The following is a 144179-nucleotide window of genomic DNA, read 5'->3' on the forward strand; positions in this document are numbered from 1 at the left end:
ATGTATTATGGCAGCATGTTTTTAGAATAAGGTAATTCAAGTTGAGACAAAATAGTAGCTCATCTTTCTAGAATAGAATATCAGTAGTTCAGCTCAAAAATAAAACAAATTTCTCTTAAATATGACATCTGTAGGAAGTAGCACTTCTGAGCAAACCAATAGGTCTATAACTTGATCCTCTCCCTGTGCGCACAAGCACTTCCGATTGGGTTAAATGTGTGGAATACTGCAGCATAGAAGTACTGGCACTTGGCCGTGCTGTCATTGGAGAAATTTCATGTTCTCTTCAAGCCTGTAATTGATGGCCAGAACAGGCAGGCAAGCATCAACGTAGTTGTAAAACCTGGTTTATTTCTTAAAAATAAATACAAAAATATAAATATAAAACATTGGCAGATAGAATTTGATGAAATGAAGTTGCACAAACTTTTTTTTTTTAAACCAGCTGCATATTACACTTATTAACACCACGTGTACATTTTGTTTTCATTTTAATGTACAGAACAGGACATATTGGATTTTTTCTTCTTTGCCATCTTAAAAGCTGCACTTGCAAGGATAGGACATGTACCTAACAGAAGCGGCTTGTACATGAGGTTGCTTAAGGGATTATCACCCTGTTCAAATTTCCGAAGGTAAGGTATTGTTTATTTTACTTACTAAAATGGACAACACTGAATTTCCATAGCTTTGGCTCTTGGAAGGTGATTAAATAAAATGCTGTATATATTCCAAGTGGAATCCTACTAGAAAGAATGAATGACATTAATGGACAAATTAAACACAAATTTTAAAAGGAAACCATTGTGCTGAGTGGCAGGAAAATTTTCCTGAATGTTAAATACTGTTGAGTGCAGAAGGTGTCTGTAAAATTACTTCCGCTCAAAGGAAACAAAAATGTAGCCTACTGTAGGTTAAGAAGTGTCTTTGTCACTTTCTCCTCCACCGTACATTTCAGCTAGCTTATTAAACCGAGGGCCCCATTCTCGGAGGTAATCATAGTTTTGGTCTCCTTCGGTAGTACCCGACTCTAAGGAGCTCAAGGATTCCGCTATTGAATCATTTCCTTCATAGGCATAGGTTGCAAGTGAGTCATACGGCGGTGCAGAAGGATCAGTATCGTGCTCTTTTAGCCTTTGGTTAATGAAATCTCGGACATCTGTGTTATCTGGTGCTGAAGGAGTCCTCCGTGGTACAAATAACGTTTCAGGGATAATGTCTCGTCGAAGCTTCTTATCTTCGATAACTGCAGGATTCCTCAGTGTGCCAATATCAAAGGCTTGGGTGTCTTCCTCTCCACCGCCTTCATCATTGTAACTCACAATGTTGTCTCTGATGTCCTCTTTAGAGAGGATCAAAGGCTCCTTCTTCCGTTGCCTCTTCAGAGCAGCAAACAGCACCACTATAACTTAACGAGAGAAACAAAGAATCTCTATTTATCCGTTTCTCAGTAGCAAATCCACCAGGTACAAGAGCTTTATTTCAGCTGCATTTCACCAATTCATTTCTGTCTGATAAATGGATAAACATCTCTAACTGTATTACAGTAGCACAGTAAGGTCTATATCAAAATGTGCTATTTTGCACACACATTGTGTGCTCTGCTTTACAGAACCATGAGCTTGTCTACATGCTCCTTCTGTAGCTTTAATGAGTTTTAAAATAGCCAGGTCTATTCTGACGATCTTTTCCCTTTTTTAAGCTCAAAGTGTACTGTTCAAAACTGGTTTTGAGGTGAATTATAGGTCATTAGTGATATTCTGAAAACCGCAAAATGGAGGTTTTACAAAATTTACTTTTTTTTATTACAGCACAGAAACCTCTGGATAAACAGTGCTTTAATATAGTAAAAATACCGTTTACTGGCATATTCTGTGTGAAATATATACCGCATGTTGACTTTAGGTAGTTATTTAAATAAAAAAAGAGACATCCCCTCAAAAAAAATTTAAAATGAAAGACATGGAAGTGATTTTCCATTATACTATTCCTCCTCTCTTTTTCGGACAACTTAACGAAAGAACAGAAATGAGCTTCTGGTTGCACACTGATGGTTTTAACAGTGTGGGACTTGAATTCTTATTTACAACGTCCAACTCCCAGACAAATGGGTTTTGCCTTTTTTTTTTTCTTTTAAGTTGCAGTTGAATTCTTCTTGCAAAACCCATGATCATTAATTTTTACCAACCTGCATAGTTTTGTAAAATGAGCCAGGCCTGAAGCATTTGTTCATAGGGGGAAAGATGCATTTTTTTTTTCTTACCCAGCAGGATGATGATGCAGAGGAGGATGGCAACCAGTGCCCCGGTGCTGAGGCCGGCCGGGAGGAGCAAGGCCTCGGCGTTGCAGGACTGCATGTTCCCCCGGCTGTCGCAGGCACACACGCGAATGGTCAGCGTGCCGGTGCTGCTCTGGATCGGGTAGTCATTGTCTGATATCACCACTGGTAGAAGGTAAGTACTTATTTCATGTCGACTAAAGCCATTCCTTCTTGTCAAAATTCTGGCAGTGTTATCTAGATTGATTAAAATACACTGTTGTAGAGTGTATGAATATAAAATGTATCATTTATAGTACATGCAAACCATCATATTTTACATCACTGGTAGCATTTTGAAACTGTTTCTGATATCACAGTGGTATCTCTCTTTTTCTAACGACATTCCCATTTGATCAGAAAGCTATTTATTATTTTTTATGTACATCTGGCCTGCTCCTCTGTGCCTCTGCACCACCTTTGAGTGTGATTTGAAAAGAGGATTTCTCAAAGCTTAAAATGTTTTATAGATTAATGCATGCAGTGCATGACAGTTCCAGTTCAGGGCTGAAGCCCTGAAATGAAGTGGCCAACTGAGAAAAAATAACCTTCCACTTCACGCTGTTCAACAAGCACTCTGTTCTGAGAGATTCTTTCTATGGATCTTCTGTGACAACACCCACGGGAATGCTATCTGTAAACTCAGTATGAGATTTTCCACACCAAAGCACTTTCAACATACTGTAGAACAAGGAATTATGTACCTTAGCACATGGAATAGATTTTTTGGGGGGTAAAAATTGTCTTAGGAATTCAGAAAATATGAAAGACAGTAGGTATTCCTTCATAGTTTTGAGAAGTGAACTTACTAAACTGTATGTGTAGCAGACAAATCTTAGTTGTATGCAGTATACTTCAGCATCAAAAGCTGCTCACTGAGTGGCCAGAGTGAAGGTAAGGAAGAGAAGGAATGAATAACAGGGAGAGACTATTTCTTCTATTGTTAGCGACACAACACTAGAGTGTGAGCCAACGCTAGAGTTACTAACGTTTTAGTCCAAAAGAGAGGAAATACAGATAAGGCTCCATTAGAAGGAAAATTTAATTTTCATCATACTTGTGGATCTCTTGAGGTAAGTGCCAGCCAACTTCAGGCTGAATTAAAACAACCCATGTGCAAAAAGAAAGAAAATAATTACCGATAGAAAAGAAATAGCAAGGTCTATAACTCTATACACTTAGGACCTCGTCACCAGGATATAATCTTTGTTTAAAATATTAAATTATATATTTTTTTCATAGCCTCTATAATGTGAAACACAAAGTTTTCCTTTATTGCATCCCTTCATAGGTTTTTGGTACCTGTATGTTATTTGTTTACACTCAACATCAAAAACTATGTTTCTGATGGATCTTTATATACCTCTGCTGCTGGGGATTTTGTAAGGAACACAAACTATTTGGTTTGAATTCTTCACTTTCCCTACTCTCAGAATTTTTTTTCTGCTATTGTTTGCAGCCTATTACTTCCTGAAATCTTCATCAGAAAAAGAGGATTATTCCCACTTTTACAGCCTTTAACACTTTTGAAGGCTGATAGCATGTTCCCCTTCATTTATTTCTTCTGCAATCTAGAGCCCTCTCAGTTAGTCATACTGATGATGAAGGCCAAAATGGGTGCTTAGTCCCCCTTCCCCAACAGAATCTTCTGAAAATTTTCTCTGATAAAGAAAGATTGACAAAGGATCAAAAGAAAAGCCAAAGTGGCTATGGGCTTAGAACCATTATTTTCATTAGTGGTCAGAAAGAAGCAAAACAGAAGACCAGGGGAATCAGAACTATGTGACAGAAGGCTAAAGTGAAAAATCTGAACTTGTCACTTGAAGCCATTTTTGAAACCTTTTTTCTCCTTCAGTCAAGCATTTCATCTGGCTACTCAAACCACCACTTTTACTGATTTTCTTCATAATTTGTTTTATCACATTTTCGCCATGTTAATTTTTGCCTCCATTACACAGATAAATATGTAGAAGTCCTAAACCACAAACACTCAGGTAAAATTATTATTCTTGCTAGCAGTAGCCTTAATGGCTTCTCTACATATTGATAGATATCAAAAGCAAATATATTTCAGGAATGTATGCCAGACAGCAAAGATAAAACTCCTTTCCTGGAATAGGCATGAATTTTACCTTCATTATCCTGAACAGTGAAGTTAGGGTTAACAGCAGCTAAACTGAAGAAAAACTTTTGTCCACCAAGAGGGTCATCTTTGTCTACTGCACTTATGGTTTGAATAAGCTGCAGGAAAAAAAGCAAGCAAACAAACAACAAAGAATCCAAATACACTTAGGTTTTTAATACAGCTGTCTAATTACTTTAAGAAGACTATAAGTGTTAAGACAACTTCATATTCAAACTATACACATATTGATTTACTGCTTAATCTGTAGAACGCATTAACTGAACAAAAGTTAAAAAAGCATATCATATAAGTTTTTCCAACAAGAGCATCCATACATTTCATGCGGTGGTACACGTACATGTATAAAATGGCCAGCTTCTGCCTTAGTCTTCCTCTATTTCTTTTTTTTCAATACATCTTTATGTATTTTTGTAACTACATAGGGGACACAACTTGCCAGAAATAGTTTTATCCATAGCCTAGGTAATTTTTATTCTTCATCTCTGATCCATCATTTTAAATTCAAATCAATACCTAAGATAGGAATTCAGAGGATGTTTTATATTTTTGTGATAAAAATAGTATTTCATCAAATAGATTTTTCTGATAGGGAAGTTAAAGTTTCAAATTAAATTTAAAAATAATAACATTTGTTTCTACAACAAGATATTTTCTATTTATTAGTATAGCAAAATACACCAATAAGACTCCTGAGATGAAAAATGCCAGTTAGATTATAAATGTATTTCGACTCTTGTAAAACACTTTAGCATACTCTACAGATGCACAACCTCAGAGTGGGATGAGAATCCAGTGTCACAATTCTCAGAGTAAACTGCATCAGGTCAGTTCAATACTTGGATTGAGTGCTTTCTGCAATGCCTACAAAAAGTTTGGGTATTTGGGGGGGAAGTAATGGCAAGCCCTTTATCAACATTTGTTTATCTGTCAGGTAAATAACGTGTGGCTTTTTTTCACGGAAGTTTCTATGCCTAAGGGTGGCAAAATGTCACTTCCCCCAAAATAAAATTTTTGATGTATTTATTGCTGTGTTTCAGAGTGGGTTTTTTTTAATACCATAGCAATAAAAACTGTACCTATGGCTGTAATTTTTGTGCATGCATGCATGCATGAATGTTCAGTTATGTTCTTAAGCTTAACTTCCAAAAATAATATTTAGCCTAGGTCATTTTTATTCTTCATTTGTGATCCATCATTTTAAATTGCAGTGTTTTTTCAAGCATGGAATTACATCTAATTTTTGACACTACTCTTTCCCTGTGGCATACTTGTTAAACCCTGTTTGTTTTTCCTCTTCCAGTTCTTCCAAGTACAGCCATTTCTCTTCATATCACAGCTTTTGTCAGGACTGATCATCTTAAACATCAACAATTGCAATGTACTCCTGTTTGCCTTAACAAATGCACGATTAACTCCCAACTTCTCTCCTGTCCATCCAGAATACAGCAACAAATTTCTTCACGAGGCAAGGACTGGATTTCTTTTAATACAGCAGCTTGCTTGCTTTCTCAACTGGAGTTTTGTTTTTCTTTAAATTTGTTTTCTCCCTCTTCTGACCATTACTATAGGGAAAACGAATATGTAGGAAAAAAGTACTCGGCTTCCATATAAAAACTCTCTAAAGTAGGACTGACTTCTGCTTTCTACGCTGACTCCTGTCTTTCACATCAGAGGATCTTTGGAGGCTGGCTGCTGAGCTGCCAGACACGTGGCAGCTGGGAGCTGACGAAACCAGTGGGAATCCACCTGCCCAGATGCCCAACTCCTGGCTCTTCTCACCTGAGGGTGAAGGACAGCTGAACTTCTTTGGGTACAGCACTGCAGCAGTCCAAGCATTTTGCTCCTTTCTTCCCCTCAACTCCTACTGAGTCAGCCTTGTGTAGCTCGCATGAATGCCTGTGTCCCCTTTATGCCATCACACCAGGATTGTCCTCGGTTTTGGGGGGGGGGTGGAAAGAGCAACATCCAGCAAAATGGCATTCTGCCAGAGGCACTGCTTGTTTGTACCTTCAGCTTTTTGGAACAGGGTATTCCCATTGTTTGGAAGGTCATGGTATGATCTGACACCAGCAGTAACAGCAAGCAGGAAAACAGTCACAGGCCCTTTAAGTCACTCAGACTTCAAAAATCACATTTCCTAAAAAGCACTCTCCCTCTCTCCTTGCTACGTATATGCATAGATGTGTATGTGTCTATATATGTATATACACACACATCCATATATATTATATATAGTGTGTGTGTCTATATATGTAGGTGTATACATATGCATGTATATATATTATATATACTTCTATATAAACTAAGTCAATAGAAACTTTAAGGGAAAATAAAGAAACTAGAAAACTATAATATTCATTAAAATGTTTGTCAGTAGGAGATAGGAAATATTGAAATGAATACCACAGAATTTGTGACTGATGAACTACCATAATATTTTCAGTGATCTAACAAAGATTTAAATTTGATCATGGCTCAAACGTAATTATGAAAACCTGAAAGGAAAGAAAAATAGCACAAATGTACGAGGAATCAAACTTAGAGAACCATGTTCAGTGTGGATTGATTAGATTCAATCTCTCAGGACAGACTGAAATCCAAAATAACAAGTCTTATTTATGATCTACCAGTAAGCAAGAAGAATATAATTACATTCAAATAGATTATTCATGTTATCCTGCATTGCATTTTGTCCTCTTCCTGTGAATTGTTTTCTTTAAACAATCATTTGCAACTCAGAATTTTTAAAAAAGTTATTATATTTACAGCCCCTTTAGTAAACTTAGCACTTTTTTCTAATAAATGAGACACTACTGAGCTCTGTAACAATTTAAATAAACATTTATGGATACGTACACTTATTTAGCTTCTCATTTATTAGTCATAAATGATTAGTGTGGGTTTTTTTCAACTTTTTAACTGACAGCCTTTTCTGAATGTAAACAGAAAAAGAGTAATGCAGAAATAACTTTTATATTTACTTTCAAATTATACTGACCTCAATATTCTAGATAGCTCAGAAAAAAAGAGTTCCTCCAAATATGTTTACATGAAAATATAACTGTTCTAGTAAGCGTTTCCTCTATGCTATACAGTTAGTAACCTGGACAGAACAGATTCTAAAAGCTCAAATAAGTAAGATTTGTGGATTAATGCATTTAGATTTCTTTTCCCCAGGATTTTTTTTTTGTGAAACTGGAAGAGGAAAGTTCAGAGCTCTACTTTTCCAATTCTTAATCCATGTCTCATATTGAAAATGATTAAAATATTATTTTAGCATTTATAGAGGACACTGCAACTGTCAAAAAATTCTAGATGCTTAGCCAATGATTTTTATTTATCTAACAGCTTGAATTCTCTTATAACTCTTGTAGCAGACAAATGCACTTGCTCAGTACCTTTAGGTATTTTATGCGTTATAAATTTGGGCCTTAAATCCTCTGTTCTAATTCCAGCTGATGTTACTTTAGAAAGAATAGCAACCTGAATGTGAAACTTGTAATACAACCTGAATGCCGTACCTGTAGGACTCAAACAGTTAAGACAAGCTGGCACTTCTCCCACGTTCTATTCAAAGGTGCTAAATTGATTGCACTGAGGTACTACTGCTACCATTTTAAAGGATTTATTATTGGCTGACTGTGCTCTGGGACATGCCGTGCTGTAATAGGAAAACAGTTTTTCAACAGTTCTAATGAGCAGCTGCCTACTAGGAACTAGATATTAAGTAGTGCAGTTGTTTCACTTAAATTAAAGTACACGTTCTGTAGCCTCTAAGAGGCAAAACACAAAAGTTTGGTGCGATAATAAAAGCTAAATCTAACAATCACCCCTCCCAAAAAAAGGCGTGACATGTAAATGTCTGTAATCACCATCAGCATGGATGAAATATATCTGAATTTTGCTGTTTGAGAGGTATTGAAAATATAGATCAAACTTTTTAGTAGTTACATATAACATTTTACTTACTTTGTGAAGATAACAGCAAAACTAATTATGACCATGTCTCTTGGACATATCTAGCCAGGATTTAACAGTAGTACAGGGTTAGATAAAGAAAAGTGGTAATTCACACACTGAAGCTGTTGTAATATATTGATATTTCACTCTAAGCCTCACCTACAGAGCTACTTTGCTTTCATTTTTAACATTTTAAAAGCTATTTTGGACATGATTTCTCCCAAGCAACAGGCAAGAATGATCTACAGTTGAGTGCCGTAGCAAAACTGGATAGTGGAAGTGTTTCTCAAAGGCATACCTGTCCAGCTCTTGCATTTTCACAGACAAATGTGTCATAGAATACAGCAAACTGTGGAGCATTGTCATTAACATCCAAAATTCTTACGTAGACAGGAACACGAGTAGTATCTTTGGGGTTGTCTGACAGGAGAAAAGAGAATAATAATGAGTTTATTTTCCTACTAAAAGTTTTCTGTTTTCTTCCAAATTTCATGAGCAATAGACATGCAAGATTAGGTCTGAAACTGGTCAAAATTTAGCATACAAACTGATACCGGGTAAGAATCAGGCCCTCTGAAAAATAAGATGTTTTGCTTAGAGTAAATAAATTAACATATTGGTATCTAGTGAGCAATTGAGATTTTACATGAAAATAGGGACTGCAACTGTTAATAATATATGCAAATATAGTATATGAAAAGTGTGCCCACTACTATAATGACAAATTTGATTATTTGGTGGGCTCAAGAGTATTGTTCTGCTGTAAGGTTTTGATTTTTAACTTTAAAATTCTTTGTGATCTATTTTGTTAAACACAGAAAAGACATTATTGACTTTGTGCATACATATTTTGAAATTTTTTCAAGCCTGACTTTCCTCTCTTGTGCCTGAATAAGTAAGGAGAAATTCCAACAAAGCCAATGAAAGTATCCTCCCAAAAAATCTGGTAAAGAATTGATTAGAATCAAAGGGTTTATGTTTAAATTGCCTTAAAAAATATGAATGTAGATCTTCAGACATTAGGTTAAGAAACAAGAATAGTAACCACCCCTTGCCAAATGCCAAAATCCTAGTATCATTTAGAGTGCCCTCTCATTAGTATAGGTTAATTCAGGAATACAAGATATCCTGTTTTCACTTGCTGATCTAGTTGCCATACTAAGAATCTGAAATAATGCCTGGGAGTAAAAAAAGTGCAGCCATTTCTTGGAATTCTTCTAGGTGGTACCTAAATACTGTATGATTTTGCAATTTTAATGGAATGGGATAAGTGAAAATAAAGATGGTTCAAAATTACTGATTTTTTTTTTCCTTTTAAGCTGCTTCAAATAAAATAGTAAACATTTAGGAGTAGCTGGCATTAAGTTCACTTGTTATTAATAACACCTTTGCTAAAGAGTATGATGTGGATCTTTTTGACATCCTGAATTCTTTAAAATGGCAGGCTTAGGGCACTGTTTTTCATAGCCTTTTGCATTTTTGTACTAACTTTCCAAATACGTTCTATTCTTAACACTGCTTTCCAGTTGTGTCATGATAGAATCATAGAATCATTTAGGTTGGAAAAAACCTTCAAGATCATCAAGTCCAACGATCAACCATGCCCACTAAACCATGTCCTGAAGTGCCTTGTCTATGTGCTTTTTGAATACCTCCAGGGATGGTGACTCAACCACTTCCCTGGGCAGCATATTCCAATGTCTGACAACCCTCTTAGTAAAGAAATTTTTCCTAATATCTAACCTAAATCTCCCTTGCCACAACTTGAGGCCATTTCCTCTCGTCCTATCTCCAGCCACCTGACAGAAGAGGCCAGCACCCACCTCGCTACAACCCCCTTTCAGGTAGTTGTAGAGAGCGATAAGGTCTCCCCTCAGCCTCCTTTTCTCCAGACTAAACAACCCCAGTTCCCTCAGCCGCTCCTCATAAGACTTGTGCTCCAGGCCCCTCACCAGCTTGGTCGCCCTTCTCTGGACACGCTCCAGCACCTCAATGTCTTTCTTGTAGTGAGGGGCCCAAAACTGAACGCAGTACTTGACATGCGGCCTCACCAGTGCCGAGTACAGGGGAACAATCACCTCCCCGCTCCTGCTGGCCACACTATTTCTGATACAGGCCAGGATGCCGTTGGCCTTCTTGGCCACCTGGGCACACTGCTGGCTCATATTCAGCCAGCTGTCAACCAGCACGCCCAGCTCTTTCTCTGCTGGGCACCTTTCCAGCCACTTTTCCCCAAGCCCGTAGCGCTGCATGGGGTTGTTGTGACCCAAGTGCAGGACCCGGCACTTGGCCTTGTTGAACTTCATACGATTGGCCTCAGTCCATCGATCCAGCCTGTCCAGATCTCTTTGTAGAGCCTCCCTACCCTCAAGCAGATCGACCCTTCCCCCCAACTTGGTGTCATCTGCAAACTTGCTGAGGGTGCACTCGATCCCCTCATCCAAATCATCGATAAAGATATTAAACAGAACAGGGCCCAACACCGAGCCCTGGGGAACACCACTTGTGACCCGCCGCCAACTGGATTTCACCCCATTCGCCACAACCCTCTGGGCTCGTCCATCCATCCAGTTTTTCACCCAGCAAAGAGTACACTTGTCCAAGCCATAAGATTCACAGGTAATAATATTTTAAAAGATTTAAAGACCTAAATCTCCCCCTTCACTTCTTTCTCCCAAACTAAAGTACCTCTTTGGAGAATGCTAGCTACTCCAGCTAGGTCCAGAATGTAAATCTGCTCAAAGTATCCTGATAAGGAAAAAAGTTTAGCAGTTTGATATAAACACACAAGGATACTAAGTTTTTTTGTTATATAAATACTTCTGAAAAGTATTCTTACAATATTGGACAGCACTGTGAAGGATTGTAAGCTCAGGACTATGCATCACAAGTGGAAAAAAAAAAGGTTTTTTTTAAAAAAAGTATAGCTACTGGGTGTGCTCAATACAACCAGCCTATTATTCTGGACTACAGGAATTGGGACAGGCCGGCTAAGAGTGGTTAATTGGCTAGACATGACGTTTCATTTAGTTCTCTGCAGTGTAGCTCTTGCCAGCCATGTTTCGCTGCTGATCAGCACTTTTTTTTTTTTTTTTGACTGATATAGAATTAACCCTGAAAAACCAGTGTCTTTGAAAGCAAGTGATCCTCACTAGCTGATTTCAAAGATCAGACCTTTGTCCCTTAGAAAATTTTCTGTCGGGTGATTAGAGTTAATCTCAGTAATGTAGTAGGTTTAGGAGGATCTCTGCTTTCCTCTTTGTACTTTTAACACGAAAATATCTAGAGACCTGTTTTAAATAGTCCAAGAAATGCTACAGCTTAGGGATGAAATTGAACCTAACTTGTAAGATGTATTGATTCCAAGAGCTGTAGGTATAGATACCATAGGAAGAGATAAAATTATTTCTAAAGAAATAAAGAAAATGATAGAGACAAAAACATAGATTACCATCCTGAACTCTGCTACTTTAACAGCAAAATCATGTCATTGTCCTCAGAGAACAGGAAGAAAACAGAATTACTGCAGTGTTGTTATTTAATTGGGTAACATTTCAGAAGTAACTTGGACATTAAAGGTCAGTGGTGGAAGTAGGTGAGGAAAAAAGCAATGAGGAGACAGCTGCTGTTAGCTACCCCCAATTTACTTTCCCAGAATATCTAATAGAAAGGGGCAGGGGGAAGGAAGGGAGTTTTTTTCTCATGAAGTCACAGCTGTAACTTTGCAGGCTAAGGAAAACTGAAAGGAAAAAGAGACCAAATTGGCTTACTGATCTCAGCTGCTATAACGCTAAGATTGTGCCACTGTGATATCTCACGGTCAAGTGGCTTAGAAGTATAGATGGACCCGTTTCCAGAATGGATATTAAATATCCTGTCAAGGTCAGTGTGACGATCCAGAGAAAACCTAAATATGATAAAGAAAGAAAAAGTATTGTCAAAATAATAGAAAATGGAAGAAAGCATGTTTCACAAGTCAATATAGCTTTTAGGTTCTATATGTTACATTACAAAGGTTAGTTTTGAGAAGACATACATTTAGTTTCTATAAACACTTATGAAAATTCTCAAGGTTACTTCCATAGAATGAGGAATAAAAATTACAAAAATTTCATAAATATGATACAACAGTATAATATTTGAACATCTGAGCTTTTATAGACATATATGAGAACCATAAAAAAAAAGTCTGAATTTCAATATAATAATTAAAGAATTGTTTTAAACCTGAAAGGAAAATTGTCTTTGATGTACTGTTCCTTCAGACTGAGATTGACAGCTAATTTATGAGCTTTTCAAAAGTATTTTTATAAGCTCAGCTTCTACACTTTAGGATAAGTTAATTTATTAGAGATCAAGTTAAAAAAAACTCTATAAAAGTAAGTGCACATACCAAACTTTCACTTTCATGAATATACTGATGTTAAAGGACTTTCTATGTTGCTATAGTTGCTGTACTTCTGCAGGCAAAACTTCTACTAACACAATATGGCAGAATGTCAAACTAGAATCAGAAAATTGCGCTTTCCTCCATTTTTTTTTTCTAATATTTAACACTGCTTTCAAAGTTAGGATTGAACCTTTGGTGTGGAACCGAATGTAGGATTTTGTGAAGTACAGAACATTTACCGAACTACCTGGCAGAATTGGGCCAAATTACAAAAAAGTCTGCTAGTACATTTGTACAGTGCAATGGAGACAAGTGTTCATGTTTCTATGAACTTTTACAAGTGATCTAAACAGTTCATCAAGTGTATCTGTTTTTACTTACAGTACTTAACTAAATTGAGCCAATGAAAAAATGCTGTAATATGAAAATAATCTCTATAACATTTTTGTGGGTTTTGTTTGCTCACTCCACCACACACAATAACATAAATATGTAAAACAGTCAAACAAACATCACCCAAACGAACAAGCTGACACCAAAATGAATAAAAAAATAAAACAAAAGAAAATTAGAACAGCTAAAAAAGACTTCTGAAAGTGCAGGGAAATTTGCTCAAATTATTTTTTTTACTACTAGCTGACTATAATAACTGTTAGTTAGAATTAAACAAAAACCTGTTATTTTTCAAAGAAATTATATTGAAGACTATTTGGCTTATATGATAAGCATTTGATTTTACTTCATCCATGGAAGGAGTTTTAATGAGGAAAAATTATTTTGACAGCACTCTAGCTAACAGTTTTTCAATAAGCAATAATCACTTCTCTAGCTAACAAGATCCATTCCACATTGTTTCATTAAAAATTCTATATCATTTGATAATAACCATGAGATAAGCACATACTTTATCCATCATATTACTTCTAATGGCCTGAAAATGCTACCAAAATTATTATTTTCAGAAAATACCTCTATATTCATTGAGCAGAAATAGAAATTAGTGCAACAGGAAACTACTGGCACTCAATTTATAGGAAGCCTAATTTATATAGACTTTTAATAAACAGAAACTAATATTTTAAAATAAACAGCTAACAGAAAAAAAATTTAAAAACTGAATAAATTCTACAACCTGAAGCTGTAATATTTTTTTTATAGCAGTGTTAAAATATTATACAAACTGCCCTAATTTCAAAATATGACAACTTTCAAAATACTTTAATTTAAATGTTAGCTGTTCACTTCTGGGGTAAAGACATAGTACTTTGTATTTAATATTGATATTGTAAGAAGTAAAAGCTTGTAAAAACTTATCCTAGGTAATTACTGTTTGAATGAATATACAAGGTTGCTTTGGAAGTTGAGGAACAGAGCAAATACTAAGAAGAATTTGATCTATGCTATGCAAATTGTTTTAAAGTTCTTGACTTCAACTAAATGGCATTAAATGAAAGCTAAAAGAAATGACTGTACTATGAAGAGCATTATGAAAAGCATTATCACATATATCTTCGATTTTTTTCTTCAAGCAAACTAAATCTATGTTCAAAGGTCCCTTTCAATTTTTTAGAAATTTCTTTGCCCTTATTAATATTGGTTTGCTCCACCTGCCTCTTCTAAATTATTTTCTATAGGAGAATGAAAGAAACATTAACGGGACATAGAAAAATTATATAAAATAATCTTTAGGTTGCTACTTTGTGTAAATAATAGTGACAAGGGAAACAGCTGCCGCAGTTCTTCTATTCATCGAGTTGTGTCAGAAACAAAATGAGACAAAGCACCAAGTTTGTTCTTCTTCCAGTCACTATTAAGAAAACATAACTACTAAAATCGTCAGTTGTCTCATGCAATTAGAGTGGATAAAGATGGAATGCTAAGTTATTTATATATACTTAAATTTTAGAGGCTTGGTGTTATCGCCTGTCTTTTCCATACACACGAATCACCATAGGAGAAAATTAGATTCAGTCTCATTTCCTAATCCAGTTTTACCACCTGGGCCTCATTAAGAAGTATGTGGCAACTGACTTCAAAGTCAGTAAATTAGGTTCTTTTGCCAGAATGTAATTTTTCTACTTTGGTATTTCAGACAACACACATCCAACTTGGACAGCATTGTCTTACCTCTTTCTTAAAGCTTATGCATTATAGAAAAACAAACAAAAAAAACCACACTAAAATATAGTTTACTACATTCAGCTAGATGTGATGTAGCATGTATCATCTAGTAGTATACACAGAAAAGATTTTTAAAGATATTAATCTTTCAATGTCTAACTTCTTGGGGTATTTGAGCACACACAAAGATAATTTTATCCTGTATAGCAATCACTCTACAAGCCTACAAAGCAGGAGGCACCAACCAGAGCAGGGGATATCAGCCCTGCGTGCATTCTAGGACTGACCAGAGGAAGCGTTAGAAGGTCTGTGCCCTTCCTGGGCCATAGACTGGTTTGACACTTTTTCACAGTGTGAAGCAAGTAGTCCTGAAGAGCCTACTTGAAATCAATGTGTAATTTTATAAGTTCTCTGAGATCTGAAGTACTACAAAACATTTCCTGTGTCTCTTGTGTGCAATTGAATGGCCGTTCCCTGAGGTGTTTGGAGGCTTACGGATAGCATCATTCTCAATTCTGTCTATCTCTGGGACACTAATAAAGAACAGAAAAAAACATTAGCATCTTCTTCCTGTGTACAATGTGTACGTGAAAATTCATGTTGTATTACTATGTCTCTTAATTTCTTTAGTAAATTACGTGTTTACAGAGACCGGAGTATTACCTTATTGGACTTGAGGCTGAATCAGGATCCCGGGCCATTACCGTTCCTATTATTGTCCCCAACTCAATATCTTCATGCACCTCAAAAAGGTAAGAAGATCTGCTGAAGATGGGAGGTTCATCTACATCTTCTACGGAGATTTTCACAATAGTTGTATCTTTGAAAGGCCCAAGGTAATAGAAGCGTGGATCCACATGGGTATTCTCAGCTTCTACTTTCAAGGTATAAAGTCGTCTTGTCTCATAGTCCAGTGGCTAAAAATGAAGATGATGATAAAGTTTATTAAATTACATTACATATTGACAGATGTTGACCTATATACATAATGGAAGCTGAAGAGGACTCAAGCCTTGTCAGATCCTGCCATCGGTTGGGGGAACCCCAATACAGTTCAAATTTTCCACACCATAGGCATCACTTTGTTTAGTAAGAAATTTCCATTGTTTTTAGAGGAAGTTTCTCTTCCTAAATATTATACAAATTATCACAGCACAAATGACAAAAAGATTTTCAGTGCATATTTACCAATTATTTAGTGAATTTTGCAGCTGTTTCACAAGAATATGGATTTGAAACAATCATATAAGCATTTAAAATACTTGAAATACAAACTTGAAATACTGACATTTCAGAACAAGGTACTTAATACTAGTATTTCTCAGGAAATACTATAAACTCTTGGATACTCAAAATGGCCTAAATATCCTTATTGTCAGAAAAATGTAGCTGGCCTTAAATATCAGGAATGTTTTAGGTTTTTTTTAAGGATGGGGTGTGTGTCAAAGTTCTCTGTATCTAGAGAAACAGTAAGAGCTTAATCTTGTTTCTTTTCATTTAATTTAATGAATCCAACATCAGAGATTTTTTTTTTTTTTACAAAATAGATTTGACATTTTTGTCAGCAGTTCCTTTTTAAAATGGAAGGAGGAAAGTTTCAGGGTTATAATTAGAAACCATTCTGGATAGAAAAGAACCTCTATTCCTTCAAATTTTTCTGTCATAGATGAAAAGTGTTAGCTAATTAATGTTACTGAGGAAATGAGCAAGCTGAAAATTTACCTTTCTGACACAAAGAAGACTACATTAACTCCCGCAAAATCTCAGGGAGATATCAAACTGGTGTTTTTCATTCATCAAAATGGGTGGTAGAAGACTTGTTCTTTCTGCCTAACTGTTTTTAAATACAAATTAATGTTCATGAAAGATGCCAGAGTGGCAGCCTAGAAATTTAAATATTTTATTTAAGAGCAGAAAGATGCAGTCCAGTAAAAGAATGAGTTTCCCCACTGCCCCAAACTTGTTTTTAAAAAGTAGTTAGAGCAGAAGGGAGAATATCTACAAGTATAATTGAGAAATGCAACACAGTGCTGCTATTTAAGCTAGATCTGAGACTATTGGTATGTCTGTAAAGTGCAGCACGCTGCTGTTAAGGGATGCTGGCTTCAAGCCTAGAAGCAAAGAAGCCATGTTAGTCCTGCTTTATTCTAATTAACTGGCTTAATTTGCCAGAAGGTGCACCACGCAGATGTAGTTAACTTGCTATTAGTACATTCACATCCAGTTTGGACATCTCTTCAGGCTATACTGCACAACATGGATATAAAATGTGTGGATTATACAGGTATTCCAACATATCACCAGTAATGAAAAAAACTGTCGCCCAAATATATGAAACTGTGGCAAAGCAATTATTTTCTCTGTGAGAACTTGTATAGAAAAACTTGTATAGACTAAGTTCTCTTGCAGCAGGTATTAAATTCAGACTTAGTAACTTAAGGGCTCAGTAAAGGAACACCAGCTATTTGTAGTTACTCACCATTGAAAACAGAAATGACAATCAACATGGCTAAATAATAAAAAAATAAAGACTATTTTCATAAATGAACAAACTGAGAACATCTTCCTCCTTGCTAGTTAATGCTGTTGCCTGTGCTATCCGAACAAGCTACTTATCAATATGAGAAAGCATCCTGAAAATTGCAAAATGTGTGAGATTGCTAATGACAAAATGTGAAGATCTTGTTCATTAGCATTTATTGGTGACATTTTGGAGCTGCTGTGTTGTAACTTATGAATTTTTTATGCTTGATCCGGTTATTAGACTGTTTTTTCAAGACTGTATTGTCTTAATATAATAGCAGACTGTGCAAAACATGCAACAAGCAAGGTAGGAGCATCTCAAGAGAAGCCGTTGCAAACTTCTAGGAAAAGAATAAATAACAGGCCCCAAACTTTGTATTTTCATTCCTTCCCAGCTAAACTACAATGTTGACTATGAACATAGAACATAGAGATTAAAAAGCAACACACTCTGATCTTTGCAGAACTTACCTTTTCCTTGGTTGTCATTGTCAAGAGACGTGGAGATATATTTTAGGGTAGTGTTCAATGTGTTATTCTATGCTTAAGGAGATTTGTTTTAAAAGCTAATATAAACACTGCTTTATGTTAGAAATGGTGCCTGAGCTCTTTAGAAACACATCTGAAAATGCCAAAGAAGAGGACTGAGGGACTTCTGGAAGGAAAATTGTTCAGGAGCAGGACAATGGCATTTCTAAGTATGAAACCTTACACTTCTGAAAGTGCTCTGACATGCAAGACAGAAGGCAGAACTAAAGCTAGCTCTGAAACAGGGACACCATCATTATTCTCTGTTCATGTGTTCACCAGCTGATGTGCTGGGAACAGGAACAAAACAGTATAGCTTGTGACTCTGCTTCCATGAGTGTGTTTGTGTTCTGGCATACACTGGTCACCTAAGTTGATGAGGGTCTCCTACATAATGAAAACCTATGTTTCTCAGTAGCCAGTGAACTGTATATTGCTTGCTGAAGAAAATGTTACATGAATACTGAAGAAGTCTGTATTTGAAGTCACAGAGACAGTACTAACACATTGGGGATGGTCCATTTTTTACATACTTTGCTCACAAAAGTGCTTTAAACCTGTGCTGCATCTCAGATATTGTTACCACCTGTTACTTTCAGTTCATCTTAAAAGGAAATAGTACTGTTCAGTCACTGATGGGGAATGCTAGCAAGTGTTAAGCAGTTACAATATGTCATCACATGATCTAAGCACTTTTTTCCAATGAACATTTATGGCATAACATTGACACCAAAATCATTTAGTGAATGTGGTTAATAGACACCTTTCGCACAGTTATGATGCCTTCCTGTGTGTCCTTCTGTGTCACAATATCAAACATATCTGTCCCATCACCATCTATAATTCTGTACTCTACTTCTGCATTTTTTCCAGTGTCTGCATCTGTGGCTTTGACACTGCCAATGGCTGTCCCAACTGGAGAGGACTCGGGAATGCGGAGGTGGATGGTACCTGTCAAAGAGACAAAGAGCCACTCAGGAGCCTCATAAACCATTACACATGCATTAAGTAACATTGTGTCACACAATAGCTGATTACATATTATTGTGTATCTTTTATTCTAGAGAACTTATACCATTTAATAATGGGAGGATGGGCAAAATGTGAGACAGAGAACTATGCAGGTGAAAACTTTAGGTAGAAGATCAAAAACAAAATTGTAGAAAAACAAAATCATAGGAAAATAGGTTTGAAAAGGACCTCTATTCTCTTATCTCAAAGAAGAATCAACTATGTCTGTACTTTTCTTGTCTATGTCATTCCTGAAACATCATCTGGAAAGACTGCTCTGCTTTCTTTTCAGGCTTTACTCTGCTTTTTTCCTTTTAATATCTAAGGTGAATCTTTTGGGATACATTTTACATCTAGTTTAACATGGAAGCAATACAAAGAACAGAACCCCCTGACTTCGTTGGCCCATTCTAAGCAATTTCAGCTTTCAAAATTAGATAGTCAGACACAATATTAAATAAATTGAATGACATCTTAATACAGGGATAGGTTTTTGAAGATTCACAAGCAGAAGGTGTACCTATACTTGTTAAAGCAGTTAATTCATACTTAAATAAGGTTTAAGAACATTGCAATTTTGGTTTTGCACTACTTTCTCTAGCTCAGTTGTATCCCTTTATTGTGGTGTCACACAGCTGATAAAAAACCATAGGAATAAAACTGCCAACTTTCAGACATGCTACAATAAATCGAAATAAATAACTTAGCATACATTTTAGTATTCTATGTCCTAGCCTTACTGTGAAAACTGTAAATAAGTGTTGAGATCTCTGGTCCTATCTGTCAGAACATACGGTAGGAAAACATGTGGGACAAATAATGCACATGAAGAATTCTCAGAAGAAGATTTATAAATGAATGCAGATACAGCTGTCATTCCAAAGATGAAAGTTAAGTCATCAAAGCTCTACTGAAAAACATTTTCTTCTCTGGCCTTAGTTAAGTGTTCCAAGATTTGCCATTTTGCCTAGAGACTTCCTAAGGTAAGTAAAGTGAGTTAGAAAGATAGTTCAGTTAACAGTAATAAAAAAGTGGAGGTGGTAAAGGCCAGCATCCACAACAGGAAAAAGCTGAAGAGGCTACCCTAAAGGCAGCACATATATACCTCATTACAAATAAGAAGTACAGAAAAGTCCATAAAGAGAGTTTTATTAGTTTTGTGCCATCAGGAAGAATCGTGGGGAGAGAGCAGTGGCAAGGCAGTACAGGAAGGCCGCTGGCAACATGATCTTATCATATCTTCGGGAGAGCACAGGTGAGTCACATGAGGATTATCAGTGTCTCTTAATAGAGTTTATTACTAGCCAGCTACAGAGTGACAAAGGAACTGGTTTTGGGTTTGGAAACACTCACTGAAAAAAAACCCTATTATTCATTGGGATGTTTGAGACTTTGATTCTATAGAATTAGTTTTTTCTGTTCCGTTATGTTATAGTATGCCAAACCTAAAAAAAAAAAAAAAAAAAAAAAGCAACAAAAATTCAAAAAAATAAACATATTCACATATAGATTGTAATTAAAAGTTGAATGAAAAATATTGAAATTAAATTTCTTCATATAATTTTACTTAGCTTTTGATATGAAACTGATATACAGCAGCAGAATTAATACTTTCTGGCCATATACACTCCACATAATATTTATATGAATTTATTTTTGCTCAGTTACATTTTGGTGTTTCAATCGAGTGATTTGTCTTGCATTTGCTCTGACATTTTCATTACCTTTCTCTAATACCTAAATCTGTGTACTTTGTTACGTTAGCATATAATCTCTCTGTAATCACCTAATGGTTAAAAAAACAGAAGAAAAAATAGCCTCTGCTCCCATTTAGTATTTATTCAGTACTATGTGAGACTATGGTGAAAGACCACTTTTTTTCCCAATTAATATTTATATGTTATAATTAGTTTCGTGGTGTGTCACCTATTCCCCACGTTTTTTTCTCAAATGTTTAAAACTACATCCCCAAGCTATGCCTTGTGGATGCTACTTTGACTTCCGCTGCAATAGCCAACTAATTAATTTAGTCTACAAAGTAGTAAGAGCTCATATCTTGAATTGCTAATAAGGTAGTGGAAACAGAGAGTGAAAATAACCAGAAACCTACAATATGAAGGATAATTTTATGTGTAACCTATCCATTTATAGAAATCTCCACCATAGTATGAGACACTTCATTTTATTATTTTTGTCACTGAAGACTTTTAATGCATTGACTAAGCATGGGATGCAGTGCAGCTTTAGACACTGTATCAGAACACAAACTACAGAGAACTAGAATTATTCTGGCAAAACTTTTCCGTCAATCCTTTTTCTCTCACTTCCTCTATGCCTCAAGGAGGGTAATTTTCTGTTTGCATTTGCTCCTGTGAGTGACGTACTTTCATTTGTCTGTCAAGAATAAAAATGGGAGGATCAAGGAGAGGAAAAGCTTTTCCATATACTAAGGAGAGTGGAAATCAGCTGGAAGATTAAAGTCTACACACTTGTGTCTGGAAATACTTCAGTCAGTCATAAAGAATAAAAAAGCAATCTTATTCATGTTTACCCTTCTCTCCATTTACTCTTGAATAGGCACATAATGTAAAGGTAAATATTTTTATAGAGTAATACAGGCTATAGTCTCAAAGCAGACATGGGCTGCTGTAACTCAGATGTACTGAGTTTCAGTTACACTCAGGCTTCTAAGTCCATAAACGACTTTTTACATTTATCATTGCTCAACACCATCTCCTCACTTCTAAGAACACTTGGAAATATTACAGTTGAAACAGAGATCCAATATCTGAGGTCTTTGATGGTCTTTCTGTGCAGAACCTTGATAATATTTTAAATTTTATCATGTTTCCTCAGAAGAGCAGCCACTGCTACCTATATGGTTTTCAGGAGATCTTTAGAAGGAGAAAAATATTCTGGAGAGTCCTTGCTCTGTAATCTAAACAGAGGAATTAATGGCTCTGCCTTTTTTTTTTTTTTTTGAGAAAGTATGATAAAATAAAATACATAGAATTTTCCACAATTCTGAGTTTCTTGTGGGAGAATTTTAATCTGTTATGAAACTTTTTATTGAAACATGTAGCTGTAATATGCTGAGTCCTGTGAAAACATAATGGACCTTTAATATATTTCCTAGTAACTTATAAATCTGATATGAACATGATTGTCTCATGAACCTAATACACATCTGTCTTTTATTAATGGAACAGAATAAGAATATTTTAACTTAATCAGTATCAATTTGAGTGGTCTCATTGAACTCTATTAAAATCAGGAATCATTATAATGTCTATTTGCATTTTGAGATTAAATGTAAAGATTTTTTAAGAAGTCAATGGCTATTTTTACTTTCATATATCTCGTAAAATGAGTGTGCTTTATGAATGTTTTAGTTTTCATTTCCAGTGTAACATACATTTATATCTAGCAAAGCTATTGTCAGAGAGAAAGTAGAGAGCAAAACCCAAACCAAAACAACAACAAATCCCGCCCCCCCCCCATGAGAGTAAAAGTGAAAGTTTCTTTAAAGCAGAGGTCACACCTGATTTACACTGATATTAATAGAAAAATGCAGAGATATTACTGGGATGCTACATCAATCCTCATCAGATTCAAATATGATGTTGAATTGCTAGATAAGTCATGTAAAAATGGTCTAGAAAGTTGATTCCATTGCTCTAAGTATTAATTTAACACACTGTTTAAGAAACAAGGGGGGGGGGGGAAAGAGAAGAGCATAAATATGCATGTTTGATGCTTATATGCTGTCTTAATTTAACTGTTGAAATTAGCTTTCCTGTAAAGCTTTGAACATGACACCTCTTTGAATAGTCTTCCTCAGTACATCCAGAGAGGAGTAATACAGCATTCCTCACCTGCACAGCACTGGAATTACCGTAAACCTCTATATACAAATGGAAACAAGAAAAATAATAAATCAAAAAGTTGTGGAAATAAAAAGAACATAAAATGACAAATTAACAATAAATTCTGCCCAGAATAGGACCTGTGTGGAAATGCACAAACTGTAAGTACTCAATTGTTCAAGCTTTTTCTATTTTGAGTGTGTATATGAAACCACATGCTGATAAACATCTTAGCTAAACACATACATATTAACTACAATATTAAATTGAACAAAATTATGTACTCCATTTGTGCCATAAAAAGCATGTTAAAATCAGAATCCTTTGAAGCTGATTGTGTTATTTTGAGCCTGAAGGCTGATCATCAGTAACTACTGGATTCAGTAGAAAGAAGAAAATATGGGTGGTGAGGATACTCTAAATCCTTTAGCTCTTAAGTATGTCCAAACCATCCTGTGAATATTACAACTGCAGTATATGCAAAAGGCTTCAAATGTATTTAAAATGCTTAACCTTTAACAAGTTTGATGTTACATAGTTTAATATTTCCATATTGCATAGAGACCAAGAATGTTTTTATATTTTAGTTTGAGGATACAAAGTCTTGATAGCTGTACTAACAGAAGTTAAAAAGCATTATAAAAAGCTTTGGTAAACTTAAGCTGTAAAAAGAAAAAAAGTTAAATGCCATTTACTTTGGGAAATTTTCTGTTAGGTTTTGTAGCACTATAACTAGAAAAGTAAAAATCTGCTTGATTCCCTTCAAGTAATTTCTTTTCCACATTCTTCATGATTAAATATTTAAGCAGATACTACAGTTCAAACATTTCTGCATACCTAGAATTACTACATGTTTTATTTTACAGTGAGGGAGTATGTAGGATTTAAGCAATAGGTAAGGGAAAAGAAAAACATTGCTCTAATGCTCTTATGAGTCCACCTACCACCCCCTCCCATAGTACTGGAAAGTATTCCAGGTTTGGTGCAGTTATATTTGACCATGTAACTGTTTTCCTAACAAACAAATGTTGTAACATTTAATACACTGCTTTAATAACAGTGAATAAATCAGTACATAAGCCTTTTGTTCATGTGTGCCCCATAATCTAGATTTACTCTAAATTAAACCAGATGGTGATTGCTTAACTCTTTAGTTTGAAGCTCTTACAGTGCAAGGCAACAATTAAATGCAGCTTACTCTGGGGGAATCGAGGTGGATTGTCATTGACATCAGTCAAAGTGATGTTCACGGTGGTGGTCCCTGATAATCCACCCATCTGGCCTCCCATGTCCTTTGCCTGGATAACTACTTGGTACTGCTCCCTGTTCTCTCTGTTCATGTTTGGCAAAGCAGTCCTGATGATGCCTGAAAGAAAGAACGAAAAAACAAAAATTTTTAATAATCTCTTTATTTTTGATGTACAACAATCTGCTGCATCTTTTTTGTCTTAGTCTGTGAAATATATTTCTAAAATATTAATTTCATGTTTTAAAGTACAATTTTCTGTTCATAAGCTTTATAAATAGTCTTCAGTACAGGCTGTTTCTTGAACAAACCTTAGTTCTACATCACAGCTCCCATTCCAGTTGTGGTGGGTTAACCCTGGCTGGATGCCAGGTGCCCGCCAAAGCTGTTCTATCACTCCCCTCTTTAGCTGGACAGGGGAAAGAAAATACAATGAAAAGCTTGTGGGTTGAGATAAGGACAGGGAGAGATGACTCACCAATTACCATCATGGGCAAAACAGACTCAACTTGGGGAAAATGCATTTAATTTATTACCAATCAAAATCAGAGTAAGGTAATGAAAAATAAAACTAAATCTTAAAACACCTTCCCCCCACCCCTCCCTTCTTCCTGGGCTCAACTCCACTCTTGATTTTTCTCTACCTCCTCCCCACCAGTGGCAAAGGGGGACGGGAATGGGGGTTGGGGTCAGTTCATCACACGTTTTCTCTGCCGCTCCTTCCTCCTCAGGGGCAGGACTCCTCACTCGTCCCCTGCTCCAGTGTGGGGTCCCTCCCACGGAAGACAGTTCTCCACGAATTTCTCCAATGTGCGTCCTTTCCACAGGCTGCAGTTCTTCATGAACTGCTCCAGTGTGGGTCCCTTCCCCGGGCTGCAGTCTTTCAGGCACAGACTGCTCCAGCATGGGTCCCCCGCAGGGTCACAAGTCCTGCCAGAAAACCTGCTCCAGCGTGGGCTCTGATCTTCACGGGGCCACAGGTCCTGCCAGGACCCTGCTCCAGCACGGGCTTCCCACAGGGTCACAGCCTCCTTCAGGCATCCACCTGCTCCGACGTGGGGTCCTCCCCAGGCTGCAGGTGGAGATCTGCTCCCCCGTGGACCTCCCTGGGCTGCAGGGGGACAGCCTGCCTCACCGTGGTCTTCCCCACGGGCTGCAGGGGAATCTCTGCTCCGGCGCCTGGAGCATCTCCTCCTCCTCCTTCTGCACTGACCTGGGGGTCTGCAGGGCTGTTTCTCTCACATGTTCTCACTCCTCTCTCCAGCTGCAGTTTCTGTTGCACAACAACTTTTTTCCCCTTCTTAAATCTGTTCTCCCAGAGGCACTACCACCGTCATTGATGGCCTCAGCCTTGGCCAGAGGCAGGTCCATCTTGGAGCCGGCTGGCATTGGCTCTGTCGGACATAGGGGAAGCTTCTAGCAGCTTCTCACAGAAGCCACCCCTGTAGCCCCCACTACCAAAACCTTGCCATGCAAACTCAACACACCAGTTTGCATTTCATGCTAAAAATGATTCAAGATATTTATGCGCAAGGTTTATGAGTAGAAAGAAAACCTTTTATTAGACCAAGTAGAAACATTAAGAAAAAAAAGAACAACATTTTCTAGGACACAAACCTTTATTCTTGTCTTTATCAGAAATGTAGTTACTTAGATCCTTAAGCTATCAGTAGTACAACTGTAAAGTGACTTGTGCTTCATAGTGTCAGCTGTAATAAATCTAAGTTTTCATATTTATTATAAGAATTATAAATTATGAGGAAAAAAGCAAGACATATGATTTCACTTCAGTTAGTTTCTAAAATTATTTTTTTGTATGATCTAAGATTTTTAAAATGAAAGAAAAAGTATACAGTTTATGGTAAATGGAAATGACAATTTTTCTAACCTGTTTCTGGTTCCACAGAGAAATATGGCTGTCCCTGAAGTATGCTGTAAATTACTCTGGCACTGTTTCCATATGAAGGATCATCTGCATCAGTAGCTGTAACTTGCACCACAGAAGTACCTGAAACATCCAAAGTCAATTTAGCTTCACATGGTACTAGGTGAAGGTCCAAGAACATTAATTTCCATTTGAGCAGACCCCAAAGAAAATTTCAGCTAATGTCAGTTGGACTTTTCAAATATATCTATGATCTTACAGTCAACTTCAGGTACATTCTTCCCTATTTCAGGATGTCATTCTACAGAAATTGAATCTAAACTTCCCTAATCCCACAGGCATGATTAAGATCTAATTAGCAAAGGTAAACAATAGCCGTAGTTGAGCTGAATTCTTATCCTTACCCAGCTACAATAATTTCATACTTATGCACTCACTTCCTGTTTTCAGAAGACTTATTTATTTTTATTACAATAAATATCTGCTTTCCATTACCTAGAACAATATTTTTTTTTTTGTCCAATGATGTCAACATGATATGAAACTACACATGCAGGAACATGACAGAAAAAGATGATTAAATAGGTCATTGGAACTTGGGAAAAACTAGTCATCAGTTCTCCCTACCTTCTAAGTGTTAATATAGATAGATACTACCAGAAGAAATACTGCCATATGGACTTTGAAATCTGCTGGTTATTTAGACTCCAGAAAATTTTCTGATTTTAAAGACCATCTCTAAATTTTAGTGGAATATACCTGTTCTTCAAAACATGAAATGTTTATCATTGCCTCTGCCATTTCTTGCTGAATCAAAATAGTTTCTACATCCTGTTCAACTCTTCCACCACAGAAATAAAGTATCAACAAGGATCTTCCCTATTGTACCTCCATAAATTGCAGATATGATTTTAAGAATAGAGGAAATAAGTGAAAAAAACAAGGAAAAGAAAATAAATTATCATATGCATGTGACTGGTTAGCCACTGGCTATTCTGAGGATCAGAAGACTTTCAAACCTATTTCTCCTTTTATCCCAATTTTTTTCCTCCAACAAATACTGCCAATTATTGTGAAATAAAGCACCTGTAAATCCAAGACACTTGGCACAACTATTTATTCCCTCTCATAGTTTAACTACACTACATATTTATTCTAACGTACATAGAAAGGCAAATAGAAGTAAATGCTAAGCTTCCTCAGTTTTGGGGGGATTTCACAAGATGACGACAAATCTGTTTTTGACAAGTCAATTGTTCAATCATGTGAAAAATTGTGCCAATATTGATGGAATGAGCACGTGCCTAACTGTTGAATCAGAGATGAGTCCTCAGAAACGTTCAGTTTTCAACTGTTTTAGAACAGAAACACTTGTTTCAGTGAGTCCCTAAAACTACTTGCATGTCATAAAGAAGGCTTAATAGGCAAATTCCTGGTTATATTATTTCTGGTATTAAAATGGAATTAATCACTGAGTTAACAGAACAAAGCCTCAAACACAAAATAAAATTTAAAAAAGATAAAAAACTGCTACACAAGTATAATGAAAAAATAAGATAAAAATTATGAACACTTTCCACTCTACTAATATTCATTTCAGTGACCATCTGGACGAGGGCTGAAACTGAAAATCTGAACACCTTTAAAATATAAGAATGTAAATGTTGTAGAACTGTCCTAAAAACTTCATCTGTTTCTGATTCACAAACGTCTTATCTCTCCAGACACAGTGAACTCCATTTGTAGATATATGTCTATATAAATATTCTGTTAAAAGATACAGAGGCCTTCTTGTTAAATATATTTAAGTTCTGAGCAATATTGCCTTGGTTCTGAAATGCACTTTTTGGACCATCCTAGTGTGTAGCAAACTGCAGTACTAGAATGTATACTTGCTCCTAAAGAATATTTGCTCTGAAATAGCAAAGAGGTGCTGTGTAAAAGTAGGATAAGAACAAATCATGTTCAGTAACTTAAGTGCTGCGAGTAAAAAAAGAAAAAAGCAACAGAAAAAAAATTAAACCACCAAGCCAGCAAGTACACTGATCAATACCGCATTATCCAAGTAAAGTTTACAAATCCATATAATATATGGATATATATCCATAAAACAGAGAACAGTCATCATCAAGGCATCTATCACAACAGTACAATGGATTAAACAGAAAAGTCTACATTGCAGACCCATTAAAGGTGATATTTTGTATCTATTACATGCAACTGAATTATTTATTTCTAATTTTCACATTTCCTTCATATGTTCAAACTAGCAGTATTTATTAATAGGTCAATTGTATGAGATTTTTATTTCATCTTAGTTTAAAAAAACATGCAGAATTGATGTTGAAGGATAATTTGGAAGAAAACTGAAGAAAGTGTTTAATAGCTTTAAAATAAATAAAAGAAAGTTCTATTTGCAATGTAATAAGTGTCTAATAGTTACTGCTGCCTCAATTATGTGGGTCATAATGCACATATAATATATTAATTAATGCTATTTAATACACATGAAACAGAACAAATCGTATCAGCTATTCTTCTCTCTAGCTGCAGTGAGCATGGCTGCATATACGCCCAATAAAATCTATCAGACGCTTCTTCTGAAAATTGCAGATTTGATCCTGTTCCCTTTAAAGTCTGTGGGAAGAGACTTTGGCTCCTTAATTTCATCACTATCACACAGTGCGATTTACTCAGTGGCTTGTGCTCAGGGTAACGTACACCCCGTTACCCAGAAGCAGTAAGGATAGACTATACTTCTTAACGTTGGCTCAGCTCTTTGGCTTTTGCCGGCCAGCCACCGGTCAGGTACCGGGCAGGAAAAGCGCAAGGGCACCGCTACACTTCTGCCTGCCATTCAAGATGCAGAAGTAAGTCACCACTTTGATCTTGGCCCTTGCTCCTAGGAAGAAGAGAGACATGTTCTCTAGGCTTCCACCAAGGGATCAGTGATTCCTATGAAAAACCTGATAGAAAACAGGCAAAGAAGCGAACAGGAGTCTATCAGGATATCAGTTATGTTGTGCACATGTTGATGTCAAACCATCAGCTTGTTTTGCTTTGTTTCAGTTCAATGAAGTCTCTGAAGACCACTGATGCTCAATACTACAAATACAATGCTTGCTCTGGTCTGAAACCTGGACCCGAAATCCCGAGGCACTGAAGATGATCAGTCGTGCCACAGTTTAAAAACTGCAGTGTGGGTGTGACTTAGTCAGCACTACTTGGTCTGGGCCTTGCTCTGTCTTTTACATAGGCATACATTGCTTCTGATGAAGTTGGTGAGTCTTTGGCCTTCGGGATCTAAAGTTTAATCTGAAGTCTGTAGGACGGCATAAAGGAGGCAGTGATAATATACTGGAGAATATGGCATCAGCGATGTTATCAATACGATATATGAATTCTGTGATTTTCTCCTTGTACACTTGCAAATTTTATTATATGATAAATTAGAATTCTACCGTGGTGAGCTAGGTCCAGAAATAAACAGTCATTTGTCAGATTATTGTAGTTCTCAGAAGGCATATTTTAACATAATTTTAACTATAATGTTTGCATCTCCCTAGGGTCTGGTACTATGATAGTAATATTTGGCCTTTTTTAATGTGTTCCTTGCAAGCATCTTCAAACACCATACAAGTATTAATGACTTTGACCTCACAATGCATTTATGAGGTAGACCTATTAGATAAGAATCACTGAAGTTAATTAGCTAGGACAAAGAACCCACAAAATACCCATTGTAGAGCTGAATTTGAAACTTATATTTCCTTTTCCTTGCTCCCAACTGAGTTATGTGATATTTAACCACAGCAAGTACCCTCCCTAGTAAATTATCCATAAAAATAACATGTCTAATAGAAATTTTCTGCTCTTTCTAGCAGAAAAGAGAGGAAATAATGACACATGTTCTCCCCTGAAATAAACTATTTAATGCAGCAGAATAACAAAGAAGTGGAAGGGTCTGCATATTCAGAGAAGTTGATGTCAGAAAGATCTTTGGCTACATGGTACTCCTGTAACTTGGAAAACAATAAGCTGGAAACAAGCACATCAGTGGAGATTTCCAATTCTTTTAAGATGTCCCTTTTATAGAAAAATAATGTTTAATCTTGAGGGTTTTTTTTGGTTTTGTTTTGTCTTTTTTTTTTCTTTTTTGTCCCCTCTCCTTATGACAGGATTTGTGTACAGAGTGAAATTGGAGTTTGTAAAAAATTGAAAAATATAATATAATAATTTGGGTTTTCAAAATCTGTCATTATTGATATTATAAAACTATAAGTCAGAAGATGCAAAAGGGTTTGGTGAGAGAGCTATAAAAAAAAAGATTAAAAAAAACTTTATTAATTGGAAACAAGAAGGAAGTGTTATAAGATAAATGCTATGGCAGAGAAGACTAAGCATTGGGAATTGGTGGAACAGCACTAATGAGGGAGTGTACAAAAAGCCTCGGGAGAAAGCTGAGCGATAGTAGCTCTAAGTGCTGTTTGAAGAGGAAGACAAAAAGATAAACATGAGTAGAGATGACAGGCTAACTGTGGGACACCCAACCTGTAGTTCACGTGTAAACCCAGAGGAAGGTAACATCTTATGAAACATATATTGATATCCCTAATTCAGCAGCAGAAAAGACCAGCATGACAGATAGTAGAAACAGCACTGAAGATACAGGATGGAATAAGCATAAGGAATGACTAGAGAATATACAGGCTACAACAGATGAATAGAGAAACATCAACAAATAGAAGAAAGGATGTGATGATTAAAACAAAAAAAGGTCTAAATAACAGAAAGTTCTGAAAGCTTGTCTAAAATATACCAATAGGCAAAAATCCACGGGAAAAGCTGTACAGAGGAAAACAGACTCATTTGCAGTTCTGAAAAGAAACCCTTGAATGAGCAGAAAGAGATAGACAGGTGAAGAATATGATGGACAGAACAGAAGATTGTTGTCAAAACTGTAAGAATATTCTGAGTTATAAACTTTGAAAGTAAGGAAAGGAAAAAAGTGAAAGAAGAGAAAATATCCTGTAATCAGTACAAAGACATCAGGAGAACAAGACCTCTTCTAGGATATTGACCCAACTGCAAGATCCTGAAGTTGGCCCATTTATCTCTGCCTTTACTATGATTAATAAGCAGCAGAAGAAAGATGAACAAGACAACAAAGAATCTATGTGCCTTTGTCAAGACACTGTGTTTAATAATAGAAATAGCCACATTCTCAGGTATCCATCTAGCTAATACCACAGCCTGAGGAAGAAATCAAAACTGCTGTTTCTGGCTTGAAAGAGGCTGGCTACATCATGATTTGATATCTTAAGGATGGGGGCAGATGGAGTAGATAAAGACTTAATAGCCTTTTTCTTACCTCCTGGCCCTCTTTGTAGTACCTTACAGTACAGGGCATTTTAGGATGGAGCAAACCCTGCACTCCAAGGGGTGCACAGATTTCCATTATTTCAAGCTAATGCTTCCTGCACTTTTTTGCTACTTGTGCACTTCTTTTGCCGCTTTTGGTGAAGAAAGCAGGACATTAGGCTGTTATTACAGCCTTAATTTATGAATTAGTAAAGAAATACTGGTGATTAAATGTTTACCAACTCACTCAGTTATTAAGTAACAGAGATATGGTGGTATACTGATGAAATTAATGATATATGCAGTCTTGCTGAAAACTTAAAATGTATGAAGAAAACCCAATAGCTCTGAACTCTAGCTGCTATCTACATTACACAGTGTAGCTCTAAAAGAAATGAGGCATATGAGTAAACTTACACAGTATGATACGCTACCATATCTTCTTTCTGGTATTCAAATGAGTGCATATTGAGTTAATATGAACATCTCATCACTATGGTTGCGGTACAGATGTGTATAAATAGACAACACAGTTGCAAAACTGCAGAATCGTTGACTATTTTTTTTTACATTTCTTAAAATAGAGATGAGATTAAGCCCATCCATTTAAAACAGTGATATTCAGTACTGGGATTGAGAGTGCAGGCACCAGATGATAGCAGAGGTCTTGAGAATGCAGTCCCAGAATAACATACCAGAAGCCCCAAAGGCATAAATGCAAGTTGCAAGTTACTGGTCATATTAGAGACTGACTTGGATTTAAGGTATAACAAAGAAAAAAAAGAACAAATATCTAACGTGTAAAACATCACTTGTATGGTGAAAATACAGAGTAGGTAACTGGAGAATCTAAATGATGATGACAACATCTACTAGAATTGGAACCAATGAACAAAAAGAATTGTTCCAGTGTTGTCTCCCCCAATAAAAGGTATGACATCTGATCAATATTACCATCTATCTACAGCAGGTCCTCTTTCACCTTTGGTAGTGAAAAAGCCATGCCTTTTCATTTGCTATTCACCCCATTTTGCTACTTCCACTGACCAACCATATTTATGTATAAAAAAATCTTTCTCTATATAGTTGGTTTAAATAGATAGTAATTTTAAAAAGCAGTGTTTGTGTATGTGTATGTGCCTGTCTAATGCTCCAACTTTCCCACCTGACAACGTGATTGATAGTAAAATATCAAATCTGGATGAATAGACAGTAGCAGGAGTGCAAGGCATTCCATAAACAGATAGATATATTTTTAGTGAATAATTCTATCATAGAAACATAGAATATCTCCAGTTGGAAGGGACCCACAAGGATCATCAAGTCCAACTCCCTGGTCCTTGCAGGACTACCTAAAACTACCATATGACTAAGAGCGTCATCCAGATGCTCCTTGAACTCTGACAGGCTTGATGCCTTGACCACTTCCCTGGGGTGCTTGTTCCAGTGACTGACCACCCTCTCAGGGAAGAACCTTTGCCTAATGTCCAATCTGAACTTCCCCTGATGCAGCTTCATTGCATTTCCTCGTGTCCTGTCGCTGGTCACCAGAGAGAGGAGATCAGCACCTCTCCCTCCACTGCCCCCCTTAAGGAAGCTGTAGACTGCGACAAGGAGTCATCGCCTTCTCTTCTCCAAGCTGAACAAACCAAGTGACCTCAGCCGCTCCTCTTAAGTCTTGCCCTCAAGATGTTTCACCATCTTGATTGCCGTCTGCTGGACACACTCTAATAATTTGATATCCTTCTTATATTGAGGTGCCCAAAACTGCATACAGTACTTGAGGTGGGGCTGCACCAGAGTGGACAATCACTTCCCTCGACCGGCTAGCTATGCTGTGCTTGATTCACCCCAGGGCATGGTTGGCTGTTTTGGTTGCCAGGGCACACTGTTGACTCATACTCAACTTGCCATCAAACCAAACCCCCCAGATCTCTTTCCACAGGGCTGCTCTCCACCCTCTCGTCACCCAATTTGTACGTATAACCAGGATTACACCATCCCAGATGGAGAATCTGGCTCTTGCCCTCGTTAGACTTCATATGGTTGGTGATTGCCCAGTTCTCTAGTCTATCCGGATCTCCCTGTAAGGCCTCTCTACCCTCGAGGGAGTCCACAGCTCCTCCTAGTTTAGTATCATCGGCAAACTTACTTAATGTACATTCAAGTCCTGCATCCAGATCATTTATGAAAACATTAAAGAACACTGGCCCTAAAATCCGAGCCCTGGGGAACCCCACTGGTGACTGGCCACCAGCCTGATGTAACCCACATTTACTATAATTCTTTGAGACCGACCCGTCAGCCGTCAGTATTATGGACTCACCCAACGTATTATGGACTTGTCTAGCTGTGTGGTGGACAGTTTATCCACAAGGATACTATGAGAGACAGTATCAAAAGCTTTGCTAAAATCCCAAACCACCACATTTACTGGCTTCCTTTGGCCAACTAGATGTCATAAAAGCAAATTAAGTTGGTTAAGCAGGACTTTCCCCTCGTGAACCTGTGCTGGCTATGACCAATGACTATGTTGTCTCTCGAGTGATTTTTGGTAACTCGCAGAATAACCTTCTCCATAATTTTACAAGGCACTGAAGTGAGACTGACAGGCTTGTAATTACTAGGGTCTTCCTTCTTACCCTTCTTGAAAATTAGGACAACATTTGCCAGCTTCCAGTCAAATGGGACCCCTCCAGACACCCAAGACTGTTGAAAAATAATGGAGAGAGGTCCTACAATGACATTGGCCAGCTCTTTCATTAACCTGGGATGAATCCCGTCGGGACCCATAGATTTATGCGCATCCAGCTGGAGCAGCAAGTCTCAAGTTCAGAGTTGGCTGGGAGTTTATCATCCCCCCCCCCCCCCCCCCCAGCCATGGTCTTCCAATACAGGGCTCTGGGGGTCCCAGGGCCCATCATTGCTATTGAAAGCAGAGGTGAAGAAGGCATTAAATGTTTCTGCTTTGTCATGTCCCTATCTGTGAGGTGACCGACCTCATCAAGTAATGGACCAATGTTATCTCTGATCCTTCTTTTGCTGTTAACATTTAAAAAAGTCCTTTTTGTTGTCCTTCACAGTGCTGGCCAGCTTGAACTCTAATCGAGTTTTAGCCCCACAGATTTTCTCCCTACAGTGGTGAACAGCATCTCTGTAGTCCTCCCGTATCACCTGTATGCTTTCCTTTTCCACCTAAGTTCTAGAAGATCCCTGCTCATCCAAGCTGGCCTTCTGCCCCACTTGCTTGACTTTTGACACCTTGGAATTGCATGTTCCTGCGCTCTTAAGAGATGGCTCGTAAAAAGTGACCAGCATTTGTGGACCCCAATGCCATCAAAAGCAGATTCTCAGGGGACCTTACTGACTAGCTCCTTCAGCAGCCTGAAGTCTGCTCTCCTCATATCCAGGGCTGAAGTTTTGCTGGGAATTTTTCTCCTATCACGTCCAATGTTCCAGAACTCAACTACTTTGTGGTCACTGTGACCAAGACAGCCACCAATCACCACTTTGCCCACGAGTCCCTCTCTGTTTACAAACAACAAATCTAGGAGGGCGCCTTTCCTAGTTGGCTCCCTAACTGCACCAAGAAGTTACCTTTAACATGCTTCAGAAATTTCCTGGGCTTGTTTGTGTCCACTGTATGATATTCCCAGTTGATGTCCGGGAAGTTAAAATCACCCATAAAGACAAGGGCAGTTGATCTAGAGATATCTCTTAATTTCTCATAGAATAATTCATTGGGGTCATCATCCTGGCTGAGCGGTCGATAGAAGACTCCCACAACAGCATCTGCTTTATTTGCTTTCACTTTCATCCTTACCCAGAGGCTCTCAACTGTGTTGTTGCCAACTGTAAGCACCATACAGAGTCCAACCCCTCCTTTACGTACAGCACCACTCCCTGCCTTGCCTGCTCTGCCTATCCCCACTGAAGAGCCTATAACTGTCCATCACGGCACCCCAGTCACAGGACTCATCTCACCAGGTTTCGCTTAGCCCAGTGATGTTGTAGTTCTGGGATTGGGCCAAAGCTTCTATCTCCTTTGCTTATTCCTCATGCTGCAGGCATTTGTATGAAGACATTTCAAATGTGCTCCAGTGTACTCAGCACATCGTGGAGTGGACTGAAGGACCTCGCTAGCACACCATCCCTCAAACATTGACATGCCATGCCCAGGGTTATCTCTAGTGAGCCTGGTTTTATCACTTTCCCCCTTCAAATCTACTTTAAAGCTCTATGTAATGGCTTTAAACTGAAAGAGGGTAGATTTAGATTAGATGTAAGGAAGAAGTTCTTCACTATGAGGGTGGTGAGGCACTGGAACAGGTTGCCCAGAGAAGTTGTGGCTGCCCCATCCCTGGAAGTGGTCAAGGCCAGGCTGGATGGGGCTTTGAGCAACCTGGTCTAGTGGAAGGTGTCCCTGCCCATGGCCAGGGGATTGGAACTAAATAATCTTTATGGTCCCTTCCAACCCAAACCGTTCTATGATTCTATGATATTATATTTAATTATTATACAAATATATGAAGATTTCTTAACATACTGACTTTAAAATTTCTAATTAATTCTATTTGCCTCAAAATTTTTATGCAGCTTGTTCTTTTAGAATATTTCTCCCCTTCTCCATTCAGCCTTTAGTTTTGAGATTACAGAGTAGATTTTTAACTTGGAAAATGAAATTGGTGTTTTGAGGAAATTAATCAACTTTGAGGAATACCTTATAGAATAACATCATCCACTCATGGACCACAGATGAACATATGCCTCTAGGGACCAGCCATAAAGCTAAAAGCCATAAAGCTAAAAGCAAATTTTACCTATCAGGTAGTGTGTAGTCTAGCAGCTGAATGAACACAGTTATAAAATCCAGGAACATGGCAGATTTTAACCTAGTTACAATTCTCAAAATTATGGTCGTTTTATTGAAGAAAAGTCCATTTGTTTTAGCACAGCAATTTGTGCAAGATACAGGGTTAATACTCTAAATACATCCAAGCTTTTTTGTTTTTTTACCCATCAGTGTAGTTTTTTTGATATTTTTCTTAGCTCTTTTTCTTGCTTACCACGTTTCCATTGTGTTGCAGTGCAACAAAATTTGCACTTTCAAAGTTTGTATGATCTATGTGGACGTACAGATACACTGGAACGTCACATCCTGCATATTTTAGACTCATTGCAATAGTGTTTTGGATGTTTGAGAACACTTAAGACAAAGATGAACTTTATGGAATTGAGACTTACAAAATTAGGAATCAATAGGTTATAACTGAATGTCATATAATAGCATATTATTTAATGAAAACACTGAATCATTTTCATAAAACCTTGCCAAGAATATTTTAAGCAATGCTTTCTGGAATTTATAGAAAGAACATGAGAAATAAGGTGGAAGCTCTAAGATGTCTTATTTTAACACTACTGTAATCTTGCCACATGCTTCTCTAGAAAAAAATGCAGAAATGCTCTTTCAAGATGCTCTGCCTAAAGCTATATATATTTACTGAAATGGATGATTCTAGAGAACTGATCAGTAAATGAATAAATCAGTATTACATTTTGTTCTATTTTGTAACAGTAAAGAAAGAAGGCTTTTCAGTTCCCCTCTTAATGTGGACTAGTTTGATGGGATTCCAGTACAGCCCTATGCAATCATCTGACAGATTTCTTCCTCTTTCTTTTTTTATTTTCCTCTGTACTAAAACCTGCTAGCTGAATATGAGGACTTTTAAAAATTATTCAATCACAAACTAAAAGCTGATTGAAATATCTTATTAAGAATACAAAATTACTAGTATTATGCTTCCACACATTGCTGCACAGCTTTGCTAAGGCCATTCTCTTCCAATAATTATGTATTTTCTCGCTCTTTTAACATTTTCCAAAGCCCAGGAAAGTAAGTACTAAAACTTCAATACCTGTACATGTAAAACATCTCAAAGCACTGTTTGATCTAGTTCAGGCAGTGGTAGTAATTAAAAGAGTAATAACGGCCAAAAGAAGTATTGAAGTTATGGTGTGTTTCCTGAATATTTAGAAATTACTATTATATCTACAGTTATACAATGAATAAGTGAATATTAATTTTTAAAAAGAGACTTGATATATTTTTAAGCTTTTCAAAATTCTTCCTAAAGAGTTGTATGCACTAATCAATAATAGCTCATATTCTAAAATGCTGTTGTTTATGAATCTGACCAACTGGTGTGATCCAGGCCACAACTTTGTAGATAAAATAGGAACTGAAAATACATTGCAAACAGAAGAAGGATTAACTCAAACAGCTGTTTAAGATTCTTGAAGTTGGCACTCATGAATGAGTTAAGGGAGGAACCAAAAGCACAGGAGGATTTGTCCATACACTAAAAAACTGACAGCAAAGAGAATAAAGAGGGTGTCTACCTTCAGGCAGTGCATCAACAGCATGAGTAAACATATAACTCTCCTCAGCCACAGAAAGAGTGAAAGTGGAGACAGCTCTCCATTCAGTGCTTATCACCACTGGGGACCTCCAGTGAAAATGAAAGAAAAAATTCATTGAGCTTTTAAGAAGCTAATTTAGTGATCTTATTCTAACAGTTCTTAAGGAGGAGGGTGATTCACCATTAACTACTTTCTATTTATTTTGTATTCCAAATCACTGTAAATTAATAATTTGAATATTCTAAGTAAATAGATCTCAAATCACAAAAATCTGTTTCTGGATGCAATTCCAAAATTTGAACAAACAAACCAAAATGAAAAATACTTAAGCTCTCAGGTAGAATTTCGAACATGACTGGCTTTTCAGAGGATGGGGAAATTATTCATGAAGTAACATAGAACAGGCATTTGTGCTTCAGTATAAAGCACTCACCCACTACTGACATTTCAGGAACACTAGCAGTGTAAATTTCTTCCGGAAATGTTGGTTCATTGTCATTGATGTCATGGATTTTGATGACAAACTCAGATTCAGGTTCCACTGGTCTCAGAGTTCTTCTATTAATAGCTTGGGCACGCAGGGTATAAAATGCTTTCTCTTCCCTGTCAATTCTCCGAGTAGCATGAATGTCACCTGTTTTCTCATCAATTATAAAAAGAGTACCAGCCCCATCTCCTGACAAAATGTATTTGAGGGATCCATCTCCCTTGTCCTGGTCAGAATGAAGCTGAAAAGGAAGAAATACAAGAGCGTTTAATTTAGAAGTAATGAAAAGGTTTTTTTTGTTGTTGTTGGTGGTGGTGGTGGTTTTTTTTAAATAATGATTATGTATTAAATCATTCTGCATGCAACAGACATGTTTAATACCAACAAGAAAAAGTTATTTTCAGTCACCATTGACTGGCAGTCATGGTGTCATACTGAGACATTTTTTTCCTAACTTAGCTCCAGGAATCTTTTAACTTGGCTGTCATGGCAGATTTTAGTTTTGCAGCAACACCTGCTCTCTGTTAAGAAACATTTGCACCACAATTCTTAAAGAAGATTTTTATGTTAATACTGACCTTTTCCTTCCTTGAAGAGATCCTATTAAAAATTCACAACCTGCTGTGCTAGTTGTAAATTCAGTAAGCAGATAAAGAACATGGCAGAATACATGACAATTAAGGAAAATAGAACAACTGGTTCCATGTCATACTAATTTTTTTTTTTATTTCATGTTGTTTATATTTCTCCTAAATTGGAGAACATTTCATTTTAAGTCATTATCATTTTCACTCCATCAACTAATGTAAATAGCGTAAAGGAAAGAAACAAATTTATTAAGCATTCAGTATTGATTTTATACCCATTATGTAAGTAATACAAAGCTGAACTTCATCTATTAATGACCTGTAGTACTGACTGACTTTAGTACATCTATAACAAAAAAAATTATTCAATTATGTTACTTTGTTTGGTACAGTGATATGGTTGGCTTATGTGATCTTTTGGATACACTTACCATAATTTCTCTCATCACCTTGTTGGAAAGTTCCTTCCAATCTCATTGATTTCATAATTAACTGAAAGAATCTGGCATTCAGATTTATTTTCACCATTAAATATATACATTTTTAATTTTGGGGTTCAGCAGAAGGATCAAATTAAGTAGAAGCTCTGATTACAATAATGAAGTGCAAATATAAAGACTTTTAAAAAAAATCACACTCAAAAAATATCAGAATGTTCCAAAAAGTTTAAGACAGAACTAGCGCCTTTTTTCCTTTCTAAAAATAGTTATCTGAACACACATTAACATCATCAATTAGAACAACAGTAAGATCATATTTAGTCATTTGAAGGTTTTAGTTAATATAAGCTCACATTTCAGATCATGAAAAATGTTATAATGTAGCTTAGTACAAATATCACCCTTGGCATGCAGTCACAGAAATATTTCTCTTTTTTGTCTATAATGCCCTTGTATTGCCTTCCATAGCATCTATTTTAAGTCAGTATCAGAGGTAGAATATTCAACTGTTAGGGTTTTGAATGTGGCTTTCCTTGCCTTTTGTGCTGAAACCAAACATACACAGTGGACTGGTAGGATAAGCTGAAGTCAAACAGTAAACTTCTCTTCCATGAAACATTTTTCAAACACTGAATGTTTCCCACACACTTGCAATATATGGAACAGAAGGAGCTCATGTGGAATCTTGGATCAAAGCCTTTATGGTAGAAATTTAGAAAACTATCATTGTTCTGAACTTTGATTTTCTATATAAAGGTTTTCCTATTTTCTTTTAGCTCAGAAATAAACCTTGAGAAACACTGTAAATATTTATCAAAGAATGACAAATTAAACTTTGTTTACATTACATACATGTATGTTTACTTTACAAAATACATATTTTCTTACTACTTTCTTTTTTTCATTCTATAATAAATAAATAGGAAGCTCCACCAAACATGAAGAGTAGGGAAGTAAATGTTAAGAGCAATCTTTTGAAATAAATCCTATTCTTTCTTTTCCTTCCATTTCTCTCGCTGACTTCAAACTGAAGGTTTCAAGACATTCTCACTCCTCTTTTGTGGAATGAACTTTTACTCTGAACTTTAATCCCTTATGCTTCTCTCTTGATGGCCCTTTCACCCTTCTAAGTAACACGGTTTTTAGGGGACTGGACAGTGTCTTGCAGGCTCTGGCCTATTTTATAATGTCATTTAGTGTAACTAGTCCTCAAAAGCCTTTTAAGTGTTTTCTTCTCCAGGTTTTCCTAGGATACCACCTTATCTTCAAAAAGGTTTTGGTCCTAAGCGCTCACTGGTGGTCCATGACCACTAAATACAGTATTTCCACAGCAGAGTGATGAAGAGCAGTTGTAGGAGGCTGCTCTTCCTTAGACACATGCACCAGAAATACAAAATAAAGGCCCGTTTAAACAAGAAAGATTGTGCGGAAAAGAAAATCTTCAAATGGGTACATTGCAGTTTTCCTATATGCCTTCCAAAGTCAGATCTGGTATTATAAATCTTACAAAAGTTGATGATAGTACATTGGGGCTCCAGTGCCTGTCCTTTAACTCAGAAATCAGTTAGCAGAGTCTGGCAAAATCCATTCTAATAAATTCTTCATCTCCAGAATAGCATAACCCCATGAAAACAGTTCCCAGGAATACTATCTTGCCAAATTTAACTCGCAAATCATGCATAGAAATTGTTTTGGCGAGAATGTTGCCTGCACTAGAAGCACACAGTGTAGTGAACAGAACTAAATCAGAAAATGAAGAAAACCCCTACACTACAAAATATGAAGCTTTTGAACAACTATATTTAGATCCAATTCAGGATGTAAAGATCTTCTAATATACTTATTTGTCTAATATTTAAGGTACTATCTATGTTGATGGTTTTCCATTACTTCTCCTGTAGCTATGTGTGTGTCAAAAATTCTTACTAAACTGGTTTGGAAGTGAAAAATATTCTTTTCACATCACTCACAAAATCATTAACCTTTTACCTCCACCAAATTCAAACTATAGTTTTCTTCCCACCTATATTAGCCAAAAGACAGGAAAGGGGACTGAATATAAGATTTTGAGACATCCACATAAAGGCTTTTAAGGAGTAGATAGTTGCACTTCAGAGTAACATATTTCTAAGGAATACTAACCTGCATAGTTTAGAAGAACACTTTAAACTATAACACTTTACATTTTCTGAAAAATATTAATAATGTAACTTTGGATTGGTAATCCAATTTAAATTTTATGTATACGCATAACAGTCCACAGTTATAGTAGAAAAACTTCAAATTCAGAATGACATTTCAGAAGGTGTTCTTGGGTGATCAGGAAACAAAGCTATAGATACAATGAACAGGGCTTCCAGACATAATTCAAGGAGTGAAAATGTGTGTTATATACAAGCAAGGAAAGATAATACCTCTCATTTCATTTGCTTAGCTCTTAATTCAATCCAGATGTTATTAGAGGAATCAAGATGGCTAAAGCCCACCCTATGTGCTTGACAGCCTTGAACACTGAATCTTTACCAGGCTCTGAAATGCGTGAGCAGTGTGTCAATCAGCACTGCAAAGTTTTGTCATTTTACTCTAGTAAAAAACATTCTGTGAAATATTTCTCTGCTACTTTTAGTATAAAGTGTTTCCTATAGTTATTTTGGCTAATGGGCATCTGTGATTCATGTCAGCCAAGCTGAGAAGTGGAGAGACATCTGTTTCATTTAGCAATTTTATTGCACAAAATGATCAGCTGTGAAGATGTGGTTTTGTTTTCATATCTGTCACCGATATTTTGCAAACTCTTGTTTCAGTGAATTTCTTGCTGTTCTTCCACAGAAATACTTGCCTTTTCAGCTGTCAGTGGTATATGTACTTTATATATAATTTTTCTCACTGTATAGAAAATCAGAATGTCTGTTGGTTTTATTTTATATAGCCCAGTTTTATCATACAGTAATTTCAATTACTGTGAAAGAGAGTTTTGCATATTTGGTCATCTATCTAAACTGGTTGAACAAACCTTTAAATTGAGAAGGATTTCATACAAATGAAAAAGGAAGGTATTCCTAAACAGAAGATAATTAATATTTAGAGAGAGTAACAAAATAGAATGTTATGTGAATACTTAAAAAAGAAACTGAGTTACCAACCCAAGACAGAGAGAAAAACAGATTTTAAAAGATGGATTTCTTTTTTCTTCAATCACAATAAAAACAGAGTTAATTAGTATATATTACCTTGTTCTTTAAGGTAAATGCAACCATAAATAATATGAGTTAATGAAAGGATGCCACAATCAAATTCAGCTCAATATCTTTTTAGATCTGTAAAATATCTTTGTAAAACATCTTTCGGAAGACTTTAGATGAACAACATAATAATTCTGCTTTAAAAATTACTTGAAAACTACAGCATGGGATTTCTACATTAATTGACCTCTGATTATTCAAATCAAACCTGCCAATTACAGGAGTGTGGGTTTTCTTTCCCCCCTGCTAAGAATTCCACCCAAGTCTGAAATCTCCTAATTGACTGTAAAGGTCATGGACTTTTTTCTGATAGCATACAAAGTGTTAATCCTATTTTCACCAAAAAGCCAGAAGATGCTACTGTGAAAAACAGAGAGCAGATTAGGTTAGTCAGACCCATTTTATCATACAAACTACTTCTGGAATTTGAAATGATTTATGACAATGCCAGATAAAGACTTTAAGATTTTTCACACCTATTTCTATTTGAATTTCAGATTCAGAAATCCGTCCATGAATTATCAGTGAATGGTATTCAGATAACTACGGACCAGAATATGACTGTATTAACAAACCAGCCTTTAGTTTGAATTCTTACTGTAGGCATTAATGCAGTCCAAGTTATTTTTTTATCTTAATTTAATATGCTATAATGTATAGGAGTCTTTCCAATACAGTTTACAGTTTTTTGTAGTCTTTACCAAGTGACAGGCTATTCCAACATTACCTCACTAAACACATTTTTACTCTCCTACTTTATAATAGTAACTTTTATTGGTATAATCTAGAAAATGTTTTTTCTACTTTCTTCTGCAATATATTTGTCAACATTTCAATTTAATCCAAGTATCACAGTAACAATGAGATTTCAGTACACTCCTGAATTACTCTATCCTTTAGATTTTATTCAAATAAGTCCTGAATTTCTCCTAATTCTGAGGACAAATTTCAGGGGAAATTGTAACCTACTAGCTCTTTTCTAAATAATCATATTAGCCATATGATGCCAAAATACACCTGTGGAAGCATTCACAATTTCACTCTAAGTTTTCTAGAGCACATATAACATTAGCACCTTCACTGGATACTTTGTAGAATAATAATGATCGTCTCTCTAAACATAATCACAACACTGGGCAGATTTGACCTGAAATCAGCAGAGAATAATTGATATAGAACTCCCAAAATGGAGATATTTATTTTAAACATCATGAACTGAACTATTAAATGATGCAGTTGTTTAACATTAGCTGCACTTAATTCTGAAAGATTTTCAGACTAGCTCATGTCCTGTGCAGTATTCTCTTAGTTGCTAGATTTAACTGCCATGCCAAATTTTACTCACCAAAGAGATTCACTTATTTGCATTTATCTTCAAGGTAACATTTAAAACAACTCTCTTCAGCAATGCAAGAATTTGCACTAAGTTTTAATGAGACGTCACACATTTAATTTTCTCAGTCAGTTATATTGTTAGTTTGCCAGTCCTGTGCCATTGTGTGTTATTTAGAAGAGGAGACAGGTGGAAGGGAAAGCGGCACATTTCACAAGGAAAATCTTGTGAGACTGGGAAAGATAAAGGGAGAGCAAACTAAAATGGACGCATAACAAGTAATGCAAGATGAGGAGTGCTCTGAAGTTCTTTTGCTTGCTGAGAAGGAGCAACAAATAGAAATTAAAAACTCCAGTCTGCAGTGCATTTTCAGATCATATTAGTTTACTTTAACTTGATTCATTATCCAAAGGAAAGGTAAAAATCATTGTTACCATTTCTATTGAGAAAGATTACAGTAGCTCCTTGCTGTTCAAGACTTTTCTTTGTTCCTACCAATGTTTTAAAATGGTAAGAGATAAATTAAAATTAATAATATTTTTAGGATTCCTTTACACATCCCTGGTGAAGCAATGTCTATCTCAGTATTAGAAATATTATTTTCCCAGCTCCCTACAACCTTCACTACCAAGGGATATAATCTGCAAGATTCGCAATTTCCACAAACTAATCATACAGCAAAGGTATTTTCCCATCACTAGACTTCCATCTTTTCCCCATTATTGTAGCATATTCTAAAGGGAGGATTCACAATCTGGAGAAGGTAGATGGTCCTGCACTGACAAAATCTTCTAGGATTTCAGCTGAGAAAGGCAGTTTCTTTTTTTATGACACATCATATGAGCAGCAAAGAGTCTTACACAGATGCACTGAGTCAACATGCCAATAACTGAACTCCCTCCTCAAGCCAAGGTCTTTAGTTGATGTTCAGAGAGCTAGAACAAGAAAGTTTCGGCTTCATTAGACTGTTGCAGCTTCCACTCCAGACGACACACAAGCATTAGGTTAACATGAACTACAGACTAATTGAATTTCATACACCAAAGAGTTCTTGCATGAGCCAATATGCATGTTCTCTTCCAATTTTAATGTAATAAATACAGTTCGTACATCAGGTGAAGATAGAAAGTAGAGAACTGTCAGTGAAACTCAAGTGACCTTACTTTCTGGCAGCTTGGCCTAATACCTCCTGTAGGTGACTGGGTATGAATAAACAGAAGAGAATTCCTGTGTTAAAGGGAAAAAAAACAATCCTGACTTATATCTGCTGTTCAGGTTCCCATTCATTAAAAAAGTGGACTAAATGAAGAAACATTCTTTGGTCCTCCTTCTACTCAGCTTGATGTGGCACAAGCCTATATTTCTACTTCCATGAGTAGTCTCTGTACACTAACCTATGGTCTCAGGATGGAAATATGTCTGATAAGATTTTCCTCAGACTTGTTTTTTTTTTTTTTAACGTACATATTTTTTATGTTTTATGTTGTTTGGCTGATTCTGGACTAAAATAAAAATCTGTATTAAATATTGTATAAAGGATTAAGTAGTTTCCAGAACAAGCTCTCTAATCCACCAAGGAATGGCCTAGGAAGTCTAATATGCTAAAACAACACATACCTTTCATTTACTGAATTCAGAACAGCTTTTATGTATTTGAAAGCTTTGGGTTTTTTTGTGTTAAGTTTTGGTTTTTTTAAAGAAGAAGTCACCACTAATCCTCATGCTCTCTGCATTAATGACAACAAAGAGGTAATTAAGAAGCAATTTTAGGTAATTTTTTGTTGTTGTTAAGAATAATTTTTTTATTATAGCTTATATATATTTTCCTGAAGTACCCTAGTTATTAACAAAATAACCATTAAAACAGCATTAGTTTTTATATATCCTAATGTACAATTTGCACTATACATAAAAAGCATTGCATTTTTTTTTTAAACAAATGCAGAACACCATTAAGAATAATGATGCTTAATTCATTTCGCCTATTGCTGGAGGCCATTTAAAAACATGTTAAACAAGATTGTCTTTGTTTCCATTTGAAATCACTGTAACATGTAAATTAGTAAGAGCTAGGAAGACTTTCTACCTTTATTATGTGTGCATTTTCTCCTCAAGAATATTCTAAAGTATACGTATCTTTGGAAGAGGTATACTTAGGGGCAACAATAAATATACCACAGAGAACTGAAAGACAATGTCTGTCAACCCAGGAAGTGGAAAATGTCAGCTAAGGTGGAGAGTATATATCAGAATTAAGGAATAAAAAACATTAAGGGGATATTTTAATAATTTCCAAAACAGTAATATCCAGGATAATATATTATTATTGATAAATTTAATCCCGAGGAAGGGAAGAGAGGGAAAGAGAGCAGACATATTTTTCATATGTCTCAGGAAACTACTGATGAATCTGAACTGATGCTATATCTAATATTATAAGATTTCAAAGAGGGACAAAGATGTCTTGGATCAATCCTGGCTTCATTTATATCACAGTAAGATCAGTGGGGCTATTCATGTAATAGATGCATAGTCCAGGAGAGATGTATTGATATTTTATAACCATACAGGGGGAGTCAAGTTATTAAAGGTAGACCTGTGAGAGAAGAGAGGTGGAATACATATAAACCCTTAAATGCAAGTCACATGTTTATTTACCTATCAATATTTTTTCTTCATTTAGTAAATTATGAAATCATTATTCCAGAGAATGGTATTCTCAAGAAAAATCCCAACTATATACCAACTACTAAGTAAAGAAGTTATAGTTCAAATCATTATATAAAATTACATTACAGAATGGTTGAGGTTGGCAGGGACCTCTGGAGGTCATCTTGTCCAAGCCACCCCCGCTCAAGCAAGGCCATCTAGAGCCAGTTGCCCAGGTCCATGTCTAGACAGCTTTTGAGCTTTTGAGCATCTCCAAGGATGGAGACTCCACAACCTGTCTGCACAACCTGTGCCAGTGCTCAGTCACCCTCACAGCATAAAAGTGTTTCCTGACGTTCAGAGGGAACCTCCTGTGGTTCAGTTTGTGCCCATTGCCTCTGGGCCTGTCACTGGGCACCACCAAAAAGAGCCTGGCTCCCTCCTCTTTGCACCCTCCCTTCAGGTATTTACATACATTGATAAGATCCCCCCTGAGCCTTCTCTCAGCTTCTAGGGTAAAGAGTTCCAGCTCTCGCAGCTTTTCCTCATACGTGCGGTGCTCCAGTCCCTTCATCATCCTTACGGCCCTTCGCTGGACTCTCTCCACTGTGCCCATGCCTCTCTTGTACTGGGGTGCCCAGGACTGGACACAGCACTCCAGGTGTGGCCTCACCAGTGCTGAGAAGAGGGGAATGATCTCCTCCCTTGACCTGCTAACAATACTTTGCCTCATGCAGCCCAGGATACCTTTAGCCTTCTTTGTGGCAAGGGCACATTGCCGATTCATATTCAACCTGGTGTCCAGCAGAACAACCAGCTCCTTTTTGGTCAAGCTGCTTTCCAGTTGGTCAGCCCCCAGCATATACTGGTGCCTGGGGTTGTTCCTTTCCAGGTGCAGGACTTTTCACCTTGTTGAACTTCATGAGGCTCCTGTCAGCCCATCTCTCCAGCCTGTTGAGGTCCCTCTGGATGGCAGCACGACCCATCAGTCACTCCTCCCAGTTCTGTGCCATCTGCAAACTGGCTGAGGGTACACTCTGCCCCATCATCCAGATCATGAATGAAAATCTTAAACAGGACTGTACCCGATATTGATCCCTGGGATATATCACTTGCTGCTGGCCTCCAACCAGACTTTGCACTGTTGATCAGCACCCTCTGGACCTGGCCATTAAGCCAGTTTCACTCGACCTCACAGTCTGCTTTTCCAGCCCATACATCAACAACTTCTATATGAGTAGCTTATGGGACATAGTCTCGAAGGCCTTACTGAAGTCCAGGTAGACAATATCCACTGCTGTCCCTTCATCTACCAGGCCAGTCACTTCATCACAGAAGATTGTCAAGATGGTCAAGCATGACTTGCCCTTGGTGAAGCCATGCTGACTACTTTTGATAATTTTCTCATCTTTAATGTGCCTGGAAATGGTTTCCAGGATTAGCTGCTCGATCACCTTCCCAGAGATCAATGTGAGGCTGACTGGCCTACAGTTCCCTACGTCCTCCTTCTTGCCCTTCTCGAAGATGGGCGTGGTGCTTTCCTTCAGTCTTCGGGTACTTTTCCCAGTCACCATGATCAGTCAAATATTATTGAGTGGCCTCACAATGAATCTGCCAGGTCCCTCAGCACTCACTCATGGGTGCATCCTATCAGGGCCCATGGACTTCTGGAGGTCCAGTTTGCTCAGGTATTCCCTGGCCCGATCCTGTTCCACCAAGGATACATATTCCTTGCTCCAACTTTTCTCTGTGGTCTCTGGGACCTGCGATTCCTGAAGGCTGGTCTTGCTAGTAAAGACTGAGGCAAAGGCGGCATTCAGTACTTCCATCTTTTTCATGTCCAGCGTAGCCAGGTCCTCTGTTTCATTGAGCAATGGGCCCACATTTCCCCTAGTCTTTGTTTTCTCTCCTGCGTACTTCTGGAAGCCGTTCTTTTTGTCTTTGACATCCCTGGCCAGATTCAATTCCGCTGGGGCTTTAGCTTTCCTAACTTCATCCCTGGATGCTTGGCCAATGTTTCTGTATTCCTCCCACGTTATCTATCCTTGCTTCCACCCTCTGTATGCTTCCTTTAGAAGGCATCATCCACTTGTTCTTCCTTGTCAGGTGGCCTATGGCAGACACCCACTATAATGTTCCCTTTGCCTGTTCTGTCTTTAATCCTAACCCATAAACTCACTGTTGGCTCCTCTTCCATCCCTAAGCAGAGCTCCACGCACTCTAGCTGCTCTCTCACATAAAGAGGAACTCCCTTTCCTTGTCTTCCCTTCCTGTCCTTCCTAAAGAGCCTGTATCCCTCCATTGCAACACTCCAATCATGGGAGCCATCCCACCACATCTCTGTAATCCCAACAAGATCACAGCCCTGCAACTACGTGCAGATCTCTAACTCATTGTATTTATTCCCCATACCACGTGCATTAGTATACAGGCACTTAAGAGGGGAATCCCAGCATGTTGGGTTCCTGAAGAGGGTCTGGGGGATTTATCCACAATGGTGCCTTGTAGACACCTTGTTGGCACCTCAATTACATAGGGAATTACAATTACATAGTGAAATTTAACTGAATTTAATTGTGTTTGTATTAAGACTGGGTAGGTAGCTATAATTAAAATTTAAATTAAAACTTCTCCTACCAAAGCAGCCTATATAATTCCTCTATCAGACTGTAAAGTACCAAAAATAACCAGATTTGGGTATAAATCTTGGCAGAAATCATACACAGCATTACACATTATGTGTGTAAACACACAAGACAGCATCATCAACCCGGTGAACAGTATTCCTCAACTACTTTTACTGGAGACAGAAAGCCCATCCTGACCTTCACTGCTACAAATTAAGAACTGTACTCCATAGTAATTACTTTCCCTTGCAATGTTAATTGCTGTTTTCAAAAATGTGTTCTGTGTACTACATCACTGATGAAAAAATTATTTCTAACTTATGGGAACTCTGGTAATCAGCTGATAGGCCCAGTCAGTATTTCCATAAAGCTTCCATGACATTTGCAAGACATCACAAGCACTCTTTACCTAATGTCTATTTTCCTGATTTCCAGTAAAATATACTATATTGGTTATGCTGTTGGTGCTTGGGTTTTCTTTGTGGTTTGGGTTTTATTTATTTCTTTTTTAAAAATCTCCTTGGTTTGGCATAAATTACTCCTTTATCATTTATACCAAAACCCGCTATTCATTTTCTTTTGTCTATAGAACCACAGAGAGCTTTTGCATTCTCTTTTTTCCAGAATTAGGCCGGTTTCATGAGGCTTTATTTCTTGCCCTGTGCACTATTAGCGCCTACTTTCTTCTTTTGGCAGTAAAAAGAATTCTACACCATTGCTAGAAAACTTCCTAATTCTCTTTTATGGTACACAGTCTTACATAGCACTTGAAATAGTATTCCTTGCTCCTTCAATGACTTTGTTTTCTGTAGCACGTCATTATCCCTTCCTAGCAAATACATCCGTATTACTGAAATCTCTACCATTATTCTTAAATTATAAGCCTTGATTAATCCCATGCAGCTCTTTTCTGTGTCACACCGCTCAGTAGTCCTCTAGCTACTACATTTATTTTACTTGGCTTTTACTAGACAACAGGCCACTCCTGACACATAGAGAATGGTCTGTCACATAACCTGACCTAACTAAAGATATAATTAAGCAATCATTTTCCTTATCTTCCAACTGTATTATTTATATAGCAGACTCATTATCCTTTTTGAATGACTTAAGACACCCTTCTGATTGCTAAAGGTATTTCTAAGTCCTCTGAGGAATCCTCTGTGGAGCTTGCAATCTCAGTAGCATCACTGTGTAAAAATGTGGCCATATTCCCACACAATATTTCTTACAAATGACAGATATTTTCAAAGTACAAAAGGGGTGGAGAGTTCTGTGAAATTTTGCAAGTAAAAAAATTAATATCAATTTACAAAAGTCCTATATATTTCCTGGCTCTGTCCTGTCATAGGTGTATTTATCTTCTATTTGGCTATATCCAGTTAGCCTCTCCTGAAGCTCATATATTCTATTTGTCACATTAATTTAGCATTTCACAAGTCCCTCCACTTCATTAAAAGTTTTCCAAAATTTTACTAACATGGCCTGGAACACTGCATTATCCTATCTATCTTTTCTGTTTCCTTCCTCAAAACAGATTGTTTCATGACATTTTTTTAAATTTCTACACTATAAAACATAAAATTTATATAGAACTCTCATTTTTTCTCCCTGTTTACTTCACCTCTTACACAAGTGCAATGGTAATTTTTCTCACTGTCAAAATATAAAATATCAATATAATTTTTATCATTTAAGCTAGATAATTTATAACCATGATTGCCTAGGTAGTAATAGTTGTTAATTATTATATTCACTCCAAAATAATATTTTTTAAATATTTCTACTGCCTCAAGATCCCATTTGTAATGGAATTAGCAATCATAAACATGTAGACCCAGAAATTTTATTTTATGCATATTTTACATCAAATACCATACCTCAGAAAAGGATATGCAAAAGTTCTCATTGGAAGATGGGGTTCTTAATATAGAAGGAAGAAATCTTTATTACTACTTCATGTCTCTGCATATCAAGTATCATTTATTCTACTAATCACTACATTGTAGCATATGTACTCCTAAATTATATATAATTATAAAAAACTATTAAAACTTTTTAGGAAGAAAACCCAGAAAAACATTTTCATAACATAAAACAGTTTCTAAAGTAAATGGGAGGAAAGAGAGGTTGCTACTTTACTTAGCTGGTTTTGGATGAGGAAGAGACAAAGTATTCTGCATGACCATCTCTACTGTATCACACAGCCACTTTACAAAATACTCAGAATGGCAATCTTCCAAGTTCTTCTACAAAGTAGTGTTTTTTCGTTTTGGGGTCTTTTTTTGCTAGCACAATTTCACCCTAAAATATTTCAAATCATCAAGTCCAACCTCTGTTTCCAACCCTCTTGTCTTAATATGCTGGTTTTGCCTGGGGTAGCGTTAATTTTCTTCATCGTAGCTACTATGGGGCTGTGTTTTGGATTTGTGCCGAAAACAGTGTTGATAACACAGGGATGTTTTCATTATTGCTGAGCAGTGCTTACCCAGAGTCAAGGCCTTTTCTGCGAGGAGGCTGGGGGGGCACAAGGAGTTGGGAGGGGACAGAGCCAGGACAGCTGACCCCAACTGACCAAAGGGATGTTCCAGACCATATAACGTCATGCTCAGTGTATAAAGCTGGAGGGAAGAAGAAGGAAGGAGGAGACTTTCGGACTTATGGTGTTTTGTTTTCCCAAGCAACCATTATGCATGCTGGAGCCCTGCTTTCCTGGAGATGGCTGAACACCTGCCTGCCAATGGCAAGTGCTGAAAGAATTCCTTGTTTTGCTTTGCTTGTGTGCGCGGCTTTTGCTTTACCTATTAAACTGTCTGTATCTCACCCCACAAGTTTTCTCACTTTTACCCTTCCAATTCTCTCCCTCATCCCACCAGAGGGGAGTGAGCGAGCGGCTGTCTGGGGCTTAGTTGCTGGCTGGGGTTAAAGCACAACATTTAATAAATGGCATTTGTTTGAGAATTACTAAGAAAGGACAACCACTCTTTGAGCAATAAAAATAAATCAGAAATCACCAAAATTTTGGCAACGAAGGACAGTATGATTACTCTGAACTTTACATCAAGAGGAAACTTAATATGTTCATGTCTTCCCACCACTGCCTTGAGATATATATGTAGGCAAGTTGAAAGGAAAGGCAGGTTTGAAAGAATAAAAGATCAGAAACAGAGAGGGCACCTACACTTTTGCCTAAATAAAAATGACCCCAGAAAAGTTAATTCAGTGTGGGTCTACATCGCATGTAAAACAATAATGCTAAATCCAGGTAGCATAACTGGACTGAAGACCATAGGTGTAAGAAATAGAAGAAAGGCACAGAGTATCAGTGTAAGCCAATATGAAAGAGCAAGGCTTTTCTACAAGTAGGAAAAGGGGAACAGAAGAGTTGAACAGAATTGAAGTTGCGCACTGAGGTTTTCTTCAGTTTTTACATATTCTTGGAATTATCCAGAATTTTTTCCCACAGAAATTTTGTGTGCCCAGCCACCCGAGTCTTACAGTGCAGGCAGTAATCTTTGCAACTACATATTTTTCAAAAGTACAATATCATAAATATCCCAGAACATAAAGTTCCTTCTTTCAGCTCATATTTTCCATCTAAATACTTGCATACATTCTGTTTGGACATGCCTTTTAGCATGCTAAGCCACCTAACTATTCATTAATGCCTTTCTACGTTGTTAGGTGTGATTCAGACATTTAAGGTACCTCATACCTGCATTCAGGCAACTGGATGGTCTGTGAATTGGATCTTTGAAATGAAGACAAGACAGCTTCTGTTCTCAGACTTGAAGAGTGTATGAACTCATCCATGGTTGCACATTTAAAATTGCTACAGACCAAAATATTGTCAAATTAGAGGGCATTTTTTTCCCCTCAGTGATCCAGCCCTTCTTTAACACTTTCAAGTAAATAGCTATTAAAAGACTCAGGAAACAGAAATAATTTAGTTTGAGGAATTAACACTGATGAGTTGGACAATGATGTTTGTTTTTGCCTGCAAACAAATGCTACTCTGTCTGCCAGGGACTTCTGATAACATTGACTGTATAGTACTTGCTGCCTCAAAACAGAAGGCATTGGAGGGTTTGAAAGAACTTGCCATTACAGCCTTTTTGGTTCCACTTATTTTTAATTATCTTCAAAGACAAAACCACTCATAAATATAAGGAAAATATTCCGGCAGGAAGACATTTTAAAAGGGTAAACATCAACTTTTAACTTCTTAGAACTCTCTCCCTCATGGGTATTTTGTTGCAAGTCACCGATTTTCCCTCAGTATTACCCCTGGCTCTTCCTTGCTATCTGTGTATATAGGATATTTAAAAGGTCATCTGCATCTGATTTAAAAAAAAAAAAAAAAAAAAAAAACCAAGAGAGGGAAAAAAAAAAGTCCCTAAAGCATCAGCCTTTGAATTGCTGTTGAAACTATTGGCTATTTATACATTTATCATTTCAAACAAGGTGTAGGTCAAACATTTCTAAAGCTCCCTTTTCTATTATTTTTTTTAATTCCTTGAGTGAATGAATGTACTGTGATGAAGTGCGCTCTACTTTTCCTGAGCTATGGCTTTGAATACAAACTGTTTCGGTTTTATCAGTTCTTTCCTTTTTGGAATATCTTTTTGTGACAAACAGATACAATTTTAAAATTGAAAGAGAAATTGAACTGAAAGGAACTGGACAGTTCAGACTAAACTACTTCCCTGCTTCTTATACTATTTTGAAGCATTATGCCGTTTTAAGTGCAATGCATAATCAGGTACAAACTCTGAGTTTGGAAACCACACAAGAGAACTATAGGTCTTCTGCATGAAGGCAGGAAAATGCATCTTACTGGTGATTGTATACTTGCTGAAAGGATGCCCATAACTTTGACTATCTTCCCTCTAAATCTTCCCAACAACTGATTGACGCTATTGCACTTTGTGCTTGCACAGAGTGGAATTGTCTCTTTTAGAAATTAGTTTCAAAATGGCAGATCACTGCTATTGGGATTATTAGGAAAAAAAAAAGTCAAACATTTTAAAATAGTTTTCTCAGAGACTAAGAAAGGCAGTGGCAGGAAACTTACCCCAGTGACTAGTAGGACCTCACTGACCACTCAGTCTCTTTATCGCTGAACTTCTCATCAAATTGATAAATGGCTTGCACTCAAATATCAATGTGTAAAAAAAGTAAAATGGAGAAGTTGAATAATCTTCTTCACTCTTCTATCAAAACTAGCGAGTTTTCATTAAACCATTCATACAATCCCAGTGGCTTGCATTTACCATGCTACCTTGTAGCTCTGAATGCCATTAGGCGTAGCTTCAAGTTACTTGACAGAAAAAGAGGAAACAATATTCAGCTACTAGTCCCTACTCATATTTGCATTAGTTTTTGAGTAGATTTGAAAAGTATTTGCATAAGGGGTAAGAACATGAAAGCAGTTAGATGGATATAGAAAATCATGAAGCGAAACCTCCACACTGTTTTGAAACTGGTATTTGTGAAGCATTCACAGCAGATTAAAATTAAGTATGAGCATAATGTATGATTACACAATACAGAGATCTATTGACACATGGGAAAGGAAATCACAAAAAACTATTTTAATATACATGAGCTAAGTATGTTATCATACAGGGTGCAGGTGCCCAGGTGTCGGCCATGGTGGGCTCTGCAGGGTCGGCGGCGGCTGTGAGGGGAGAGGCGGGGCTGCCCCGGGCCGGACCCAGCCGGTTCCCGCCGGTTCCCGCCGGCTCCAGCGGCCCCACCGCCGGGCACAGCTGAGCCCCTCAGCCTCGGGGAAAGAAAGCCTGGGGAAGAAAGGGCAAAAGGCTGCCCATGACATATGATAGCAAATGGGAAATACATTTTAATGCTTTACCTCAGAAGTTAAACATACCAGTAGTAGTACGTAAAAGCTGTGCTTGAAACAGAAAGCTTTTAAATGCCTGCGAAGGGTCATTTTGGTCAGGAAGAACTAGAAAATTCATTTATTTTTCAACTGATTAATAACTCATACTGTTCAGCAGAATTTAGTGTTTCAAGACCTATTTCAATGAGCAGCCTCCTCTACTTTGCACCTCTTACAAGAAATGGTATGCAGTTTAATTTGTTTTCGTTAAGGGGAAAAAAAGAATAATTATTAAAACCACCTCATGTTTTTCAGGCTCTATTGCAGCTTCCACACTTTGAATTTCAATTAAAGACCATTAACAGTGTTAAACGTATGTTTAACACTGTTAAACTTATTAAATATAATACTTATGGTCCTATAGAGGCCAAGGAGAAATAAAAACAGAATATCAGATTGGTATTTGCTTGAAAGCTGAGCAAATACAACTTCTAGAGATAATATCCCACTTCATTTACTATAACTTTTCCAGTTATCATGACTTTTAAAATTATGCAAAGTATGCTGTAAAAAAAAAACTGTAAAAAAACTATAAAACTATACCTATAGAAGTGAAAATGGTCCTGGTCTAAGCTTAGTGTTTAGTTTCAAGCTATTGTCTCGAAGGACATTTACATGTGTCTACCTAAGACATAGATAGGTATGTCTACCTAAGCAATTTAGTGTCTTACTGTTCTTTTTTATGTGGTTTGACTTGCTCCTCTATTTGGAGTCTTGTAGTCTCAGAGAGTGGTTTCTGTCTTCTTGGGACCATGGATCACTTTGTTCACCAGGGCATCACTTGCCACACGACTCAAGGTCCTCTGGCAATTAGCTATGTATGGATACGTGATGTGAGCCTGGAACTGGCACAGACTTCATTGCCAGTGAAGATCTGATGCAGGTACAAACCTCCTCTTTTCACCATACCAGTTGGTAAAGAAGACATATTCATTTGATTACAACTAGATTAGCACCGTTAGCCAGGCAGTTTTTCCCTAGCAGCACCTGTACAGGCATTGGCATGCTCTGAGCTCTTTCTCTTGTGTCCAACTCATACAGTAACAAAAATATAGGACACGCTCCCTTTCAATTCTGTCAAACCAGATCTTCTCTGCTAAGCTAGAGTTTGAATGACACCACTGTTCGGCTACTTTTTCATCTTTTTAAGTTTTTTGGTTTCATTCTGCTTGCCTATATCTTTCCTTCCTTCCTTCCTTCCCTCCCTCCCTCCCTCCTTTCTTTCTTCCTGACCAATGTGTACTGTATCTCCTTTAATACCTCACTTGGCAGTTTGAGCAACCAGCATCTGATGAGGCCCCACTGGTTTTATGAAACATGTCTCTTGCAGTGCTATGTGGTTCTGGTTGGATAAACAGTCCTATTGACTACCATTTTAGAGAAAAAGCACAATCCCAAAGCAGTCTACCTGTTTGGTCTTTAAGGACAGATTTTAAGCAGAGAGGCATTCAACGCATCCAGCATTTCTCCTTAACAGAACAAATACTGACACTGAACTCCCCATGAAGGGCAAAACTGCCTTGGAACATCTACCCTCAGCTCTGCTGGATGTGGCCTGCACTCCTAAAAAGAAGTCTAAAAGGACAGTAATCCATTCCAGTACTATTTCACTGTGAAGCACTGAAGTTTCACTGTAGGTCTGTGTTTTTCCTCAGCCTTTCCAAGATTTGCCAGTCTAAAGAAGCAACTGGGAATGCTCACTTAGGTCTTTTATTTACAGTGCCTGGCACATCTGAGCAAAATGGCCATCAGATAATTTGGACACTGGGGATCATCCCCTTAAGCAGTTGGGTTGAGTATGCTCTCAGTATGCCCTACCCAAATGTCTTAACCCCTTTTCTCTCGTTACCAGACAACACTTAGAAGAAACTCATACACACAGACATCTGGGGATCCACAGCCTTTGAACAAATATATCTGGCTCTGGATTCAGGCACATGACAACTTTCGCTTCTTTGATCTTCACTAAAAGACTGGTAGATACTACAAAGCCTTCCCATTTCTCAACAACTGTCTGTTAATTCTGTGCTGTGTCATCCAGCAAAACGCAGTATCTTGTAGGGATACATCCAGTACAGTAGCTAACAAATAATTCATTCTTTATGGGAATAAAAACTTACTATTCAGCCAGGTTAGCTCTTTGCCACCAATACCTTTTGCTGATGTTTAATGAAACAAGAAGTCAGACTCCAACATACACTGAGGTTTCCAAAGGAATAGTCCTTTTGCAAGCAGACAATATAAACCCTCTGCATGTTTCAATTTAGAGTAAATGATTAATCTAACCAGTTATAGTCATAAACTCCATACTAGCTGGATCCCAACAGAGTTTGAGAAAGAATTTCATCTCAGCACTCACTGAGAATCAATCAGCCTCCAGGACAATCTTACAGGAAGCTTTTGATGCCTCTGCTGTTATGGAAAAACAATGGTTGCACCATGTGTTTTGAGAAGCCATCATAGTTCCTGTGTTCTGGACTGCAAAAAGAGATAGAGAAAAATCAGTCCTTCAAAAAGAAAAGAAATTGTAACATATTTCACTCTGACACTCTTGCCCTGTGCTGAAATATCTAGGAGCCCACACATGTACTCCCAAAAGCAAGCTTTCATATCCTTGACGTAAATTAGTGCCTTAAATAACACTCTTCACAGCCTATGTGTTAAGTCTGAGAAATAAATAAATATCTAAATATTGTTGTCCAATTATTGATTCCACCACACTGCAGTATCTTCAATGAGATAAGATTTTTGAAGATACACAGCTGTGAACAATTTGCTTTTTGCATCCAGTAGCGTTACACCAAAAAAATTCCAAGTGGAAACTGTTAAAGGACAAGCTGTCCTCTTTCACCTCGGCAGCTGAGTCCTAAGCACAGCAGATCACAATTTATTTATTCAGTTTGCAGAATATCTTTCCTCCCTTTCCATTCTTCTTCATTGATCCCCATCACAAGAATCTGCTCTAGCTGAAAATTCAACCTCTACAGAACTTCAGTGCCACAGAGCTGATTTCCATCACCTGAAAGGGAGGCATTTTAAACTCAACCAGATCTTCATACCAAATATTAAGCCTGCATATGAGCACTTTCAGTTCAAAATCCTACTCTTTAGTCTCTCATGGCACCAAAGGTCTTCATAAAAAAAGAACTACGGTAGAAACACTCTTCAGGAATCAAAATACAGAAGTTTTTAAAAGGGTTTGGTAAGTCTTCATCTTACCACTACAACAGCACCACTTCATTGGGATCTTTTTTTTGTGTGTGTCCTGCTTGATGGCAAACCCTTTGAAATCAAGACAACATGCTGTTTTGTATTACTCTCTCCCAAACCAGTATTTTTGGTAGCTGCTTCATCAGAAAGAAAAGTCCATTCAGAATTCCTGCCCAGGATGGTTTCTGGTTTTCATTTCCCCCAAGACATTATTTTGTTTAGTCTTTCCTTAAAACTGACTGTTTCTCTAACAGTGACAACTCTATGCACATCTGATCTTAGCTAATCTTTATCCTTTTACATTGACAGAACATGGACTTTCAGGAAAATGCATCTTTTTACCTCTGATGTTGCCAAATTCTGTGTAAAATATTTCTCTTTGGATTATGGACTATATAAAACAATACTAAGCAATACTAACAATACTAAACAATATGAAGGAATACTTGCAATACTAACTTAAAACAGTATATTTAATTCCAATACATTTATCTAGAGTTCAAGCAACATCTGACGTTTCCCTACTTTAGGTCTTTATGACTGGGTCGTAAGTTGTCCTGGGGTCCATTCACACTTTTGTAACACATTACGCTTTTGCTGAGGTATCTAAAAGCAATATTACTTTTAGGATAGCTGTCTTTCAGACTTTATCAAGTTAAGGATGCGGGACCCTCCTTCAGTTACCAGTTCTGTAGTGTATCATCCACAGTGTCAATAGACACAGATAATTACTAAAAGGAAAAGATAGGCTACGAACCAGTAACTGTTGTTCTTGAAATTGTGTCGTGTATGCATATGTCACTAATACTCCAAGTCCTTTCCTCAGAATTCTGTCTGTGTTGGGGTTCTTGAACTGAGAGGAACTAAGTGAGGTTGACATGTTCTGCTCTTTACACCATCTGTTAGAATATAATTTTTAGATTTAAAAGAAAAATGTTTTTTTCTGGATGTACTCATGATAAATGGAAGTTTTTCAGAACAAGTTTGAAAATGCGTAATACTTTGTAATTGTACCACTTTATTTGAAAAATAATAAATGGGCCTTGAAACTATATACTAGCAAAAAGAAATAAAAATTATGAATCAGCTTTCTGTATGTTAAGAGAGAATAATAGAGCACATAGACTTTCTGCACAGAAAAAGACATAAAAGAAGTATTAACCATAACTCTAACCCCAAATATGAATAAAATTATTTTTCTGATATGAGGTTGAAGGTTCTTTTTGAACATCCCTGCATTGTTTCTCTGAAATTGGGAAAAGTACTTTGTCTCAGAATTAATGTCTTCTAGTATATTTTTGCAAAGATAGTTATGTATGTAATATATATATATATAAGTCTGGTTTCCCACACTGCTCTTTTTTATGGCTTCAACCTTTACTAGAAACTACAGTTGTAATTATTATTTGAGGTTCTCCATATACAAAATTCACTTATGTCATTTTGATTTCTACCCTCAGGATGCTGTGTATTACATGAAGGAAGGGATGACCATCCTTCTTTCTTATAACAATAATAATAAATACTGACCTGAAGCAACCAGTCAATGTCCATAATCAGTCAATATGTACTTTGCCACCATTTCACAAGCATGGTTGACTTAAACAAGGAACTCTTCAGCTGTTACTGGATTATGTATCCCATTCATTCATTGAACCTCATTTCCATCATATTATTCTAGTAGAACATTCTCAGGCTGACTTAAACAGTGAATAAATGAATGCATAAATTGCATTGTGAATTGTAGACACTGGTTTCAAGAGTAATGTGATATTCAACAGTTTTCAAACTCCCTTGACAGATATATAGATGCAGGATAAGAAACAAGAAAAAATATATCAATCATGAGCTCAGAAAGCAAGCAAATGTAAATCACAAATCCAGATGAATCTGGTAGCCTCAGTTTTGGAATTTCTGCTGATTCTTTCACTGGCACGTTTGTCATCTAACTATTTTTGTCAATTTTAAAAATCACACTTAGTACTTATTTTTGACTGAAAACTCTCCATGACAAACATTCTCTCCTAGTCATTGACCACAAATCATTGAGTTCTAACTTGTGCTCTTACTATCTCACATAATTTCGAAACACCACCTCCAAATATGTTGCAGAGAAATTAACAGGAAAGTGGCATTTTATGTCACCCATCTATTGAAATAATTTTGGCTTTGGATAAAATCAGATAAAAGGAAACATCCAGAAACATTTTGACTATACAACTCAGGTGGCCTTTGGAAAGGTGAGTGCAACACCAGGGAAAAGAGACAGCTACTATAAAGTTTATGCACTATGATTTTAATAATTATTTTTTTCTCTAATAATTTGAGAATTTGGACTATCAGACTGTTAAAACATTAACTAGAGTAACAATCAATTTTTAGCTCCACATATAATCTGTTTCATTTTGCTTCCTTTGTGTAAAACTCTCCCCATGCAAATACAATGCTATGATACTCTTCCTTTTGCATGTGTTTTCTACACTTTTCCCAAAATCGTCAGAAAATTACTACAGGGCAACTTTATATACTCAGGTTAATACTAAATTTGCTTGCTCAAGTTAACAAGTTTTTGCTCTAAGCAGAGCAAAAAAGGTGGAGGTGCAGTCTTAAATGCTAAAGTTTCTTCTCAGCTCTGTACTCTTTATTTGATGCTTTACTTACCTTTGCTTAGCACTTCCCATTTGCAAATGCTTATTTTCTCTCAGCCAAAGTAGTTCCCTGTTTATCAACATCTCTCTTTCTTTTTCTAATGCAGATGAGTTAGCCTATAAAAATTTTAACCCTTTTTCCTCTAAAGAATCTGCCTTCACTCTCACTTTGTGATTTGAGATCATAAATATTCAAAACCAATGCAATAAAAGACAGTAATCAGCAGGTTTCTGAAGGAGCCTAAATAATTTGAAATTCAGGGTGCCCTGCAAAGCTATTTATTTCTTGGGACTTCTGGAAGCAATACATTTTCAAATACAATAGCATAGTGTTTTGATACAGTGACACTTCCCATTTTGTGGACAAGGTCAATTTTCATAAGCTATCAGTCTGGCCTGGACTGAGGAACTGGCCTAAATACTTTGGAACATTTGGGAGGCATGACTTTACACTTGATAAGTGTATGAAATAGATATAGGAACTATTTACAAGGCTCTCAACATGCTTCGGAAATGGCTGTATCATTCAAATGTTAGTGCTAAAATTACAGACTCAAAGCAACAAATAAAAAATGGAAACAAAAGGCAGTTTACTCATTCATAAACTTGCACTCTTAAATTTTTACTTAGTATTTAAATTCCTTAGATTTTAATAAGCATTTCCTTTCTCAAACTCCCCAACATTCTTAATCCTTTCAAGAAACTTTTTATAATATAATAATCTCATGCACCAGTACATGCTGGGAATCAACTGGCTGGAAAGCAGTTTTGCAGAGGGACCTTGGAGTCCTCATGGACAGCAAGCTGACTATGAGACAGCAATGTGTCCTTGTAGCAAAGAAGGTCGTCAGCACCCTTGGCTCCATTAGGAAAAACATCCCCAGGACATCAAGAGAGATGATCCTTCCTCTCTGCTCTGCCCTGGTAAGACACATCTGGAATGCTGCGTCCAGTTCTGGGTTCCCCAGCAGAAGAGATATGGAGCTACTGGAGAGAGTCCAACAAAAGGCCAAATTGATTAAGGGACTGGAGCATTTTTGATAAGAGGAGAGGCTGAGAGAGCTGAGACTGTTCAGCCTGGAGAAGAGAAGGCTCAGGAGGGACCTTGGTAATGTATATAAATACTGGATGGAGAGGAGTGAGGGAGACAGAGCCAGTCTCTTTTCAGTGGTGCCCAGTGACAGCACAAGAGGCAACAGACACGAACTGAAGTACAGGAAACTGCCTTTGAATATAGGAACAAAGTTTTTATTGAGTGGGTGCTCAACCACTTGAACAGGTTGCCCAGAGAGATTGTGGAGTCTCCACCTTTGGAGATATTTAAAATCTGACTGGACATAGTCCTGAGCAAGCTCTAGCTGACATTGCTTTGAGCAGGGGGGTTGGGCTAGATAATCTCCAGAGGTGCCTTACAAGCTCAGTTCTTCTGTGATTCTGTGATTTTCAACAAGTCAGTATTTCTCTGCAATATTTTACAAGTTCAAAACCATGTAAAAAATGAAAACCTGGATTATAGAAAATGAAATTTCTGTGTTTACCACCAACCATTTGTGCTAACTGGTACCCACTACTGCTGACACTAACTTCTGCTTTCAAGCAAATTACCATTTTGAATTAATTCCTTGTACCTGTTTGAATGTTATTGTGGCATTATACATTGTGTATTTTTCAATAAATCCCATGGCAAAACATAAGCATTAGCTGAAAATAATTTAAAGGACACTTCAGGTGTGCTTTATGTATGCATTTAGTATGCCATGCAGTCACATGTGCAGTTCTGCTGACTTCTATTGTAGTTCACTTCCTAACCATCTCATTTCTATCACACGGTTGTTAATGAATTTTACTCACTGCAGCTTATTGAGATTCAGGGAGAGTGAAAGAAGAAGAATATTTTTTCTTCAAAATAGGTTGCATTCTTCAAACATAACCACAGAAAAAGAATGCATTATCTTGTATGAAACATGAAATATTCAAAGAGAAAGAGCTGAAACAGAATTTTATGATGAATTATAAAATATTATGTTTTGATACAGAAGAGATACTGAGTGGGCTGCTGGAAGGAGTGATGTGCTAAAGCAAACAAATTTGTCAAAGATGTCTTCATTTGTTTCATTCAAATGTTTCTGAATAACTTTAACTAGCAACATTAATTTAGTGATTCTATCAGGACAAACTACATATATATATTGCCTGGAAATCTGCTTTCTATGCATTAGAATAAAACATAGAAACTAGGGCTCTGTAGAAAAATAAGTAAACTTGACAATTATATAGAAAACTTAATGAGAAACCTACCTTGCCTACATACTGATAATCAGATCCTGTGTATTCCTCTAAAAGAAAAAACTGGTTCCACATCCAGCCTCGCTTCTGGCGGTGAATTGCTTTTCCATCATTCCCTGATGCACGTCCTCCAAAGCTTTTGGGTCTGAGATCAGGAGTCCTTCTGAACAGCATTTCTGTATGGCAGGGATGCGGCAGCCACATCCAGAGCAGCAGAAGTAATAGGACTTGCTGTATTGTCATAGTTCTCCACTGCTGATGCTCTTCGAGCTGGTCAGCGATGGCGTCTACAGTTTTGTTTTTCTTGACTTGCTTTTTATGTCTCTAGTTGCTGATGCAGCCAAGCAGTTTCCAGCAACTCATCTCTGAACTGTGCGTAGTAACCAAATCCTGAAAGTAAACAGAGAAGAGACAATATAAGTTGAAATGCATTCACTCCCTATTGTCCAACATCCCTGCTACTGTACCCTGCACATACAAAACATTGACATAGAAAGCAACCTGGTTAGGAATATAAAGGTTATCCAGATAGGGAGAACACTGTGAATATGTGGGGTAGCTGCTGTCAAAACACTTCCTAAGAAAGAGTAAGTGTGCCCTGAGATCATCAATTATTTCCCCATTAAAACCTTTCAATTTAGAAACTTCTAAGAGTGTTCTTTATATAGACTGGGGGATTAATATTGCTGAAACTTACACATTAAATACTGCTGCCTTTGCTTCAAATGTTTTCCATCCGATTTGATTTACAAGAATTCCAGTGTTTTATTAATTTTACTATCAAGAGAACTGAAAAGCCAACACAAAGTAGTTTTAGAAATGAGGAAATGGTAAAACACCAGTTCTCCAGGGCATTTTAAATGGTAAAAAGAGAACATCATATGCATCAGAAGAAATACAACATGACAAGAAGCAAACTTTTAAATAGAAAAAGTTTGAAATGATCTTGCAATAGGGAGTGATGCAAACTTAGCCTTAAAATGTAGGCAGTGTTTTAAAAATGAGAGCCTGTTTTGCAAGTATCCTGAATAACTAAATTTGGAAAGTACCAAAATTAGTCTCATTGTGGGAAGTGATATTACAGAGAGAAGGCAAGCTTCTCCTAACTCATCTTTGGTTTGTCTCCACTTCTTTTTTTGTTTTGCTTTGTTTTCTTTTAGTTTTTCCTTCTTCTGACAGAACCATGAAATGTTATTTCAGCAAGACAAATTTAGCCAGGTTCTCTTCACTTCACTTCCCTTCCATCCGAGCATTTAAAGAGCAACACTTTTTGCTAGTGAGATCATTTGGTAATGTTTTCCTTCAGTAAATCATGAAAACCTATGATTTTTCATCTTCATAGTGTACAGTTTTTGCCAATTTTAATCAGGGTGGTTTGTTTGGTTTGGGTTTTTTTAGCATGCCCACAGAAATCAAAATGCCTGGATGGTAGTTGCAGTTCCTTGTATATTCTTCCACATGTGCTACAAAACTCAAGTAGTAAAAAGCTTGGGTTGTTTTTTCTCCTCTTCTGATTTTGATAGATAAGTAACATTGCCCACAGCAATCCTATGTGTCCTCTGCTTTCAATAACATTATACTGTAGCTCACTATCATCTTAAATATTTTTTATTTTTCAAAGTAGAGCTCTGTAAAACTTTCAGAAATTCTTTCTGTGTTTCAGTTTGATATGGATGTGCTACTTAAGATATTTTCAGTAAGCCTGTGTTGATTAAAAGAGTTTGCAATAAAATGTCAGGGGTTTTGAGTGGAAAGCTTATGAAATGTAGTGATTTCTTACAGTTAAAAGACACTCGGGGTGTGTGTGTTAATAACTGAATAGATTCAGTTCAGGAACCAGCTTTTGTCTTCAGAGTTAAATTCTCTCAGGAGAACCTTTTCCCCTCTCCTCCAACATTTGGAAGACTAAAGAACTTCTCAAAGCCACTGCTTTCAAGGACTTTAGCCCCAAGACTGTTCACAGTAACTCACAGGCATTCATTTCCATTTGTCTAAATAAACACCAAGTTATGTATCATTTCATTTACCCCTTCTCCCTTTCTCCTAAAACTTTGACACTTACTTGATTTGTGATCTTTGAATACTACTCAGAACAATCTGTTCTAATATAAACCACTAAAAACATATGCTGAATTATATCAGCATGTACAAACTGGAGATACAATACTCCACCTTGGAAATTTAATCACAACTCATATGTATGTGCTTTTGAAACAAAAGTATACTGAGTGAGAGAGGAGGGCTATGATTTATTCTCAGATACTTAGAAATGTTTCTTCTCAAAGACCATAGGAATTTCAAAGTTGAAATTAGCTCTTCAGGATATTATTAGTTTCCCTAAAAATTGGAAAGTTATTGGGTTTTTTGGAAAAAGAGGTATAATATTTTCTTTTTTTTTTGGTGTGGGTTTTTTTTTTTGTTCTTTTTTCGCTTTCTTGTTGCCATCAGTATATATATTCCATTATTCACACATTATTATTTGATGTAGAAGTGTTGTTAAATTCCTCTTGGGAAATAATGCTTCAATATTAGGGGCTGTTATTGAATTTCCTTCTTGTTAAATTAGGTCAGCAGAATGAAAACTCAGATGAAATTTGTAAAAGTTACAAAAGTAGCTAATGCACATGGGCTTGGCGAGCATGGCTGCTTAATGGATGTATGTACCAGCAAGGTCTTTTCCTTCCTTTGAGACTCCTGTTGGAGTTCAGCTTCCTGCTTTAAATGTAATTGGTTTGATAGTAAACTACACTAAAGCTGTAACATTTACCTTTAAAAATAAGCTAACAAACAAGAAAAAAAAAAGACTGAAGTAATAACAATTAAACAAAAAGCACTGGAATAAAGGAAATACTTGAAGATAATTAGACTAAGTAAACCTTTAAATATATAAATACAGACACCAGACGCAAGTCCCAGTTCTGTAATACATTGCGTATTTGGGTTCTGGCTACCCTGCCAGAGCTGGAACAGTCAATAGAAGAAAATAAATTTATCATCTGTTTCTTTAATTCCCTGGAAAACTAATTGGAAAAATGTCTAAATTTGGTGAAAATTTTACCTTAGAAAAGGGTCTGAGAACTCAGCAGAACTGTAATAGTTTTGTTGGCTTCAAGTAAGTCTTTTTTTTAAAGAGAGGAAATTGTTTTAAATAGCTTTAAATAGTTTTAAATGAAACTATTTCACCAGTCTCTCTCCTCAAATCTCTCTCTCCCTCTTCTTCCAGAAGATCACTTCTCAACTTCTTCCCACAATAGAAAAGTAACAAAGAAGAAAAAAAAATTAAAAAATTTAAAGCTTTCTAAAAACCATCAAATATGTTCAAGGTTCCATATTTCTGTGCAATACACTTCTAAATTACATTAAACTTACTATAGAGGAACATTGTGCTCTGCTCTTGTTTATACAGGTTTTTGTTTTGGTATTATTTTTAAAAAGTTTTCTTGGAACAATCCCTAGTATGGAGGAGATGGATTAATCATCACTGAAGGTATTAATCATTTCACTATTAGCTTTCAGCTAACAATTTTAAAACAATTAGCAGTTCTCACTTTCCACAGGTTAATCACTTCTATAGCTCTCAGGACTTACAAGAAAACGTTTTAATACAACTCCAACTGTATTCATGTGATTTCAAATGTAATTTTCTGCAAAATTTGGAAAATATTATATTTTGCTTGCTCAGTCATTCAATCCCCTTAATAATACTAGAACATACTTCATACCATTTGAAACTCATGAGATTTAATGGACATGTAAGATGGGCCATGAATACCTTTAACTTATGCACTTCTCAGACTTCCATTTACTCGTTGCTCCAGGAGGCTGATCTTTTACAGCTGAGATGTTATTTCTTTAGCAAACAGTTTCCTCTTTTTGTCTGTCTTTCTGTATTAAAGTATAGCTGCCTTTGGAAGTCAGCAGAATTAAATTTAAAGTAAAATCTGTAATATAGATCAAAAGCTTGTGTATTTTATTTAATCAAGAAATCTTAATAAACCTCTCTCTCCTGTGAAAAGCAAATTTGAACAGCAAAAAATTTCACTTGGAATAGCTGCCATTTATCATTTTTGTTCCGTATTTAACCTTGGTCAAACTTGAACTGAATTTTAATTGTGTAACATTTCAAAAAGCTGGTTTAAAGAAAGATATTTATGCAATGCCATTTCTGTTTTCACCATTTCTCTTTCAGTTGGGAGCCATTATCTATTCACATCTCTAATCTTGTCTTTCAGTCCTTTTTTGCTATGTTTGTATGAAAGGAAGATATTTTTGGAACCAAAGATGTTTCATGACAAATTAGGTTAAACTACCTTGGAATTTTATGAGGAGAACAATCTTTAATTTTATTACAATGGAAGACACTGGAGCATATTTTGTTCTTGTTTTGTTCTCGCTCTGCAAAGGTGACACCAACAGAGCTATTCTTATATACAGCCACAGTGAAAAACTTATTTTCTGCCCCATTTCTCAAAAACTTTGGTCCCCCTCCAGCCACCAGTATAGAGCTACCACCACAGGCTGCAGACCCTCTTTCAAAGTGGCTACAGCCATCAGCCATGAGACATAATTGCTACCATTTTGGTTTCCTCCTTGAAGTAGGTAACTTGGTAAGGTGCCTCTCTATTTCATTAGAACTCTGACTCCTGGCTTATGATGTCATAAATGAAATTCAGAACTCTGGCTAGGTTTTGAAATAAGAGGAACTATTTAACAACCTACTAAAAATGGAAGTAGGAAGGCAGCTAAGTGCAGAAAAAGCTGCATTTTCAATGAGCCTCAGAAGAGCCCCTAGCTCAGCTAATTTAGTTGTTTTAACTTATTTGCCATCTCTTTATCAAAACCAGGAATAAAGTTCTAATGCTTTAGACCACAGTATGATGAAGCAAGTACTTTAAACAGACACCTTTGCAAGAGACTCATTCAAAACAAAACAAAAGAGTTCCCTCTGTAAGTGTAACTTATAGGTGTAAGTTATCCCTTAAGGGAAAAAGACGACAATACTTTTTATAAAGGTTTTTAAGAGTACTTGAAGCAAGAAAATGAGCTCTTTCAAAAGATCAATTCTTAATGGATTCTAATCTCATCATTCCTTGTATTATAGATTTATGTTCCTTGCTTTATCTATTATATCCCAGTGAAGTTGCCTAAAGCCATTCATAATTTAATTGCCTAGTTCTGAACTAAGGAGATAATTGGTAAATTGTCAATAAGCTGCTTATTTCATAGCCTCCAGTGGAACACTTAAACACCGCAGCGACCACACTTTGAGTTATTAAATTATAACATGAATTTGCAAAGTAGTCAGCTATAACTTTGAACTTTAGAACTCAATCCTCTTTATGAAGTCCTGCAACCATTGATCCACTTAGGAATTTGAATTGAGTATGCATAGTTTGATGTTAACCTAAAAAAAAACCTAACCAACATTTCAGGAATTATGTATTTTAATTAGTAATACTAATCATATTTCACAATCGTCAAAACTACTTCACTCAAGTGAGAGGTTTTCGTGTTATTTTCATAGTTCATGGGCAGAAAGACTGAAAAACAAGCAGAGAAAACAAAGGAAAATTGAGGAATATGAGTGTAATAGTTCTGAACAATCTCAATATGTTTTGTCACTCGTCTTTAAAAAAAAAGGAGGCAGGGGAGAGAAGATATGTGAACAGGAATATTATTGTTAAGAAGTATGAAATAACCCTTCCTCTCAGCCTCATTTCAAATGCTGTGTCCAGGGTTGAACATCACAGTACCAACATGTAAATGATCAGAAATCAGGCTAGCAACAAAATGTTTAGGAAAAAAGTACTATTTTGGAGGAAAGAATGACTACATTTATTTGCCTAGTCTACAGGAGGAAAAAAGATGAAGGTGGTAAGACTGTAGTTTTCAGAAACACTGCTGAAAATAAGAAACTATTCTCAATGCATACCACAGATAGTATAAGCAATTGACTTCAATCACAACGATGATTTAGGTTAAGCATTAAGAAAAACTTCCTATATATTTGCAGGGGTAGTCGGCAGCTGAAACGTGATGTGACTGAAGGTTTGGAAGAACAGTGTGAGCGAGCTGCTTTCAGAAGTGGGCTGCCTGCAGCTGGTGTGACCATAGGATTTCTCAAGATTTTTTTCAAGCTCAGTCCCCTAGAGCTCTATCCCATCTTTTTCCATGTCATTATTTCCCCTCATTACGTCTTCCTACGTCCGGTGTCACTGTTACCAGTGGCCACCCTATTCTCCTATATATGAATATGTATTATTGATTCCAGCTCAACCCCATCCTTTTCCATTTATCTGATATCATCTCAAAAGCAGCTGTAGATTTATTGTTGTGGGTTGAAAGCAACTGCAATTCTCTTGCTTGCCAGCCAGCGTAACATGCTTTTCCACATCAAATGATACAGTCATAGCCACACGGTTCCCTACCATTTAGAAAAGGTCTGTGCCAGTCCTCTGAGTTTCCATAAGATTTTGGAGTTGCATTTATCCCATCAGCTGTCTGCTATATTCTCCCAGATAGAGAATTAATACAGCTCTTTCCTATGCCACCCTGAACTCATCCCATGTACTCCTTCCTAAGTGATTATCCCCTTTGTGTTTAGCCCATGGCCATGCTGCCTTCTAAAACATCCACATTACATTATTAGCAGACTTTTATAAAGAAGGTAGTACTCTACTTCATCTATTAAAAAACCCAAACAAACCCCAAAACAGCTATAGATTTCAGAATTTGATTATACTTGCTTTTCCCTTTCTTTCTTTGTTTATTTAATTTAAAAAAAAAAACAAACAAACAAACAAAAAAACAAACCACCAAAACCAAAAAAACACCTTTCACAATTTAAAAAAAAACACCAACAAACCTGTTCTGATATTTAGCATGCATGCTAGGGGAAGGGGAGAAGAGAGTGATGGTGGAGAAGAGGACATTGACCTGTTGATAGGAAGCAGCAAAAAACAAGTTCCAGAATGTTTTCTTCTCTGAAGAAGTATGGAGTAGGAGGAAAATAGTCATTCATCAGAGAAAGTAAATCTATTTGCATTACTATAACACTGTAATTTAGACACAAGAACATATGCTAAAGAGATTTTGTTGACACCCCATTTTCTTTTTCTTACTCATTACATTCCATCTTTGACAGACCATGATTTTTCTGGAGATGAAAAGATCAGAAAATTCCGTCTGGATGTTGCCAAGAGCCAAAACTGAGAGATCATTGAATATCTAGACCTGGGGACTTAATATTCTTTCTCCCTGTACTGAAGGGTTTTCCTGAACAGGGTGAATTGTAACAAATAATGCTGAATGGTTATGAAAAAGACATTCTTTTCCTTTGGGTCAGGTGGAATTTTAAATCTCCTAGTCTTTGCTATCCAATGCTTTCACCTGCCAGCAAACTCTAAGCCTTATTAGAGAAGCAGAATAAGCACAGAAGCATGCCAAATATCTAAAAACTCACCATAATCTCATCAGGAGTTTATATCTTCAGCTCAAGCTGAAACCTTACAGCTTCAGAGAGCAGAGGCAGTTCACTAAAGCAGAAAGAACTGGGGCACTGAGGGACCGTGCCTGCTTAGAAAACTGTGTAATTTAATAAAGTGTTCATTGATGTCTACACAGTGGCTCCTCAAACGTGTGTTAGTGCTTGTGCCTGCAGCATGGATAGTCCCATTCCTGCTAATTAGATGATAGCAGAAGGATTGCATTCTTTCTTAGCAGACAGGAAGAAATGGAAACAACCATTTCTCACGGAAGATCACAGTTGAAACGTAAGAGAGGATCACATTTTAAGAAAGTTTGTTAAAGCATACGATTGTATCTTTCACATATATTAGAATAAAAGTGTAAGTATTTAAAAATGCACTTTATTGTTCACAAATCCCATAAATCTTATATTTGGCATTAAAAAAAAAATCTTGAATGACAAGAAGGTATCTTTGCAATGCATTTGAAATTTTTTACTATAAATATTTCTTAAAGTGCTTGGAGGTTCACCTTGTGCTCAATTCTTTTATAATTATTGTAGCATATTAGAAAGTCCTGCTATGGCTCTTTGTAATGTTCTCAGTTTATATAGCAAAGTAAAAGTCCTTTTATGGGGTGACTGCTGTTTTTTGGGCCAGAATGACCTAAAATGATAAAAAAAAAAAAAAAAAAAAAGAAAAAAGGTAGGGAGTGGTAATATCATTTATTATAGTGGTTTTCTATAGTTGGATAAAAAGATCAAAATTTCTTCACTATGAGTGAGTCAGAATTATAAAGCCTCCTTTATAACTTGCCTGTAAATTGTTTTAAATGTTAAAGCATGATGAGAAACCTCTTAAGAATATACCACATATATGTATAGTATATAATAATCTGTAGCCTTTTGATCCTAACATTATACCATCTACAGTACATTGCAACAAGATGAATTACTGTACGTCAGGTATTTAGTTGAGGTAGTATAATATTTGATATTACCTATGCAATGTGAAGCTATCAGTTGTACTATGTATGCATGATGATAACAGCTAATTAGAAGATCACATCCTACTTTTTCCCAAATGGTACTGGCTTTAAAACAGTACACAGCAGGCTGCAACTGACATATTTTCAAAATTAGTTTTACACCAGGATTAACTATAAAGATCTGCAATTCACATCATAAAAATTCACCTTTTTTGCATATCTCAGTAATGAAAAGGATGTGTCTTGACTAGTTTTGAAAAGAGATATCTGCTCTTAAGTAGTACATCACCTTCACAATAAGGCATCACATATGGGCATGTTAAACTGCTGATGGACATGGGTTAATTAGAAACTTTGGAGGTAAGGAAATTTTCTCCTAAGAATGCTTCTGTGTACTGTAAAACTTCATAAGCACTGTAGTTTTACTGATACTCAGAGAGCTCTTCACACTGGGTAAACATCCTTATACATACACCAGCACTGCTGTGTAAGAACATAGAGGTAGATATTGTTCAGATAAATGAATTTATGCATATTCCGGCTCTGGGCTCCACACGTATATCAAGACTGTTCTGAATGTCTCTTGCAATGTCTGTATAGTTCTATGCTTTATACAATCACTGTTACTGTCTCAATCTTGAAGGTAAGAGAGATTAGGCCAACACAATAAATTCTACTGGCCTAGCAAGCTTAGCTGCAAAAGTCAGATAAACTTGTGGATTTCAGAAATATTCTCTGAGCGAATCTGATGGTATTTAAGAACATGTTTGTATAGTACAACTTTTTTTGACATGTCTTTCATGGTTGCTGATTATACAGAGATGCATATGTTGGTTTACTGGTTTTCTATATGCTGTAGTTTAATGGTTATGTTTTTTGATGTTGACCATAGATAGCATCTGAGAAAATGGTAATAATAGAAGACTATTACAGAGATAGTCTGAAGACAGTTACTGAATTTGTGGTAAGAGCCAATAAGGAAGTGCCTACTTTTCCAGTCCAGATGTCATCTATGTAGAACACTGCTTGACAAAACAAATACTTAAAAATTATTGTTTCAGGATAAAAATCAATGTGCTGAAGAACACTTGTAACACCCACCTCAATAATGGGAAGAGGAACTCTTCCCAACAAGAACACTCCTCTGTAGAAATAGATCACTGAATTCTACATGTGTTTTTTCCCATATTGTATCACATTTCTTACACTGTGCTGTATGCTTTTCTGATAAATATGTGAGTGGAAATCAGCAACCACTTTGCACTGGAATGAACTTGCACAGGTAATTTGTGAAGGGCTACACCCAGCTGCCACAGGAGACACAGGTTTTTCAAAACAGTCATTCCATCTCTGATCTTTTACTCCCGATTTTCAAGGGAAACCAACAAAATACCTTTCAAAGATAAACCTGGAACAGAACCTCAAAACTCAGCTGCAAGCCAAAAACAATGGACTCAAATGAGTTTCTGGTTTTATTGAACTTTATAAATCTCTTTCCCTTCCCTTCTAACCTTTGTATGTCTGCAGGTTGTAAACTACCTAACTCTCTTTTGAGAGCTAAATGTCTTTTTTTTTCCTCTTCAGCACCCTTCTCATACCATTCTATTTCATTGGTGGTAACTATATATATGTATATATATTTTTCTTCACAGAGTTCATGTAACTGATAGCTATCAAATTAAAATTAGAGAAATTGTCCTCAACTTTTGTTTAAAGTCCACTTTTTCTATTTCAGATCTAAAAAGGGCCTATGTGCCTGAAAGAATGTAATTTTTTTCCAAATACAGCCAGACAGGCTAGTAAAATATTTTGACTTTATTAAAAAAGCTATACCTCATCTGTAAGTCCTTGGATCATTACAGTTACAGCAACACTAGCAGTCTTTATGACATTCATTACTGCTTCACCCAAGACTCAGAGAAGGAATATACTCTTTTCTGTTATGCCACAGAACATGATAATAAAATATTATTCTATTATTCTAGTCTGTTATTGTAGACTGTATGAATAAGAAACTCAGGCAAAGACAAAGTGATCACCTGAGACCTTGCAGTCTCAAGGTACAATGCTGAGTGGTCTTTCATTTATCCTCTTCTGAGAGGCTTCTATTCTGTATCCTGTACTTACATACCCTGTTTCAAGACTGATGAGGTCATCAAGTTTATGAATAGTAATGGCCTTACTATTAGTCAAGTGGAATCATTCAGCTGCTCAGCGAGCAGGTTGTGTGTGGTAGACAAGAAAAAAATGGTAAGCTCCTGCCTGTAGGATAACACTATGCTCTGAAGAGCTAAAAATACACTGAAATTATTATAGCTGTATAGCTCAAGTAAAAAAGCATTAACATAATTGAGTGTGGACTGATGAGCAACTAGAAAATGGAATAACAAGCAGAATCTCCTTAGCCTATAGGAAGACTAACAATGTTTTACAGAAATTATCTATGCTATTATGTGAGAGAGGATGTGCAGACCAAGAAGTGTCCATACCTCACTTTCAAATATGAATAAAATGATTTTAAAACTTGGTGCTGGCTGTCATTAAAGTTTGTGAGACTACCTATCAAAAAATGAAGTTGGTAACCTATTAAAACATAAATGACAAGGACTGATAGGGGAGTGAATCATACAATGTATAAGGAACTGTTTAAGAGATATACAGGAAAGGCATTGTTCTCCAGAAAGAAGTTGCTGAAAACTGAAATCACTGCAATAGTAAATGCTTCCTATGTACAGGTAACCAAAAGCTATCTGCTTTGCTGCCCCAAATGAAGAAACTTATGTGTCAGATGAAGCATTGAGTAAAGTTGTGTGGGTAAGCATGAGCAAGTCTTGTCTTCAAAAGATGCGAGATACAAGGCAAATTCAGGAAGCCGTTTGTAATTAGTGCATGAGCGACTGCATCCTGAATGGGTAAGCATGGTTCACAGTGTCTGGAGAATGAATAGTTAAACAATGCACACACTGGCAAACAGGACAAAGTGGAGAGTGAGAGGAAAAAAAGACTGCAGAGAATCAGCACCCTCCATTTCTTTAAGCTCCTCTCCCACGCCCAAACCTTGCTTAGCAGCAAGTAATGAAGTAGCAACTTCCATGGTGTACAGCATGAAGATATTGCAGAGTAATGACATTTGCAAGGAAGGGGATCAGATAGCAAACAAGAAAGTAGCTCTGACTCCCAGTACAATTTAAAAAGAATTATTATACCATATTGGTATATGTACATATTTATTTGTTTTAGCTTGGGAAGTAAAGATCTTCCAGTGAAAGTGAACTGACACAGTGATTGGACTTAAGAAAGTCTGGAATAATACCATGTAATTATAGATAAACTTGTTCTTAAAAGAGCTGTAAAAAGAAGAAAATGAGAATGCCTGGGAAATTTCCCAGACCTTGGCATTCATCTGAGATGTTTTCTGGTGGTCTGCTCAGACTGCCTGAAGGAGGAAGTATGACAGATCCTTAAGAAAAGTCTACTGGAGTTGAGGTTTTGAATTTAAATTTTGAATTTATTGGTGTGGCCAAGAGTGTATTAAAAAAAAAAAAAAAAAAAAAAGGAAAGAAAAAAAAGGAAAAGCTTCACCTACAGTTGTGGTATTAAATTTTCTTTTCTTTTCCCCTTTTTGTCCTATACCATGGCATTAAGCCCATTAGGTGCTATGTGTAGGTTAAATATTGTAAAATAAAAACTTTAAAAATTGTTAATACAAGAAAGGAGGATTTGTTTAAAAGGCAGGGTTTTCTTGTTTTTTCCCCCCCAGCATATTTTCTCTCCAAAGTGTGACTTCATTAACTCCAAAATCATTCACAAATTCAGTACAGATGGCAGCTAATCAGGCAGAGATGTTAGCCGAGGCCATTCCTCTCCAGAAGACTGTTCTGATCACCAGGTCTTAGGATCTCTCACAGCCCCTCTCGCTGAAATTATTCAACACTGTAGACTTTTTCATAGTTGATGAAACATAGGAAAAAAAGGTAAGAAAGAATGACAGCTGCCCAGTAGTCATGCCATTCAAGAAGGCCTCAGAGGAAGAAAAATCAAAGCCGAGCAGAATATTATATTATAGTTGTTGCTAATCTGCATTCTGGCAATCTCTCACTACTCTTGCCTTCTGCTTGCAACACCAATTAGTATCTCTTGGAACCACACAAAACCCCTGAATAAAACAGTGCTTTCATCAATAATTTCTAAGGTGCTAACCCATTTTGAAAACATATTTTGAGACTTGCAAGACCTAATTTTTCATGTAACAATCACAAAAAGCTCCAATCACCCATGAGTTTCAGGCAAACCTCATTGTTCTATTTAGGGACTTGAAAATTTAAGTGCTCTAAACTTGTGGACACCTGAACAGGTTGGTCATGATCCCTCTGACAGAAAAGGTTGTCCTCCTCCTTTTCCCCCTCCCCAATGACCACTAGTATTGCTCTGAAACAATCATCCAATAGACTGTATTAAACTGTTTGACAGTACCTAACCTGCACTGGGTACCATTTTTCAGTTTTGGGGTTTGTTGTTTATTTGGGGGTTTTGTGGTGTGGTTTTTGGGGGTTTTTTTTGTGACAGAGTGGCATAGAGTACCATCTGCACGGTAAATTAACTTTATTTTGTAACATTTCATAGTAAAAAGAATGATGTTTCAATATCATTTGCAGATAACTCAAATTTCATACACAATTTCTTTACTAGATACAATTCAGACAATAAAAGGAATTTTCTACTTTTACTCTGGGCTTTTGGTATTTATAAAACAATGATTGGAAGGTGAGAACTTAGGGATTACTTTGTTGACAGATGTTACCTTTTTGTTCTTACAACAGTTTTTGGCCAACCAGACTTCTAAGTTGGAACACTGGAATATAGTGAATTGGCAATTGGCACGTAATATACAGCAGCTACAGTGCCTATCAGTGTATTATTTAAAATTGGCATCTGCTGGAGAGTTTTCATCCTTTTCACTCAAAAGAAAGGAGAAATTCTCCTTATGGACAAAAACTGAGATTGAAGGAAAGGAAGAAAATAGTCATATAAGCAAAGCAATGGTCTGTAATTATTTTTTTAAATCATCAGGAACTAGGAATAACATAAAGAGGTCAAGATCAAAAAAAAAAAAAAAAGCTGGAGGAGTACAGATACAACTAGATTTTTTGATAGCTTTCAGTGTTACCCTGGTTTCTTTCTCAGCTGAATTCTGTGAGATAATCTTAATTTCATGAAAGGTTTTGGAATCCAGATTACAGAACTGGGGCTCTTCAGACAGTAATGGCTTTATCGCAAGTGCTATCTGAGAGGTGGTTGGACAGCTGATAAAGTTTTAAGTTATCCAGTTCTGGGTGCAGTTATTTGTTTGTTTAGTTTGTTTGTTTGTATGTACGTATGTATGTATAAACTTTGTAGACATAAGGACACTTATTCAGCAAAGTTTATAGTAGTGGGAGTATTATATGAAGACAGAAGAAGATCTGTTCTGAAGGGAAAACTAAGAGAAAACTAAAAACATTCAAGACTTTGTTTTGCTTTTTAACTTCTATTATTAATTCTGTTCAATATCCAGTTTCAAGTAAACCCACTTCTATTCTGTTTCTCTGATAAGTCCCCTCTGATCAACTGTGCTTCATTTGTTCCTCTGGTTCTTTTTTTTGGTTTTTTTTGTTTTTTTTTTTTTCTTCTGTGTCACTATAGTCACAGATTCCTTTTACATGGCTGTTGGGACATTTGTAAAGTAGCAACCAATATTAACTATTTAACCAATAATGACCAGCCCTCCATGGCCCTTGTATCACATCCAGGGAGATTATCATTTGCCTAACAGTTCTTTTCAGTCCAAACTGAAAATGCAAAGCTTCAAGGGCCTCTACTAGGTAGGCCCATATCCAAAGTGACAATGAGTCTTGCTATTTCACCCAAATGATTCTCCAACTGCACCCACAACAGCCGGAAAACAAAATGCAAACACTGTATATGTTGTAACACTTAGCTAGCAAGCAAACAACTAAAACAGGCTGCAAGATGACTTAAGGATACTGTATTAAAATAGCAAGGTAACTGTCACGGTTAAGTGAAAATGGAATCAAACGTTATAGGTTTATCTAATTCTTTCTTTTGTTAAAAAACCAAATAGTTTTAATTAAAATTATATATTTCCACAAATACAGTTAGCTAGAAAATCAATAATTTTCCTGACAGATTCTGGTGTAGGATTACAGTTATCCCAGTGAAACTCAATGATTTATATCAATATACCTGTTCTACTGTGAATTTTGTGGTTTCACATAAGTAAAGAAATTATTTTATGATGCATGCAGTATTTATAAAATTTTCAAATTATCTCTTTTTAAAAAAATTTGAATCTAAGATGAATAAATTACTATTATAATTGGAAACAAAATATTTATAGTTTAATTATAACTGGAAGTGAATTAGGAGTCAAAACATACTTCTGTGTGAAAAATGCTGTTTATTTGTATTTAATGTGACTAAATAATTGTACAAGAAAAATAGAAGACATTTACATTATTGGAATTCTTTATGTCTGTCAAATATTATCTAGTCTGTTCTTTCTTTTTAGAATTAGGGACTGTTTCATCACAATATGCATAGCTAATAATTTAACTTAAGGGTTTTTTTTTTTTTAAACAACAGTCTTTTTCAAACTGAAAACATATTATCAGTGATTAATGATGTATTGATCTTTGAAGCTTACAGACTACAAAGCAATTTTTTCGACAAAAAGTTTTAAAGTGTTTTTACAGGGGCTTATTCCTAACTTGTGCTCTATTATATGCAAAATTTTAGTATCATTTCTGAATGAGTGATGCTGTCGTAGGCAATATGTACAGATTTTTCCTCTACAGAATATTTTTCTATAAACGTACCAAAGGTCTAGAATAGCAAGTAAAGAGAAATCTCTCTTGTAAAGATCACAAATAGGTAACCACAAGGAGACTGCAGAAAAATAATTCTCTAATTCCAAGAGTCAACAGTGTACTCAAACAAAGTGTCTACTCAGTGATAAACAGACTTCCACCCCATCCTATCCTCATAAGTGAAAATATAATTATGTTAGTACTACCTAGTTCCCTGAGAAAACTGCCTTGAACAAAGGTGTGAGTCTTAGGACAACAGGAATTTGATGGCTCTCCCATATTTAAAGGCAAACCCCTTCAAATCTGCCTATCTGAAATATATATAGATACATGTGGCATATAACTAAGACATTTTACATAGAATTTCTTGACACTGTAAACTAATAGCTTGGACAGACACAAAATATTTCTGTAAAACAATTAATACTTTAAAATATTCACTCAGCTATGGCAAAAAGCAAAGAAATCTCACCACTTAATCCCACTAGATGCATAACAATATAATAAACTAGAATGCTTCAACAGTAATAAACTAGAATGCTGCAATTCATTTCCCCATTGTACTCATTTTGGCTGGGATAGAGTTAATTTTCTTCATAGTAGCTTATATGGTGCTGTGTTTTGGATTTATGACCAAAACAGTGTTGATAACACAAGGATGTTTTGGTTACTGCTGAGCAGTGCTTGCCCAGAGTCAAGGGCTGTTCTGCTTCTCACCCCACCCCACCAGCGAGGGGGCTTGGGGGGGCACAAGGAGTTGGGAGGGGACACAGCTGGGACAGCTGACCCCAACTGACCCAAGGGATGTTCCAGACCATATGATGTCATGCTTAGCAATAAAAGCTGGCAGAAAAAGAAGGAAGGAGGGGATATTTGGAGTGATGGCATCTGTCTTCCCAAGTAACCATTAACATGTGATGGAACCCTGCTTTCCTGGAGATGACTGAATGCCTGCCTGCCAATGTGAAGCAGTGAATGAATTCCTTACTTTGCTTTGCTTGTGAGCGCAGCTTTTGCTTTCCCTATTAAGCTGTCTTTATGAGTTTTCTCACTTTTATCCTTCCCTTTCTCTCCCACATCCCACTGTAGGGGGAGTGGAGGAGCAGCTGTGTGGTGCTTAGCTGCCTACCAAGGTTAACTCACAACATCCATCCTTTTGTTTTTTTTTCCTCACAGAAAACTATCTTAAATAAAAGGTAATCTTTCAGGATAACAAGAACGAGATGACCTGTACATTTTTACCAACAGTTTCCTTCAAATCATTTGCAGAGAGGGAAGCACTATAGAAGATCACAGAACTATTTGTAACAGACTCTCCTTACCATTCTTGGGTTGCAAAGTCATCAGGAAAATCTGAATCTCATATCTTCTACTAACACTATCATCTAAAAACTGGCTAGGAAATAAATCCACAGAGATATAGATACGAGAGTACACATACAGATACAATATACTCAGATGCCTTCTGCAAAAAAATATTCTGGGAAGTGTCAATATAGGAAATGCTGACCATCTGTGATCAAAATCACTCCTGGGGAAGCAAATCTATTTCTGTCCAAAGTATACCATGACTTAACTAGTAGCTAAAGAATTACTGTTTTATCCAATCTGCCTTGATATATTTAGAGAACAGCATCCAGCTTCTCACTTCTGGAAGGCTTATGTCAGGCTGAATCTTTGTCATACTGCTACAAACATTATTTGTTGCACCTGCCAAGAAAAATGCATGGACCCAATGCTAGTGTCAGCGTGGGAAGAAGCAATGCTGAACATTTAAAGCTTCCTGTTCTCATTTATAGCTTGCTTTACAGTAAAGCAAGCAATTACAAGAAGTTTAGGACTTTAGGCAAACGTAGGAGGAAGGTTACTTGAGGTCCTACATCCATTCGTTAAGGTCCAAAGGAACAACGGTTCCAAACTGGAAGTAAAAGTGATTCTTAACAGGCTGTAAAGGTCACGTAAATTAAATGGTAATACATCCCATTGACTGTTTTTTTCTTGACTCCTGTTCACTTTTGCAATTTCCATCTAATGTCATTCATGACTTACTTGCTGTAGCCTATATTTTGAACATGGATTTTCATTGGTATTTTGACAGCTATCTCTTCCTTTGCTAACATTTTCATTTTATCCCTGGTGTTTCTTTTAGTCCTCTTTCAAACACTTGTTTGAGAAAGGCAGGCTAGCATAAGAATCTAATGTCAATGAAAGTGTTATATTTATGTTACTACAAGAATGTCAAGGTTCTGTTCTCGGTTTCGGCAGCAAAAAGCCTGCTACTTCAGTGACTGAAGTGTATTTCCTGAAGATATTCACTGGTGTCACCCAGAGCACAATGTGATATATATTTCAAGTGTATATTACCATATATAAAGAAACTATGGGGATTTTTTTCAAAGTGATGAGCAGCACAGAATTACAATGCTGTAATATATATACACACATTAGCAAAACTTAGAGAAAAAGTCAAGCAATTATTTCCTCCCTCTCCGTTAAACACTATTATAAAATAAAATAGATATATCATCTCTAATAACTGTTATATGAGTGAAGGTCAAAAGAACTGAAGTGTAAATTTTTTCCTGTGCCTATGAACAAACCTTCCAGTTTGCAATGTCTTCATCACATTACTCAGTGCAACTCTTTAAGAAAGATAGCTGTATGATAGTGAAGAAAAAACTCCCAGAACCACAATGAAAGCACCAGCTCTAGAAGACAGACAGGTGTTTAAAAAATAGCCACACACTGAATATGATATAAAGTCACTTTCACACTGTTGAAAGTTTTGCACCTCTCTGGCAACTTGTAAGGTAAGATGTCAAATACCACCTGACAGACAATGAAGTCAGCAAGGAGTCATGTCACAGAGCAACTAGATCACAGCAGCAGCACTGCTGCTGTCATTTCCATCCTCAGTCCTGACAAGTGATGCATGTATCTCCCTTCTTCTGGTCTGCAATAGAACAGCAGCCTCCTCAAAGCCTCTGTGCCTCAGTGTTTTTCCAAATCCTGTTCCACAACCTTTTCCAATTCATTTGGAAACTTTCTCCCCCAAAATTTCTATTTATCCAAAATGCTGAGGTCTGCTACAAATGTTCATCCATGCCAAGTTATGCAAATTTTGTCCACAGTATCAGCATTTGTAACAACCTCTTACCCTTTTCATTAGCAAGCTCCTTTTACTCACTATCTTTTAGAGAACCTTGTCATTAGGAAGAAAACATCAGTTCTATAGAATAATAGTCTGGAAATACATTAACGACTGATGGTGCCACCTGGACTGCTTTGGCTTCCTCACTTAGGGGACATTTTTCATTGAGCTATTAGATAAAGGTAAATTCTTTCTTATGGGACCTGCAGGGAAATAAGGAAGGAAGATTCAGTCACTAACTTAGTAAAAAGGATTTTAGAGTAAGATGAAACATGGCTATGCTAACATAAACATGTAATTTAGGTATAAACAGGAAATACCTGGAAACCAGTCTAAGGGAAAGGATAAAAAGAACAGGTGACAGCAAGTCAGAAAGGATGAAGAAGGTCCTGCATTAGTCATCTATCAAATGCCTTAGACATCTGTACATTAATACAAAAAGTACAGTGAGCAAACCTAGAAAATCTTGAAGTCTTTTGTTTCAAAAGTTGAAAATCATATAATAAGCATAATAGAAAGCTGGTAAGGTATCCCATAGGACTGGAAGGTTATGATAATATTATGTACAGGAAAGACAGGAAGACCAAAGGAAAAGGTAGTTTTTGAAAAAAACTATATGACACAAACAAAAGCTTTTCTAGTGCAAAAGTGGGATAGGAAATGGAGTAAAGAACAGACTTTGGCTAAGCCATTCTCATTTCATTCAAAACATACAGAAGCAAGCATGTCAAAAATATAATATATAATGTATTGATAAATATAAGTATAAAGCAATAGCAGGCAAAGAAAGAAGTAAAATGGACAAAGTTGAGGCACAAAACGAGAAGTCGGAGACATCCAGGATGAAATAATTCTGTTAGAGTATTAGCAACAGGAGCAAGATTGAAAACTTTGGTTCAATAATCAGTGGAGAAATAGTGCTCTTACAGATAGAATAGGGGAAGTTGGAGAATGCAGTGTCTTTTCTCAGCAGCATTGTTTCTAAAAGAAAATTTAGGGCAGGTAACTAATACAATTAATACTGACAGCAAGATGTTATGATCTCAACATTAAACAGGAAAAGGTCAGGGTAAAGAGTAATTGAAGAACATAGATAAGAATGGCCAGCCTTTGCAATCCTATTAGCTGTGTAACAAGCTGGGTTTGCAATCAAGAGCCATGAGACATTGGAGAAATCCATAAACGATTCCTAGGTGGGAAGTGATGTGAACTCCTCCTGAAGGGGATGGAGTGACACTGGACAAGGTGTGCAGCTACGAGCAAGGCAACCCAGTTATGTTAAGTTATGGGACTCTTCTTTCAGTGACAAGACATTCAGAAAACCCAGCAATCCAGTATCAGCATGTTCATGTGTTGATAAAATAAAACCACGTTGTCATGGGAATCGAGCATGCTCAAGGACCACGCACTGTTCACTGCAAATTACAGGTTTTTAAAGCACTGGGCCTAATGAATTTACTACTAGTATAGAACATGAATTGGCTGAAGCAGTTTCAGAATAATTAGACATTCTCTTATTTAAAAATATATTTTCCACTCCAATTCCCCTCTAAATTCTTTCTATGATCGAATAATTATCGTGCTTTGTGGACAGAGAAAAATCAGTAAATGTCAACCATCTTAATGTTATTGAGGCAAACAGATCACTGAATATGATTTAATATCATCATCTAGATCCAAAAAAGAAACTGAAATATAAGGAGGATTACCACCTATAAGAAAAATAAAGTATATCTTCTCTACTTGTGCAACAATGGGAAGGGCTCAGCTAAAACAATAAATCAATTTTTGAACACCATACCTTAAGACAGGTGTGGAGAAGTCAGGGTAAAAGAGGAATTGTCATGACTATCCTGGCACAAGTTAACAAACGGGTGCCACTAGGTTATAACAGAAAAGTGTCTGAGAGGGGAGAACAAGTTAAAACTTTCAACTATGTAAGACTTCTGTAAAAGAGACGGGATAATCTGTTATCCATATCTACTGAACATGACAAGAAGTAATGGTTGAGCTGATTTGTAGCTGGGAAAAAGCCACAAAACCAAGCCCAGTGAATGAATTTTTTTGTAACTTTAGTGATAATTACATCTACAGACAGAACTAGCACACATTTACATAGTACAATTCATCTCTTAAGACTGCCTCGGAGATTAACTTCCCTTTCCACCTCTATCCATCCTTAATCTTGTAAGTGCTATACCCAGAAGACCAACCCTGAACTTTATTTTATTTATACTGAAAAAAAAGTAGTAAAAGGCTATTGTATAACACATACTTTCAGATATTTTTTACTTCCACATAGTAACTGTACAAAGTAGGAGAACTAAATTTTTTGAGATAATGTTAATCATACAGACCCTATTTTGTGAAATAAAAAAAATAATAAAAAGCTCCATTAACCTAGATTCAACATAAAATAAGTAATATTTGCAGGCTGGCTTCCACAACCCTCTAGGGATTAAACATAATTTGAAAAGCTGAATGCCTACTCATATTTTGTTTAGTAGTAGCTCACCCTACATTTGCTTATTTAGAGTTGTCACTTAGACTACTGGATTTTCAGAAGTACCTTTTAACATCACTGGAAACAGGAAACATAGCCCAAGGGCCTGAACACACAATGGTTAATGCTTATATACCCGCTGTGTCTTCAAGGAAAGGAAGATGGAATGATTCCAAGTATGCAGAAGAAATGCTGTCTGAAAGAGGAAAAATGGTATGAAAACTGTAATCACATTGATATTAAGGATGACCTGTCTCCAATATCATGTTTGATTCTTTTAGATATTTCAGCCATTTCAAATCACACTTAGCTCTAATGTGATATGTCATTTATCATCAAACATAAAATGTTATGTTTCCAAAGAGACTGTGGTGGGAAGAGGCAGTGGAAACAAATATTTTTTTCATTTAGACAAAGAATCAAAAAAATAGTAAAATAATAAAAATTAAAAAAAATCAACAATTTGTTAAATTGGTAAACTACTACTTCATCAGCCTTGAAAAGTCCCAAGAAGTTATCTTCTTTTTCCCACATTTATTTTATTATATATTTTCATGGATTTTTACTTAAGCATACTGATATGATACATAGCCAGTAGACAGGGATGAACTTGAAAGAAAGAGTTTCTATTCCTAAATCTTCAAGCAATGTGAAGTGTGAGTTAGGGCAGGTTATTTGAAACCTCTGTGAGCTATTCCCCACCTCCTAGCCTTTTCCAGTCTTGTCTACTTTAGAAATGCCTTATATCTGTGACAGTCTCTAACAGGCCACATTTCCATACAAAGAGTTCCATAAAAATACTTCCAAAAAAGCAAGAAAATGCAAGCAGCAAGACTAGACAGTTTACACAGGTCTGTCTTAATGCTGAAGTCCCAACACACTACAGTAAGATGGTTTTGTTTGCTTTTCATTCCTGCGTAGTGTTAAATGGGTAAAGCTGCACACCTTTGGAGAACTGTATGCCCCTGTACACATCATGTGTGCCCTGGGTTACATGTTTCATCTCCCAGGGAGTAGCTCAGACTTCATGGTTCTTCTCTCCCCCATAAACACTTTTTTCTCAGTCCTTCCACAAGCAAGTATCATGGCACAGGACCTCAAGGCAGATGGAAGATTTTTGAACAGGATAACCAAGTCCCACCAGGGTGTCTTTACAAAGAAAGGGCGCCAGTGATTACATGTAAAGCAGTCCAATCAGTAGGACATTCCCAAGATGAAACTGAGATAGAATGCCGTTCTCAACACCTATACGTTAATAACTGTATTATATATTATTTGATAATCCCAAATAATCAGGAAGATTTGATTTTAAGTTTTACTTGATATACAGTGGTAACAGCAGTGTACCTCTAATTTGAATACTGATTGTTAGTTCAGTTTGGATTCAAAACAAAAAACATCAGCTATGGAATTATGAATTACTTTATATTTCACTAAACAAGTGTACGCTGCCCAACCACCTGTATAACTCAGAAAATTTCTAGGAGTAAATAGGACTACAGACTAAGTAGAGTGGATATAGTTTGTGGGTTTTGTTGTGTTCATTAATTCTAACGTATCATATGGACAAAAAGAAGGCCTAAAGCTCTTCAGTGACACTGAAGCCCTTGCTGTTCTGCAAACAACCAGGCAGTGCACAAATAGATAACAGGACAGTGCCTAAGCACAAACACTGTTGTAACCCCAGTACTTCACATAGCTATTAATAGCTAATAAGTGATATATGATAAAACCTGACTTTTCTTTATCATTAATTAAATCTTCATAAAGAATATCCATTATATACTGAAAATTATCCAGGAACTACAGCTGTACAGCACGAACACTGTTGACATCATTGAATATTCTTAAAAGCTCCAAAGCATACCGTAAAATCCATGTTTAAAAATGAGTAAGAGTCTGAAGAAACAGAAAAAAACCCCCTATTTGTAAGGATATGCAAAGTATCATAGAGTGTCCAAGAAGTATCTGAATGTGTGTACTGATACCTAGAGATAGTCTCTTTTCATGGACAGATGTAAAGGGACTTATCACATGAGTGGTTACGTCTGAACAATTTTTTAATGTTTCTCCTTGCTGGTGGGCCGCATTGTCTCTTATGTGGCATGTTTCTTCAGGGCATTGCTACTCAAATTAGGTCTATCAAAGTTTAACCAATTTTTGCAGGTCCTGGTGATACAGCCCAGGAAGAGCATACCTGGAAGAGGTATGACACAGTACTTACCTATTCACTGGAACAGAAATTTTATATGCCCGGCTAGAATTCATATATTTTGTTTTAAAAAAAAAAAAAAAAAGAGTTCTATGTTTCAGCTACATAATAAAATTTCTCACAGAGGACTTAGGCTCCTTTTAGCCTGTCACAGTGAATGCTAGTCTTGCTCACAAGAACCAGGATTTCAGAGTATTCAACTTCTAGTTTGCTATATTACATCACACAGATGAAAGGCAAACATCCGTGGCTGGCAGGAAATATGAAGTGAGAAGCAAAGAACATGAAAAGTATGTCCTAAGCAAAGAACACAACACATAAAAAGAACACCAAAATACCAGTGCCTGCACAGCACAGAAAGAAATCAGGTGATCAAGTTCTGAGTAACAGTTGGGCAACATTAGGATGTAAGAAACATTACAAAAACATTGCTTATAATTTTGGAGGGTTTATGAACAGAGACACATAAAGGATACACAACAAACATTAAAATTTTAGGAGTAAAATACGTGTCTAAAAAAAAAGCACAGAAATGAAAGCTCGCAATTTGATTTCCCTTATAATTTTATGTCATAGTCTTATGTTGAGGATATAATAATTCTAAAACATTTGGCAGTGTTTGACTTACAACACTGTAGCCTTTTTAGTGAGATAGCATGTTGATATTTTATTAAATATATAATTTTATATATTACTTTTAGATGTGAAAATTTCTGCTTAATACACCCTAGAGCAAAAGTGCAATTAAGCACTTTCTAGGTAATAAGAATGATCAGCTTAGCATAGGTTCTCATTTTTCACTTCTCTTCCAGGACAAGCTCTGATGACATGTATTCTACATAGAATTCATTCATTCCAACTGCCCTCTGCATTTCATTACTAAAGCAGAATGCTCATCTTGGTCTTTAAATCAATTAAATCAACTACCTGACAAATACTTATTGTACATCATTAAAAGGTTATGAAAAAAATCACTGCCTTCTAAGAATTACGTGAGGGATGAAAATTACCCTTTTATTAAAATCTGGGTGGAAACCAATAAAAAGTCTGAAATAATTAGAAGTCCTGAACACAGTACTGCTAAGAACAAACTGAGACAAAGATAAAGTTGATGATTAACATCCAGTTATTCTCAGAAATACAGAGCCATTTTATTCTTATTTTCTGCTAGGAAATTAGTCTCAGAACAAGGCACAGATTTAATTAAGGACTAAGTTGGCCAAAGCACATGAGTGTGTACATATCTGCACATTGTTAAAAACAATTTAAATTTGCTAAAATTTATATATATGATCAAATCCTGTCAACGGTAATAGAAATTAAACACAAGCTTAAGTCATTTGCAAAATGCTGGGGTCTTCCATGCACAAAAGCACACTAGTCTAACAACATACTGTGGCCCTCAAACTTTTGCAGTTTAGTATATCCTCCAAGTTTGCAATACATAGTAAGAGGTGGCTTTTATCCTCCCTGCAGGCAAACGCTTTCCCTCTAATTAGGAAGAGGGCATCAGAAAACCACTGACAATGAGAAGCTTCTGCAGTGCCGTCCAGCCCTGCATCTTCTGGTTCTTCAAATGCATGGCTCTTACGCGTGAACAAGTACACAATATTTCAAGCGTGGCCTAATTGACAAGAGCACCTGACTGCTGCTGTTAACTAAAATGCCTTTCAGAGAAAGTACCTAAACACACAGAAAAAGGCAGTATAAATTAACTCTTATTTACCCTCCTTCAGGATTATTTTTTTTAAACGAGGTGCAAGAAAGACTCTAGTATCATCTTTTCAAAGTGCAAAAACTGTAGAGTTCTTGTGGCTAGCAATGTGGACTAACAAAGAGAAAGCAGGAGAGCTGATCATTGTTACCGTTCCTTTCTCATGTAAATCAGCTGTCACAGACTCTGAGGAGCTAGAAAAGAGCTGTAGCCTGGTCTAAAACTACCATAAAACTGCTGGAATATCTGGAGATTATTTTTTTCCTTTGGCTGAGGAGAACTTGATTCAATGCTGTTGGAGAGAGACAGTTCTAGAGACACAAGGTTTTAGTTTCTCTGAAAACTTTTCTTTCCTGCAAAAGACATTGCGAGGCTATTGCCAAATTATTGTTAAATCAGGGAAAAAAGAAATGTGTTAAAATTTGTTAAGGCAGGACTTTTTGCTCCCATTTTTAAGGAACTACAATTTCTTTTGTCTTTCATTTCCTGAATTGTCTTTAGAATACTCAAAAGTGACAGCTATCTTTATGTCAGTGTTTCAGTTTGCTCTGCATCAAAGGAGATGGATATAAATCCGTTGCAGGAAAATACAGTTTTATTTCTGAAGCACGTAGACTCCATTACATCAGTCCAATAAAATATAATTTTAGTTTTTTTTCTATTTGTATATTCATACCTCAAAGACAGTTTAAATTATTTCTACATTGTAAAAGGTAGGGAAGGAAAAAAGTGCTTCATTTGCAGCTAGCGTATACATAAGCCTCTCTGTTCATCTTCATGAGAAAACAACCAAGCTTACTTTGGCAAAGGAAAGATCTTTCAATCTACCGCCAAAAAGTACATAACCTGAACTATCAGTGCCACTACTCTTATTTTAGCAGTCTCTCTTTTCGATCTAAATAACACTTCCTAGTTTGCCCTAAATACTGTAATCTCCGAAGGACAAAGTCATAGCAACAAACTCATTCAGACTCTTTCTGCAGGTATCTGAAAAGACCGTACACCTATGTCTTGTATGTAAGAACAGCACACATAGTTGTTGGGATCCTGTGCTTTTGTGACCTTTATATCTTGTTTACAATATCTCTAGGCATTCAGGCCCTGAAACATGTCAGTTATATATTACTGCAGCTGTACAGCAGGATGAATTTTCTTCTTTCACTGCCACAGCCTAGGTGCATGTTGCTTAGACTAGCTGGTAGTCACACTAGACATAAATAATTTTGACAGTCAGGAGAACACACTAAATATACAAGTTCCACAGATCAGCAATCAATCTTTTCTGACGGACTAACCCCAGAAACAGTTTTAAAAATCATTTTTTCCTTTTGATCATCTAGACAAGTTCTGTGACGGACACTTTTCAGTCTCCCCTTTATGTACAGGAACTAACAGTTTCCAACATAAATAATAAATTTACTTACCTACCTAAAATTCTAACTAAATTAAGCACACTGGGATTGAAAGAGAAAAATCTACTATTCAACAGGTGTAATTTGCAGAGGGCATACAAGGGATTTGACAACTGAGAAGAAGAAATTCTAGGAATTCCACTTCTTTCAAAAACATATTCTGAAATGGTACTATATGGATTTCCAGGCATTCCTGACTATAATCACAAAATCATGAACTTTTGTTTTCTTTTCACCTCCACAAGCTCCAGAAATAGGAATAATCACTTTAATTGACCATGTTTCCTCTTTCCTCTCTAACTTCAGTGGAGACATTGATACTTTGGATTATTTAATCTAAGGCACATTCCTAACTATCTACGTTCTCTTTTTACCCCTTAAGTTTATTTTACATCCCTCATCTACATAGCATTGTCTGTAAATTCTCTTAACCTCATGTCAACCTTATTTCTACCCAAATCCTTGGCCGAATCATTATTTCTTCTATCATTGAATGTCCTGCTTCTTTTGCATATGGCCTCTTCCTTCAGTTTTTGAAGGCTAGTGCCGTACATTCTCATGTGAATTAAGAGATGCAACCTTTACAACACTTTCTCTCCAAATTTCAAAACTCTTCTGTTCAAATAAGCATTCACATAATTTCCTGAAGTGCTTCAGGTACGCATATCAATCAATCCAAGAAACTCTCTGTCTGTCTGTTCCTCCACAATATCCATTGACTTATCACACTTACATTTCTGCTTTTTGCACTGCATAAACACTACCACTTCTCATTGGAGACCTTCTCTTTGGTAACTTATAACATGCTCCATCGCCCCTCTGTATCTGTGCTTGATTTGTTGCCTGTCTCATCCCATGTTGCAGGTGAAGCATGCTGCCTGCCTTACCTGCAGCTTTTATAAGTAAATACATTTAAACCAACCCATAAATCAAATTAAAAAGAACTTATATATATAAAATAGAATTCTACTTTTCCCCTCTTGAATGTTCTTCAAAATATTCTGTACTCAGTTTGCATTAAATGTAACCACATGCAAATTACAGTGCCATGCATACACAAATGTGTATTCATCCAGAATAAGATGTTAAGAAGATGCAGTTTTGGTAAATAATTTTCTAGAAAGCTTTTTAAGATTTCATTTTTACAGACCATCCACAGGTTACCTTGAAATGACAGAAAATACTGTTTAATGACTAAATACTGACTGTTTTTTTCAATGTAAGAAATGTAAACTCTACCAGGCCTAGAAATTGTAGTTATAGAAAATGCCTCTATTAGGCCTATAAAGCAAATCATATAATGATATAGAAACTGATTTTATATGGACTGCAAAAGGTAAAAATTATATTTTGGGTTTCAATTTTATTATTATCATATTATACATATGATAATATCATAACTTTATACAAATATTATTTAGATGCATGCCTTAAGTTTCATACCTTTCTATCAAAAAGGCTGTGACACTTATTTAGATTTGTCTTCCTTGTAAGGGAATTCACACCATGTGAATTCACTGGAATGAGCAATTGCAATTCTTTCTTTAGTTAATTCACCTACCGCTTTCATCTTGTAGCCAAAGTATACTATAGAAGGCACCAAAAGATACAGAAAGAGAGGGAAGCATTCAAGTGTGCTAATTGTCAAGAGAATTTTACTGGATCAGGGGGAAAAATTCTAACAAACGCATTATCACATACATGTACAAAACTGTTGAAATTCTATATCTTATTACATTAATGCTATGATTCTTCTCTCAATCCCTGCTGATAGGCAACAGAGTTTTCTCTCTAGCTAACCCTAATCAGAGAAATCACACAATATCTAACCATCCAAAAGCAATGCTTCAGCTGTTGACTGATTTATCAGTCATAAGCTGGCGCAGCATACAACTATAACTCAGCTAGTGATTGCTTATTAAAAAATCACATTCTAGTGACTAATATTTTAATATATGCCATATAATTGCTAGAAAACATATCTTGTATTAACATCCACATCATATTTTTATTTTCTGTATAAGTTTAGAAAGCATATAATACACAACGAGGCAGTATTGGCCATATGCACAGAAATTGACAGAAGTATCTGACATTGCAAGAATATCCAATTGGAATACTACTTCCATTTCAAAGATGAGATCTTAAACAGTACTCTCATTTGGTACTCATTTTGATCAATAGTATTTCTTCCTTCAGCTGGGAGGATACACTATAAAAAAATACTGTAATTTTTTTTTTTCTTTTGTGGCTATAGTACTGGACGAAATTCAAAATTTCAGTCTGTTTTCCAGTGCCGAGGTACAAGCACTTTTAATCTTTATATGCTTTCATATCCCTTGTCTGAAAAAAGGGTATTATAACAACAACTCACAAAGTTATAATTTGCAATTGATCTTCAATGACTACAAGATTTTTGGATGTTATTTGGACCAGACTGTAATAAATGTCTTTCAAAGAAAAAGAAAATCATCTTTACTTTGGAAAAAATGAGAACTATTGGCTTAAGTAAAAGCAGGACTGACATCTTGTTTTTCTTTCCAGCTATTGACAGGGAATAATATTTTTGCATCTAGAAACTTTCAGCGTGACTGGAAGTCAGACAAAAATAAGTAAGCAAATATGGACTATCACATAGAAAACTCCTTAGGAAATTGAGCGAAAAATGTGATATGCACTGATTGCAGACATCTACAAGCATTATCTTCAAAAAAACAGGTATTAAACTAGCATTCATTTAGCACAGAACCAAAACCACTCATCTTGCTGAATCCCAATGAAAATATAAGGAAAATAAACAGCGTTCCTGTGCTGTTATTGCTTTTTTGGATGCAGGCTGGTATGAATTTTCCCAAGCCAAAACCAGAAAATAAAATGAAAAACAAGAATGTTAGCACAGACCTTGGCTTTCTGTTAAACATTACAGGATGCTGAAGTGAATATTGCCTTGAGCTAGCTAAGTATTAAAGTATTCTACAGAGATCTAATGCACTAATACAATAAAAATATATTGACAATTTCCTTGAACTAGTTAAGTATTTAAGTATTCTACAGAGAGCTAATGTATTACAGACTAAAAATCTATTTCTGTGTGGTAATTATAGCAAATTTTTGTGAGATTTCTCAAATCAATATTTATAGTAATGCATTTGAAAAGATCAAAAAAAAAGAAGCAACCAAAGAGAACTTTGTCCTGTGCATGACCCGGTTTGCTATTTTACAGTCACTATAAAAATTCATACATACATCTCTATCACCAAAGCAAGGTATTTTGCTGGTAGGCATAGAAACTGTGGGCTAGAAAAGAGTACCTCCTGGTTTCATATAATTATCCTCTTGCCACAAGATGGCACCAAAAGATTAAAAATATCTGCATTCCTAAGGTTCCCGTCTGAAAAAAATGAACAAACTTTGCAGGGAATTGCACAAGAAATGTCATCAACATTTGACTTTCTATTTAGTTAGCAAGTTATGAACATCATACTGCTTACTTTGACAAACTGCTGAAATGCAAAGACTTACCATAGAGTTAGTGAATATGGAGAGAAAAAAAAAAAGTTTTACTAAAACTTAAGCTTCCTACGAATGGCAAAGAACAAGCAGTGAACATTTAGAATGATATATTTCCTTTTTAGGACACGTAAGTAAGAACATATTCAAATGTATGAATAAAAACTAAACAGACACAAGAAAAAATGACTCCAAACCCATCATCAATTTATAGTCTCCCCTAAAGGAAAATTTATCAAAGTTCAACAACTTACACATTAAGAATTATTCTTTTACTCCACTCAATTTTCCCTCCCAATTGCAATTTAAAAAAAAAGTTGATCTCAAATTCAGTGAACTTTTTAAAAAGTTGTGTGGTATATAATGTGAGAAATACTGAAGAAACTATATTTCTAGCTTATGGGATACCTCATTGTCAGATTAATGCTTTTCTATTCCTACAGCAAAACCTCATCCTTTACAAAGAATAGTATTATATGATAGGTACAGGTCAGAGTGCACTAACTGCATAAAACCAAAACAAAACCCCAAAGCCTTGGGGGGACAAAAAATTTCAAATCACAATTATTTCACTGGTAATTATTTCATGTAGTACATTTCATTTATCTATTAAAAAAATCCAACAGAACAACCATTAAAAAGTGTTCACAGCCTTCAGCCAAAAGAAACCAAACATCTCCGAACATAAAACTAATTCACCAGCAAATTTCTTTAAGTCACTGTGTTTCCTTTAAAGAGAAAAGACATAAAAGAGTTATTTTTGTGTCAGTATTATCCTGATCCTCATTGCCAGTATTTCTGATTGTACAGAAACATAGTAAGCTACCTTCAAAATATTTTTTCTGTACATCACTTCATTTTAGCTCATATATTTTAAAGCACTAATGGATTACCCTTGAGAAGTCAGTGCTTGATTACACATGAGAATCATTAAGATGAAGTCTGTTTACTTAAATAGAATTGAATTAAATTCTTTAAAATATTCTTTTTTTTCAGTCATCATGCCATTATGACACCACATTTTTTTCATGTTTTGTCCTGATAACAAATAGTCCAGTTTTAATCCACTATCATGATAACAAAATGGACTCCAATCAGCATACCCAGAGTAACAATGACTGTCACATCAGTCACATCACTAAAATGACCCCATAGTCGTGTAGACCTGGAGGACAAGACTGTCTGGGTGCTTTTCCAGAGATTGAGCTGGAATCATTTAACTGGCAGTTGTGGGACTGATCCACCTAGGCTGCTTTTATCCCATCAGACCTGACTTTCACAGGCTGTCCAAGTGGCAAAACACACCGCAACCCTATGTGCATAAGCACTTAGTGGTTGGATCTTGATGGCTGCAGTCATGGAGGAAGGAAAAGGTGGGTATTTCCTCTCCTGAATGTACATAACCAAAATTTAGCAAGAAGTCGCTGCTGTGTTAACACAGGTTTTTTCGTCCTGTAATTTAGAAGGCTGAACTACCTTCTAGCAGTAGCTTTTCAGCTTTACCATTTGTGTTTAACTCCAGCTAAGTGGGTGGTGTTTGAAATGAAAGATGAAAACACTCATTTGTAGATGGCTATTTGTAAGTTTTGTTCTAAAACACTAGCATAACAAGTACAATTTAAACCCCTGAATGTAAGGAATTGTAATTATAGTGTTACTTTTTAAAAAACTTTGCATTTCAGAACTCAAATAATTGATTTCTCCTTCTTTGTCAAACTTTTAGGTATCAAATTTAGAATAGCTCAAGCCCAGTGACCTTTCTTATTCACATTATAGATTCCTAAATTCTCTTGAAGATTTATGCTCGCCAAAAATTTAATGGGATTATTATTATAATACACTATGTCTTAGTTCATCTTTCTTTTCCAATTCTCATTATTTTGACCTCAAATAAAAAGCTGGAGGAAACGAAGGCACAATTAGGATATATTCAGAAACAGCACATGTGTTTCAGAGTGGGTTCGGATGCCCTGCTAGTCAAGGATAAAAAGAAGAAGAAATGTATGATTTTGTCTCAATTTTCCATTCTGTACATATATTCCACACACATACTTAAATTGTAGAACAGAGATCAGTTTCTTCTGATCATTAGAATGATTAAAGACTGTCTAAATAATATAAATAAATAAAAAAGTAATACATTTCCACCTTAAGAAAGATCTTCTCAAATTAATTGGTTGAATCAGGGTACTACTTCATTTGAAACCACTTAAGAGAATTTTGAAGGAATTGTATAAGCAAGGAAAAAAGTGTATATTTTATAAAAGAATAATGTTACAGACGAAAATCCATCTATCCGTATCTGTACATCTGCCATTCAGATGTAACTACCAGAAAAAACTAGATCTAATAACATATAACACATATGCTTTTAAGTTCTTAATCACAAACTGTCAATAGAATGCCCCCAAGTATTAAGTCATGGAGAGAACCAAATGTACCTAATATGCCCGGGGCTCGGTTCATCCACTTTAATCAAGATGTCAGCTTCAGTGATATCTTGACCATGAGTACCATGCTCTTACTCAAGGGAAAGAGCATATCTCAGCACGTTAATGACAGAAAAAAACTTAGTCCAACAGAGGGAGAAAAATCACACTTCCCTAAGATTGTACTCACGATAGTGTTCTATGTCCTACTCTTTTATGGACACTACAGATTTCTGCCAAAAGCATGTGGAAACTATCCTACAGGGAAACAGAAGTAGGAGACAAAAATACTATTTAAAACCTGGCCTTGGAAAGTGGGAAGCAGTAGCATATTTAGGGAACTTGAAAGTGTTATGCTTAAGCAGATCTTAAACTATCTTTCATGTTGTAATGAAATGTCTTGCTTCCCTAACCATAGAAATGAGCAAATTTTTTGATACAGCTGCAAAATGACTGGGTATACCCCAAGAATTCATTCATAAATTGAGGTCTACACTATTACTTATCATTTAATACAGGACTATTTTGATTAAAGACTGCTGATTAAATGGCTGAATGCTATTGATCTCTGCTGAAACACCCCTTATTCTATGGCAGTGATTTTATAGATTCTGATGGGTTTTGTTTTAACCTATGTATTTAACTATAATTCACTACTAGATGACCCATGAGTCATTTAGCACGATTAATTAGTTTTGTTTTGATATTTTAGCAGAAAGTCATGAGGGCAGGCTAGTAGCTTTACATAGCATACTTTGCAGGATCAAGATTATAATGAAAGAAAGAATAATATAACATACAACAATACTGACATGTAAAAATCCTCTCCCTACTAAATAAAAAAAAATAAATTGGAAGACATCTATACTAATACAAAAAGATGATCTATAGCATGATGTGAAATTTTTGTGAAAGGTTATTTGCATAATTTTTTTCTTACAGGTGGAAAGAAAGTATGAGCTGAAATATTGTCATTCTCCTGCTTCAGCTCATCATGTTTGGGGATTTTTTGTTTTAAACACATTCTGCTTTTTTTTCCCCTCTCTATTTTTCTTGGGTTTCATTTTGCAATTATTTCTAACAACTGACAGTCTGCTACTGAAAATCCAGGTCATCTTCTGAGTAGCCTCAACATTAAAAAAGAACAAAACCAAAAAAAAGACCCCACATTATTTTAAGAATTAAATCTTATTCATCTAATTAGCACATGTACACTTCTAGTGAATATATTACTTAGAATCTTCATGATGTAGAGAAATCAATGACATTTAATTCTGCTTTTAACTAATTTTCTGGTGACACACAGGTAAAATGGATCTATAGGTCTTCATGGAATCTTCTTATGTACCATAAACCAGAGAGGGACCTAAATAGAAACTTTTAGATTCACACCTTGTCTGATACATTTAGGCTCAGATATTTCTCTAACAAAGAATGAAACATGAAAACATGATTATAAGGGGATGTATTTGGAAAAAAAAAAATAGAGAAAGCAACCTGAGGATTGAAAGAAGCCATTTTTTAATTTCAAATTAAGTATAGTAATACTATTGACAGTTTTCAGTCAAGACTACAAGAAGGTTAGGTACACATTTCTCCCCTTTTTCTCTCTGCCAAAGGTGTAGAAAGATATATGGAGAAAAGATGACACTCCTTCCCTCAAAAAATAGGAACTTGTAGATAAAACACACTACAATCCCAATTCACAATTGAAGCCTATGTGCTTGTCAAGGCCAAATCTGACAGCATTTTAAGGTCTAGTGAGGGACAGTATTGTTAAAAGAACATTATAAGTTAGATAACCATATCAAGAAAAAAATTTTATGTTATGCCTATTAAACCACATGGACAGTCAGGAAAATCTCAATGTCGTGAGAGAGGAAGGGTCTCTTTTCCCATCTTTCATCACCTACTTTTAAAAGGGTGTCCAGATCCCTTTTTAGGAGACTTTATCTGTGGTAACAGTACCAGTACAAAGACCTTTGCAGGGTTACAGGAGCCTTGGCCCTCGAGATTCCATCACCCCAGGACAGGGGACAGAGGCAAGGATGCCAGCACTGTACGCACAGCGACATTACTGATGCTGACTGAGTCTTGCATCTTGGACATTACATACATTTATGGTGCCAGTCCCACTCACCATAGAAAAAGCATCAGGAAAATGGCAGGTCACTATTTGTAAGGGAAAAGAATTTATACATTTACAGGATAATTTTTCTTAGAAATCTTAGAAGCAGGATAAACATGACCATCCCCCCTCTGTCCTGAATATTACCTCTAAATAATTACAAATACTTTGGGTTCTTATCTCTTTTCTCACCCTCATTTAAAAACTCAAAGATTCTGTCCATGTATTTTGTCTTATGTGTAGGATATGAAATATATTCAAGAAAATCTACACCCAAAACTCTCTTGATTCTAGTGGAAGTAAAAATCAGCTATACACCTGTGATACTTGAGGAACCAATGAAAGAATGCACAGCATCTAAGTATCCTAGACACAGGCATATCACTGTTTTATTTGTGCTTACTATTAGGATAGCATAGCAATTAACAAGATAATAATTTTATTCATTAAACAGGTGTAAATATGTGAACTACTGAAGTATGGTAGACAAAAGCACACAATAAGAGTTCAGTTATACATATTTCTATTTTATGTTAATTTGGGGAAAAAAATTAACAGTCCTGTTGGACATTGTATTTTGAGCCTTGCTCATAGTGCTGTAAATTACATTGGTATGTATTCTTTATGTCAAAATCTGGATATTATAGCATTGCAGAGTTCATGAGGATTGCATTCATTTTTAAGGATCATGATCTGATTGGGCCAAGTGATGGTGTGTTGTGTTCCTTATGCTGTAATGCAAAGTACTGAACAGGATAATACAATAAATCCAATCTGTAATGTGGCAGGTGATGGAATATTAACAGTAAAATCATAAACCTACATATACATACATATATATCTCACATAATATACAGTTCTTCATGAGAAAATATTTTGGAGAGGTTTGGTTTTTTGGGTTTTGTTTGTTTGTTTGTTTGTTTGTTTTTTAAACACAGAAGAACATGGTTCTAGCTTTTGAGCAACAGAATTCTGGAAACATCTATTTTCATTTCATATTTTGAATCATTACCTTTATATAAACACACATACACATGCTCTCTTCTTTACACAATTTCCTACTGTTTGAAATATGATTCAAAGTTCACTTTGAGTTACAATTAAGAGATGCCATAATAAAGTTACAAATAAAAAACCCCAAACAACTGTGTGAAGAATGATGTGCACTTGGGAACAATATTAAAAAGGACACCTGCCATGTTACTTTTCATTATATCCAGTTAACTTCCTAAGTCTTTGTATTCCCCTGATGCAGCCTGTTGGTACAGACATAGTACTACACACTTCCAACTAGCAGACTTGAATTTACATTGCAGATCAGATGCCCTGTGACAGTACAAGCTGGGGAGTACCTCTGAGATACAGCTAGAGCTTTATGCCTCCTGCTGGACATGCTTCTTTATCAAAAAAGTGATAAGCATTATCTATTTCATATAAGTTAGTACAGGTAAGAAACAGTAGTGGGAGCTTACAGAAAAAGTGAAGTAATAAAACACTGATATAAATTAGAGAGAAATTGTACAGTATTCTGCTTGCTAAAATGAATCCCTGTACAAGACAAAGGTTTTCCCTGTTTTGCCTCTACTGTACACATACACACACTTGAAGTAACTGGTTTTGACATTTAATAATTGGGAAGACTGCATGTATAAAGAAATGTGTATAAAGCTTCAACTGGCAGATTTTTGGCAGATCCTCCACGTACTGAAAATTAGACTGATAAGCCATTAAACAGAATGTATAGCTCAATAGCTCTTTGGTTGGGTGGTGTTCTGGCTTCCCACCAGATGAAAACAGAACAAAGGAAAAAATAGTGCTCAGGTCTAGTTGATTTTTTTCTGTGTGTAGTAATACAGCCTGATAACTGTAACGCACTCAGCTCCACAGAGATGAAGATTATTTTCTATTGCTCTATTGTAGAGCTGCTAACCCACAGAAACAGGCAAGTTAGGGAAGTTGCCAAGGACTCAAAGCTGAAAAGCTGTAAATCCAGGGAGGGAAAAACAAGCAACATTCAACATAGAAGTTCCTCTTGGCCTGAAGAGAGTTTGGGGAACATTTGGTTCAAGACAGAATACCATAGCTTCACCATTGTTTCTTGCTTTCAAGTTTTTCCAGAAGTTGGACAGTAGAGGAAGTATGTTTTCTTCAAAAAGCAAGTGTTTGCATTAGTAGATTTGAGGGTCCAGGACGTAGAGTGTGTGCATTGTATAGTCAACCAAGATTTCAGTGAACTGTACCTTGAGTTCGCATGACCTTTCATTGATAGTTGCATACAATTCAGAGCAATTGAAAATGTGCTATGGTATAGCATCCTTATGTGCAGTGAAGTCACCCTTCATAATGTTTTACTTTGGCATACTTAAACTGCTCATAAGAAAAGAAGTTTTATTTCTGAATTTCAATTTTCATCCTTTATAATAAATGATACATCAGTTAGTGAGTTATTAAAAAACTCTAGAAAATACAACAGAAATACAGAATATATATTTATGTGGTTCACTTCAGGCACTCACAAAATGTTTCTTAAACCCTTATATTCTTAAACCCAAATAATCAGCGTTTTCCTTCCATTTCTGTCTATCACATAATATCAAAGAATAACTGTACAGCAGATTTTTTCAAATCTATGAAGAGGGACATATTGTGAAGTCCAATTAAGATGCCCTGGTGTTTACAAACTTGGTTTCAAGTGATAATAATGAATGAATTAAAAATAATATTTTGATAAGTCAGAAACTTCATCCCATTGCTACAATTCAACTGTATTTCAATCTTAATTTGACCCCCTGCACTAGTGCTGCAACCTAGTGGTGTGATAAGGTGTAAAATTACACCACTACGACCTGCAACCTGGCTGTAAATATGGTTAACAGACACAGAAACTAAGTCACCTGCACAGAATTATCCAGATGAGACAGGCTCTATTTCATTCACTTGTTTCCTTGGGAAATCACGTTAAGATCAGGAAATTACTTTCTCAGAATCATAGATAGATATTATTTTCACATTAACCTTTTCTGCTTTTTGCATTTAATTATTTAACAAGGAAAAAATAACTTACATTACTTAGCTGAAATTTGTATACTGGTCTGCATGTATAGATGTGTGCCTTATGAATATCTCTCTACATTTAATTAATGATGAGCTAATTTGCTTTGACATATAACATTATTTTTATGCATTTTTCAGCTACAGCTAGGCACAGAAAAGAACAGTAACCACAGTGTCTACTGTGAGCACATTCCAGTATTTCATCAGTTTCTTCACGGATCCTTTGTCTATTGAGAACACGCCAGTACAAAGTTTTAGTAGATCTACACTCATTTACTCTAATGCAAAGCCAACAAGATCATTTAAGAATATATAAGGTCCTAGGCACAGTCCCTTCAAGAGAGATTTTGCTATTTTCTTTTCCATGAACTGTTACAAAGCATTATAAATATAAACTGTTGGCAAAGCAAGCAACCAAGACATATTTCCAATGCTACCCAAAGTAAATCAGCAGCAGCAGTTTCAAGTTTAAATATCTGTAGTATAATCAACACTCCTCAGACATTAAAGTTCCTATTTAAGTGTACAAAATCATCTTGACACCATACAAAGAAAGCATGGACACAAACCTAAGCTAAAATTAACAGAAACTGCTACAGAAATGACCTCTTCATTCATACTTTTATTTAACAAAGCATACAAAAATATGAGAAGACTCCCTCAGGCACAAACTAGGTTACCAGTTGATAATCCAAGAAGTATTCCTCTCTTGATGCAAGCCCACATTGACTCTAAAAAGCTGGTTTTCAACTCTTGAGAAAGATAGCTTGTCTTTTCTACTTGCCTTTCCCAGTTCTCTAAGTTCATTCTTTCATCTCATCCTCTAAAATAGCACAGACTACTATTATATTCAAAAAGTAACCAATTAATATAAAAGTTTGAGTAACTGGAAAACCTTGAGAAATGCTGGTACCAGACTCATAATATTGCTAGTAAATGGCATATTTAAAAAGGATTTAGAGATTCAGAAGTATGTTCCAGTCTCCCACTCCCTGCTTTCCCCCTCCAGTAATATCGCCATGTAAATTTAAAGCCTACTAGCTTAAAAAAAAAAAAAAAAGCACATAATTTTTTACAAACCTGCTTCCTCACACTGTGCACACGCTCACACACTCATATATGCATATGCACATGCATACACAACAAGTTGTATAATTCAAAAAATACCTTAAAAGCAACGGGTGTGCAGTTGGGGTAATACAGAGGCTTTTACTGAAACGAAAGACGAAGATTATAGGCAACAGCTCCATTTGTGTGGAAGCAACAGAAATGATAGGTCAGTTTTAAAATGCTGGTTGCTATTTGTCACTGATTGCACGTGCAGATGCATTCTCTTAAGCAGAAGGACTGTTAGGTTTTTACAGCTGCAACTAGTATCAAGGACAGTATTAGCCTATTACAAATTTCTAATGCAGCTGACAATGCCATCAATAGTTAGTAGTTGGGAACATGGATTTAGACTTGCATTGTGCTGCATTAATTTAACACCACATCAAATATGGATTTTATTGCAGCAGTGACAATAAATGCTCACACAGTTGCAGACTAAATTTTTCCTCCCTCCACCTTTTCCCTTCTTCCCCCACCACCCCCTTTACTGAACTGTCAAACCTGGCAATATTTTCCCCATTTGCATGTATATAGCTCTGTACAGATATTTGAAATATTGCCTGTATTCACCCTGCTATCCCCCTCCACGGGGATTTTCTTCATAAGCATTTGCTCTGAGTGTGTATAATTATTCTGAAATTCAGTTCAGGGCAGGAAGAATAGCAGGGAAAGCTGTTACAGACTTGCACTGGTGTAGAGGAAGTGAGGGCACATATGTGTATGTTTCATGCTATGTTCATAACAGTTACACTATGAAATATTGTGCTTTTTTCAATTTGAGTAGCATTGTCCCCCCCCCCCCCCCCCCTGAATTTGCAAGAACTGAATACAGATGGAAACTGCTGCTTAAAAGATAGCCTGCTTACTAGGAAAAGAAAAATAGAAATTATAAAATGCTTAGTGTTTCAATCTTGAATAAATATGATATTGGTTTACTCTGAGAAGAAAATACACAGCAGTCATTTCCTAGCCCTCGTCTCATTACTCTGGAAGCATATTTATAAAATGTCAAAAGTTGTATATAGTAGAACAATTCTATCCATTGCCTTAAACACCATACTCTTCCTGCTATAGTAATAATAATAACAACGATAACACCAGCAACTACAAAGAGCTTAAGGAAATAGAAATAAGAAAGGCTCCTACCTTTTATTCAGCTTCTGAGAAAGTGAAGTAGTGTCCACCCCAACCAAACTGAAACCCAAGCTATTAGAGTCCTTTTTTTGTTTGTTTTCTCCTGTTATTTTCTAAGACTGATCCTACTTGGATCTAACTCGGGCTTTTTCTCCCAGCATCACTTAACTCTGGACAGCCGGGAACCAAAGCTAAGGGGGAGCTCTCCCTCTGACTGGCTTTCATTCAGAGCTCCTGATTAAAAAAAAAAAAAAAAAAAAAAAAAAAGACACACCATCCCCACCGCACACAGGCACCACGCACAGACACACACTCACACTCTCACACACACACACTCCTTCTCTCCCTCCCTCCTTCTCCCTCCCTCCGAGGCCGGGAGCGAGAAGCGGTGCGGATGGAGCCGCAGCACTTACCCTGGGAAGGTTGGAGCGCAGGGAAGCGCAGGCTTTTCCAAGCGCACAGTGATTTGCAAGTGAATGCGGTGGGAGGGTACAGCAAACGGAGAGCTTTTTTTTGTTAAAGCCTGTCGCCCTCCCTTCGCTGACAGAATGGGTCTCTGTTTTTGAAGTCGAAGGTAATCAGCTTCATCTGCTTAGCTTGTCGTAATAATAAATACTGAAAACACCGCCACTTTTTGCGGTGTGTTTTTTCTCCATTAATGTAACCGCTTTCCTATACCACCAGTGATCTTATAGCAATGTTTATAAAATTTATATATATATATTTAAAAAAATAGCATGGTGCCAAGTTACATTGCAACCTCAGAGGGCTCAAATGAAACCACAGAGAATAGTTATTTTCTTCACTGAACTGCTTATGCTATTAGATTAGAAACATTTTTCCTCGTGCTTTGCCAGTTTTATGATTAATATGAAACAAGATAGGTTCATACAATATTAGGTATTTTCACATTTCCAGAGGTTACCTGCAAAAAATGCCAGGATCACTATTAATCCCCCATTAATATTTTTTCCCCGGTTGATACTTGCGATGCCTGTTTTTATTTTATTTCAGTCACTGTATTCAGACTTCACATTTTGCAATGTGTTCCTTTTCATCAAGTTAATCTGTGTTGGTTTCATGTTTCTAATACAGCAAATTGGACTTAGCACAATCCTCCTTGGATCATATCAAGTCCAATCCTTTCATTGTGATACTGGAGAGGGTTATGTGTACATTAGTTAGGAAAGATTTAACAAATAGTCACGAAAGATTAAACCAATGGATGTCAGTATTGCTCTATCTAAAAAGTGTCATAAAGGACTTTCTCTGGTTGTAAAAAAGTCTTCCTAAAAAAAAAAAAAAAAGCCAAATTGTCTTAAAACAGGAGCTGAAAAATGTTATATTTGGTAATGAGGAAGAAAGTAAAAATGAAAACCATTTCATTATTAGAAAATCTAATACAGGAGTAGATAGATCACTGGCTGTTGTTAGGCTGCTCAGTGGTAACTATTTTGCTTGTTTTCAGCTGCTAACTACCAGTCGAAAAGACAATTAAAAAAAAAAAAAAAAAAGGCAAGATCCTTATCGTGCCTAGTATCACTTCCTAATGTAACCAACTGCTGTCATTTCCCCAGATCTGTAACCATCAGTAGGAACAGAAATGACCCACCACCTAAGCACAACCTTTTAGCAGATGAGCAAGTCAGCATTTAAGTAATGTGCTATACTAGCACATGAGCACATCATCTGGAGATAGAAAGAAGAAAAGCAGCAAAATGTCAGGGGGTGGGGACTACCTCTTTTTACTACTGTATATGAAAAGATTTGGTTTTGAAAAATTTATCTACCATGATAGATTTTGAATCTTTCAAGGAAAGACAATGAAGTTCATTGGCTTTTGCTGTACTTGTGCACATAAATACACCGTGCAATGCATGATGCATCTGTAAAAAATTCCATTGCTTTCCTTCTCCCTTTCCCATTGTTGTATCAATATAAAAATTAGAAGTGTCATATGTCCATCTGCTCCTGGTTTCCAAAGATCCTCATTCTCAGTCCTTTCACAGGAAAGGAGGAGACTGCAGAATCTAACTCAAGTTTCCTAATCTCTGCCACCATTTGACATTTCACTATGTAAAGATACATTCGCAGTTCCCGGTGATCCATGTGGAACTGACAGTATTGAGATATCTGCACTGTCTTCCAAGTTTACTCATTTATTTGTGCAAAACTGGAAGCATAAGATTCTCTTATTTTGGGCAAACCCTCTCACATTGATCTGAAGGTGAAGTTCATGGAACTTTTTTTTCTGGCTGTACCAACTGTGCTTCTGCCTCCTAAAATAACAGATCTAGGCTTGGACTCTATAATAGAAGGCTAAGGATTGTCTTAGAATAGAAGTTGCATTTTCAGTTTGGTAACACAGACAAACTAAATTATAATGAAAGGAGACACAAATATGTGGAAATGTATTTACATGGCTGGGAAGTAGCTCTTTAAAGCCATACTGCTTTTTAGATGATCAGCGAAATACTGAGTGTTGAAAATTAAGTTAAAAGCTTCAGTTCTTTTTAGTGTTTTGTCTTCTGTTATTTAATTTGCAACAATGAGGTGGGAAATAAGTGACAATTTCTGTACATATACAAAAGTTTATTCTATGCATGCTCACACACACACACACACACACACACAGAGCTATGCCAAATTCTCAAGTCGAAGAAAATAAATGATTTAGTGGAATTATTGAGGAACAAGAACTTCAGAGTCACTGAATGTGTGCTTACTCCCTTTTCTGCAGAGTATTTTGGTATATTTTTGCTAGGGTTTTATTCAGCTAGAGTGAACCAGTCTTATCCTAGAGATATATTAATTTATTCAGGCATAGTTACTGCAAGTCGCACTTGCACCCTTAAATTGGACTAACTTTGGGAGTTAAGGTTTAACTCTAGAAAAGCCATACTTTGTCAGTAACTCCTGTTTCTGTTGGTATGGTAACTATTTAAAAGCCAGTACTTATTTATACTGATAGCATTTGGATATCTATGCCAAAACAGTTACTCAGCCATATACTTATTCATACACATGACAGTAACTTTAAAACAAGGTGGCATCATAACCTATTTTTAACACTGCCTAATACTTCCCATTAGGAGAATCCTTTTATAGTTGCTTATAAATTTACCAAACAAATTATTTAGGATTAAATTTTCTATGCTGATGGTCTGCCTCAGGCAGAAATCATTTAAAAACATTTCAGCCAAAATGATACCGAGATTTCAGAGAACGAGGAAAAAATATACAGCTGGAATTTTCTCACAGGAGTAAAACAACCTTCATGCTTTGAAGGCAGAATGTGAAACTCCACAGGGTACAGCTGGCCTTTGAGTCAGGGAAGCTTACCAATGGGAACAGATTAGGTCAAGGAGCATTAAAATAAAGGAAGAGTGGTAGGAGCAGAAGGAGTGGAGGCTGGAGGATGTATTCTTCTTGGCCAGGAGAGAAAAAAAGACTTATTTCTGATAAAGAAGCAAGAAGGAAGAAACAGTGGCAGTATAGGGGTAAATACATAACTTCACAGAGAGTGAACAAGGAAACCTGGGATGGGTGGGAAAAAAAAAAAAAAAAGAGCAGCACACGAGATAAAAAGTCAGAAAGAGAGGTACAGACCTTACCAGGGACTGTGGGGTTGCTTTTTGCCATCTCTGTCTTCAAGGTTGGCAGCTTTATCCTCTGAAATGATAGGTCTAGTATGATACCTACTCAAACTAGAGTGGAGGTGCTTTCCTTGCTTTTCATTTCTGGTTACAAACTTCGCAGAGATCGCAGAAGCCAACAGTTGCATTTATAAGAAGACAATGAGGTGTAAGAAGGATGAGAAAGAAAAAAATCTGGAATTAGACCCCATTTTTGTAAGTATCACTATGGGCAAATGCCTGTCAAACCTACTGGAATTCTTTCCACTCAGTGTTGGCCCACATGGATGAAGAGAGCACATTAGTTGCTTCATGAGCTCATGAAATAGTGATCAATGTGGTGTTTTTAAAGACTCCAAATCTACCACTAAGCTATATGGAACCTGATGATCCCATTTTTCCTTGGTTTTATTCCATGTTTGATATATTTTTAACCTCTGTAAAATTGTATACAGAAACCTAACAATAAACCCCAAGTACTCCAAAATTAACAAATGCCAGAATTGTTTATCTATGTATAATGTAAACTAAAAAAAAATATTATAGTGCATATATGCAAAGAAGCCAATTCATTACACACATCTCCTAATTACTTTCTATCTCCCTTCATACACTCCCAAAAGTACCCTTATTGAACAAGATGGACTGGTCTATGGGTAAGTCACAGCATAGCAACAGTTGTCTAGAAAAGATTGTCTTTTATGGTGTAGAAGCCAGAAAAATTGTGGTGAATGAAGCTGAATGGAAGGGAAAATAGAAGTTTTCACAATGAAAACATTCTCCTTTGAACTAGACCATATCTAATCCTCTGCCACCTATGTCTGTATGATGCTGAGCATGTCACTTGTCCCAGATTTCTTTCATGAGTGTTTTCCTGTTATGTCCTATTATTTCTAAGTTTCTGACTGAAGAGCTGGGTCTGATATAAAGAGGTGCTGAACACTCACAGTTTCAGCACACACGGTGCCATAATAAGAGAAAAAATTGTAAATATGAAGTCTGGTGCTCTGTGTCTTGTCACTAAGTCAGCCTGTACTTCTGACCATGGTCTGTCTCTATGCCTCAAATTCTGTTTTGTGGAAAAGGGTAAACATCATGGCCCCACGTCAGACACTTACTGAGAGGATAAGCTAATGTTTGGAAAACATTCAGCTATTATAATGTTAAACATTACAGAAGTCCTTAAGAAAGTTATACAAAAGCAGGACTTGAAAAGTGTGCCTCAAACAAAGCCATAAACCACATTGAATAATGACATTGAAGCAGAATTAAGAAAATACGTGCCTTCAATACAATAATATAGCAAAATATCATGATTCTCATGTACCACAACATGTTAGCTGCAGGATAAGCAAATAATTTTAGGATTTCCTAAGTTCTGCAAGCTTGAATCTGAAATCTTAGTAGTCTTCTTTTACAATGACTGCATGCACATCAGTATTGTAATTTTTATTATTTATTCATTAAGCAACCATGAATATACTAGATATGAAGTCTGGTTGGAGGCCCTTAGCTAGCAGTATATCCCAGGGATCAATATCGGGTACAGTCCTGTTTAAGATTTTCATTCATGATCTGGGTGATGGGGCAGAGTGTACCCTCAGCCAGTTTGCAGATGACACAGAACTGGGAGGAGTGACCGATGGGTCGTGTTGCCATCCAGAGGGACCTCAACAGGCTGGAGAGATGGGCTGACAGGAACCTCATGAAGTTCAACAAGGTGAAGTGAAAAGTCCTGCACCTGGGAAGGAACAACCCCAGGCACCAGTATATGCTGGGGGTTGACCAACTGGAAAGAGCCTGGTGGTTCTGCTGGACCACATAAGCCAGCAACGTGCCCTTGCCACAAAGAAGGCTAAAGGTATCCTGGGCTGCATGAGGCAAAGTATTGTTAGCAGGTCAAGGGAGGAGATCATTCCCCTCTTCTCAGCACTGGTGAGGCCACACCTGGAGTGCTGTGTCCAGTCCTGGGCACCCCAGTACAAGAGAGACATGGACATAGTGCAGAGAGTCCAGCGAAGGGCCGTAAGGATGATGAAGGGACTGGAGCACCGCACGTATGAGGAAAAGCTGCGAGAGCTGGAACTCTTTACCCTAGAAGCTGAGAGAAGGCTCAGGGGGGATCTTATCAATGTATATAAATACCTGAAGGGAGGGTGCAAAGAGGAGGGAGCCAGGCTCTTTTTGGTGGTGCCCAGTGACAGGCCCAGAGGCAATGGGCACAAACTGAACCACAGGAGGTTCCCTCTGAACGTCAGGAAACACTTTTATGCTGTGAGGGTGACTGAGCACTGGCACAGGTTGTGCAGACAGGTTGTGGAGTCTCCATCCTTGGAGATGCTCAAAAGCTCAAAAGCTGTCTAGACATGGACCTGGGCAACTGGCTCTAGATGGCCTTGCTTGAGCGGGGGTGGCTTGGACAAGATGACCTCCAGAGGTCCCTGCCAACCTCAACCATTCTGTGATTCTGTGAGACCACACAGACAAAAATACAACAGCAGATCCCACACTGAGGGATTTTTTCCAAATAGAAGACATGAAAGGATGGACAACACAACATAAAAAGGTGGCTAAGTAAACAAACAAGCAAACAAACAAAAAACTAACAGGAAAATAATAGCGATAAATTGCAGAGAGAGTTGCTAGTAAAGGAGTGGAGGTTCCCACATCAAACAGCCCAAGTGCTGTGGAGGAACACATAGACAGTACTATGAACAAAAGGCTGTTCATGAAGGAAAGAAGAGCAAAATATTTCACAGTACATGCATTAAGAAGAAAAAAAAAAATTCAACAGAGCAGTACCCAGTCCAAAATATTACTCTTCTAAAATTAACATCATCACCCCATTCCATTCAGTAATGTTCATACCAGCTGCAGCTCCTGCTCTGACAATAACACTGTTTCCTTTAATTCTCCCTGCAGTCTCAGCAATGCCTTGCAGTGCCCTGACTGCTGTTATAAATCTCCTTTGATCTTTCGTGATGGAAAATAAAACCAAGCAAGTTGAGTTCTTTGAGTTTCTGGCATCTCATTTTAACCCAAACACATATTTTCTTCCAACTGTTGAAAGCCATAACTACATAGCTGCCTCCAAAGAATCAACTACCCATTCTTTCATTCATTGCAGTTATTCCAGAGTGCACGCATCCTGGTATCTTCTAAAATTCTTTTGTTTTTATAAATCATCTGCCCTTCTACTCCTGTATCTGAGCGTTCAAATGTTTTGATGGTACAAGTGAATTTTAGTCCAGTACACTAAAAAAGTTTATAGTTACCTAGAAAACATCCATAAACAGTATAAATGGAACATAATTCATACAAAAGACTACACACACAAAAGATGAAATTACTAAGAAGGATGTCAGTAAAGCATCCATACTGTATACAAACTTGTTTATGGTTTATCAAATGATTATGAAAAAAAATTTAAAACAACCGTAAAGACAAATCTGTATGGATTATTGGTAGCATTCTTCAAATTGCCTATCATGTTTTTAGCAGTATGAACAGACAGGGTGCTTTTTGGAAATAATGCTGTATTAATACAACCAAGCAGCAGCTTTTTGACAGAACAGATATCCTCTGATTTGGACAAAAGGTGTTATTTCTGTATAATACCATGAAAATAAATACAACAGAAAATATCCTTACTTGACTTCACTAAAATTATTCTGTGGATTTCCCGTTTTCAAGTCAGTTGGTTGTTTGTTATTTTTCTGTTAGTACTAGCTTAAACATTGTCAAAATTTACTTGCAGATCTAAGTCATTACACTGTGTAAACACAACACTGCTGTGCAAGTTGTCCTTAGTAGCAGTAATGTGAAAGTTACCAGATTTCTCTTTTCCTTGGTCTTTCCATTTCTTAGTTTCCGTTCAGTGACAACTGCACCAGAAACGTTGTGAACAATTCCAACAACTTGTTATATGATTCCCATCTAACATTAATATGTTTCTCTGCATTCACAAGTAAATAATATTTTTATACATTGGGTTTATTCAGATGTGTGCTTTAGCTGCATGGTTCTAATTTTACTATCGTATACTAATGCTGTTATACATATATCTGTCTCTGAAGGTTTGTCAGGAGGTTTAGTGCCATCCCATTACACTTAAATAAGAATGTGCATGTATGTGCAATTGCAAATAAGTGAACAAATACACAAGAAATCCTTCCTCCTTTGATAACATATCTGGAAGAACACAGATTAAATGTATCAATTTTGCATTTGGCAAATGTGATAGTGATACATTAAGACCAGCTAAACTGCTAAACAGCTTTAGATCAATTGCTCACACTTGAAAGAAGCTATATTTCTGCAGAGAACAAAATCAAATTAAGCATACTTTTTCAGTCTAAATAATGCCAGGAATTACATTTGTAGACAAAAGCAGACAGTAAAGCATAACCCTGCTCAGAAAAAAAGACAGAAATACAAAGAAATGCTACATTTCAACATGTGTATAATGTTATAGCTATATCGCATTTGGATTCAGAGAGACTTAGGGACATTTTAAGCTCTTTATTCATTGAAGTGCTCATATGCAATTAGCAGGATGCACATCGACTCTCTTTTCCGCTTTAACAGATTATGAAAAGTGCTACTCTTGTGCTACCTTCTTATTTATCAAGAGGTACACCTTAAAGTTAGGATAGCAGAAGAGAAATGAAATAAAGAAAGGACCTGTTCTTTCTTATGGTGTCCCTGATAGAAGTCAAGCTTCCAATGTGCAAAGCAGTACACTTGAGAAAATGTTTTTTTCCAATGAACCTCTCTCACAGAGAATGACATTAACAGGGCACAAGCCAGATGAAAAAAAATAAAACAAAACAACAACAAAAACAATCCCCTCCATCCCCAATTTATTCCTAAAAGATCTTAAATGATTTGCAGTTACCAAGTCCAGCTGCAACCAGCAGGTCTGGGAGTCCCATTAGTAGTCTTTTCTACTTCTAAGTTTTCACCTATAAATTCTCCTAATAGGAATCAGCCCTGTGGTTGTACTCCACCTTAATTTTGAAACACCTCCTTAGCAGAGCTTAGACTAGGGACTGGATGAGAATTCATGTTCTGTCTGAGAATACAAAACTATGGAACAGCAGAGGTTGCAAAATATTTTTTCTTTTCTTAGTAGCACTGATTCAGGTATCAGTTCTTGGTTTGCAAACCTAAGCATTTTCACAGTCTCTTCTTTGGTATCTATAATTGCATAAGGATAAACTTAGTGGTTAGAAAGAGGGAAGCTGTCTAACAACAGAGAAGTGATATGGCATTTAATGCTTCATGCCCTACCAAAAATAACAGTAATGATAAGTTCCCTGTTGAAGGCTACAAGATCAACCTGGGCTCTGGTTCCAAATAATTCAGGCAATATTTCTATCTATTCTAGATAATGTGGGCAATAATTCAGTCTACTTTTGACAATAGTTATAGGGGGGACTTCACTGCACAATTTCTTACACAGTACCATAACTCAAGGAGAAAACCATGAGTGTCAGATCATACACTTAAAATACATGCATTTAAATACTACAGAAGCAATAAGACCAAATTTAGGATCTTTACCAAAAAGCAAATCAGATTAACAACATGCAAATCAAATGCTTCCAGATTCTGGTTATAGCTATTTCATTCAAGTTTTTTTAGAGGCATCACACACAAACCCACAACTTACTTATGCATACAAAATACTTTGTGTATACAAACTGACCAAGACATAGTCCAATATCCAGACGTAAGGACTGAGAGATTGGTAGTAAATTCACCTACTTAACTTCACCTCCTGGTGAAGTCTAGGTACCCAAAAGTAGAAATAGATAAAAACTTATCTTTAGCTAGACTATTCATATCAACAGCAAATATAATTTTCTCTTAATTTGGGGATGCAAAGGTTGAATCCTTTCAATTATTACCATCATTGTTGAAGGTTCAATTTTATATTTCAAGACTCACATATTCTATGTGAGCAATGGTATTAGCATGAATTCCAGAACTGCCAGATTGAAAGCCAAAAACTTTTGGCAAAAATCCAAGCAACAAGAATTTGCACTCATATCAAGTATAAATCAAACTGGGTTGTTGTAGAACTTCAGTAAAATTCTTCTTTAAGAAATATTTTACTCAAGTACATGAAAATGACATTCACATCTCTTAGAGCACTATATGGCAGTAGTAACTGTGCACATGTCATCTTATTGTCAGTGTCAGAATTCTCCTGGACCTCATGGGATCTGATCCACTGCATAAACAAAAGCATTAAAGAAGAGGAGGAAGGACTGCTGCATATTTAACTGCATTTTTTTTTCTTCAGTGCAAAATCAGATTCGAACTGAGAAATGTGATGTTCAGAATGTGGAAGCAGTCAGGATGCTCAGTAAGATCTGTTGTCAATGAAATGCATAATTATTACTAGAAATTTTTTATCTCTGTGCTTAAAGCATCCATCTGGAAGGCAGAAAGTATGAGTAACAATTGATTTCTTATGTTTTAATTATGTCAAAACCAAACAAGCTAATGTAAGTATATTGTAAAAGTGTGTTTCTCTCCTCCTACTGGAAGACAAATACAGGGTTTCTACCTTTGACTCCACTAAACTCCAATATTCGCTCATATTGAAAACTATTTCTTGGTCTGATCTTGTAGCCATCCCTTATTAGAATTCTTGGAGCAGATCTCCCATCTTCATCCCACCAAGTGTTCCCCCTTTGCCCTATTCTGTCTTAATACAATGCCTTTCCCAGCCAGAACAATATCTTCAGTGTTTACTCACTTCATTATGAGGAGCTTTCAAGTTGCTTATATTTTGACAGGAACCTCAGAAAGCTAATACACCATTGCGTGAGACCCCAAATGTAGTCAGATAGTCTGCAAAGAAACAAGACAGCCAATGGGTGAAAAAGAAATAATGTAAAACTTGTCCATGGTAGAACTAGGAATAAAATTTAAATTTTCTGTTGCTTAGGCTGGTGCAATTTGGCAATACAACTTCCTCCTAATCTAAAAGGCTACAATTGCCTTTTTCCTTTCTGCTTGGACTGTCAGGTGATCTGACATTTTCACAGGTAACGATGAATTTCTCCTCAGAAGGATATCCTTAAGGCTATTACTGTCCCTGCTGGCTTTCAAGAAACTGAAGCACCAAGAGATATTAAATGCTCTGCCCTCTGCCACTTAGGTTAGACCATGACAGTATCAGGAAGAGTCTTATCAGCCCCATCAGACTGCCAGAACTGTCCTCTTCTCTATATATGCCTCTCTTCAGTTTCCTCTACACTCGTATTAATAGGATAAATAAGCCTAGAGAAGTTATGCTTGCAATAGAGACTAGTTAATAATGTTTCTAAATCAAGATTTGAGGATAATATCTCAGAATAAATAGAAATAAATAAAAGCATTAATAAACTATAAATAAATATAATAAAAGCAGAAAACTTGGGAGGGTGGTGAACTCTGTAAAGAGAAGAGTAATACACAGTGTTACTGATCTATTTTAGACTAGAAGTAAAGGAAAACAAAAGGGGAGGAAAAGTTTGAAGTCCCACTCTAAAACATATCTTGCATAAATGGATGTTAAAAGACACGTATCAAGCAGCAGAAGGCAGTTTTAGTATTCTTGTTGTAAAGGAAACAAGGCATCAGAGTAAAAAAAATGAGCACCTTTTGTTGACATTGAAGTTTACCCTAAGTTCCCAATCACAAAGCCAAATCTGTCATCTGTATGATTTACTCTGAATTAAGAGAAAAAAGCCCAACAACAGGCTCCCATAAAATAGAAGGATTACGCTTTAAAAAAAAAAATTGCCAGATAATTCACCGAAACTATGCAGCTGTGGTAAAACAATGTAGCTGCTGCTGCACACAGCATCTTTTTTTTTTTTTTTTTTTTTTCCCCTCATAGTAGCATGTCTTAAACTTCCTCAGGTTAGCAAACATCTTTGCTAGAGGAATAGCAATATCTTTCTCTGAGGAAAGGAGAAAAAGACAAAGTTGAACCACTCAGTATAGTTTGCAAAACCACCATCAATATCTGTGAGCAGAACTGTTTGTTTTCTAACCTCTGTAGTCATCTGTTTTACATATTCATACGATTACTTTTTTTTTTCCTGGAAAATTTAGTTAAACCATCAGCTCCTCTATTCCAAATACAAGACCAGAGACAGGTCAGTCAGGAAGTTCATAGGGATTTAGGTATGAAATAGCACCCTAGATTAGAGTTGATGCTCTTAATATTTCAGTAGGATGCAAAAGAGACGCAGAACTCCAAGCTGCAGAAGAATGACTGTCCTCACCCAGCAGAAAAGACTTCAGAGTGCAGGTAAGTGCTCAACTCTAACCCCAGAGGCAAATTACCTGAAGTCAACAAATGTTCCGTCCATGTTTGGATGACACAGTTGCCCCTTCTCCAGCCTTGAAATCCAATCTTTCTATATTGAGAGAAGAATCCTACTGAAGTGTCACCAAAAGAATGTCTCATTTTCAAGCCAGTCTGTCCTTTACTGATTCCAGCTAAAAGATCAGCATCTACATTGTGTGCAGAACTTTGATCATTAAGATTTCTGAAAAAGAAACATGTTAATTGTCAAAAGTCAACTTTTAGCCAAATAACAGCGTATTAAATTGCAATTAAAAATCATGTGATGGCTACAGGCAAGTCTCATTTTAGAAATGGATGTCATCAGAATAGGCAAAATATATAACTGGGGCCATGACTATGCAGGCACCTTATACTAAAATTTAGTCTGTAGTTAGTATGAGAAATCTTCATCATTTAATGTCCAGTTAGTGGTTTACATAAAATCACTTTATTGCTTTGGACATCTGCCCAATGAATAAGTACCCACATCATAAATATGCACACATAAATATTGCTATCAGTACTAATTAGAGTAGCAACCTTGTTGGCAGACTCAACAGAAAAGGAAAGGAGATTTGCTTAGGTGACAGCATAACATCTGATGCCAAAATAAAAATGGATGAACAAATGTTGGCACAAAAAACCTCCTATGATATCAGATGAGTTTAAAATTTATAAATAAATAAATAAATAAATAAATAAATAAATAAATAAATCTGTTACATTTGGTTGTCCCTAAATAGAATGAAAGCTAATACACACAGTGTGTTGCTTCCTTGCTGGTTTGCATGGCTTAGTCAGAATAAGACAAGGGAAAATTCTTGCAAATAATATAATAAGACACAGTTAAATCTATGCTTTAACATCACTGTATATTACTTTTGTGTACAGTTTCATGCTTTTTCCTATAAAATTGTACACTTTCAGGCATAAGCAAAACCGACAGTGTTATATTTGTGTTTTGTTAGATATTTTGATAACAAAAAATGTGCATTGTTTTCATTACTACTTGAAGCTTAGGAATTGTTACTTTGATATTATTCCAAAAGTAGATGTAAAACTTTTCTGGGCATTATATACATATTTTTTACCACAATGGTATTTCCAGCTATTTCTTGTCCTTTGAAAAATATGCTGATACATAAAAGGAAATATTCTGAATAAAACTAAATAGATACCTTTCTAGAAACATATTCGTCTTCAATGAGATATTTTTATGCAGGAGTCAGGAAATGACCTAAAAGTTATAGGAAGTGAATTTACCTTCAAGCTCTGACCTTTCATCATTTCATCACAATATGGCCTTTATGGCAAGAAAAGTAACATAAACCTCTAAACAATGATTCACACTTCAGTCATTCAATGCTTTCTCTTTTCATTCAAAAATGTCACAACACAGCATAAAATGCATTTTGCATACAGCTTTCTAAAAGACCATAAAATTTTAACCACAGGACAGTAGCATTTAAAAAAAAATCAACCAACCAAACAAACAAAAAAAAACCCCAAACCCAAAACCAACTTAAACAAGGAAGACCCAAAACAGCCAACAGTCTTTTATAGCTTATCTGCAAACTGGACACCAGCCAAGAAGCTTGGGTACACTCTCTGGTTAGGTCAGTTATTGTGCTACATTCTCAACCCCAAGAAAGCAAGTATTCGAGAGTTCCAAGTTCTGGCATTTTTTAATTACACTTCTGTGCAGTACAACATGAAGTTATAAAATATAATGAAGGCCTACGGGAGACTATTAGCACAGTTTTTTTAGGACCTAGCAAATAGTTTTTAATATTAATTTTGTCATAAGTGCCATATGCAGAATTAGTAATTAAGAGATGCAGATGAAAGAACAGAACCCTGAAAAACAGAATATCATTGTATAACATTTTTAACATACTATGACCCTTGATTAGTTTTTGCTTTTAAGTAAAAAAAAAAAAAAAGGAAATTTCTTCAAATGTAGGTCTCAGGACAGTTAAGTTGAGTAGAAAATACAGTGCACTCGAGACTACCATGGCAGCTTCCTAGGTTTCATTGTGAAGAAAAGAACACTCCTGAACTTTTCAAAAATTGGCATAACTTGAATGAGTCAAAAAATGTAAAATTTAACACTAAACTGTGAAAGCTATAAAATGATGCATGGGACAACATTCACTATTAATGGGTTTGCTACAGGAAAAAAATGTAAGCAGCAGCTGATAACAGAAAATTCCTTCTATAGATACTATACAATAGCTTGTAAACTGTAAAGGCTGTCTAGTCTAACAGCTACACATGGCAAGTTCTAGAGATAATCACCTCTATTCCATCTCTATCGTCAACGCCTTTTGTGAATTTTGGCCAATCACTTACCTATGTTCATCACTACTATGGAGATATTAATTACAGAATGAATATATTTCACTTTCAATTTGCAAATTGCTCATGCAAAGCTTATAGTTTCCTTGCATTTCTTCTGCATAATTAATCATTCAGCTTCTCAGCTGACAATTTTTTTTCTACTGAAACTCATGCGATGCTGGCTAATTTTGTCTGGAAACATATATGATACCGTGTTTTTTCCCCTAATTGGGTAAGTCTAGCTTTTAACCAATTAAACTTTTGTTACCAGCCATACATACCCACAAATTCCTAATTACCTTCCACAAAATACTGGCAGGAATATAATGGGAAATAATGCCGCAGTTGTCATTAAAGAACATGAAATAACTTCAGTAAATACTACCAAATAAAATTTTTACTTATTTATTTTTTATTCATTGGCTTTCCCAAGAGCTGTAAGAAGCGCCATGCTAATGTTCATACCATGTTATTAGAAAGCAATTGGATGTTAACAATAATAGCAATAAACAATAATGATTTACAATAAGTATATGCTTTCTACAAAGGGTATTAAAATACATAATATTTTTACAAGAGTGTTTTGAGATTTTTGTTTTATTTGGAGCTGGAAGAACAATTCTAAGGTTTGCAGTAAATTTGACAAATTTGAAAGGTCACCACCCCCATTGAAATGTCAAAAGATTTTCCCTAGAACCCAGGAATGTTTCCAGAACAATCTTTTACTCCACAGTGAGAACCTATGCAGAAAGAGATGGAAACAGTGCCTGCAGTAAGCAGCAGTTAACTTGTCACTGTGTCAAGAAACTTATAGGTAGGAAATACCGTCCAAAAGAAAAAAAAAATCAAACCAAAATATTCTAGCCTACAGAGTTGAGGTTACTGAAAAGTTAGGATTAGACAAACCATATCACCAGAAAGGCAAAAAAACAATCCAAAATAAGACAACAGTTGCGTTCATTACAGACTTGCTGCTTTACTCAAAACGGCATTCTTTCTGGGTCAGGCTAACAGAAAGTCAGGTTTTCAGGAGAAAAATTTCGTCTGACTTTCACATCAGACACACAAGGTACAATTATGTTATTTCATAACAGCATGCTATATTTCAAAGGCATTTTGGATTTAAATCCCTATTTCTCACTTTAAGTCTTTGCAGATATAAAAGATAGAAATTAATCCTGTTAAAATACCCAGAATATCAAAAGAAACACTCTTAGATTACAGTCAGATTCTGAAGTTTCTGTCCTTTTAGAATCAGTATTTTTTACTTTCAAGGTATAAATTAGAAATGTCCCTTCAGATTCTGAGAAAATAACAACCAAGAGATGCAAGAACATTGTGTTTTATTAAAAGATGACAGGTATTGCTACAGAGTTAGCCTTGTAGGCTAATCTCTGTCATATGACAAAGATATTACATTTAGGTCATGTACCTACTGACTTTCCTTCTGATATGCTAAGAACATACACATAAGTGAATAGCCATATCAAGATCTACTTTGTTTCATTATTTGGTTTTCTGTGCATCTCTAATACGGTATATATTTAAAAATAAAACCCTTTAATTTACTTGGAAGATTTCAAAAAGGAACTTTGAACATACTGTGACGGAAAGAAAAATTAAACAGCACTTCCTTTTAAAAGTAATTTATGTAGTATATTTTAATGATTTCAAAGTGTATTGATCTCAGCCTTATTTGTAAACTTTGAAATTTGCATTTAGCTTTATTTTCAATCTAGAAATCAGCCTTTAACTTTCTTTGTCTTTGGATAGGGCTTCACAAAACCAGCTGCAAGCTAATCCTTAAATAAGGCTATTTCATTATCTACTTACCTTGAGTATGAGTAGCTCTATTCCATGGTTTAGTTCATTTCTGAAGAACCGACATCCAATCTCTGCTTCAAAACTTCTGCTGGATTTGTATTTACCTGTGGAAAAGAAGAGCAAAGAGGGATAAAGAGGGAAACTACATTACAATAGATGTATTTGTTAAAACATGGGAGGGTCAAACTTTGACATATTAACCAAATTTAGGGAATGTCTTAATCTAAATCATACACTGAATTAAAAAAAAATGAGCATTTCTAGTCCAAGCAAGTGTGCAGAAATCATTCCACCTCTCTCCAGCAACGCATAAACAAATCAATAAGTAACCAGGGAACATAGGCTTATTTCTTGTGTGTGAGTGAATGAACCATTCAGGACAATGGCATGGTGTTTCTAATTTTAGTTGCTGTTACTTTTTCGTGTGAATCACAATCAAGAGAGCTTCTGCATGGCAAAAGAAATTCCAGAATTATTTGGGTTAAACTATTATAGTTGTGACCTTTTCTGTAAAAATAATTCTCTAATTACTATTCCCAGAGCCCCAAGTTACTAGTCAGCCATACAGGATACCTGCAGGCACCTACAACAGGTTAGGGCTAGGTTACATATGGCCCAAAGCCTCTTCTTCCATTTCAGAGTAAGGTGAAAAAAGTCTGTTAAAATGGTTAAGTATTTGTCACACCAGTGCATTCTACAGAAAACTGATACAGACACTACATTTCTTACTTTCTGGTTAGGAGGATGTATAGTATGCGTTTTTTTTCTCTCAAGAATGGAAAAGGAAGCAAGTGTATGTGAGAGTGACCATGATTTTTTTTTTTTTTTTAGCTCTCATTAGGTTTTGTTCTTATCCTTCTCTTACCAGTTAACTGAAAGAGTGGGGAATTAAAAAAATATTGGGTCAGAATGATTATGTATGCAGCAGTAACTAATTCTAGTTTAAAAACTGAACCAAACCAGGATGCAGTAAGGAACTGAAGATAAGTACACACTATACTGCATCTTGAGGTGCACTCTCATCTTGAGATGAAAATACTCACAGCTTCTCAACAACAAAAAAGACATACTTTTGACTAAAGTAAACCTTTTAGGTGAGTGACAAGGAGGAAGGTAAAATAGTTTCTGAATAAGCTATACTTTTTTTAATCAAAGAGAACATGGCTAGCTACATAGACAATTTGTCTTAAACTGTTCAGAGATTTGCCATCATTTTTCAAGGTATTTCTCTACTCTCTTCAAGTCATTTAGATACATATCACACACATCATATTTTGTGCTATGTATCATTCTGGCAGTTTACAGAAAAAATCACAGTAATGCAGAAGCTCCTACAAAGGTTCTATTTCATGATACATTAAAAAAAATTATGTGCATAAAGTAAGATGGTTATATACATGCTCATACATACACATATACTCTATAAAATTTAATGTAGAAAAATGTTACATTATTACCCATATAATAAAACATCCCTATTAATGTCAGCAGATTTGGGCGTGGAGGAGTGGGAGCTGTATCATCTGCATGTCAGGTTAAAATAAACAAATAAAACCCTACAGGAATTAGAGATCCACAGGTTATGCAAAAGGTGATTAATACTGAATCATTCTTATTCCAGGAAAAAACTATTAGCCTATGCATCAAAAACAAAGGGAAGAGTGAGGCACCTAGCAGCCAATGACAGTGGGAATGTATACCTCTGATTGTGCCACGAGAGATGCAGATTGAAACTTTTCTTGGTGTTATGACATTTGTGTCATCTCTCCTGAATGAGCATTTTCTTGTATCTAATGAAGGGTGAGTGCACACTAAATCTTTAGTATAATTTAGCTTAAAAAGTCAACCAACAAGAAGAAACAAATGCAGCGGAAATTAGCCTCCTACAAACTCATAAGTCTTCCACCAACTCAGAGAACTGTTTCTTTAAAAAAAAAAAAAAGTTGGTTTTTTTTTTTATTTACTTGATCCTTATAAATACAATTTCTTATTTTCTATTATGTCAGTGTAGCATCAGGAAGGTCTTCAGTTTATTGACTCTCTGAAACCAAGCTCTCCCACTAGTCATATATCATTCTTAGCCCATGAACATCTTATTTTATTTCAGCTCTGAGGTTAAATTCCAAACAGGATGAATGACCAAAAGAAAGAACTATATTCTCTCCCTTGACAGATGCACAACTTTACTTAAGGAGCATTAAGAAGTCAAGAGATCTTGCATATTTATCTCAGTCTGCCTTAGTAGACTGAGCCATTAGTTCTGAAAAGATTTAAGGCTATTACAAAAACTGAGATGAAGTAGGGAGGCGGCACCTATATCGTTTGTCAATTTGGTTTCATAATTTCAAAGAACACTTATTCCAGAAAGAAATATAGCACTTTGTCTGGGGGGAGAAAAAATAATTTACAAAACACAGTTGACAGGAGGCATTATTAGGGTATCCATTCAGTAATGACTGAAAAAAATTCAATGATTTGGCTGCCCAGGAGACATCATCAAACTGATAAAACTAGCATGCCACTTTATTTTTCAAGTTGAATTTTTTGTAAACATATAAGAGTAATATAATAGTTAAATAAAAGCTGAAGAGGTTAGGACACTGGTATACACCACTAGCCATTACTTGTTGCTAACCATTGCCTTGATTTGTACAGCATAGTGTTAGGTTACCATCCACAGTAGACAGGGTATTGATACTAAAGTGGCATTAATGATCACGTGCAATGAGAGAAAGATGATATTTGAACCTTGGTTACATTATTAAAAAAGATCAAAAGGAGATTTCACCTCTCCCACAGGCAAAACTTGGTTTAATTTAGTCAAAGGCAAAATTTTTTGAGTGGGACAGAGTTTATCGAAAGTCATCAAGTCCCTATCTGTGGAAACAGTAACTTTTTCACTAGGACAGCAAGAATTTTTTCATTCTGTTCTGTTGTGGGGGTTTTGGTTAGGTTTTTTTGTGTTTGTTTTTGAATTACATTATTACTCCATTTAAACTATTGATATATGCAATTTCAGTATGATACCTTCATTTAAATTTTTGTTACTTAGAGGCCTGCTCCACAAAAGTTCAATACTGTACATCTTAATAACCATCTGATTATTTTTGTTTTGTGAGATTATTTACTAGTGACATGGAATAAGAATACTCACAGCTATCTGTTGCTTAATCAGTGACTATCTTCTGTACCCATGGTACATAGTTGTTTGTGGTCTGTTTGGACAGCTCATTGGTTCCTGTATTTGAAGCTCCCTGGAAAGGCTGCTGTCAGTGTTTGTCTTCTTTTTCAATCAGTGCACTCTGGGGTATTTAAAGTCCCTTGAGACACATATTCTAGAATTTAGAGAAAAAAATACAAGACTGCAATAAAACTGATACCAGCAAGTTATTCATACGTTTAATAATGCAGAACCTCTCGCCCTGTAACCAAAAGAGAAAATATTTACGCTGTTACTGGCACCTTCTCTTCCCTCATTCTTCCTTCTTCAAACTAGAAATATCTGGGCACATCAAAGCTACTGTATGTTGTTCAAAATAAGAAGAAAAGGGAAATGTGTCACAATGGGAAGTTGATGCCCACCAAACCCAAGGTTATCAGATAGCTGTCAGAGGGTGAATAAGTCTACTGGAAAACTATATTTACCTCTATTGTCCTGCTTTGACTCTTGGCCTGCTATGCCTTCCATTATTCTCAGCCAGATATTTAGTTAGCTGTATGTCATCTCCACTTTTGTCCCAATCTGGCAAAACGAGACTCAAAGAGAAAGAGTTGCCAACTCAGAATAGCTGTATAGCTCCCTAAAAGTGATTTCTCAACATTAATCATCCTGCTCTGCATTGCAGAAGGTAAAGCAATTTTCTGAATTACACTGACCATCCCAAAAAGATGCTGTGGTGGGGCTGACTGGAGCTAGCATTAAGTAGGAAGGAAATAAACCAGAACAGTTTAATCTCTCCAAGGTTCACTCCACTCTGAATTCCTTCTCCATACCCTTACATTGTCAGCTATTGTCTGCCACCCCCAAAGTCCCACCACCACTGCACACATGGATACCCCCAGGCCAGAATGCTTTTTATAACTTAGGTTTTTCTCTTTCTTTGTCCATTGACTGACCCCTACTTCCCTAGTTAAAGTGAATGCTACTCTTACAGTCTCTATGACTCCTTTCACATATCTCCTATTCTCCTTTCTCACTAAACACCTGATGTTTTCCAAGAGGAAACTGAAGTGAGAACTTCTCATTTCCTGCCCCACTTCACCTTCGTCCTCCCTACAGACACACGAGTTTCTCATCAGTTTTAATCCTTTAAGCTTCGCAGTGATCCTCTTGGTCTCATTTACTTCTGGTCTCAAATTTCCTCTATATTTTAGCACCTCATACTCTCTTTTGTGTATTCATTCACAACACATACATGCATAAATTTAACTCACTTAAGTCTCTTCAGCTATCTCTCCATCATCGTTTGGTTTATACACTCCCAGACTTTCTTTATTTAGTGAAACAGCTCTTCCTAGGAACTTGTAAATTCTTCATTAACAAAAATTATAATAAATTTCAGTATTAGCTATTATAAAATAATAAAAAAAAAGCATTAACTTGCTTCTGACTTAAGTTACAGGGCCACACAGTATAGTTAATTCCTTACCTAACTTATCTTGGAAAGGCATTGTAAAAATGTTTAATTGTCTTGTTAACCTTGTGCATTTGGAAAGGCATATTAAATAATGCTGTTTAACAAGTACATTTTTATACAGTGCACCACATAAAAATTGTATATAATACATTGGAGAAAATTATTATAAGAAACATTACAACAGTATCAGTGTTTGTCTCTTCTTTTCCAAAGCAACTCTTTGCAAGAATATGACACCTTGCATTTTGTATCTGCATGATCTACACAGCTCAGCTGAAATGTCTGTTCAGTATTGTAAACCAAACAATTTAATCACCCAGTACATATGTTCATTTTCTAGAAATTGAAGATTTTCCTCTTACACATAGGGTTATCAAATAATTGCTTAAACTTTACACAGTAAGCTAATAAGAAAAATGCAAGGTCACAGTAATAGTAAAACTATTGCAGAAGTGCTGAGTCATCTACAAAGGCCAATGAAGAGAAAATCCCATGCCAACAAAATGACTGTTCCATTCTACCAAGTTGTTTGACTATATTTCACTGAACTTCTGAAAGTAAAGCCCAGATTTTTTAAGTTTTGTTGCATTTGTTTTATTTTGCTGAGTTAATTTTCAAAATCTTTGCCTCTATAACTCCAGTAACTAAGAAAACCTTGTTCTCTTGTGAAAGATTCATTCTAATCTCAAGACAAAAGGAAGAAAAAAAAGCAAAAGCAACAAATATAAATGCAAATAAGTGTTCCACAGACAAGCTTGTTTTCGTTATATAAAAGTCAATGTCAAAAAAAAAATCTAATCAAAAATTGAAAATCAGAAAGAGGAAAGTTATTAAAATGTGTAACAGCACATGAAAAAATTAAACGAGGAATGTTTATTTTTCTTTCGAAAGGAAAGGAAAATAAGTGGAAATCTGCCTTGGATGAAACTTGCAAAAATTTGGAAGATAGATACTCTGAACACAGGAAGAAAATCATCTAACCGCTTGCACAACACTGAGCAATTATTCAAGCCCTTTCAATCAGACATTCATTTTTCTAATGACTGATAGAGTTTTACCGCAAATTCAAACAACAAACTAAAATTTCTTTTAGAATTCACAGTCCCAAATATTATGCTGATGCAGCACAACACTGATCTTAGTGACACACAGGCACAGATTAAAGGACTTGCAATGGCATCCCATGTCATGCATGGATCTGAGGCAGACCTCCCTGTATCTCTTCCTTAAATGAAAATATCCAGAGATACCCAAGGACTTTCAATCCTTTGTACTGTTTTATTGAAATATTACCTGGAATAGTGGAACTTGTTTAAGTAGAGAAGGTTGAGCTCTGCTGAATGAGGCAAGTAAAAGCTTCGGAAAACAGACCTCGAGACTCTAGCTCTCATTTCAGCACAATGCAATGTAGCTGCATGTCTACTGTAACCGCTGAACAAGCAAATGCTGTCCTTCACAGGAATGCCCAAGTTAAATAACACTAGGCAGGAGGAAAAAAACACAACCTAGGAGAACTAAAAACTGCTGAAACTGAAAACTAATTACTGGAAGGCAAAGGAAGGAACATTAACAAGTAGGAGAAATCCTGTGGGTTTTGGTTTGTTTTTTTTTTAACTATATATTGAATCTCCAAAATTAAGTACCTACTGTAGTTATCTCAAAACATTTTATCAGGATAATTTAAAGATATGGTTTTTAATTCAAACTGTGATATTTTATTAGCTAACCAAATGCATTACAGTGCTTAGTATTTCTAGCTTTGAATAAACCTAATCTAAAGTATGTAAAAGAAACGTAAGCATTTCAGGTAGTTCTAAGTACCTGAGGCAAGGATTTGGATGGAAACCATTTAAGTAAAAAACTTTAATGACACTTTTGTTCACTATTATGATGCAATAAATTGAAAACCAGAAATGTGCAGCAGATAACCTGGGGAGAGATGACAGAAAGAGAGGAGAATTAAGAGAAGCAGTTTAAATATTTATAAATTTACATCAACAGTAATAATTTTTAGAATCTTTATTAAAAATCTCTACTTCTCACCAATATATCTTTCAGAAACCATTTTGAATTTGGAAAATGGAAAAATTATCTGCAGGAATATTTTACTTCCTTAAATAAGCAGGAAATTTTGCTCTTTAAGAGAGAAGCTTCCTTCTCCTTTAAGATAAATAATGCTACTAATAATTCACTGTCTAAGAGGAAAATATCCCTGTTTTGCTCTTCCTTATCTAAATTTCATTATCTATAATATATATATGCTATATATGTATACATAAAAACATATAAGAAAAGGGTCCAGGGAAACTGATCTAGTGGTCCGCTATGGGTATGTAAAGTACTACAAGCAGTTAACAATAAAAGCCCTTTGAAAAGGTATATTATTTCTTCTAAAATCTTCTGACAGCTGTTCTGACTTTTTGTTGCTACGAGATACACATTTGCACTTTGCTGTTGATCTTTTTTTTCTCCAACAGATGCAATGCTCTTAAGAAATGGAAATACTTTAACATAATAAAAACACAGCAATGTTTTTTCTGTCTGGTCACCATTTAACAATTTTCTTGAAATGACCAAGAATACTAGTGTGTCAGCCAACCAGCGTCCTTAAATTAAGGACTGTAAAAATCTGAAATGTTATGCTGACACTATCACATAAGAATTTGCTGCAAACTTGCTTCTAGTGCATTTTTATGTGCATTGCTCTAAGATGAATTTGTCTACAAAAAGAAAAACAAAACCCAACAGGTGAAAGTAATTACTGAGATTTTAAAAATTCTAGCATAGCTAAATGTGTGCATGGCAAGATCCAATGGCTGGATTTTTAATTTTTTTTTTTTTTTTTTAAGTCATCAATTTAGTTAGGCAATGCAAAATCTACCAAAGATATTGGTAAGATCCCTATACCTCTTCAATTTTTGTATTACTTCAGATGCCTTTTAAAAAGATAGTTTAATAGTTTAAGGTTTATTAAAGCCTAAAGACCAAAATGAAGTTCCCCTATGCTATTATATTAGCTGATCACAGTCGTCACTTGTGACCTTCATTATTTATTACTTTCTTATTCCACCTTTTTATACTGTTTTTCTCTGTCTACCCAAATATAAGTGCTATTTTGAATTTTCTCCAGTTCCATTTTCTGTGACAGAGAACATTCAAATGCAAAAGTCATTCAAATAAATGATGATGTTAGCTTTTAAAGTTAGTAGAGATATAACATTAACAGAAGTGGATGTCCCAGTTCAGTAACGACAGGCACTTACAAGACCACATCTGGAAACTGTATCCAGTTTCAGACTCCCCAGTACAAGAGAGACAAGGCACTGGAATGATTCCAGCAGAGGGCCACATGGCTGAGGAAAAGACTTGCTTGGCCTTAAGAAGAGGAAGTGTAAGGAGGATTTAGTTGCTATCTACATCTACCTTGAAGGGAGATGTGGTGAGTTCACCTTGACTAACAGCTAGGTGCCCACCCAGCCACTCTCTCACTCTTGCTTTTCAACAGGACAGGGGGAGAAAAAAGGATGAAAAGTCATCTCATGTGTTGAGATACAGACAGGATCATCACTTACCAATTACCAGCACAGGGTAAAAATTAATGTAAATTATTGCCAATTAAAATAGATTTGAGTAGGGTGAAACAAAACCAAAAATTCACACACCACCTTTGCTCACTCACTCCCTCTCTTTTTTCACAGGGTCAACTTCACTCCTTCATTCCCAACTCCTCCAACTCCTCCTCTCCCCCGAGGGGCGCAGGGGGACGGGGAACGGGTGTGTGGGGGCAGCCCCCGGCGGCTCCCCGCTGCCGCTCCTGCCTCCTCCGGCTGTTCCCTGCTCCAGCCTGGGGCCTTCCCCGGGGCTGCAGGGAAACCCCTGCCCCAGCGGGGGGGGGGTCTCTCCCGGGGCCGCAGGGCCATCTCTGCCGGGGAGGGGGGCCCGGAGCACCTCCTGCCCTCCTCCCGCTCTCCCCTCGGGGCTGGCAGGGCTGTTTCTCACCCCGTTTCCCTCAGCCCTTTTGCCCTTTCTTCCCCAGGCTTTCTTTCCCCGAGGCTGAGGGGCTCAGCTGTGCCCGGCGGTGGGGCCGCTGGAGCCGGCGGGAACCGGCGGGAACCGGCTGGGTCCGGCCCGGGGCAGCCCCGCCTCTCCCCTCACAGCCGCCGACCCTGCAGGACCCCTCCACCAACACCTTGTCAGCAAACCCAGCTCTGAAGTCTTTGTGCCTTAAAGCCCGTGTGGCTGAGGCTCTGTGCAACCCGATCTAGTTGGACCTGCTGTAAGCACAGGTTGGACTAGTAGACGCCTAGAGATCTTGCAAACAAATAAGTTTCAGGTGAGCATATCTATTTACAAGTTATACAGACCAGTTTTGGAATGCCTGCTTGGAGCAGATAATAATGCTAGAAATAATTATATGAAAGGAATCATTGGATGGTCAGCACACTTCTGACCTCTGGCAAACTCAGGGTTTAGGAGCAACGTCAAGTACCATGGAGGTTTTTAAAGAACCCCAAATTCTTCTCTTGTTTGTAGATGTAAAACTCACACTGAAGTACCGGTAGGAAATATATACGGTAGATTCTACATCAATAAGTTTATTTTTGTGTAAAATGGAGTATAATAAAATAATCATAAATGCACTACTGGTCTGAAGATCAGTGACATTTCAAGAAACTCAAAAGCTTAGCAGCCCTGGAGGAGAGAGCTTTAGCTTCTTCCTAGCCTGTTTTCCAGATATATTTGAGATTCCTTATGAACTTTTGACTCAGATTGCTTCAGCACAACTTTTGATTTTTCCCAGCAGTTTTACTAACTTCATTGACAGTGTTTCCATTTTCAAGAGACACTTTAGTGCACTTCTAGAAGACCACAGTTTTCTGTGGTAGGTCATTGTTTAGGGACATGTCATTCAGTGACATCTTAAAAGTCTGATCAAAATGAAAACCAAGTCTTTTTTAGCTGTGCAACTAAGTGAATTTTCAGAAGAAATAGACTCTATCACCTTCCTTGTCTAGGTTACACACGTCCTGCAGGAAAGTCTCACTGTTACTAGTGCTGATCTAGCTACACTTTCTTTGAACTGGCTTAAACCTTCAGAAGTCTGAAAAAAAAGTAAAATGGTTTAATACTTTCTCTCCAATAGCAGCTTCAAGTGGCACCATTTTTAAATGACAAGCTGCCTTCTAAGGTAACAATGTTCCTTTTTTAACAATAATGAACAGTGAAATTTTTGGTAATAGCAGTATGAGTTACAGCTTAAAACTCCTGCATAGCACAAAGGTGAGCTGAAAACTTCTATCAGTCAAGCAAAATATACAACAGCACCTCCTGTTTTGAATTTATGTGAATTGTGATATCCATGGTGCAATATAAAGATCAAAATTTAAGTACCCAAAGTCTCATTAAGCTTCATGAACTTTAGCCACATAAATCCAAATCTTTAGGTAATAAGGAGACCAAAATTTGTTGTTGTGGGTAATGGCCATTAATTCATCCTATAGCCTCAGACAGCCTTCCTGCTGATGCACACCCTTCCATGTGAATGTGTCGCTTAAGCACTTTCTAAACTAAGAGGTATTGTGTTGATTTCTGGAAGAACTATGCAGAGACCAAATACAATACCTTTCTCTGTTCATAGCAAAAACAAAACCTTTTATAATTAAGAATAGAATATCATTTTATGTTTTAATAGTACCTTGCAAAAAAAACCCTGCAAACATCCCACACCAAAAATAAAATTGAAAACTTAAAAAGTATGTTTTACGTTGTTAGATGAGGTAACTGGTAGCTAGACAAAGTAACATGGCAACTGTGATTATGCCACAGAAAGGAAGCCTGAAAATAAAGCTAAGTTTCTCAATGTTATTTCATAGCAGAAAAGTAACAAACTAAAACTGCAATGTCACTATCTAATCTGTTTAGCCTTCAAGCCGTAATAGAAATCAGATTTTACATCACACAATATGTTCCACGTGTGAAAGGAAAAGAGAAAAAGAAAAAAAGACCCAGCCCAGAAACACACATTCTAAAAATAAGAAGCCTAAACTATACATATCTCAATAGTTCTGACGATCTAGGCAGTATTTAGCTTCTGAAACACTACTCACTATTAAAATGCAAGTTGAATTTGCAAAGGTAATCAAATTAGAAAGATGGGAATTAATTAAGTTCTGTCAATGAGAATCCAGAATTTTCTCATGATAAGCCAGGCAAGACTTTACTTAATCAAATGTCACAGTGACATTGGTAATATTGATCTTGTTGCCCAACTACCTTACTGAATATTAGTTTTAAAGGAGAAAAGTTAAAGGATCAAACCAGTTGAAAATGTTAAGAGAGGGAATTACCTGAACATTGAGGGAACTTATGCATGACAGGTTCTAATAATTATTAAGTATTCTAGCGACATTTTAGTTTTAGAGAGTGGCAAAGTCTCATTTCTATCTTCCGAAGTGTTATCAGTCCTCATCCCCTCCACAAAGATATTAAATGTCTTTATTGGTAAGTTAGTTTTTCTGCTGCCAGCATGAAGAAATTAGCTTCTTTCCCCTTTTTAAATGCTTCCGTCCCTCTGAAACACTGCTGCCTCCATTGTCTCTCAATATTTCCTTCATGATTTCCTTCTTATTACTCCTTTTTCCTTCCCATTTCTCTTAAATCACAAGCCTTTCCTCATCTCATCCAGTGAAAGAAAAAAAACTCACACCTTTTGTATCCTTTTTCTTTCTTACCTTTAAGTTTCCACAGTTCTGAAAAAAAACCTTCCTCTTGGCTCACGTCATAGATACTTTCAATTTTCTCTTGTCACATTTCTGTCCCATCTGATTAGGCTGCTCTTGGTTTCAGGCCATGTTTCCCTCTTAACAGTCTAGAAAGTTCAGTTCACGGTAGTCTGACTCCTTTCCCCACACTTCAAGCACTGAAGTTAAAAACAGTTTCAAACTGCAGTTGTTTTTCCTACTTTTATAGTGATGATTTTCCATGCAAAATGTTTCAGATTTTTTTTCCCCTCAAGGTCTTTTAATTAAATTAATGACATTTTAATGATGAAATCTCTGAAACTATTAGTACTTCTATGGAAAAGGCAAAACATATTTAGACAATTCCCATGCTTCTACCTATTTTGGCTAGGATCTTTCATATATATCCAGTGCTGACTGTCAATGTACAATGCACACACCTGAAATCTTTTTCTCTGAATTTTTCTATGAGCACACTTGCAATTCTGCCAATATTAATGCTTTGACACTACCTTTACTGAAATACTCATTAATGTTTTTCTCTTTTAAACCAAATCCATCCACAATGTTTAATTAAAAAAAAAGGAAGTCTCATTTAGTTTTTAGTCCCCTCATATTCAGAGGTCCTGGCCAGGGACAAAAAACTTTTCAGTTGAATTTTGAAATTAATCTAAGGCAAAGACAAAGAGAAAACTGTGTTAGGCAGCAGGAAATGTAAAACAGTGGGCTCTTTCACGAATGACACAGTGCAAGAGGAGACCAGTACTGAGTGAATCTCTGTAAACTGTTGTGGAGGAGGTGGTTCACAATTACTTTAAATAAAGAGGTGTTTTGTAATTAAGTTTATATGAACAGTTTTAACAGAAAATAGTATAGCAGCAACCCACTGAATTAGTAATGGTTTCTAAAAATGTAATCAACTTCTATTGACAATATCTTTCAAAACTCTTGATTCTTAATGAATTAGGCATGCTCATCTCCTATAATGATAAAGTTTTTCAATGATACTTAGGACATTTTAAAAGAAATTTTAAAAAAAAGAAACTCCTTTCATCTTTACACAAACACATCAGGTTGTAACAGACTTAATGCACAGACCAGAAAGTTATAAAAAATAGAAGTTAGAGATCTAAAAGGAGCCAATTTACTGCATGCAAGCAAACAAAGGCTATTTGGTTTGGTTTTTTTCAGCTGTCATCTTTATTTTGACCAGAAATTAAGTTGAGGTGTACATAACAGGCGTGATTCTTTCCCTTTCCATCATGTCTTTCCTCTTAAATAAATAATGAATACAATTCAGGTAAAAAAACCCACAAACAAAGAAACAAACAGACAAAAGCAACAACTACTTTATAAATTGCCATAAAGGAACAAAATCTTTCTGTAATCTATTTTATTATATATGCTTCTGTACTTTTTTCAAAATATGTTGTCCTGGTTTCAGCTGGGATAGAGTTAATTGTCTTCCTAGTAGCTGGTACAGTGCTATGTTTTTGAGTTAGGTATGAGAAGAATGTTGATAACACACTGATGTTTTCAGTTGTTGCTCAGTAGTGTTTAGTCTAAAGTCAAGGATTTTTTCAGCTTCTGATGCCCAGCCAGCAAAAGGCTGGAGGGGCACAAGAAGTTGGGAGGGGACACAGCCAGGGCAGCTGACCCAAACTGGCCAATGGGGTATTCCATACCATGTGACATCATGACCAGTATATAAACTGGGGGAAGTGGGGTTCGGGGGATGGCCGCTCGGGGACTAACTGGGCGTCAATCAGCAGGTGTTGAGCAATTGCATTGTCCATCATTTTTATATTCCAATCCTTTTATTATTACTGTTGTCATTTTATTAGTGTTATCATTATCACTATTAATTTCTTCTTTTTATATTCTAATAAACCGTTCTTATCTCAACCCATGAGTTTTACTTCTTTTCCCGATTTTCTCCCCCATCCCACTGGGTAGGGGGGGAAGTGACTGAGCGGCTGTGTGGTGCTTAGTTGCTGGCTGGGGTTAAACCACAACATATGTCCTAGATATATGGCAACAGTGCACAAGCTGAGAATATTTGGAACCTGTGGATGGTGCTTCAAAAGCATGTTGTGACTATAGTTCATGAAAGTATTTCCTTGCTGTGACAATCAACATATTATTTCTGAATTGTGAGAAATTGCTATTAGCATTATCAATTACATTTCTTAAATGTCCTAGCTCAAAAGCCACAAATTATCTGATAAAATATTCTCTGGTGACCCATGAAGACACATCCACAGATTTAGTTAAATGAGTTAATGTGGGTGTTTTTGAAGAATGGATGCGTTAAGACATGAAAGGGACCTTAACATAATCAATGTAGCCAGTCATCTAGGGCAACAAAATACCTGGTGCTTCCTTTGCCCATGCTGTATCACTGGAAACCCAGGATAGCTGCAACACTTGCCTCCACTAAAGGAAAAGCCTGTCAGGTAATGGTCACTCGTGAGCAGAGGTGATAATTTCTAACACTAGTACCTGCCATGTCCATCCTATCACCAGTAACAGAAACAGGGATTCCCATCCCTTTCCATTCTTCTCCCACAATTTCTTGTGAATAAGGTAATAAGACTCTGGCATATCACCCTGGAGCAATGAAGTTCAATTTTGGCCATACTGTCAAGCAGCCTTTATTCACCCCATCCCTGCAGCACTCATCTCTGATTTTGTACAAAAACTAACTCAAATGTAACAGTAAAGCCTTCGCCTCTTAATTCTGCTTTCATTTTTATAATTGCTTGTCATAATTGCTAGCATAACAGCTACTATTTCTTGCAACAGTAACAGAGAAAAGAAGCAAGAAGAGAAAATTCTTTCTAAATAACGTTTCTGAATTTCAAGTAAAATATACTAGCTTTATAACCTAGGAGAGGCAATCCTCTCCAGGGCAGGCTTACATTCTGATTACAAAGCTTTAAGGAGTTTGTGGTATCAGAAAAATCCTCCTGAAAACTGACTTTGATAGAAACATTTACTACTTATCACTGAAAGAGAACTTACTGATAGCACTGTGACAATGCAATAAATATTCTGTTCTGTGTGTGACTAAAAGAATTAAAGAATAACATGTTAGAAGTTAGCTAGATCCCTGAACTGATTTTGTTCTTACTATCAGTATTCCTCTATTCTATATTATACAAAAAAAAAAAATATTTGAAATATTTTCATTGAATTATTTTTGTACTTTCCAGGTGGGGAGTGAAATCCTGCTTAGCAAGAAAACTTGCCTTTGGAACACACATGTGAGTGTTTGTAAGGGAGAAAACCTTGAAAACAATAATCAACATAAGGAAAGCAACTTTAGAGGGAAAAAAAAAAAAATTTAAACCTATTACTGTTGCAATACAAGGGTAAAAGATGAACTCTTCTAAATTCTATATGTATTACTTAACCATAATTTTTTTTAACCAATTTTACAAAGAAAATACATACTTACAAAGTTAGAAGGAAAAATAATAATTTTCAAACTACCCACAAAAAGCATAATTGAATATAACTGCCACAATGGATTGTAACAGGAGGCAATCTGCCAGAAAATTTATTTTAGGAAACACAGCATTTTCTAGTTTATTTGTGATGTTGCTGCTGTTGTTAGGTTTTTTGGTTTGTTTTTTTTTTTCCAATTTAAATCTTTAACTTGTGAACAGAAGACTAATATCCAGATTCCCATTTCAATGCTAAAGCTTTTCAAAACCACGTTCTTTTATCCCAGCTGTTGCTCCAGCACACTGATCCATACCACATGCACTTCCAACATCACCAACTTTACCTTTTGCTTGCCCATTTTTTCTGCAAAAATTTCTAAATTCTTTACTCCATCTGTTTGTGACCTCTCTAATTCAAGAAAGGATAATATTCCTTTCCTTCAATTCCCTCAGCAATGGTAGCCACTGTACCTACTTGCAGTTCTACTCTCCCTGTGTAGCTATCCTTCAGCTATGAATTCTTTTGGGCAAGGTATCTTCACATCAATGTGCAGAGTCTGTGTTGGAAGCACACCACAAAGGCACATCTTAAATTTCCTTTCTAGGCAGACTCAGTTGTAAATGAGTATCTAACTCTTATGCTTGTAAAGAATCACACCCTTCTTATTTTTAAACTGGGAACTCTTAAATAAATATAGCAATGAGTAAAACTCCTTGATATTTTCTTCTAATCATACCTAAATACTTAGCACATGTAGGCCACATTTATCCTATGTAATACATATTGTAGAAAGGTCATGCCTGCCTTGCCCCAAAGTAATTTTGTCCAACCAGCTGGGGATGAAACATGCTCAAGTACACTAGTTACCTGACACTGTTTCCTTAGGGAATTAAAGCACAAGAATACAATCTTTGCAGAATATGAATAACTAGTCAAAAATTTGTGTGCAAGATCAAAATGTCAGTATGCCCATGAGTAAATGGCTAGTGTCTTCTGCCAAGAATAGGGAAGAAGAGATGAAAAATGTTCTACTGCTGCTTGCTCTTACAGATTAAAAAAAACCCCACAGGTCTCTCCTTGACATTTTCAAGGTATCCCTTGATTTTAAGGTAACTTGAAAGAGCTCCAGCCCATCAGAACTTTCTCATGCTGATATTTGTTATTAAAAAATGATGTAAAGCAAGAAGTACAGGAAGGGTTTAACCGCAATAGATGTAATTATTTGTAAATAAAATTTTAGATAAGAGAACTGATTAAAAATACTTCCTATTCATACTTTTTATGTACAGAAGCTTATAAAAACAAGTTTCCATTTAGCATTTTCCTAACAGGAACACCACACTTGCTGTTCTCAGGTTTTTTTATTCTGTGAAGTACCCTATGCTGCTGGGAGACCTGGCATCTTCTCTGGCTTGCAAGAGAGGCATGGAAATGTTATTTAATTTTTCCTTTTTTTTTTTTTTTTAATTGACATTTCCTTCTCCATCTTTTTTAGGGCATTCTACAACAATTAGAAAAGCCCAGTAAAAAACACCTGACTGCACTGGTTATCATTTTGTCTTAAATTACATTGCACATTTTCAGAATCTTTGGCTGCAATGACACATGACCCTTGGGTATATAACGGAAATGATCCAAGACAAAGGGCTTGGGAGAAAACTGCATGTTACTTTTTCCATTTAATAGATGTAAAAATTGAGTGGTTCCATTTTCCATGTGTTAACATGTCATAATTGAGACTTTTTTTCCTCTGGAGTTATATCAGTTCTCATGTGCAAGAAGTTAAGATTTCACTATGAGACTTTTACCACACTAATAATTTCAGCCCTTATGTCTGAGTCATCTTTTGTGCACAATAGTAAACTAATGCAGTGATATCTTGCCATGTTCACAAACAGCCTAAAATAATAGCTGTTAGACTTGTGAAACAGTTTTAGCATAGATAGTATGGAAACTTAATTTCTAAACTCTTCTATTATACATTGAACAGTATGAAAAAGGAGAGGGTCATTAAATTTGTTTCTTCAGTTAAACCATTGACTACGACCTTCATCCTACACATTGGCAAAAATGTTTTTTTTTTTTTTTCTGGAGGTGAATTTCTGATTTTTTTTTAAATTTTTTTTTTTTTAATGGGAACATACTGAGATAAGTAAACATTTGAATATTTGGAAGACAGTGAAAATTTCTAATAAAAGCTTGTTGACTAGGTTTTGGTGAAGACATTTAACCAGGATAAAATTAACACTACTAGGAATTAGAGTGAATAACAACTTTGATTTTTGTGCATAGCAGCAGGATGCAGGTGTCCTAGTTTTCAAATGAGTTATGTGAAGCAAGTTCATGCTTACCTTTCCAGGCTGGGAGATACACATTTTAGTGAGGACCAATGTTACTATACCAGGAAACAGGCCGTGTATTATAATGTAACATTTTTTTGTGAGAGTACGAGTCCACTCAAGATACATATTAACTTCACGAAGACCCAAATCCTGGATTAAGAAATTCAGGAACTAATCTTTGGGTTTTAGCCTATTTTATATTTATTTTCTCCATTTCATACTACTTTTATTGTTTGACTTGTCAGGGTACTCTTAAATCATCCACAATAGCCAGACTTTTTTGTAAGTTTGTGAGCACAGAACTTTTGCAACCATGCTCCAAGAGAAAGTTGTTGAAAACTGCTGGCCACTGAAAGTATAAGATCTCAATAACTTGGGCACAGATATGGAAGTATGAGAGAGATAATATTGAATAGTTTTTTCTTCTAACTGAAGCTCAACATAGATCTGAGTAATTTATGTGACTGTTCTATGTTATCCAGCATGACTGAGTTATATATTATAAATATTGTGATAAAATAAAAGAGATGTCTTTCTGAATAGATATTAACTATTACTGGTCTTGCTAAAAAAGGAAAGATAAAGCTAACAAGTAGGTCTTCTATATCTAGCCTTATAAAATTATTAAATCTTAAGTAGGAATTAATACCTGTTCCTGATTACATACAGAAGTAAAACCTTGAAACTTGACTTGTAAGATTCTTGATTTTCATTTCCAGTACATGCATACACATACATATATAGAAGTTCCTATCTAACTTGCACATTAATACCTGTATTTCATATGACAGCATAGAGTCTGACACTGTCTGATACATGGCTAACAAGGAACCTATACTCATCTTTTGAAATGTGAATATCATTATGGGGAATACCATGCACTTGTAAATTACCAAAATAGCATTTCTGAAATAGTCTTATGACTTGCAGGCAAATTCTGAGTAATTTGAGAATGATTAAAAAAAGTTACCTTTCTCAGACATTTCAGGTTAATGATGCTGAATTATTTGCTTATTGGGACGTACTAGGATTTCTCACTATGAAAAGTGTTGTGCTCTGTTTATTTGTTTTGTATAAATTATATAACTGTATTAATTCTAATGCATATGAAGATTTATCAGAATTAATAGAATGGAAATATATAGTCTGGAAAAATTGCTTACACACTAGAGCAGCAGATTCAGTGTATCAGAGAAAAAGAAAAAGGTTTCCTCTTTTTATCTTTTATGATAAACATCATATATAGCCTGCTTGTTTTACAAAATTTCCTCTAACTTTCATTTATACTTTAAATATGTATACTCTATGCACTTAAAATATTTGCAAGACAATGGTCCTTACCCTCACAAAATCCTTTTGCGTTGCAAGGCAGTCACTCAAATAGTTCAAAGTTGAAAGTTCAGTTAATAATAAAATAGAAATCTTTAATTCGGTTTCCATACCGAGAGGCTATTGTAGCTTGCAAAACAAAGCCCTCAAAAGCTAGAGATACCCACATCAATACTATCTACATTCGGTTAAGCTTCTTACATGCTGGCAAACCATGGGACAGTTTTTAAGTGACACAATCAAATTCTCTACAGAAACTCTGCTTCTTTCAGTGGATAGATAATACACTGAACAGAAAGGATAAATTAAGTTTGAATGATGTCCTTCTTCAACACTGGTCATTCAGTCCCTTTATAAACAGTATTTTTTTTTTTTTTTTTTTTTTTTTTTTTAAGCTGAGTGTCTGCAGTACTTCCTCTGCAGCAGAAACAAAAAAAGGAGCCATTTCTTAAAGACAGCATTCATGTGTCATCTTCTGGTCTTAGTCCCTCTGCATCCTACAGCTCTGACAAATAAAGGCACTTGTGCTTAACTGAATTAAGGGTGCAACTGGAATTGCTTTGAATTCTGAGTTCTGTGCAGCTTAAACAGCCTCTTGTATTAGTATGCCAAATAATACATAAACCAGGCTATCTAGATGTTAAAGTGTTCTGCAGGAGACAAATGCGTTCTGATAATGAGGAAAAATCAAACTGATTAATAAGACACAGTTTAGTCCTGCACAGTTCAAACGACACCCTGGAGACCCATTACCGTTTGGCCTGCTGCCTTTTTCCTGAAAGGGATGAGGAATACCTGTTTACTTAGTAGCTACTCATAGCTTGGTAATGACAGCGTGTTGCTGCTGCTGAGAGGACGGATCAGTGGCTAGTACAGTCCTCCCGGACACTGGCTGTATCTCCGAACTTCGGTGGTGTCCTGGCACATCCTCCCCTTGCACCTCCTTCCCTGCTGCACGAAGGAGAGGCACGCAGGCTGCTGCCAATGCCAAGGAAAGGGAAGATGGCAAGCGCTCATGCCAGACGGGTAGATGCAAAAATGAAGGGAACAGCAACAGGAGCACAAATTCAGCCCCTGCAGTTGCCAGTTCTGGACCGCACCAACGTGTGGCTGTGTAGATCTTATATGCCTGAGAGATATTGGCACACACTAACACACACACATGAGAATCATTATGATAGTGTCTGAGGGAAGAGAGGTCACCCTATGGTTAAAGCAATGGAGCCTAAGCTGACACAAAAAAAAAAAAAAAAAAAAAAGTAGTACAAAAGTGGTACAAACAGTACAAACCGTAAGTTATTTAAAGCTTGCTTTTCAACTTAGAGTATAATTTAGTACTAAGTAACTACATTAAGCTTGGAGATTTAAGCACTTCCTCTTCTGGATTGGGTATTGCAAAGCTCTGCAAATTCAAAGAAAAATATAAAGATCCATGTTACTCTCACACGTCAAATCTTGAAGGTTTTTTTCATGTGTATTTCCTTTCTTTCAAGTTCATTTTCCAGTGTAAATAGCTGCTCTAATCTTTCATTAACATAATTTTGGAGGATTCTCTGTTTCCTGCATCATGCATCACATCTCCAATTGTACATAATTTGAACAGAAATTCATTAAATCCCTCAGCAGACATTTATACTTTCAGCATTTTAACTTATATACATTTTGAGAGTTCACAGAAGAATCTTTTTTTCTTAAAAAAAAAGTTTTTTAAACATCAAGAATGATTATACATTAATAGTGATTTTAGTTTTAGTTTTTTTACAAAGACAGTATGAAAAATATTTGTGAGGGTAAGCAAGGCATTTAGTTGGAGCTACAACAAACATTTCATACAATCCTCTACAGAGGGGGTGGGTTTTTTCATACATTTGTAATAAAAGGAAAGGCAAATGTAGTAGGATGGTGATAACTTGTTTTGTTATAGTCTGTTCAGTTTAGACATAGTCATGGGATGAGGTCTCTTCAGTCAGAAGATGGAATGGACCTTTCATATTCAGAGAAAGGGAATAACCACTGAGCTAGCTGATATAAATGTAACCACCACACTGCCCTACCGTATATTTTCAGCGGGAAGTATGCTACCAGTCTGTCCTAAATTTATATATTTTTGGAGGTGGGAGGGAATGAGGGAAACTGCAACATACAGCAAATCCACAATAAAAATACTTTATAAGTGAAATTGCTATGTATATTATGTTGTTCACATACCATCATTATTTGGTCGCTCACTGTGAAAATAACTTCACAGCACAATAGTGAACACTTTTCTCTACATGATTTCAAAGCTGTACACAGGTAGGAATCTTCTTAGATTAAAAATTTAACTAGGAATGATATGGCTGATTTTTCAGCTGAAATATCAATGCATAAATGTTACCCTAAATGTGTGGGAACGGTAAAGTTTTCCTGTGTGTTTAAAAGGAATATGAATGATTAAATAGTGTCCTGCCTCAGAAAAAAGACAGTTATATTGCAGAATTTTATAGAATATTCTCTAGTGAATAATGCATCTACATATTGTTCCTTTAATATAAAAACTAGTCATGTTCAGTAACCTGCAAAATATGTCTTACAATAATTACAAATCTACAGAGTATCATTAGTACTAAATAAATAGACCTCAAACATTGACATGATTATCCTCAAGTGACCTCTGAAATCAAGAAGCAGAATTTGATTTGTTTTTTCCCCTCTGTATTAATAAATTCTGTAAAAGTGCTAGGCAGTTCCAGTTATCTTTATCAACTACATAAGCCAGTACATGAACTGTTGCAGTAAGCATAGTTCAAAACAGATTTGAAGCAAAAAGCTACAGCTGAAATTAGACTTCAGAATTCTTTTCCACCTTATAATATATTCTGTGTGGAAAGAATTTGTTTTAGGCTGATTGAATGCCCCATTACCAATTCACACTGCAGATTTATTTGCAACTGAGTCTCCAGAAGTGTTGCATGCTGTTGAATGCAAAGTGGTGTTACAGTCTTTAAGATCAGAATATAACATCACAGATTTAAAAAAAGTAAATTTCAGATTTAAAAACTACATTTCTTTCCATATTCACCTAAATGCCCCACTCTCCCTCCAAGAAAAGAAAGAAAAAAAAAAAAGAAAGAATAGAGGATCTTGATTATCTTCTAGTGAAAATAAATTATTAAGACAATGGTCACGAATGCAAAAAACTGCATACCACCTCTGGAGATTTTTCCAGTTTTCCTCACACTGTTCCTCATCAGTCCAAGGAAATTCATAGAAAAATCAGGCCCATCACCCATGTGTGATAGCCTCAAACACCAAGCAACTCTCACAGATCCACTGATTACTGTAGCCTGGAAGAACACTTGAAGGATGTAAAGAAAATGTAAGACAAACTCTGCTGTTTTTCCTGGGGAATCAATGTTTAACATAGAGAAAACCATACACTGTAATCTCCCACCTTTGACCAAAACACGAGATGTTTCAGTGATTCAAAGATTTAGTTGTTAGTTACCATTTCCCAGAACATACCAAAGTCCTTTCGCGTTATAGATGTCAGTCAGCCAACCCTTAAAAAAAAGTCTTGTTGACACACTGTAGTGTTAGTAGTAAGTCTAATTTAGATAATAGCTAGACAATCATTAACAGCCAACAGTTATGTGCCATGTAGCCCAAAAAAAGTATAGTGTATAATACATGAATAAGGCAAACTTTGATTATCCTGAAAAGAACATGTGTCAATTGAATTAGCCACTTTTTAAAGGATTTGGGAAAAAAAAAAAAGATTTAAGAAAAAAAGTAAAATCAGGCTAGTACTAAAAAAACCCTTCTGACAATGTATCATCAAAGTTGACATAAAATATTGGTATTCATATAATCTGTAGTTTATTTTTTGTAAAAGTTGAAGGTCATTTAAGTAAGAAGTATTTTAAACAATACCTTAAAACATTCCTACATTTAAAACATTCCTACATTTAAAGCTTCTTAATGTTAAGAAAAAAAGCTCAAATCCTTTTTTCTTGGTATGTTTAAGTACATAGGAATTCTTCCTATTGTAGATATTTGTCCATGTTTTTGTTGACTGCTGTGTGTTTTCTTACTTACCGTACGTTAGCTGTAGAATTCACGTCAGTGTACTGTATAAAGAAAATAAAGGTCACTCTGAATGAAAGTGCACAGATGCTACTATAGATCCATATGATTAATTTGTGCAATTTATACTTAACCTGCATATTTTATTGTTTTTTTTTTTAAACACATGTAACTAATAGTCAGTGGTAAGCGGCTTTAGCAAATAAAATGAGTTTCATTCTTCTATGCTTACCTTTTCTTTCTGAAGCTGACAATAGAAAATTAACCATTTACCAGACTTGTTTTTATGTGGTATGAAGATTTCTGTTATGCTGATTTCCTGAGGAAAACATTTAGAGCAAAACCACAGAGATGCAATAAACTAGGCCTGTGGAAACAATTGGTTTGGAATAAGGGAACCAGGTGTAAAGAACCAGAGGTCATCATGTTAATCTGTATTAGACTGAAAACAATTCTGCAAAGAAATCTGGGATACTCAGTGTATACTACTCCTTTAGGGGAGGAACAATAGCTATTATCCCCTTCCATTTCTTTTATTTTATGTAAAGTCTGTTGCCTTCCTCCCTTTAAGTATGCAATATATGGATGTATGCACTGCAATACAAGAGGAGAAAGAAAGAAAATAATTCTAAATAAAAAATCAAAATATTTCTCACAAGGGTGTACTCTTCAGTGTCAGTAATACCACATATTTCTAAATTTGTCTAAATTTAACTTAAGATTTATAGTAGTTCTAAAACACAGGAAAGAGAATGTCACTACCATCTATGCAGATTAGATGATACTACAACTCACTTCAGTACTTTATGAAAGTGTGTAATACAACATGAGATAACAAAATGTTTCAGTTTCTTCCTCCAAAACCCATTCCTACTTAAAGGCGTGAAGAAAAATCAATGAAAATATCAGTATGTTGATAAACTGAGAGCGTGTTGTGTGGTTTTGCTTGCTATTTCTATGGCTTTTATCTTTCCCTTTATTTGTTGGAAAGCAAGTACTTGTACAAACTAATTAATCAGGAGAAGTAATCATTATATTAATATGTAAGGCAGTTTTGTTAAGAAGAAGAATAAATATTTATTATGTAAAAAATTAAATAGAAATAAAATAACAAAAGAAACTGAATTGGCAAATGCCATTATAATTCTTTCCATGATCAGATGCTCACATATAGAAATGAATATATTTTAAGATTACTTTCATATTTCAGGTCTCCTTTGGGCAGTTAAATAGTTAAATATTAGTTAAATATAGTTAATTAGTTAAATATAAATAGTTTAAAACATCTGAACAGGACTAGCCAAGTAAGATTCAAACTTTACACTTGGCCAGTGACCCCTACAACAACTTAATTTTATTGTATGAAACATGTTGGGCTCCTGAGGCTTTTATAGGCAATAAGAGAGAGTAGCATTTTAAAATCCAAATTATCATGTATTCAAATTCTTTCATTTGGTATCTCAGTAGTTTGTCCAAATGTCTCATTCCGTTATATTTCATCATCAAGAAAAAAAAAGATGATGATAAATATGATCTAAGTAATACATATGAACTTTTAAGTACAAAGCAGTAGGTAAAAAAAACCTTGAGCTTTCCATGAAAATGTACAACTTTAGGAGCTGCTATCTAGGAAAACCACGAAATTTTCAATTACATCAGAGGACTTCACAACATTCCACTCTATTCACAACAAAGAAAAGGGCTCTCATAGGAGACAGACATTTACTCAGCCCAATTTATCACTTAAGAAATCATTCCTAATCCAATCCACACTCAAATTATTGCTTGATGAATCACATCATGCCTTAGCCAACTTGGATGCTGGCAGAAAGCCCTTTCCAGAAGTTGAGTACATTTCATCACCTCACATCCTGTTCTCACATTATCATCCTCTACAATGTGAAGGATAAGAATGTCAGCCTGGATAAGGCAGAGGAGAGAGATACACTTTCCCGGAGAAAGATAATGTAGGCAGTTGCCCATGCACTGTTCCAAAGAGAAATAATACAGATAATGTCTTCAAGGGAGACACCAGAATTTTAATGGAGCCATAGTCTTTCCAAGGACATACAGATCATTATCAAATATTCCAGATTTCCTTACATGTCCCCTGGGGTGAGGGGACATGGCAGTGGGAGAAATTCAGTAACAGATTATGAAAACAAAACAAAGTCCTGAAAAATGACCTTCACAGTCCTACTTTGCCTTTGATCCTAAGAGAAACACATACCTCATCTTCTCTATGCATAATAATTCTGCATTTAAGGACCTTTTTCATATAGGTATATCAGAAGTTCAAAGGACAAGACATTGATGTAACCCTCATTTTCCAGGTGAGAAATGGAGGCAGAGACATTAAATGATTTATTGTTAAAAGAGTAACAGAACAGAACATCCTAAACAACAGAACTCAAGTTTTCTGATTTCATTTTTTTATGACTGATGTATACATTACCATCAGCGATGAATCTTCTCACATTTGTCTTATTTCTTCCTGTAAAGTAGCATTGGTTTTTAATATAATTTCCCAAATGACAAGGTTTAACTATGGGCCACAGTGTTGCAGAAACTTTATTTCATATACTGTGAGGTTCAGTAA

General features: G+C 36.2%; 1 protein-coding gene across 4 annotated transcripts; it reads right to left on the reverse strand.

Moving 5' to 3' along the window:
* Window positions 1-331: 331 nt before the first annotated feature.
* CDH10 (cadherin 10) lies at window positions 332-103387 on the reverse strand. 4 transcript variants are annotated; one of them, XM_030041897.2, is made up of 13 exons: window positions 102878-103108; window positions 84229-84358; window positions 63201-63578; window positions 38211-38505; window positions 25997-26116; window positions 24061-24228; window positions 18749-18936; window positions 15598-15851; window positions 12194-12330; window positions 8722-8843; window positions 4450-4558; window positions 2264-2515; window positions 332-1408 (listed from the first exon to the last, which is right to left on the reverse strand). In XM_030041897.2, exons 3-13 carry the CDS (start codon window positions 63429-63431, stop codon window positions 915-917), a joined length of 2370 nt encoding a protein of 789 aa, XP_029897757.1. In that variant the 5' UTR covers window positions 63432-63578; window positions 84229-84358; window positions 102878-103108; the 3' UTR covers window positions 332-914. The 4 variants fall into 4 exon arrangements, with proteins under 4 accessions (XP_029897757.1, XP_029897756.1, XP_029897758.1 ...); XM_030041896.2 differs by lacking the exon at window positions 84229-84358 and adding an exon at window positions 101789-101833; XM_030041898.1 differs by lacking the exons at window positions 84229-84358; window positions 102878-103108 and adding an exon at window positions 103279-103387.
* Window positions 103388-144179: the final 40792 nt, after the last annotated feature.

Source organism: Aquila chrysaetos, chromosome 18, assembly GCF_900496995.4.
Source record: "Aquila chrysaetos chrysaetos chromosome 18, bAquChr1.4, whole genome shotgun sequence".
Taxonomy (NCBI): domain Eukaryota; kingdom Metazoa; phylum Chordata; class Aves; order Accipitriformes; family Accipitridae; genus Aquila; species Aquila chrysaetos.

Bases quoted from the DNA above. Each gene is read 5' to 3' on its own strand.
- CDH10 (XM_030041898.1), bottom strand. From the start codon at position 63,431: ATGACAATACAGCAAGTCCTATTACTTCTGCTGCTCTGGATGTGGCTG. The intron at 26,117-38,210 runs GTGAGTGCTTTA...TGGATGTTTCAG, and splicing joins TCCTGAAATGTCAGTAGTGG to GTACTTCTGTGGTGCAAGTT. The intron at 15,852-18,748 runs GTGTCTATTAAC...CTTCATTTTTAG, and splicing joins GCATCATAACTGTGCGAAAG to CCACTGGACTATGAGACAAG.